Source organism: Aegilops tauschii, chromosome 4, assembly GCF_002575655.3.
Source record: "Aegilops tauschii subsp. strangulata cultivar AL8/78 chromosome 4, Aet v6.0, whole genome shotgun sequence".
NCBI classification, from domain to species: Eukaryota; Viridiplantae; Streptophyta; class Magnoliopsida; order Poales; family Poaceae; genus Aegilops; species Aegilops tauschii.
The window spans coordinates 503,792,077-503,936,255 of NC_053038.3; the positions used below are offsets into that span (position 1 = coordinate 503,792,077).

At 44.8% G+C, this 144,179-nt stretch overlaps 2 protein-coding genes and 1 pseudogene across 2 annotated transcripts; all 3 read right to left on the reverse strand.

Moving 5' to 3' along the window:
* Nucleotides 1-50,716: 50,716 nt before the first annotated feature.
* LOC109734407 (mechanosensitive ion channel protein 5-like) lies at nt 50,717-54,382 on the reverse strand. The gene is made up of 5 exons (XM_020293614.4): nt 52,510-54,382; nt 51,974-52,097; nt 51,589-51,882; nt 51,294-51,496; nt 50,717-51,149 (listed from the first exon to the last, which is right to left on the reverse strand). Exons 1-5 carry the CDS (start codon nt 54,330-54,332, stop codon nt 50,867-50,869), a joined length of 2,727 nt encoding a protein of 908 aa, XP_020149203.1. The 5' UTR covers nt 54,333-54,382; the 3' UTR covers nt 50,717-50,866.
* Nucleotides 54,383-61,514: 7,132 nt separating this feature from the next.
* LOC109734409 (mechanosensitive ion channel protein 5-like) lies at nt 61,515-83,249 on the reverse strand (annotated as a pseudogene).
* A 2,399-nt stretch (nt 83,250-85,648) lies between these two features.
* LOC109734414 (mechanosensitive ion channel protein 6) lies at nt 85,649-89,550 on the reverse strand. The gene is made up of 5 exons (XM_020293620.4): nt 87,553-89,550; nt 87,045-87,168; nt 86,661-86,954; nt 86,332-86,534; nt 85,649-86,199 (listed from the first exon to the last, which is right to left on the reverse strand). The coding sequence occupies exons 1-5, from the start codon at nt 89,523-89,525 to the stop codon at nt 85,917-85,919; spliced, it is 2,877 nt and encodes a 958-aa protein (XP_020149209.2). The 5' UTR covers nt 89,526-89,550; the 3' UTR covers nt 85,649-85,916.
* Nucleotides 89,551-144,179: the final 54,629 nt, after the last annotated feature.

Genomic DNA, 144,179 nt, shown 5'->3' on the forward strand with positions numbered 1-144,179 from the left:
AAGCACGAAGAAAGAGGGGTTCTAATGGAAGACAATGAAGAAGAAGAGGATGATGACACCTATCTCGGGTTCCCTGAATATGGTACTACAATGGGGGAAGAAGCTGAAGAAGACGCATCAGATGAGCCCGCTGATGATCTTGGTCGGGCCATTGCTGACACAAAGAGAAACTGCGCAAGTGAAAAGGAGAAGTTGAAGTTGCAGCGCATGTTAGAGGATCACAAGAAATTGTTGTACCCAAATTGCGAAGATAACAAGAAAAAGCTGGGTACCACACTGGAATTGCTGCAATGGAAGGCAAAGAATGGTGTATCTGACAACGGATTTGAAAAGTTGCTGGAAATGTTAAAGAAGATGCTTCCAAAGGACAACGAATTACCCGACAGTACGCACGAAGCAAAGAGGGCTGTTTTCCCTCTAGGATTAGAGGTGCAGAAGATACATGCATGCCCTAATGACTACATCCTCTACCGCGGTGAGGAGTATGAGAATGTGAATGCATGCCCAATATGCAGTGCATTGCGCTATAAGATCAGCCGTGATGACCCTGGTGATGTTGAGGGCGAGCGCCCCAAGAAGAGGATTCCTGCCAAGGTGATGTGGTATGCTCCTATAATACCACGGTTGAAACATTTGTTCCAAAACAAAGAGCATGCCAAGTTGATGCGATTTCACAAAGAAGACCGTAAGAAAGATGTGAAGTTGAGAGTACCCGCTGATGGGTTGCAGCGGAGAAAAATCGTGAGAAAGTGGTCGGACTTTGAAGATGACACAAGGAACTATTGGTTTGGTTTAAGTACAGATGGCATTAATCCTTTGGGGAGCAGAGCAGCATAGCACCTGGCCTATGACTCTATGTATCTATAACCTTCCTCCTTGGTTGTGCATGAAGCGGAAGTTCATTATGATGCAAGTGCTCATCCAAGGCCCCAAGCAACCCAACAACGACATTGATGCGTACCTAAGGCCATTAGTTGAAGAACTTTTACAGCCGTGGAATAAAACAGGTGTACGTGTGTGGGATGAGCACAAACAGCAGGAATTTGACCTACGAGCGTTGCTGTTTGTAACCATCAATGATTGGCCTGCTCTTAGTAACCTTTTAGGACAGACAAACAAGGGATACCATGCATGCACACACTGTTTAGATGAGACCCAAAGTATAGATAAATGTAAGAAGAATGTGTACCTGGGACATCGTCGATTTCTTTCGATCAAGCATCTCTTAAGAAAGAAATGGCAAACATTTCAAAGGTGAGGCAGATCACCGAAAGAAGCATGACCAGCGTACTGGTGATTATATACATGATATGGTCAAGGATTTAAAAGTAATCTTTGGAAAGGGTCCTGGCGGACAATCTGTTCCGAATGACGCTGACGGACACGCACCCATGTGGAAGAGAAATCTATATTTTGGGACCTACCCTATTGGAAAGTCCTAGAGGTCCGCTCTGCAATCGACGTGATGCACGTGACGAGGAATCTTTGTGTGAACCTGCTAGGCTTCTGGGCATGTATAGAAGACAAAAGATACACCAGAGGCATGGGAGGACCAACAACGTATGCACAAAAAAGACGACATGCATCCAAAGAAGTATCAAGGTCCTGCCAGCTACACTCTTACCAAAGAAGAGAAGGAAATCTTCTTTGAATGCCTGCTCAATATGAAGGTCCCGTCTGGCTACTCATCGAATATAAAGGGAATAATAAATATGGTAGAGAAAAAATTCCAGAACCTAAAGTCTCATGACTGCCACGTGATTATGACGCAATCGCTTCTAGTTGCATTGAGGGGGCTTCTACCGGAAAACGCTCAATTAGCCGTTGTGAAGCTATGTGCATTCCACAATGCAATCTCTCAGAAGGTAATCAATCCAGAAATCCTGCCAAGGTTACATAATGATTTGGTGCAATGTCTTGTCAGTTTTGAGTTGGTGTTCCCACCATCCATCTTCAATATCATGACGCACGTCCTAGTTCACCTAGTCGACGAGATTGCCATTCCGGGTCCTGTATTTCTACACAATATATTCCCCTTTGAGAGGTTCATGGGAGTCTTAAAGAAATATGTTCATAACCGTGCTCGGCCAGCAGGAAGCATCTCCAAGGGCCATGAAACAGAGGAGGTTACTGAGTTTTGTGTTGACTTTATCCCTGACCTTAAGCCGATTGGTGTTCCTGAATCACGGCATGAGGGCAGACTGGGTGGAAAAGGCACGCTAGGAAAGGATTCGGTAATTTGTATGGATGGGCATTCTTGGTCGCAAGCCCGCTACATAGTTCTACAAAATTCCACCTTGGTGGCTCCGTATATCGAGGAACACATGGATATTGTACGTTCCAAGAACCCGGAGCAGTTTGAGCCCTGTATCAAATATACACACATGGAGTCATTCGACGGTTGGTTGCAAATACGTCTCATCCATGACGACACTGTTGAGGATGAGTTGTACTTGCTAGCTAAGTCACCATCTTCGACTATATTGACTTTCAAAGGGATGAGATAAACAGGAATACATTTTACACGATCGCCCAAGATAAAAAGAGCACCAACCAAAATAGTGGTGTCCGCTTTGATGCAGCAAACACCAATAGGCCAAAGGCCACATATTATGGTTACATAGAGGTGATATGGGAACTTGACTATGGACGTGATTTGAAGGCCCCTTTGTTTTGGTGCAAATGGGTCAATCTGACAGGAGGCGAGGTAAAGGAAGACCCGCGGTACGGAATGAAAATAGTGGATCTCAACAATCTTGGGTACACAGACGAACCATTCGTCTTAGCCAATGATGTGGCGCATGTTTTCTATGTGAAGAACATGTCTACCAACCTGAGAAAAAGAAAAGATAAGGAAGTGAATACATCATACGATGAGCCAAAGCGCCACATAGTTCTTTCCAGGAAAAGAAACATCATGGGAGTGGAGGACAAGACATACAGGTCAGAAGATTATGAAAAGTTTCATGAAATTGCTCCCTTAACAGTGAAGACTGACCCAAGCATCCTGTTAAATGATGAAGATTGTCCATGGTTACGGCGCAAAGGGACACACGCGAAGAAGAAGTTTTATACCCCAAGATCCCACTCTGGGATGTGACCGGCTTCACCGTCATCACTTTCTTCTCTAGTGAGTTTCCGGACTTATCGGGAAAGTCCCACTTCGGACAAACCAGAGGGAATCTTTGTGATAGTTATATATGTGTTTTGGCATTTGAAACGTGAAGAAAAATTATGTAGGAGGTAATCAATGCAATTATGTCCAAACAAAATATTTCACTGTGTATTTTTCAAGGTTGATCATACGCGGTTAGCCACGTCATCAATTTTCAACCCTTACTGACTTCATTTGCAATTTTTTGATCTAAATGACCCTGAAGCTGTAAAGCACTACAAATGAACTCTAGAAAGGTTGAAACTTGGCATGGTATCCATCATTTCACCCACGTAGCATGTGCTAAAAAGTTGAGAAGGTTATGGCAATGGATGCACCTCGTGTACAAACTGGACAATCTCTTTCGAAGTATGAGGGTTTCGGACGAAAACTCATCTGTTACAAAGGCATTTAATTTTTTGAACTTATTTTAACTCCAGACTTTTTGCGCGTTCAATATGCACCATTCAAATCCATGTCATCAATTTTTGACCCCTTCTAATTTCATTTGCTATTTTTCATGCATTTATTGTTTTTTTGAGCTAAATGACCCTGAAATTGAAAAGAACTACAAATGAACTCTGAAAAGGTTGAACTTGGCATGGTATCATCATTTCATCCACATAGAATGTGATAAGAAGTTGAGAGGGTTACGGCAAAAACTGGATGCACTTCTTGTACAAACTGGACAATCTCTTTCGAAATATCAGGGTTTCGAACGAAAACTCATCTCTTACAAAGGCATTTCATTTTTTTAACTTATTTTAACTCCAGACTTGTTGTGCGTTCAAGATGCACCATTCAAATCCATGTCATCAATTTTTAACCCCTTCTGATTTCATTTGCTATTTTTCATGCATTTTTATTGTTTTTTTAGCTAAATGACCTTGAAATTGAAAAGCACTACAAATGAACTCTGAAAAGGTTGAAACTTGGCATGGTATCATCATTTCATCCATATAGCATGTGATAAGAAGTTGAGAGGGTTACGACAAAAACTGGATGCACTTCGTGTACAAACTGAACAATCTCTTTCGAAGTATCAGGGTTTTGGACGAAAACTCATCTGTTACAAAAGGCATTTCATTTTTTAAAATTTATTTCTCCATACTTTTTGTGCATTCAATATGCACCATTCAAAGACACGTCATCAATTTCCAACACTTTCTGACCTCATTTGCTATTTTTCATGCATTTAATGATTTTTTGAGCTAAATGAACCTGTAATTGAAAAGAACTACAAATGAACTCTGAAAAGGTTAAAACTTGGCATGGTATCATCATTTTACCCACATAGAATGTGCTAAAAAGTTGAGAGGGCTACGGCAAAAACTGGATGCACTTCGTGTACAAACTGGACAATCTCTTTTGAAGTATCAGGGTTTTGGACGAAAACTCATCTGTTACAAAGGCATTTCATTTTTTAAAGTTATTTTAACTCCAAACTTTTTGTGCGTTCAAAATGCACCATTCAAAGCCACATCATTAATTTTCAACCCTTTCTGACTTCATTCACTATTTTTTATGCATTTAATGAATTTTGAGCTATAAAACTAAAAGAGCTAAACAGAATCCGTTTTTGATTAAAACACCTATTTAAAATAACCTAAAATTTACCAAATTGAACATACAGATAAAACATGCTAATATTAAACGGCAGGAAATAGAATCACTCAAAAATCTATTTTTAAAGTAAAGTTATTCACAAACTAGTGATTCACACAAATTTCAAAGAATTCAAATTTGAAAACTACTGGCACTAAAAGGAAGTTTATAATTTTTGTGACCTAAAGCAAACAAATTCACTTCAAAACTATAAATATTTGGGTGTAAGTAGAAACAAAAGAAAAAATAAAGCAAAAAACACCACCAGGCGGGACTAAAGGTCCTCCTCCCCGCGCTTAATTTGAGCCCGAAAATAGATCTTTAATCCCGACCCATGCCTGGAACCGGGACTAAAGGCCTCGTGCTATTTAAACCGCCCTTCTCCCTCGCCCAAATCATTCCCATCCCCTCTCGACGCCGCCGCCAGGCTGCCCCCCACGTGCCCTAGACATCGACGTCCGACTGCTCTCCCTCCCAAGCGCCGCCCAAGCCCGCGCCGACGCTGCCAGGCTGCCCGCCGACGCCGCACCTTCACGCGCTCCTACCTCGATCAACGTCACGCCGCTCCGTCCTCCATGCGTCGCCGCGGCCAGAGCCTGCGCCGGCGCCACTCCTCCACGCGCCTCCCTCCGACTCTGACGTCCTCCCCGCCTCCCTCCGTCCACCGACGTCCTCCCCGCCCCAACGATCCCGCTGGTGAGCCGCCTCTCCTCCTCCTTTTGTTCATTTTTTATTTGTTCATATTTTTCAAGTCATGTTAATGTTAATTATTAATGTGAGCGGATGGTTAATTTTGATAACGACATTGTGGATGAGACATGAGATTTTGGGAGTATGTAATTTGTGTGTGTAGATGAATGTTTATCACTTAGATGGATTTATTATGTATTTTTGTGTGTAGATGAATGTTACATGGATAGATGTTATATTGATGTATGTTAGAATGATGGATGAATAGAAATGTTCAGATAGATGGATGTTAAATGGATGAATATAAATGTTGTTCAAGTGTGGGTTCTCTATAAAAAGAATGGTTGGATCAATGCTATAAAATGTTGTTCAAATTTGCCCATCTACTATAGTTGTAAAAGTTTATTAAATATGAGTAGCATAATAAATGACAATTATTACATAGGAATTTATTTTCATAAGAATTTGTTCTCGACGTCGACGATGTCCGGCCCGCATCCTTGTCGTCGACTCGGCGGCGACAACCTGCTTGAGAGGCGCCATGTCCGGGACTAGGCTCAGCCGGGCTAGCACTGGGAGGTACTACCTTCCGGGGCACACAGCTTGGTGAGGAATCAGGCTCCCATCATCGACCCGGAGCTTCTTTGGTGGCGGTCGGATGGGACACTATCGGTGCTGAGGCAGCCGGCCCCCCAGGAGGTGGTACGTCGCCGTGTCAGGGAGGAGGACGAGCACGTCCATCGCTACATGGTTGCGTTGGACGCCAGGTTCTCCAATACCTAGCTGTTTCTCCAGGGATCTCACCCGAGCTATGATCCTGTGATGGTTGCTTCTCTCTGGGTGTCCACCGCCCACGCCTCAGGAACTGCGAGTCCACTAGATTATTCGATAATATTCGAGCTGCATTAGTGATGTTATATGATAATATTCGAGATGTATTAGTGATAATATTCGAGATGTATTCAACTATATTCGATGATGCATTAACTAGATTATTTGAGATGTATTAGTGATATTATATGATGATCTTGCTAGCTAAAAAAATTAATCCTCCCCGCCATCCTTCGCCCCTCAGATCGAACCTCTTCGGCGGCTGACTACTATGATTCAGTTTTTGCTTATTGAATGCATTCTAATTTGAAGACTAAATTGTTTTATCTTTATTCTAGATTAGTTAAGTTATGGACGGTAGCTGCAGAGACGACCATGATCAAGAGAATATCATGTTTGACATGATCCGAAACCCAGAGAATGAACCTGAAGATGACGGCTCATAATATCTGAACAATTCCGGTGAGGGAATATTTGAGGAAGAACCAAGAGACGAAGGGCACACAAACAATGATGGCGAAGGAAATGTTCTTCAATTAACAAAGACCGGCGAGGTATATAAGGCCTCTAGTGATCATTACATGTATTGACTGATATATATATATATATATATATATATATTAATGAATCTTTCTTCTTTTAGCCCTCCGGATCGAGCAAATCTTCTACAAGCAGGGCAGTATGAGGCCCAGCCAAAAAGTGGCCCGATGGCACAAAGTACAACATCGATGAGATCAAACGAGATGATGAACCGATTGCTCCTAAAAAGTATGTGGACAAATTTATACGTCAATGCGGAGTTATTGTCAGGGACCAAATCCCGATCTCCATTCAAGAATGGAATAAGCCAAAGGAAGATCGAGGAGTTAGTTTTTTCGACGAAAGAGCAAAAAATCTTCTTTGGGATACGTTCATGACACATTTCACCCTACCAGAGCATTTCACAGATGCACAACAGGAGAAAGTCAAGAAGTGTGCTCTTAAGAAGATGGCCACACAATTCTGTAACTGGAAGAAAAGATTATGGGCCAACTATGTGGAAGCAAAAAAGAAGACTGCAGAATTCACTGGACCATTGGAGAAGGTAAAAGATCAATGTGACTTATTTGTGGAGTTCAAGGAATCGGAAGCAGCTAAGGAACGGTCGAGGAAAAACAAGATAAAAGCTGAGAAAAAAAAGTTTCACCATGTTCTGGGCCAGGTGACTACAAGAATGGCTGACCTAAGTGGGATGAATCTGAGGAAAAGATGATTGATGCAGGGGTCACTCCAAAAATAATGGGTTGGCCTGACAGGTGCAAGACTTGGTTTTATGCGCATGGGGGAAAGTTGGACCCAAATATAGGGGAGATTATGGAGCAGACAAGTCTTAAAGAAGCCTCAGATGCTTTACTTATTGCAATAGAAGAGGCTCGAACGGGGGTGTTCCAGCCCGAGAGAGAGAACGACGAGCTTACACGCGCCCTCAAGAATCCTGAACACCTGAGACGACATGAGGCACAGGCGTTGTTCCATGGGTTGAGGGATTTGCGGACTGGAACGACACTTACAGAAGCCGTGCGAGAAAGAAGAAGCAGGATGCAAACAAGAAGAAGCAGGATGCAGATCGGCTTGAAAAGGTAGAATCAATGAACACGGAGTTGGAACGTGATCACCCACAAGTATAGGGGATCAATCGTAGTCCTTTCGATAAGTAAGAGTGTCGAACCCACGAGGAGCAGAAGGAAATGACAAGCGGTTTTCAGCAAGGTAATGTCTGCAAGCACTGGAATTATAAGTAACGAGTAGTTTGAAAGCAAGGTAATTTGTAACGAGCAAGTAACGGTGATGGTTAGAAAATTGCAGCAAGGTAGCCCAATCGTTTTGAGGCAAAGGACAGGCCAAAACAATCTCTTATGATAAGCAAAGTGTTCTCGAGGGTACACAGAAATTTCATCCAGTCACTTTCATCATGTTGGTTTGATTTGTGTTCGCTACTTTGATAATTTGATATGTGGATGGACCGGTGCTTAGGTGTTGTTCTTACTTGAACAAACCTCCTACTTATGATTAATCCCCTCGCAAGCATCCACTACTACAAGAAAAATACTAAGATTAAATCTAACCATAGCATTAAACTTTTGGATCCAAATCAGTCCCTTACGGAATAGCGCATAAGCTAGGGTTTAAGCTTCTGTCACTCTCGCAACCCATCATCTAATAACTACTCCACAATGCATTCCCTTAGGCTCAAGTATGGTGAAGTGTCATGTAGTCGATGCTCACATGACACCACTAAGGGAATCACAACATACATACCATCAAAATATCAAACACATATCAAGTTCACATGATTACTTGCAACAAGATTTCTCCCGTGACCTCAAGAACAAAAGTAACCACTCACAAATGATAATCATGCTCAAGACCAGAGGGGTATTAAATAGCATAATGGATATGAACATATAATCTTCCACCAAATAACCATATAGTAATCAACTACAAGATGTAATCAACACTACTAGTCACCCGCAAGCACCAATCTACAGTTTTGGTACAAAGATTGAACACAAGAAATGAAATAGGATTTGAGAGGAGATGGTGCTGTTGAAGATGTTGATGGAGATTTCCCTCCCCAAGACGGGAGAGTTGTTGGTGATGACGATGACGATGATTTCACCCTCTGGGAGCGAAGTTCCCCCAGCGGAATCGCTCCACCGGAGGACAAAAGTGCTCCTGCCCAAGTTCCGCCTCGAGACGGCGGCACTTCACCGCGAAAAGTCCTCTCCTGATTTTTTTCTCGGTCAAAGTGACTTATATACCAGAGGATGGGCACCGGAGGTGGGCCAAGGAGGGCACAACCTACCAGGGCACACCGGGGCTCCCTGGCGTGCCCAGGTAGGTTGTGCCCACCTGGTGGCCCCCCTCTGGTACTTATTGGCTCCAATAATTCTTATATATTCCATAAAAATTCCCTGTGAAGTTTCAGTTCATTTGGAGATGTGCATAATAGGTGGCTTGACGTAGCTTTCCAGGTCCAGAATTCCAGCTGCCGGTATTCTCCTTCTTTGAGTGAACCTTGCATATTATGAGAGAAAAGGAATTAGAATTACTCCAAAAGGCATTATTATGTATAAAAACAACATAAATAGCAGTAGGAAAACATGATGCAAAATGAACGTATCAACTCCCCCAAGCTTAGACCTTGCTTGTTCTCAAGCGAAAACCAAAATCGAAAAACATGTGCACATGCTTAGAGAGAGAGGTGTCGATAAAAAAAAATACGGACATAGAAGCATCATGTATATTATTATAACAACAACAAACTTTAACATAGAAATATTATCATATAACTTCTCATGAATAAGTAACAATTCATCACAAGATCGAAGTATAAAGCATAAAGTCTATTGGAAACTAACAAACTATGTTCTCAGTCAACTTTGCAACTACAATGCATCATCTTTTCAGAAAGGGTCACGTATCGGAGCCTTTTATGCAAGTCCACATACTCAACCATCATATAGTCTTCTATGATTGCTAACACTCACCGCATACACATGAGCAAAATGTTTCAACCGGACACATAGGAAGATAGGGGCTTATAGTTTCGCCTCCCAACGCATTCACCTCAAGGGTGATGTCAACAATAATAACTCATGCTACCCATATCCAACTGGATATATGTGCCTAGATCTTTCCTCACCACATGATGCTTGCCAAAAGAGAAAATAAAAAGGAATAGAGAGAAATACTTTGACCCTTGCATAAAAGTAAATACATAAAAGTAAAAAAGATAGGCCCTTCGTAGAGGGAAGCAGAGGTTGACATGCACTTTTTGTTTGTATGCTCAATATCTTAGTGCAAAAGAACGTCACGTTATATTGCCCCTTATGATAGCAACCTTTATTATGCAGTCTGTCGCTTTTATTCTTTGCCATCACAAGTTCGTACAACGCTTAATTTTCTCTTACACTAAATGATCCAACACTTTTAGAAGCATCTTTTATTGCCTTATTGCACCGATGACAACTTACTTGAAGGATCTTACTCAATCCATAGGTAGGTATGGTGGACTCTCGAAATAAGATTTGGTTTAAGGGTTTTTGGATGCACAAGTAGTATCTCTACTTAGTGCGGAGTTTTTGGCTAGCAAAGATGGGGAGCAAGCACCACATGTTAAAGGATCTATGACAATATGACTTCTATGTGAATATGAACAAACATAAATCATTACGTTGTCTTCCTTGTCCAACGTCAACAATTTTGGCATATATATTTTGATGGGGGCTCACAATCACAAAAGATGTCCAAGATAGTATATTTGCATGTGAATCTTCTCTTCCCTTATTAATTCTTTGATGAACTGCATCATTGACCAATGCTATGTTTGTAAATCTCCAATAAAATTTTCTACTTATACTCTTCCTTATGTGATGTCACTACTTACCATAAGATTAGCATATGATCGTTTTCATTTATTTCCTTTATTTTTTTAGCAGGGAAGGAAGGAAAACAAAACTCAAACTAAACTTTATTATATATCTCGCACACGATTACAAGGATGGAACACTAAGAAAACACTCAGAAAGAAAGGATAGAACTAAACTTTTATTCACCTAAAGCAAAAGATAACTATGGATCAAACTAAGATAAGTAAAGGCAAAAGATAATGGGGGTGATACGATACCGGGGCACCTCCCCCAAGCTTGGCACAAGCCAAGGGGAGTGCCCATACCCGATACTCAAGTCTCCTTTGGTGATGAAGAAGGAGGTGGTGGCGATGAGGTAGTAGCGATCTTATCCTCAGGTTTCCATGGCAGGGGCTCACCATCATAAGAGGAGGAGTGAGTCTCGCGGGTCCTACAACTGGCAGCCAAACTCATACCTTTAAACCTTGACTCATATTCTAAGACTTGGTTTTGGAGATCATAGATCTGGCTTTGGAGAAAGTTGATTTGCTCGTTGAAGGTGAAGACGATGTCCTTCATGGACTTGCCATCCACTTGAGGTCACGGGTGTAATCCGCGATCATGAGGTGATTCGTATTGAGTCCATGTTACACCATCCCCTTGCACCAAAAGACTTCCTGCTCCATAGCTTCAAGCCGAGCCTCCACGGGTCCCGTACCCTTGGGGCCTTGCACATCATGGATGTGGAGCACCCCCTCGCGCATCTCGATAGCTTGAGGGTGCTTCATCACCTCCCGCAGAAATGGGTTGATGATGTTTTCGAAGAACTTGTCCTCGAAGGAGCTCGAAGCGGCCATGGTGAATTAGATCTGTCAGAAAACACCAAGGAAAAGAAATCAGAAGATTTCTCCGTGATACGGTGGTCAATGGGTTCGGGGGGTATATGAAGATTTTTTATCTTGGGAAACAAGCAAACGGAAGAAAAATGGAGTCCGGAAGGTACCCGAGGTGGGCACAACCCACCTGGGTGCGCATGGCTTGCCAGGCGCGCCCTGGTATCTTGTGCCCACCAGGGTTACCTTCCTGGCTGTTTCTTATTTTCCTAATTTTTTATATATTCTAAAGATAACAAAAAATATTTTTGCGGATTTTTCGGAGTCCCTTTACTTACCGTATCACGTACCTCCTCTTTTTCAGTTATTGTGGAGTGTTCCGGAAGGTTTCATTTATGTGTTCTTCCGGTGTCAAAGTTTGGATAATATTGCTTTCAACATTAATGGGCGTACCTGAGATATAATGTTTTATTCTTTGACCATTAACAACCTTCGGGTTAGTACTTCGGTATTATTTATTTTGATGGCTCTAGATCGATAAACCTCTTCGATGACATATGGTCCTTCCCATTTGGAGAGAAGTTTGCCTGCAAAGAATATGAAACGAGACTTGTACAAAAGAACATATTCTGCAACTTTAAACTCACGCTTTTGGATTCTCTTATCATGCTATCTTTTAACTTTTTATTTAAATATTTTGGCATTTTCATAAGCTTGGGTTCTCCATTCATCTAGTGAGCTAATATCAAATAACCTCTTTTCACCGGAAAGTTTGAAATCATAGTTGAGTTCTTCAATTGCCCAATATTCTTTATGTTCTAACTCAAGAGGCAAATGACAAGCTTTTCCATACACCATTTTATAAGGAGACATACCCATAGGATTTTTATATGGTGTTCTATAAGCCCAAAGTGCATCATCTAATTTCTTAGGCCAATTCTTTCGAGACCTATTGATAGTTTTTTAATATTAACTTTATTTATCTATTGCTAAGTTCAACTTGAGCACTAGACTGAGGATGATAGGGTGATGCAATTCTATGGTTGACATCATATTTAGCAAGCATTTTACGGAAAGCACCATGAATAAAATGTGAACCACCATCAGTCATTAAATATCTAGGGACTCCAAACCTTGGGAAAATGACTTCCTTAAGCATTTTAATAGAGGTGTTGTGATCAACACTACTGGTTGGAATAGCTTCTACCCACTTAGTAACATAATCAACAGCAACCAAAATATGTGTATACCCATTAGAGGAAGGAAAAGGTCCCATGTAGTCAAATCCCCAAACATCAAATGGTTCAAAACCAAGAGAATAATTCGTAGGCATTTCCTGACACTTACCAATATTTCCAATTCTTTGACATTCATCACAAGATAAAACAAACTTACGTGCATCCTTGAAGAGAGTAGGCCAATAAAAACCAGATTGCAATACCTTGTGAGCAGTTCTATCTCCCGCATGATGCCCTCCATATGCTTCAGAGTGACATTTCCGTAGGATTTGTCCCTGTTCATGCTCAGGTACACAACGTCTAATAATACCATCTACTCCTTTATAAAGATGTGGATCATCCCAAAAGTAATGTCTTAAAGAATTTTTTCTTTTGTTGGTATGTGAAGCTAGGTGGTATATATTTAGAAACAATATAATTAGCATAATCAGCATACCAAGGAGTATTATGAGAAACATTTATTGCAGCTAATAGTTCATCAGGAAAACTATCATTAATAGGTTGTGGGTCATCAAGAATATTTTCTAGCCTAGACAAGTTATCAGCTACGGGATTCTCAACTCCCTTTCTATCAGTGATGTGTAAACCAAATTCTTGTAGCAAGAGAACCCACCTAATGAGTCTAGGTTTAGCATCTTTATTTTCCATAAGATATTTTATAGCAGCATGATCGATGTGAACAGTAACTTTAGAATCAACAATGTAAGATCTAAATTTATCACAAGCAAACACCACTGCTAAGAATTCTTTTTCAGTAGTAGCATAATTGCGTTGGGCACTGTCTAGAGTTTACTAGCATTCAATTTCTTATCAACTCTTTGTCATAGAACAACACCAACAGTATAATCACTAGCATCACACATAATTTCAAAAGGCAAGTTCCAATCAGTTGGTTGAACAACACGTGCAGAAATTAAGGCTTTCTTAACTGTTTCAAAGGCTTCTACAGAATCATCATCAAAAACAAATGGAACATCCTTTTGTAAAAGATTTGTAAGAGGCCTAGAAATTTTAGAGAAGTCTTTAATAAACCTCCTATAGAAACCAGCATGACCGAGGAAACTACGAATACCTTTGATATCTTTACGACATGGCATTTTCTCAATTGCATCAACTTTAGCTTTTTCCACCTCAATACCCCATTCAAAAATTTTATGCCCTAAGACAATACCTTCATTAACCATAAAGTGGCACTTCTCCCAATTCAAGACAAGATTAGTTTGCTCACATCTCTGCAAAACTTGATCAAGCTTGCTCAAGCAATCATCAAAAGAAGTTCCATAGACGGAAAAGTCATCCATGAAAACCTCAACAATCTTTTCACAAAAATCAGAGAACATAGCAGCCATACATCTTTGAAAAGTAGCAGGTGCATTGCATAAACCAAAAGGCATACGTCTATAAGCATAAGTTCCAAAAGGACAAGTAAAGGTGGTTTTCTCTTAATCAGGTTGTGAGACAGGTATTTGAGAAAAACCAGAATATCCATCAAGGAAACAAAAATGTGTGTGATTTGATAATCTTTCTAGCACTTGATTGATAGAAGGCACAGGGTAATGATCTTTTCTAGTAGCTTTATTTAATTTTCTAAAATCGATTACCATTCTATAACTAGTGAAAATTCTTTGTGGAATAAGTTCATTCTTATCATTAGGAACAACGGTAATACCTCCTTTTCTAGGGACACAATGAATGGGACTTACCCATCTACTATCAGCTATGGGATAGATTATGCCTGCTCCCAAAAGCTTCAGTATTTCTGTCCTTACCACTTCTTTCATTTTGGGATTTAAACGTCGTTGGTGATCAACAACAGGTTTAGCATCAGGTTCCATATTAATTTTGTGCTGACAAAGAGTGGGACTAATGCCCTTTAAATCATCAAGAGTATATCCAATGGCAGCTCGGTGCTTCTTCAGAACCTTCAATAATCTTTCTTCTTCATGTTCTGAAAGGTTAGCACTAATAATAACAGGATATATCTTTTTCTCATCAAGATAAGCATATTTCAAAGTGTCTGACAATTGTTTTAATTCAAACACAGGATCACCTTTAGGTGGAGGAGGACCTCCTAGAGTTTCAATAGGCAAATTGTATTTAAGCAGAGGTCGTTGTTCGAAGAAAATTTTATCTATTTCATTTCTTTCATGCATATGCATATTATTTTCATGGTCTAGAAAAATTGTTCTAGTGGATCAGTTGGAGGCACGACAATAGAAGCCAGACCGATTATTTCATCCTTACTAGGCAACTCTTTCTTATGATGCTTCCTACTAAACTTGGAAAAATTAAACTCATGAGACTCATCACCAAAACTTACACCGAACGTTTGTTTCTCGCAATCTATTTTAGCATTAACGGTGTTCAAGAAAGGTCTACCGAAGATAATTGGACAAAAGTCATCTTGTGGGGAACCAAGAACAAGAAAATCAGTAGGATACTTTATTTTCCCACACAAGACTTCAACATCTCTAACAATCCCAAGTGGTGTGATGGTGTCTCTATCGGCAAGTCTAATAGTAACATCTACCACTACTAGGAAAAGGCCTACTAATGGCGCACTACTGGTGCGCCACTAGTACCACGCCACTAGTATTAAATACTAATGGCGCACCAACATGCGCCATTAGTGTGCCTCCCAGGGGGCGATATTTACACATGTGCTTTGCCATACTAATGGCGCACTGTGGGGTGATGCGCCATTAGTATCCTTTGGCATACTAATGGCACACGTTGGGGTGATGCGCCATTAGTATGAATATTAGGGATTATTTTTTCTTTTCTTTTCTGATATTTGCACAGGTTACAAAATATATTATTGGACAGAATATAGACAGCACCACACAGCAACAGCAGATTCATCGAATACAATAGAAGATTAGTCTCCGAATACAATTCATCATATCAGTCTCCGAATTCAAAAGACCGAACAAAGATAGAACATTACAAGTCTCGAGACCGCGAGTAGCGAGTTTGTCTTCACATTACAAGTCGATATTGATCATCTAAACTACCATCACATAGAAGAGAGCTGCGGTCATCACGATGAGCATCATCGCGATGAAACTGGTCTTCATCCGGTTCCTCCAACGCTCCCTCCTCTCTCCCGCTATAAGGAATATCAAGTAGCACCGTCATGTTCGATTTCAATATAAGGAATATTACAAACTTAACAGTTAAGATCCCAGGTGAGTAACACACTTTGGTCTTCTAGTTACAAAACAAAACTGACATAATTCTAGATGCCATAATCAGATCAAAATTTCAAACCACACACTTACTTTCAAATATCAAATTAGGAACATTTTGAGACATAGGAAAACAGTGTACATCTGAAAATGCTGCAAACTATGAAGAAAAACAAGAACACTATGTAATACATGATTATTCAGTTAAGACAAGAGAAACCATCTGCAACTACTACTGTAAATAATACACCTATTAACACGTTTCTGAACATACATCCAGCAAGTTTCAGTAGACCAGAGAATATCCCTACAGTAGTGCCCTCCAACAGTAGTTCTTGCTTGCAGTAGTTTTAGGGAGTACTGTAATTTTGCAAGTTTAAAGTAAAACGTTTCAGTTAATGCAAGTACTCCTCTTGCTCTCTACTTTCTCTCTTCTCTTCTTCAGTTAATTAACTGAATTTTACTGATGTTGTTGTTAACTAAATTTTACTGATGTTGTTGTTGACTTGCTGTTAATGAACAGTGGCTAAGTATGGCTGTGCTGTCAGGTTACTACTAGCAGCAACATGGGAGTAGACTTGATGACCGCGTTCGTCAGGCACAAATATGTAAGAAAGGAGCAAGTGCATCTACTTATTGAAACAAGCCTGACAGTGGCAAAGCTATAAACTTATAATGACCGCGTTCAGATAAAAGATTGCAACCAAGCAGATCTGGAAAATGTATTATCAACTATAAAATATGGGTTGCAAACCAAACAACTAAGCATACTTTGTCAGATGATAACTATTGCAAACCAAACAAGTAAGCAGAGCACATGTATATACCTGTAACACACTGTCTTGGAGCCAACAAACGCCTCAATTTTTCTCCAACCGCGATCGAACCTGTTACGCAGAAACACAAACAGAGAGATACATGTAACTAACGAGGACAGACAGACAAGGTAACAAGAACTCCACAGCTCAATTAAGCCTATGCTTCTTCTTTCACTCTAGTGTACCATTGTGGCAAAGCCATATATGTATGTACAGAGGAACTTTGTTTTGTTTCATTCTGAAAATATGCTGCCATTCTGGAAACTTGGATGAGTGTTTTTCCATGGTTTTTGAATGAAAACATTATGACAGCTTGCAAACACAGGACCATGTCATTATCATGGCAATCCACTATATATTTTTATGACAAATACATCATTATCAGGGCACATTATGGCCATTTTCTTACATGATGCTAACTGTACCTAACTGAATTTTTTGACAGTAGCTAACTGTATTTTTGGACAGTTAGTAATTTGTTAAGGCAGTGTTAAAAATTCAAAAAATTTGACAATAGCTAACTATATTTGACAAACAAGTAAGGCAGTGTTAAAAATTTTGACAGTACCTATCTCCCCCCTTGGTCCTCATGCCTTAGTTGAATTCAGAGAAGAGAGAGCTCAGATCCTAGAACAGGGATATCTCTGGAAGACATGTGAGCTAAGTTGTACTATTAACAAACACGACCAATCTTGGCACCAGACCAATAACCCTAGAACTTATCCAGAGAACCAGACCAAGAACAGTACTACAAATTAATGAACCAAAGAGAATAGAAATTAAGAGGACAAGCGGGGGGGTGAAGAAGAGGGGGAGGAGCGGGGCCTGACCAGTCCAGCGTCGGGGGAGAATCACGCCGGCGACGGGGTCGTTGCGGTCGCCACTCCTTGTCGCCGCCGAGCTCACGCCGGGGGGGGGGTGAAGAAGAGGAAGACGGCGGCGGTCCTCCTGGGCAGGCCGCGCGGTGTTGGACGGCGAGCACGAGGTTGACGCAGGCGGGGCCGCGGGGGGAGGGGGACGGCGAGGGCGCGGGCGCGGGCGGAGGGGGTGCTTGGGCGGGAGGACGTCGAGGGCGCGGGCGCGGGCGGAGGGGGGACGGCGAGGGAGGCGGCGCTCGGCTCGGGGAGGGGGCGTTGGGGGCGGTGGTGGTCGGGTGCGGCGGGGGCAGCGAGCACGGCCGGGGACGGCGAGCACGGGGGCGGTGGTGGTCGGTGGTGGTCGGGCACGGGTGAGATGAGGCAGGGGAGGGATTAGAGAGAAATGTGAGAGATTGGGGATTTTAGTGTGGGGGGGAAGCTTACTAATGGCGCACCCCGCAGCGGTGCGCCATTAGTATTTTTTTTAGATAGCAATGGCGCACCCACGATCGGTGCGCCATTAGTAATCTTTTTTTTATATAGCAATGGCGCACCAGCCAGAGGTGCGCCATTAGTAATCTTTTTTTTATATAGCAATGGCGCACCAGCCAGAGGTGCGCCATAAGTAATTTTATTATTATTATTTTTTGTTACATCTAATAATTTTTTAGAAAATGAATATGAATATGAAACCATAATAATTTTTTTATAAAAACAGTAATAATATTTTTTTAAATATCATCAAATTTGTTATTTGAAAATATTTATGAATATGAAAAAATATCATCAAATTTATCATTTGAAAAATATCATGAAATTTGTTATTTGAAAATATAATCAAATTTGTTTTTTTTGCAATTTTAGTTGCATTCATTTGTGACGGTGGAGCGCGCCGGGGAGGGTGCGGGGGAGGGGTGCGGTGGGTCGTCGGCGGCGGTGGAGCGGGGGAGGGTGCGGTGGGTCGGCGGCGGCGGTGGAGCGGGGGAGGGTGCGGGGGGTCGGCGGCGGCGACCGGTGCAGCGGGGGAGAAGGTGCGGGGGGTGCTCGGCGGCGAGGGGGACCGGATCTGGCGAGGTGGGATAGCGATCGATATGGAGGGGGATCGAGATCGAGTGCCCATGAAATTTAAAAATATTCATGACTTCAAAAAGTGCCCACGAAATACAATCGAGAAATGAAGGCTACAATTTAAATACAATCGATCTTAGCTAGCTATCTGTTCACAATCTTCTTGCCTTTATTTTTCGTAAATGGAGTTCTTCTCTTGAACGGACGTCCTTTAGGTAGGGTGGTCGTGCTTCTTCTTGTGGTGTATGCTGATACTTCATCGTCGTCGTCATGTTCCATCTTCGGGTCGCCGTACTTGTCGAAGTCTTGCTCATTGGCGACTCCAGCCATTCCGATGATCTTCCTTTTGCCTCTCCTCACGACAATACGACTGGGCTTTGATGGGTCGGTAATGAAGAAGCATTGGTCCACTTGGGAAGCCAGTACCCATGGCTCATTTTTCGCGGTGACGTTCGCGCCTGCGGTCTTGGATTTGGCTTCGGGTATAACCATGGTGGTGAAATACCGGTCTTCTTTTATGACGCTCTTGGCCCATCTGACACGGAACATCGGGACCTTCTCTCCAGTGTAGCTCAGCTCCCAGATCTCCTCGATCCTTCCGTAGTATCTGTCCTTGTCGTTACCGGTGTAGGATTCCATCGTTACCCCGGAGTTCTGATAACCATCGCTCTTCATGTCCTTGTCCTCGGTGTAGAATGTGTAGCCATTGATATCGTACGCCTCATACCTCATCAGGTTGTGCTTGGCGCCCTGTGACAAGGCGAATATGAGTTGTTCTTCCGCGGAAGAATCCTCATGTAAAGGGTACGACAGAAGCTTCTGCTTGAACCAACGCGTGAAACATGAGTTGTGCTCTTTGATTATATCTCCGTCCGTCCTCTGTTGGCCTCGGTCATTGTACGTCTTCTCAATAAAGGTTTTGTGCTCTACCACCCAATGATCGACCATGTCTATGTGTTGTAGCGCGACTAGGTTTGCTTTTTCAAAGTCGGCGAGTCGACCCTCGAAGTCGACATGCATTTCGCGGCGACCCTCACGGTGACCCCATCCAGCGAGCCTGCCGAGGTGCCTGTTGACGGGCAGACCAACGGGGTTCTCGATGCCTAGATAATTCATACAGTAGGAGATACACTCTTCGGTCAGAAAGCCCCTGGCTATGCTTCCCTCTGGACGTGCCATGTTGCGAACGTATCCTTTGATGACACCATTCATCCTTTCGAACGGCATCATGCTGTGCAGGAACGTCGGCCCGAGTTGGATGATATCCTCCACGATATGGAACAGCAGATGCACCATAACGTCAAAGAATGCGGGCGGGAAGTACATCTCAAGCTCGCATAGTATCACCACGATCTCTTCCTGTAGCCTTCTGAGTTGCCTCATGCCAACCGACTTCCGAGAGATGACGTCGAAAAAGTTGCATAGGCCAAATAGCGTTTCACGGACGTGCGCGTCCATGATCCCACGGATTGCAACTGGAAGTATCTTCGTCATCAGCACGTGACAGTCGTGAGACTTCATCCCGCTGAACTTCTGCTTCGCTGGGTCTAGGTATCTGCTTATCTTCCCCGCGTAACCGTAAGGAAGTTTTACTCCTACGAGGCAGGTGAAAAACTGATCGATCTCCTCCTGAGTTAGAGTGAAGCACGCGGGAGGGTAGTCATTTCCGGTCTTCTTGGCCTTTTTGCCTTTGCGACGACTTTCCGTGTCCTGCTTCGCCTCATCATCATCATCATTAGCATGAAGCTCCTCCCTGATGCCCATTGATTTCAAGTTTGCCCTTGCTTTCGGCCCATCTTTGGTTCTCTCTGGGATGTTGAGCAGGGTACCAAGCAGACTCTCACACACGTTCTTCGTGATATGCATGACATCAAGGCTGTGAGGCACACGGTGGATCTTCCAGTACGGCAAGTCCCAGAAAACAGACCCCGTTTTCCATACCTTCAGCAGCGGCTCTGGCGCCTTTCGCTTCTTACCTGGCTCTGGCGCCTTTTGCTTCTTTCCCGGCAGTGGGCAATCTTTCCAATTTTTCAACAGCTCGTCTATTTCCTCGCCGCTCCTCGTACGCGGGCGTCTTCGGGGTTCGGTTTCACCATCGAACAGATCCTTGCGTTTCCTCCACGGGTCATCGTCGCGAAGCCACCTTCGATGTCCCATGAACACGGTTTTCGAAGACCTGGGATCTCTATCTAGCTGGCGATACGTTGTGTCATCCTTGCACCTGACGCATCCAGAAAATCCGTGGACCACCTGCCCCGCGAGATATCCGTAACCGAGATAGTCGTGCACCGTCGTGAGCAGTGCGGCTCTCATAGGGAAATATTCTTTCTCTGCAGCGTCCCACGTATTGGCTGGCGTTTTCCACAGCGTGTCTAGCTCCTCTTTCAGCAGCCCCAGATACAGATTGATGTCGTTCCCTGGTTGTTTCGGCCCTTCAATTAGCATATTCATGTGAATGTACTTCCTCTTCATGCACAACCAGGGGGGAAGGTTGTACATCCACATAAACATAGGCCAGGTGCTAAGTGTGCTTCTCTGGCTGCCAAACGGATTGACTCCATCGGTGCTCGCGCCCAGCACGATGTTCCTTGGATCCTTCCCAAATTCTGGGTGTTCGAAGTTCAACGCTTGCCACTGGCTCCCATCCTTAGGGTGACTCAGCATCTTGTCTTTTTTATTTATCTCCGGATCATTTGCATCATCTTCTCGCTTCTTCTCCTCCCTATCCGCGTGCCAACGCAGGAGCTTTGCTACCTTAGGGTCCGCGAAATACCGCTGCAGACGAGGAGTGATCGGAAAGTACCACACCACTTTTCGAGGAGCTTTCTTCCTCTTCTTGTATCGAGTGACGCCGCACACTGGACACATGGTAGACTCCGCGTGCTCGTCCCGATAAATGATGCAATTGTTCATGCACACATGGTATTTCATGCGCGGTAAATCCAGAGGACACACGATTTTCTTCGCCTCCTCGAAACTGGTCGGGCACTTGTTCCCCTTGGGAAGACGTTCGTGCCAGAATGACATGTTCTCGTCGAAGCATGCGCCGGTCATTTTGTGTTTTACCTTCATCTCCAGAGCCATGAGCGTTACTTTCAGGTGGGTATCCTCGGGCCTGCATCCTTCATACAATGGAGTAACCGCGTCTATCTCCAGTTGATCCAGCTTGGCTTTCTCTCGGGCGGCAGCTCTTGCGTTATCCGTCTGCTTGAGAAGCAGCTCTTGAATATGTGGGTCCTGCACCCAGCCCATCGATGGTCCATCGTCGTCTACTCCGCCGGCATCTTCATCTTCATGATCATGCCCTTCGTCTGCTCCGGCATCTTCCTCATCATCATGTCCGGCATCTTCTACATGACGACTGTGTACAGCATCACCGTCGTGATCATGTCCTGGAGATTCTTCGTCTTCTCGCCCGCCCGAGCCGCGGTGGTTGTCTTGCTGCCCTTCCTCATTTCTTGCCCGACCCCCATGGACGACTTCATAGTCATCTTCATCACCTTGCCACCGATAGCCATCCATGAAACCACGCAAGAGCAGGTGGTCCCGCACCTGCCCGGAATCCGGGTCCGCAATAAGGCTCTTCAGCTTGCATCTTCGACACAGACATCTTATCTCCGCCTCGTTCTTTTGAAGCATCTCGGCCTTCGCAGAGCTCAAAAACCTATTCACGATGCCTTTGGTCATCGTGCGGACCATGGTCGCCTGCGGGGTAGAGCAAAATGATATTTTAGAACCAAGAAAAAATTTGGCATGACTTTCCCTAAAAATAGGACCAAAAAGAATGCATAGTGCCAAAATTCTCGCCGAAACGGAAATGAATCAACATTCCGGCAAAATATTGGCAACTATCGCATTTCATATACCGGTACCTGCAAACACAAACATATATGCAACACCACAAACATACATAGATCTAGCTAGGCCATAAAAAGTGCATGTGCACGTTGTTGGAGGGAGAACAACATAAAGATAGCTTCCCCCTTACTTACCTATAAAAAAAGGTAATTTAACCACTTAATTTGGATGAATCTATGGTGCAAATGAGGTGAGGAGGAGGAGGAGGCAGCCGAGACAAGCTTGGAGGAGGAGGTGGAGAGAATGAAGTGGGGAAAGTGAGTGGGTAGGTGTGGCTGTCCAAAATATCTAGTTGGTCCCAGGTTACTAATGGCGCACCACCTACAAATGCGCCATTAGTAACCCTGGTTACTAATGACGCACCTGCTGGTGGTGCGCCATTAGTAGTTTTGCAAAAAAAAATTATATACACTAATGGCGCACCAGGGCACAGTGCGCCATTACTAGTTTAAACTAGTAATGGCGCACTATACCCTGGTGCGCCATTAGTAGTTTTGCAAAAAAATATAGTAGTGGTGCACTATGTGGCTGGTGCGCCATTAGTATGTTTGGAAAAATAAAAATAAAAATTGTTACTAGTGGCGCACCGTGTGTCTGGTGCGCCATTAGTGTCTTTCACACTAATGGCGCACCACACTAATGGCGCACCAGCACATGGTGCGCCACTGCTATATAGTAGTGGCGCACCACATGTCTGGTGCGCCATTAGTGGCCATTTCATCTATAGCCCTTTTCCTAGTAGTGTATGTCTTCCATTTCAGCGGGTGCTATATCATTCAAAATTTCTTGATATAAGGTAAAAGGAATAGCACTCACGCTAGCACCTAAGTCACATAAACCATCATAACAGTGATCTCCTAGTTTGACCAAGACAACAGGCATGCCAACAACGGGTCTATGTTTATCTTTTTCATCGGGTTTGGAAATTCTAGCAGCTTTATCACAGAGGTAAATAACATGCCCATCTATATTTTCTACCAGGAGATCTTTAACCATAGCAACACTGGGTTCTATCTTGATTTGTTCAGCAGGCTTGGGTGTTTTAATATAGCTTTTATTGACCATAGTTGAAACTCTAGTATGTTCCTTAATCTTAACAGGGAATGGTGGGTTTTCAATGTAAGCAGTAGGAACAACTGGATCAACATTATAGATAATAGTTTCATCTTTAGCTATGACTGGTTCTTTAATTTCTTCTTTAATAGGTGGGTGATATTTAAACCACTTCTCCTCAGGGAGATCAACATGAGTGGCAAATGATTCACAAAAGGAGGCTACTATCTCAGAGTCAAGTCCATATTTAGTGCTAAACTTTTGAAAAGCATCGGTATTGATAAAAGATTTAACACAACCATACTTAAGCTTAACACCCGACTCCTTACCTTCGTCGAGTTCCCAATCTTCAGAGTTGTGTTTAATTCTTTCTAAACGATCCCACCTGAATTCAATAGTCTTCTTCATAAAGGAACCAGTGCAAGAAGTATCAAGCATGGATTGATCATCACGAGAAAGCCGAGCATAAAAATTCTGAATAATAATTTATCTTGAGAGCTCATGATTAGGACATGAATATAACATTGACTTAAGCCTCCCCCAAGCTAGAGCGATACTTTCTCCTTGACGACGCCAAAATATATATATATAATTCCCATCACGATGAACTAGGTGCATAGGATAATTTTTCTGGGTGAAATTCCAATTTTAATCGATTCCAATTCCAGGATCCAATATCATCGCATAGCCTATACCATAACAATGATTTTACCTTCAAAGATAAAGGGAAAACCTTCTTCTTAGCTTCATCTCCGGATAAACCTGCAAGCTTAAATAATCCACAAATTTCATCCATATATATTAAGTGCATATCAGGATGTCCGGTTCCATCTCCTGCATAAGGATTAGCTAGTAGTTGTTGTATCATACCCGAAGGAATTTCATAACCAATATTTTCAGTAAGTGCAGTAGGTTGAGGGGTAACTAATTGTGGCTCCGGTTGAGGTGAAGATACCCTGAACAAACCCCTCAAAGTATTGTTCTCCATAGTAACAAGTGACAATAAATTTCAGCACATAGTAATAATTTTTCCTTACCGATTTCCACTTACCAAGAGCGCTTCACTCCCCGGCAATGGCACCAGAAAAGAGCCTTGATGACCCACAAGTATAAGGGATCAATCGTAGTCCTTTCGATAAGTTAGAATGTCGAACCCAACGAGGAGCAGAAGGAAATGACAAGCAGTTTTCAGCAAGGTAATGTCTGCAAGCACTGAAATTAGAAGTAACGAGTAGTTTGATAGCAAGGTAATTTGTAATGAGAAAGTAACGGTGATGGTAATAAAAGTGCAGCAAGGTAGCCCAATCCTTTTGAGGCAAAGGACAGGCCAAAACAATTTCTTATGATAACAAAAGTGTTCTTGAGGGTACACCAGAATTTCATCCAGTCACTTTCATCATGTTGGTTTGGTTTGTGTTCGCTACTTTGATAATTCGATATGTGGGTGCACCGGTGCTTAGGTGCTGTTCTTACTTGAACAAAACTCCTACTTATGATTAACCCCCTCGCAAGCATCCGCAACTACGAGAAAAGTATTAAGAATAAATCTAACCATAGCATTAAACTTTTGGATCCAAATCAGCCCCTTACGGAATAACGCATAAACTAGGGTTTAAGCTTCTGTCACTCTCGCAACCCATCATCTAATAACTAATCCACAATGCATTCCCTTAGGCCCAAGTATGGTGAAGTGTAATGTAGTCGGCGTTCACATGACACCACTAAGGGAATCACAACATACATACCATCAAAATATCGAACACATATCAAGTTCACATGATTAATTGCAACAAGATTTCTCCCATGATCTCATGAACAAAGTAACAACTCACAAATGATAATCATGCTCAACATCAGAGGGGTATTAAATATCATAATGGATCTGAACATATAATCTTCCACCAAATAAACCATATAGTAATCAACTACAAGATGTAATCAACACTACTAGTCACCTGCAAGTACCAATCTATAGTTTTGGTACAAAGATTGAACACAAGAAATGAACTAGGGTTTGAGAGGACATGGTGTTGTTGAAGATGTTGATGGAGATTGCCCTCCCCAAGACGGGAGAGTTGTTGGTGATGATGATGACGCTGATTTCCCCCTCCGGGAGGGAAGTTCCCTCGGCGGAATCGCTCCACCGGAGGGCAAAAGTGCTCCTGCCCAAGTTCCGCCTCGAGACGGCGACGCTTCATCCGAAAAGTCCTCTCCTGATTATTTATAGGTAAAAATGACCTATATACCAGAAGATCGGCCCCGGAGGTGGCCAAGGAGGGCACAACCCACCAGGGCGCACCCGGGCTCCCTAGCGCGCCTAGGTGGGTTGTGCCCACCTGGTGGGCCCCCATTAGTACTTATTGGCTCCAATAATTCTTATATATTCCATAAAAATTCCCCGTGAAGTTTCAGCTCATTTGGAGATGTGCAGAATAGGTGGCCTGACGTAGCTTTTCCAGGTCCAGAATTCCAGCTGCCGGTATTCTCCCTCTTTGAGTGAACCTTGCATATTATGAGAGAAAAGGCATTAGAATTGAAGGAAATATACTCTAGAGGCAATAATAAAGTTGTTATTTATATTTCCTTATATCATGATAAATGTTTATTATTCATGCTAGAATTGTATTAACTGGAAACTTGATACATGTGTGGATACATAGACAAAACACAGTGTCCCTAGTAAGCCTCTACTAGACTAGCTCGTTAATCAAAGATGGTTAAGTTTCCTAACCATAGACATGTGTTGTCATTTAATGAATGGGATCACATCATTAGGAGAATGATGTGATGGACAAGACCCATCCGTTAGATTAGCATAATGATCATTAAGTTTTATTGCTATTGCTTTCTTCATGACGTATACATATTCGTTTGACTATGAGATTATGCAACTCCCGAATACCGGAGGAATAACTTGTGTGCTATCCAACGTCACAACGTACCTGGGTGATTATAAATCGAGATTAGGATTTCCGAAGGTGTGTCCGAAGGTGTTTGTTGGGTTGGCATAGATCGAGCTTAGGATTTATCACTCCGAGTATCGGAGAGGTATCTTTGGGCCCTCTCGGTAATGCACATCATAATAAGCCTTGAAAGCAATGTGACTAATGAGTTACCTGCGGGATGATGCATTACGGAACGAGTAAAGAGACTTTCCGGTAACGAGATTGAACTAGGTATGGAGATACCGACGATCGAATCTCGGGCAAGTAACATACCGATGACAAAGGGAATAACGTATGTTGTCATTGCGGTTCGACCGATAAAGATCTTCGTAGAATATGTGGGAGCCAATATGAGCATCTAGGTTCCACTATTGGTTATTGACCGGAGAGGTGTCTCGGTGATGTCTACATAGTTCTCGAACCCGTAGGGTCCGCACGCTTAACGTTCGATGACGATTTGTATTATATGAGTTATGTGATTTGGTGACCGAATGTTGTTCGGAGTCCCGGATGATATCACGTACATGACGAGGAGTCTCGAAATGGTCAAGAGGTAAAGATTGATATATTGGATGTTAGTATTCGGACACCGGAAGTGTTCCGGAGTGTATCAGGTACATGTCGGAGTACCGCCGGCGGGGGGGGGGGGGGGGGGGGGGGGGTTACCGGAAACCCCCGGGGGAAGATATGGGCCATAGGAGGGAGGCAAACCAGCCCACAAAGGGGTGGCGCACCCCCCACAGAGAAGGAGGCGAATTGGACTAGGGGAGGGGGCGGCGCCCCCCTTTCCTTCTCTCCCTCTCTTTCTTTCCCCCTTTCCCCCTCCGGTAAAAGGAAAGGGGGGGGGGCGAATCCAACTAGGAGCCCAAGTAGGATTCCTCCTACTTGGGCGCGCCTAGGGCTGGCCTCCTCCCCTCCCTTCTTTATATACGTGGGGAGGGGGCACCTAGAACACACAACAAACATTGTTAGCCGTGTGCGGTGCCGCCTCCATAGTTTACGCCTCCGGTCATAGTCACGTAGTGCTTAGGCGAAGCCCGACATGGATCACTTCACCATCACCGTCACCATGCCATCGTGCTGACGGAACTCTCCCTCGACACTTTGCTGGATCAATAGTTCGTGGGATGTCATCGAGCTAAACGTGTGCAGAACTCGGATGTACCGTACGTTCGGTGCTTGATCGGTCGAAACAAGAAGAAGTTCGACTACATCAACCGCGTTGTTAAATGCTTCCGCTTTCGGTCTACGAGGGTACGTGGACACACTCTTCCCCTCTCATTGCTATGCATCTCCTAGATAGATCTTGCGTGAGCGTAGGAATTTTTTTGAAATTGCATGCTACGTTTCTCAACAGTGGCATCCGAGCCAGGTCTATGCGTAGATGATATGCACGAGTAGAACACAAAGAGTTGTGGGCGGTGATAGTCATACTGCTTACCTCCAACGTCTTATTTTGATTCGACGGTGTTGTTGGATGAAGCAGCCCGGACCAACCTTACATGACCACGTTCATGAGACCTGTTCCACCGACAGACATGCAACTAGTTTTGCATAAAGGTGGCTGGCGGGTGTCTGTTTCTCCAACTTTAGTTGAATCGAATTTGACTACGGCCGGTCCTTGTTGAAGGTTAAAACGGCAAACTTGACAAAATGTCGTTGTGGTTTTGATGCGTAGGTAAGAACGGTTCTTACTAGAAGCCCGTAGCAGCCACGTAAAACTTGCAACAACAAAGTACAGGACGTCTAACTTGTTTTTGCAGGGCATGTTGTGATATGATATGGTCAAGACATGATGTGATATACGTTGTCGTATGAGATGATCATGTTTTGTAAAAGTTATCGGCAACTGGCAGGACCCTTATGGTTGTCACTTTATTGTATGAAATGCAATCGCCTTCCTATAACTTTCTGACCTGGATCCAACCAAAGAAGGAAGATGTATGGCCTCCCTCGAACAAAAGAAGGAAGTATGGGAGTTTACCGGTAGGCAATGACCACAGCCGAAGTAAAGTGCTCAGCTCAAAGAAAGAAGGTGGTGGGGGCTTCGAAGAGTGAATAAGTTCGTTCGCAGTGATGTGTAATCTCTTCAAATCGAGAGAAGAGGTGTCAAAAAGAAATGCTTTTAGGCAGGCTTACTTGCTTAGTATGTATTTTTTATACAATCAATCGCCATGTAATTGCTTTACTTTATCACTATGCATAGCGATAGTTGTAGAAGCAATAGTTGACGAGACGACAACGACGCTACGATGGAGATCAAGGTGTCAAGCCGGTGATGATGGAAATCATGACGATGCTTTGGATATGGAGATCAAAGGCACAAGATGATGATGGCCATATCATGTCACATATTTTGATTGCATGTGATGTTTATCTTTTATGCATCTTATTTTGCTTAGTACGATGGTAGCATTATAAGATGATCCCTCACTAAAAATTTCAAGGTATAAGTGTTCTCCTTGAGTATGCACCGTTGCGACAGTTCGTCGTGCCGAGACACCATGTGATGATCGGGTGTGATAAGCTCTACGTTCACATACAACGGGTGCAAGACAGTTTTGCACATGGGGAATACTCGAGTTAAAATTGACGAGCCTAGCATGTACGGACATGGCCTCGGAATACTGGAGACCGAAAGGTCGAGCGTGAATCATATAGTAGATATGATCAACATAGAGATGTTCACCATTGAAAACTACTCCATCTCACATGATGATCGGACATGGTTTAGTTGATTTGGATCACGTGATCATTTAGATGACTCGAGGGATGTCTATCTACGTGGGAGTTCTTAAGTAATATGATTAATTGAACTAAATTTATCATGAACTTAGTCCTGATAGTTTTTGCATATCTATGTTGTAGATCAATGGCCCGTGCTACCGTTCCATTGAATTTTAATGCGTTCCTACAGAAAGCTAAGTTGAAACATGATGGTAGCAACTACACGGACTGGGTCCGTAACTTGAGGATTATCCTCATTGCTGCACAGAAGAATTATGTCCTTGATGCACCACTAGGGGACAAGCCACCTCCCGCTAATGTAGACGCTTTGAACGTCTGGCAGACGTGGTCTGATGACTACTCTATAGTTCAGTGTGCCATGCTCTACAGCTTAGAATCGGGACTTCAAAGATGGTTTGAACGTCATGGACCATATGAGATGTTCCAAGAGTTGAAGTTAATATTTCATGCAAATGCCCAAGTTGAGAGATATGAAGTCTCCAACAAGTTCTATAGCTGCAAAATGGAGGAGAACAGTTCTGTCAGTGAACACATACTCAGAATGTCTGGGTATCATAACCACTTGACTCAGCTGGGAGTCAATCTTCCGGACGATAGTGTTATTGACAGAATTCTTCAATCACTGCCACCAAGCTACAAAGGCTTCGTGATGAACTATAACATGAAAGGGATGGATAAGACAATTCCCGAGCTCTTCGCTATGCTCAAAGCTGCGGAGGTAGAAATCAAGAAAGAGTATCAAGTGTTGATGGTTAACAAGACCACTAGTTTCAAGAAAAAGGGCAATGGAAAGAAGGGGAACTTCAAGAAGAATGGCAAGCAAGTTGTCACTCCCGGGAAGAAGCACAAGTCTGCATCCAAGCCTGAAACTGTGTGCTTCTACTACAAAGGGACTGGTCACGGGAAGCGGCACTGCCCCATGTATTTGGCAGATAAGAAGGATGGCAAAGTGAACAAAGGTATATTTGATATACATGTTATTGATGTGTACCTTGCTAATGCTCGTAGTAGCGCCTGGGTATTTGATACTGGTTCCGTTGCTCATATTTGCAACTCGAAACAGGGGCCACAGATTAAACAAAGATTGGCTAAGGACGAGGTGACGATGCTCGTCGGGAATGGTTCCAAGGTCGGTGTGATCTCCGTCGGCACGCTACCTCTACATATACCTTCGGGATTAGTTTTAGACCTGAATAATTGATATTTGGTGCCAGCGTTGAGCATGAACATTATATCTGCATCTTGTTTGATGCGAGACGGTTATTCATTTAAATCAGAGAATGATGGTTGTTCTATTTATATGAGTAATATATTTTATGGTCATGCAACCTTGAAGAGTGGTCTATTTTTGTTGAATCTCGATCGTGGTGATACACATATTCATAATATTGATGCCAAAAGATGCAAAGTTGATAATGATAGTGCAACATATTTGTGGCACTGCCGTTTAGGTCATATTGGTGTAAAGTGCATGAAGAAACTCCATGTTTATGGACTTTTGGAATCACTTGATTAAGAATCATTTGATGCTTGCGAACCATGCCTCATGGGCAAGATGACTAAGACTCCGTTATTCGGAACAATGGAACGAGCCATAGACTTATTGGAAATAATACATACCAATGTATGTGGTTCAATGACTGTTGAGGCTCGCGGCGGGTATCGTTATTTTCTAACCTTCACAAATGATTTGAGCAGATATGGGTATATCTACTTAATGAAACACAAGTCTGAAACATTTGAAAAGTTCAAAGAATTTTAGAGTGAAGTGGAGAATCATCCTAACAAGAAAATAAAGTTTCTACAATCTGATCACGGAGTTTGGCCTTCATTTAAAGCAATGTGGAATAGTTTCACAACTCACGCCACCTGGAACACCATAGCATAATGGTGTGTCCGAACGTCGTAACCGTACTTTATTAGATATGGTGCGATCTATGATGTCTCTTACCGATTTACCATTATCATTTTGCGGTTATGCATTAGAGACAGCTCCATTCATGTTAAATAGGGCACCATCTAAATCCGTTGAGATGACACCGTATGAACTGTGGTTTGGCAAGAAATCTAAACTGTCGTTTCTTAAAGTTTGGGGTTGCGATGCTTATGTGAAAAAGCTTCAACCTAATAAGCTCGAACCCAAATCAGAGAAGTGCGTCTTCATAGGATACCCAAAAGAAACTATTGGGTACACCTTGTATCACAGATCCGAAGGCAAGATCTTTGTTGCTAAGAATGGATCCTTTCTAGAGAAGGACTTTCTCTCGAAAAGAGTGAGTGGGAGGAAAGTAGAACTTGATGAGGCAGTTGTACCTTCTCTCGAATTGGAAAGTAGCTCATCACAGAAAACTGTTCCCGTGATGCCTACACCAACTAGTGAGGAAGCTAATGATCTACGCTCCAGACACAAGTCCATTCCCTAATAGAGACCCTTTGTAAAACAAGGATAGCCATTGTTCGATGTTGTCAAGATATGCATGGTTTTGAAACTAGACTATCAGACATTTACTATGTTGTTCAGGAGCCTAGGAGAAATGAAGGCGAAGGTTATGGTGCTCCATCGGAGAGTACATCATGAAGACGTAACAGTCAGGTCAAATGAACTGAGCTTCTGAACTTCTGGTGGTGCATTTATCTGCCAAACAGCTAACTTTTATGCCAACCTTCCTTTTGTTTTATGGTTGTAATTTGTTTTGTTGCGATACAAAATTTGTTCTTAATGTGCAGCCACCGGCTGAAGAAAATAGCAAGCCATTTTTGTATAGTGTAGGGTGTTCCCTATATTTGCACTGGTGGCAAACTTTGATGCCTAGTGGATGTAATCTGTGCAATCGCCTTAATAGCCTAGCGTTAGTTTCGGGCTTATTTATTTCCTAGTCTTCTTTTTCCCTGGTTTGCTAGTGGCCGCAACAACCATGGGCCATATACGGACCGTGGTAACCTTGAGCCTGCAACAGGCCATTGGATCCATGGGCCTCCTACGGGCCGTCGGATAAATGGGCCTCCAACGGGCCATAGAATCGGTGGGCCTCGGGCCGTCGGATAAATGGGTCCACATGGGTCGTAAATGGGCATAACTGGTATCGGCCCAGCACGGTAATGGGCCGTTAATAGGCCGGAAGACAGCAAAGTCTTAATTCTGTCACAGGCATAACGGGTCGTTAATGGGCCAGAATATAGGACGGGCTGGAAATGGCGCAATGGGTTAACAGGCCACAAACGGGCCGATTCTAACCACAGGCTGAATTTGGCCCATTAGGGGAACAGGCCAGTAACGGGCCGGAAGTAATCGAGATCCGGAAAGGAGCCCAAGAACGTATGGGCCGTCAGCAGGCCGAAAGCTAACACGGGCTGAAAACGGCCCATGTGAATCATGGGCCATTAATGGGTACAATGAAATTTACTGTTCATTATGGGCTAGGGTCACCGTGGGCCACTAAAGGGCCTAAAGATACGAAAGGCCTCATATGGGCCGAAAGACGTCATGGGCCATACATGGGCCGAAAGTGAAATGGGCTGGTGTAATATTCGATGGCCCACATGACGCTGTTGGGCCGATTTCAGGAAGGCCCTAACGGGCCGTGAGTTACCGGGTCGTAAAATGGGCTATATGCGAATAGACTGTTAATAGGCTTTTCATGGGCCGGCCTGCTAACTTTGACCAAGTCAAACGGGCCAGCCTTTGTAAGCTAAATGGGCCAGTGTTGGGCTGTCGCACGTGTGGACATATCATAGGCGCCTATCTGACCCAATGACGAGCTGACACGTGTTTCCTTCGGCCACTGAGAATTTTACACATGCAAAATCCCCATTGGTCCGGGTTGTTAACGGGTTATCGGATCAAAAACCGGACCCAATAGCTTAACGGCGACCCGTTACGGTGGATGCCACGTGTCAGTTACCCTTGACGAAAGTACTTCCATGACGCGTCATTTATCATCATGGAAGTGAACACTTCCATGATGATAATTTTGGTATTGTCATGGAACACTTCTATGATAGCACAGGTATGACTATCTTGATTCTGTCATAAAATCGTCATGGATGTACATACATGACAGAAAACATGACCTACTATGACAAACACGTATCATCACGGAAGTGTTTTTTTTGTAGTGTAGAAAATCACAATGTTATGACGATATCTAAGGCAATGATTATGAATATAGGCATCACGTCCGTGTCAAGTAGACTGACTCCTGCCTGCATCTACTACTATTACTCCACACATCGACTACTATCTAGCATGCATCTAGAGTATTAAGTTCATAAAGAACGGAGTAACGCCTTAAGTAAGATGACATGATGTAGAGGGATAAACTCAAATTATGATGAAAACCCCACCTTTTTATCCTCGATGGCAACAAAGCAATACGTGTCTCGCTACCCCTACATTGTCACTGGGTGAAATCATGCAAGATTGAACCCAAAAGCTAAGCACCTCTCCCATTGCAAGAAAAACCAATCTAGCTGGCCAAACCAAACCGATAATTCGAAGAGAGATACAAAGATATTAAATCATGCATATAAGATTTCAGAGAAGATTCAAATAATATTCATAGATAAGCTGATCATAAATCCACAATTCATCAGATCTCAACAAACACACCGCAAAAGAAGATTACATCAGATAGATCTCCAAGAACATCGAGGTGAACATGGTATTGAGAATCAAAGAGAGAGAAGAAGCCATCTAGCTACTAGCTATGGACCCATAGGTCTGTGGTAAACTACCCACGCTTCATTGGAAGGGCAATAGGGTTGATGTAGATGCCCTCCGTGATCGTCCCCCTCCGGCAGGATGCCAGAAAAGGCCCCAAGATGGGATCTCATGAGAACAGAAGGTTGTGGCGGCGGAAAAGTATTTTTGTGGACGCTTCTGGAGGTTCTGGAATATATGTGGATTTATAGGATGAAGAAGTAGGTCAGGAGATCCCCGAGGGGGCCTCAAGGTAGGGGGCCCCCCTAGGGCGCGCCCTCCACCCTTGCCGCCGCCTCGTGGCTATTCTGGCTTGGAATCCAAGTCCTCTGGGTGTCTTCGGGTCCAAGAAAAATCATCGTGAAGTTTCATTCCGTTTGGACTCCGTTTGATATTCCTTTTCGGCGAAACTCAAAAACATGGAAAAAACAGAAACTGGCACTAGGCTCTAGGTTAATAAGTTAGTCCCAAAAATAATATAAAATAGCATATTAATGCATATAAAACATCCAAAACAGATAATATAATAGCATGGAACAATCAAAATTATAGATACGTTGGAGACGTTGTGACGCCCGGATAATTATGCTACAGTAAACCTACGCTAATGATGCCACGTCACCTCTGTTAGTGTTGATAATCTCGCGTTAGTTCAAAACCGGATCAAAATTCAAATTCAAAATATGGCAAACAACAAAAGTTTTCAAAAATTAAAACTAAAATGTTCGGGTTGTTTCAAATAAATCGTAAGCAATTATGGTGGAGAGACCAAGCTTTGATAAAATGTTTAAAGGCTCTAAAGTAATTAAAACAGCAGCTATGACAATTAATTAAATGCCTTTTAAAAATAATAATAATGCAAACTATTTTAATCAGGTGTCAAACTTTTTGGGGCAGTAGAATAAATTATAACATTAATTTAGGAGTTCTATTTATATTTTATAAAACAGGAATTAAAAGAATAAATTAGAAAAGAAAATGTATAAAGAAAAGAAAAGAGGAAACAAACAAAAAAAGAAGAGAAAACCCTCCCCCCACTGGGCCGACTGGCCCAGCTGGCCACCAGGCCGCCCGACCGGCCCACCCCTGCCTCAACCCTCGGGCCGGCCCACCCCGCGCCCCCACTCCCTTATCCCCCCACTCCCCAGGGTCCCGAAACCCTAACCCACCACTCTTCCCCCCACGTCGTTCCCCTCCTCCCCCCGATCCAGATCGGATCGGGGCTCGCTCGCACGCGCGCGCCTCGGGCCCGACGACCCCGCCGCCTGGACCTCGCCGGCGCCTCTTCCCCACTGGCCTGCTTCCTCCCCCGCCGGCCTGCTTTCCCCACCTCAACGGCCTGCCTCCTCGTCGCCCGGTCGTGGCCATCAACCACCTCGCGCCCCGCTGCCAATCCCCCTACGGCCCCAGTGAGCCCCGCCTCGCTCCCTCCCTCTCCCTCGTGCGCTCGCGCTCGTCGCCGCAGTCCCCGCCGATCTCGCCCGCGGTTGACGCGCTCCGGCCGCGTCCGATGCGCGCTCACCGCGCCGTGCCCGCGCCCGCACCATGCCCGCGCGCACACCTGCCCCCGCCGTAGTGCTCCGTTGCCAGGCCCCGCCAGCCGCGACCCCTGCCTTGGTCGGCGACCTCCTCCGTCCCGGCCGGCGTCCAGGGCCAGCCGGGCTGTGCCCACCCCTGGCTGGCGCCGTGCCCCGCCGTGGCCGCCAGCGCCCACGCCCGCGTGCCCCTGAGCGTGCGCCCGAACGGGGCGCGCCCGTAACCCGTCGCCCGCACCCTGTATGGCCTCTGTGCCACTGAACAGAGGGGCCCAGCCCCAGAACGAATAAAAATAATAATAATAATAAATTAATTAATAAAAAAATAAAGAAAATAAAAAATAAATTTAATTAATTAATTAACTAAATTAATTAAGTTAATTAATCCTGTTTAAATTAATCTAATTAGTTAGTTAATTTAATTAAACAGTAGTTAATTAGCTAACAGCCCTGACAGGTGGGACCCACCTGTCAGGTTGACCAGGTCAACGGTCAACGTTGACTGCTGACGTTAGCATGACATCATGCTGATGTCATAAATCCAAATTTCGAATTAAATTAAATAATTAATTAAATTCCAGAAATTATTACAATATTTAGAAAATCATATCTTTTAATCTGTAACTCGGATGGAAATACTTTGTACATGAAAGTTGCTCAGAACGACGAGACGAATCCGGATACGCAGCCCGTTCGTCCACCACACATCCCTAACCTATCGAACTCGCAACTTTCCCCCTCCGGTCCGTCTGTCCGAAAACGCGAAACATCGGGAATACTTCCCGGATGTTCCCCCCCTTCGTCGGTACCACCTACTGTCGCGTTAGGACACACCTAGCACCGCGTATTGTCATGTTACGCTTTGTGTTGTGTGGTGCACCCCTGCAGGGAAGTTTATCTATTCGAATAGCCGTGTCCCTCGGTAAAAGGACGACCCGGAGTTGTACCTTGACCTTATGACAACAAGAACCGGATACTGAATAAAATACACCCTTCCAAGTGCCAGATACAACCCGGTGATCGCTCTCTAACAGGGCGACGAGGAGGGGATCGCCGGGTAGGATTATGCTACGCGATGCTACTTGTAGGTCTTCAGTCTACTCTCTTCTACATGCTGCAAGATGGAGATGGCCAGAAGCGTAGTCTTCGACAGGACTAGCTATCCCCCTCTTATTCTGGCATTCTGCAGTTCAGTCCACTGATATGCCCCTTTACACATATACCCATGCATATGTCGTGTAGCTCCTTGCTTGCGAGTACTTTGGATGAGTACTCACGGTTGCCTTTCTCCCTCTTTTCCCCTTTCCTTTCTACCTGGTTGTCGCAACCAGATGCTGGAGTCCAGGAGCTAGACGCCACCGTCGACGACGACACCTACGACACTGGAGGTGCCTACTACTACGTGCAGCCCGCTGACGACGACCAGGAGTAGTTAGGAGGATCCCAGGCAGGAGGCCTGCGCCTTGTTCGATCTGTATCCCAGTTTGTGCTAGCCTTCTTAAGGCAAACTTGTTTAACTTATGTCTGTACTCAGATATTGTTGCTTCCGCTGACTCGTCTATGATCGAGCACGTGTATTCGAGCCCTCGAGGCCCCTGGCTTGTATTATGATGCTTGTATGACTTATTTATGTTTTAGAGTTGTGTTGTGATATCTTCCCGTGAGTCCCTGATCTTGATCGTACACATTTGCGTGCATGATTAGTGTACGGACAAATCTGGGGCGTCACAAGTTGGTATCAGAGCCGACTGCCTGTAGGAATCCCCCTTTCCAACTCCTTGGCCGAAGTCGAGTCTAGACATTGCAAAAACTTTTACTAACATGGCTGTGTGTCTTACGGGCCCACGTCGCCATTGGGTGGTATTAGGATCTTTTACTCCTTGTCTATACTCTGGGACTCTGATCTCTCTTCTATTCGGGTTAAGTGAATTTTGCTAAATCTAACATTAGGATCTTGTTATCACTTTCACCCGGAGAGCCCCTTATTACTGATGATCATCTGCTGCACGTGAAGACCCTGAAGACACTCTCCGCTGTTAACCCGAGAACTTGTGTTCATCGCTTTTGCAATTCCCTTCCATCGATAAACTCCTATGGATAACCACGTATACTCGCCATTCATACAATGTTTCCCAGTTGATCTTGTTACTACAAGATACCCCATAATGCTCTCTGTTGTTCCAAGAATCCTTTGAGCTTACTGCTATACAGTTCTTTGTCACCTGAATACCCCTACGGATAATTCTCGCACTTACCGAGTATCCGCTCATCCCCAGTTGATTCAAGTATTCCACAATAGTCTTCAAAATACTATTCGATCTTCCGAAAATCCTCAGGAGCCTATTGCTCTTGAAATTCTTGTTTGCTTGCATTATGGTTAATCCCATAAGTCTCATAATCTTATTGGCATCTCTTGCCGTTATCATTTTGAGTCCGTTGATTCAATTTGTTGCGAATGCTCGCAATCCTCAATCATATCCTAGAATTCATTCTTCTGGCTCAGACGTCATTTTAAACGTGAGCTGGATCTCGACCTATCAAATTGCCATCGATTGTACCCCTAAGCCTACTCAACTTATCCATCCTTGATCAGAGCGTTGCTTCTGACCCCCTGATTTGGAAATCATGATTCTTTTGCATTTGAACTTTGAGTTAGTCAGTTGCTTCTATAATCAGATCTCCTTGCATTCTTCTTCCTCTGGTTGAGTTCCGATGCTCACATCAGATCCCTTGTGGACCATCGGTTCCTTTGTTGGCTTTTATCCGACAGTGTCCTTCATATTGAATAATCTTGTGAGCCTTTCCATGGGTATATAATGCCTTTGGTAAATCGTATCATCTGATTTTGAACAATGCTCTTCTTTCGAGCTTGTAATATTTACTCCGAAGTTTGTGGTATATGTTCCTAAGATGCCTTGATGGGTTGAACCTATGCCTTTCCTAATACGTGTGAACTCGAAAGTTTTCATGAGTCATACTCTTCTGGTATTTTGCCAGATAAAAATTTTCCACACTGCAACTTCATCAAACGCGAGAAGTGAATGAAAGGTTATGCATTGAAGAAGTGGGAGTCGACCTTGAACTTTGTGTTCATGCCCATGGACACGATGTATACCTTATCATGGAAGCTTCTCTTAAAATAATTGTCCCCTTGTAATAAGTTCATCTGGTATCCGTGGACGTGGTTCCGACCATGTTCTCCTTTAAATACCATTTCTCGTACAAGTTTAAGCACTTGTCTTCTGTAAGAGCAATACCCCAGTCCAACCTCTACTTTGGTTTGTCGTCGAGTATTACCCCCTGGTATCTCGAGATTATCACGGAACTGCATAACTTCTTATGAGTTCTCCATCAAGTATTACATTCTCATGGATTCCAATTTTTCACGGGCTCCGAGTTATTAAACACTCAAGGACATCGATAACTGAATCGAGTCCGCATCACGATTAAACAACTCTTAATAATCTCCTTTGTTTACGAGTTCGTACTCGATCACGTCATCCCTAGCCTGCTCGGCTATGTTATTATCGTGCTGATTTTAACTGTGCTACCTGGTCTTTATTCCCGGAGCACCACTTTCGACGCTGAGCTAAGCTTACGTCGATTTTCCTCGTCATATCATTTCGCCTTGAACAGCAAGCTTGATTTCGAGTTTGTGTCGTACCCCTGGTTCCAATAACTTTTCGCTTCATCATTCCTTTGACTTGATGTCATCGCCGATCGATTACCTCTTCATAAATTCTCGCTACAAATGTGTCGTGAACATCATCAACATTCTGAGCTCTTCCAAGATATCTATCGAATTCTGGATGAGAAATACCATCCTTGCCCTCGATGATTTGTTTTATCATCGACCATTTTATTGCCTTCCATTCAACACAAACTTGTTCATGTTTTGTGTTGTACCTTGATTTCCTTGCTATCTAGCTTATGATATGTTCTACCTTGGAGTATTACCATCTTTTATGTCAAGTATGTCGTAAGAATTTCACCACCTCGTATGACATCTTGGTACAGTGATACTTCTCCCCATCACCATTCTTTCTTGGTCCCCGTGTTGTTTCTAAAAGGAATACCGACCAATGGTCTGTGATGTGTAAATTCTAAAACTTCTAGCAACCCTATTGCTTTGAAGTTATTGGTCTATAGTTTCATTTTACGTCTATGGCTTAATGAATCATCATTCGGACATTGATTGTGCTACCTAGCCCATATTTCGGGTGCACATTTCAACCAATGTTTAACTGTGTATGTTTTCCTCGAGCATACATCATTAAGTCATTCGATCTAGCTAATGTTATCACCTTATTCACATAGTGGTGGAAATCCATCTTTTGGAAATCTCAATGGATTGTCGCTGAGTCAATCAGTCACCTCCTCACCTCTCCTTGATGTAATGATGAACCCTTGTCCGGAACTCGCTTCCATAGTTCATCTCCCGAGAATCTCCGATGTCGTTTCGACAATTTGTGTTGCACCTTTCTTCTCAGGCGTCCTGAGTCTGAGTTATCCTGACACCAATCAGATCTGAATCTCGGTCAGATATGATGGTTGGAACATATTTCCAAGAGTTATAACATTGGCCTATTTATGACCCGGTAAGGTGATGATACCCAGCACACCTGGCGGGAGGACCTGTTTTCCCTTTTAGCAAGGTTAGCTATTCTTCCATGAGGAAATTGTAAGACTTATTCTATAAGTTGTTCCTGATGGATCCTTTTTGTTTCCAAAGTCTGATCTTCACCTGTTGACCATGTCAATGCTATCTCGAAGCATGTCTATGGTACCCCGATTTTCAACAGGAACATTTGAAGCCCAATGCTAAATGTTTCCTGCTCAATTATCCTAACACTGTTGTATGGGTAATGTCATGAAATTTCTCTCCCCTACCTAAAGAGTTTTCTACATTATATCATGTCATGAATATCATGCTCAGCTTGTCCTTGGGAAGGATATACCCTTGAAATATGTGTTTAAACACATTTTCCTTTCCATTCTTCTGTTTAATCTGATAATCATATTTTCCTTTCCATTGTTTGGTTTAACCTTTCTGGTGATCTATATGATCTAAGCAGTAATATTCTCCTGCTTATGTAAACACCTCGGTGTACAACTCTGTCAGCAAGACCCTATTATTATTGTTGGTGACATTTCGGTAACCACCGATGGACGAGAACTTTGCCTAATGGTCCGCCTCGTTTCAACGAGCAGGAAAATGGTTCTCTTCGTCCCTCGCCCTTGGTACCGACGATGTTGCTGACATATAACTGACAGGCTACCCTCTGACATGCCTTGCTATCATGATCGTGCAAGATGTCACCGCCCTTCCTACTTTTAACCCACATGGTGGGCCCATAACCCACAGTTCCACAGGATCGAAACCTGACTCTCCTGTGCACCCCCTGTTCCCAAATTTATTCATCGCGCGTGGCCTCGTATGTAATTCACGGACCACCGTCCTACTGATCTATACTGGCATCAGACATAATACTTATTCCGATTGCGTTGAATCCCTTTCACACTTTGTTTCAGGCTTCGAACGATTGCCTACCCGTTTGAAACTTCTCATGGTACTTTCTTACTTGCTCTCGGCTTTTCTTAAGGTTTAGTTCGAGAGATACTTTTCGCCACCTTCCCCGATGATATTGACCAGATAGTAAACCCTGCAGAAGTCCGTTCTTCTAGAATACCCCCTTACTCTATCGTAAGTACGATGGAGTTCCCGAAGAAAGGACGACAACTTTATCATGATGACCTGAAACAGCAGAATGAAGACATCAATGTAATGGATCAACCTCTTCGAGAAGAACAACCAAGACCAAGAACGCTCCCTAGAATTTCGTAACCCGAACCTTCCCCCTTTACTTCCCTCTTAAATCTCGGGACGAGATTTCTTGTAGTGGAGGAGAATTGTGACGACCGGATAATTATGCTACAGTAAACCTACGCTAATGATGCCACGTCACCTCTGTTAGTGTTGATAATCTCGCGTTAGTTCAAAACCGGATCAAAATTCAAATTCAAAATATGGCAAACAACAAAAGTTTTCAAAAATTAAAACTAAAATGTTCGGGTTGTTTCAAATAAATCGTAAGCAATTATGGTGGAGAGACCAAGCTTTGATAAAATGTTTAAAGGCTCTAAAGTAATTAAAACAGCAGCTATGACAATTAATTAAATGCCTTTTAAAAATAATAATAATGCAAACTATTTTAATCAGGTGTCAAACTTTTTGGGGCAGTAGAATAAATTATAACATTAATTTAGGAGTTCTATTTATATTTTATAAAACAGGAATTAAAAGAATAAATTAGAAAAGAAAATGTATAAAGAAAAGAAAAGAGGAAACAAACAAAAAAAGAAGAAGAGAAAACCCTCCCCCCACTGGGCCGACTGGCCCAGCTGGCCACCAGACCGCCCGACCGGCCCACCCCTGCCTCAACCCTCGGGCCGGCCCACCCCGCGCCCCCACTCCCTTATCCCCCCCACTCCCCAGGGTCCCGAAACCCTAACCCACCACTCTTCCCCCCACGTCGTTCCCCTCCTCCCCCCGATCCAGATCGGATCGCGGCTCGCTCGCACGCGCGCGCCTCGGGCCCGACGACCCCGCCGCCTGGACCTCGCCGGCGCCTCTTCCCCACCGGCATGCTTCCTCCCCCGCCGGCCTGCTTTCCCCACCTCAACGGCCTGCCTCCTCGTCGCCCGGTCGTCGCCGTCAACCGCCTCGCGCCCCGCTACCAATCCCCCTACGGCCCCAGTGAGCCCCGCCTCGCTCCCTCCCTCTCCCTCGTGCGCTCGCGCTCGTCGCCGCGGTCCCCGCCGATCTCGCCCGCGGTTGACGCGCTCCGGCCGCGTCCGATGCGCGCTACCGCGCCGTGCCCGCGCCCGCACCATGCCCCCGCGCACACCTGCCGCCGTCGTAGTGCTCCGTTGCCAGGCCCCGCCAGCCGCGACCCCTGCCTTGGTCGGCGACCTCCTCCGTCCCGGCCGGCGTCCAGGGCCAGCCGGGCTGCGCCCACCCCTGGCCGGCGCCGTGCCCCGCTGTGGCCGCCAACGCCCACGCCCGCGTGCCCCTGGGCGTGCGCCCGAACGGGGCGCGCCCGTAACCCGTCGCCCGCACCCTGTATAGCCTTTGTGCCACTGAACAGAGGGGCCCAGCCCCAGAACGAATAAAAAAAAATAATAATAATAATAAATAAATTAATAAAAATTAATAAATAAATAAAGAAAATAAAAATAAAAAAATAAATTTAATTAATTAATTAACTAAATTAATTAAGTTAATTAATCCTGTTTAAATTAATCTAATTAGTTAGTTAATTTAATTAAACAGTAGTTAATTAGCTAACAGCCCTGACAGGTGGGACCCACCTGTCAGGTTGACCAGGTCAACGGTCAACGTTGACTGCTGACGTTAGCATGACATCATGCTGATGTCATAAATCCAAATTTCGAATTAAATTAAATAATTAATTAAATTCCAGAAATTATTAAAATATTTAGAAAATCATATCTTTTAATCTGTAACTCGGATGGAAATACTTTGTACATGAAAGTTGCTCAGAACGACGAGACGAATCCGGATACGCAGCCCGTTCGTCCACCACACATCCCTAACCTATCGAACTCGCAACTTTCCCCCTCCGGTCCGTCTGTCCGAAAACGCGAAACATCGGGAATACTTCCCGGATGTTCCCCCCCCTTCGTCGGTACCACCTACTGTCGCGTTAGGACACACCTAGCACCGCATATTGTCATGTTACGCTTTGTGTTGTTTTGATTGCTCTGTTATTTATTGTGTTCCCCCTCCGTTACTTCTTTCCGGTAGACCCCGAGACTACCGGCGACCCCAGTTCGACTACGGATTTGACGACCCCTACTTGCCAGAGCAACCAGGCAAGCCCCCCCCCCCTTGATCACCAGATATCGCCTATTCCTTCTCTATACTGCTTGCATTAGAGTAGTGTAGCATGTTACTGTTTTCGGTTAATCCTATACTGATGCATAGCCTGTCATTGTTGCTACAGTTGTTACCCTTACCTGCTATCCTACTGCTTCGTATAGGATGCTAGTGTTCCATCAGTGGCCCTACACTCTTGTCCGTCTTCCATGCTATACTACTGGGCCGTGATCACTTTGGGAGGTGATCACGGGTATATACTATATACATTATATACATGACACATGTGGTAACTAAAGTCGGGTCGGCTCGAGGAGTACCCGCAAGTGATTCTGATGAGGGGGCTGAAAGGACAGGTGGCTCCACCCCGGTAGAGGTGGGCCTGGGTTCCTGACGGCCCCCGACTGTTACTTTGTGGCGGAGCGACAGGGCAGGTTGAGACCACCTAGGAGAAAGGTGGGCCTGGCCCTGGTCGGCGTTCGCGGATACTTAACACGCTTAACGAGATCTTGGTATTTGATCTGAGTCTGGCCATTTGGTCTATACGCACTAACCATCTACGCGGGAGTAGTTATGGGTATCTCGGCGTCGTGGTATCAGCCGTAGCCTTCGTGACGTCAGCGACTGAGTGGCGCGCCCCGGATTGGACTGGAACGCCACTAGGCTAGGTCTGCTTCCGGCCGCGTTCGCAACGTGCAGGTGTGCATAGGGCGATGGGCCCAGACCCCTGCGCGCATAGGGTTAGACCGGCATGCTGACCTCTCTGTTGTGCTTAGGTAGGGCTGCGACGTGTTGATCTTCCGAGGCCGGGCATGACCCAGAAAAGTGTGTCCGGCCAAATGGGATCGAGCGTGTTGGGTTATGTGGTGCACCCCTGCAGGGAAGTTTATCTATTCGAATAGCCGTGTCCCTCGGTAAAAGGACGACCCGGAGTTGTACCTTGACCTTATGACAACAAGAACCGGATACTGAATAAAATACACCCTTCCAAGTGCCAGATACAACCCGGTGATCGCTCTCTAACAGGGCGATGAGGAGGGGATAGCCGGGTAGGATTATGCTACGCGATGCTACTTGTAGGTCTTCAGTCTACTCTCTTCTACATGCTGCAAGATGGAGATGGCCAGAAGCGTAGTCTTCGACAGGACTAGCTATCCCCCTCTTATTCTGGCATTCTGCAGTTCAGTCCACTGATATGCCCCTTTACACATATACCCATGCATATGTAGTGTAGCTCCTTGCTTGCGAGTACTTTGGATGAGTACTCACGGTTGCCTTTCTCCCTCTTTTCCCCTTTCCTTTCTACCTGGTTGTCGCAACTAGATGCTGGAGTCCAGGAGCCAGACGCCACCGTCGACGACGACACCTACGACACTGGAGGTGCGTACTACTACGTGCAGCCCGCTGACGACGACCAGGAGTAGTTAGGAGGATCCCAGGCAGGAGGCCTGCGCCTCGTTCGATCTGTATCCCAGTTTGTGCTAGCCTTCTTAAGGCAAACTTGTTTAACTTATGTCTGTACTCAGATATTGTTGCTTCCGCTGACTCGTCTATGATCGAGCACGTGTATTCGAGCCCTCGAGGCCCCTGGCTTGTATTATGATGCTTGTATGACTTATTTATGTTTTAGAGTTGTGTTGTGATATCTTCCCGTGAGTCCCTGATCTTGATCGTACACATTTGCGTGCATGATTAGTGTACGGACAAATCGGGGGCGTCACAGATGTATGAAGCATCCCCAAGCTTAATTCCTGCTCCTCCTCGAGTAGGTAAATGATAAAAATGTAAATTTTGATGTGGAATCCTACCTAACATATTTATCCATGTAATTTTCTTCATTGTGGCATGAATGTTCAGATCCATAAGATTCGAAACAAAAGTTTAATATTGACATAAAATCTATAATACTTCAAGCATACTAATAAAGCAATCATGTCTTCTCAAAATAACATAGCCAAATAAAGCTATCCCTACAAAATCATGTAGTCTGGCTATGCTCCATCTTCGTCACACAAAATATCTCAATCAAGCACAACCCCGGTATCGGCAAAGCAATTGTTTCACACTTCAGTATTCTCAAACTTTTTCAACTTTCATGCAATACATGAGCGTGAGCCATGGATATAGCACTATAGGTGGAATAGAATATGATGCTTGTGGAGAAGACAAAAACAAGGAGATAGTCTCACATCAACTAGGTGTATCAACGGGCTATGGAGATGCCCATCAATAGATATCAATGTGATTGAGTAGGGATTGCCATGCAACAGATGCACTAGAGCTATAAGTTTATGAAAGCTCAAAGGAAACTAAGTGGGTGTGCATCCAACTTGCTTGCTCACGAAGACCTAGGCAAATTTCAGGAAGCCCGTCATTGGAATATACAAGCCAAGTTATATAACGAAAAATTCCCACTAGTATATGAAAGTGACAACATAGGAGACTCTCTATAATGAAGATCATGGTGCTACTTTGAAGCGCAAGTGTCAGAAAAGGATAGTAACATTGTCCCTTCTCTCTTTTCTCTCATTTTTTTCTTTTCTCCTTTTTTTTCTTTTTTATGTGGGCTTCTTTGGCCTCTTTTATTATGCAAAGTCCGGAGACTTATCCCAACTTGTGAGGGAATCATAGCTTCCAACATCCTTTCCTCACATGGGACAATGCTCTAATATGATGATCATCACACTTCTATTCACTTACAACTCAAGAATTACAACTCGAATCTTTTTAGAACAAAGATATGATGATCATCTGGAGGTTCTGGAATATATGTGGATTTATAGGACGAAGGAGTAGGCCAGGAGATCCCCGAGGGGGCCACAAGGCAAGGGGGCACCCCCCCTCTAGGGCGCGCCCTCTACCCTTGACACCGCCTCGTGGCTCTTCTGGCTTGGACTCCAAGTCCTCTGGGTGTCTTCGGGTCCAAGAAAAATCATCGTGAAGTTTCGTTCTGTTTGGACCCCGTTTGATATTCCTTTTCTGCGAAACTCAAAAAACAGGGAAAAACAGAAACTGGCGCTGAGTTCTAGGTTAATAAGTTAGTCCCAAAAATAATATAAAATAGCATATTATGCATATTAAACATCCAAAACAGATAATATAATAGCATGAAACAATAAAAATTTATAGATATGTTGGAGATGTATCATGCATGCCCGCTTATACAAACGTGTGCGTAGTTTCCACTCGATCCTGCTAATCATTAGAGTTGACGCGGGAAAAGTTGAAATACTGGACTCACTAGGTAAAGACCCTAAAGAATACTACAGCCAATATTTGATGCTCGATAGATAATTTCAATCATTATCACACTATGTCGGCCTTTTTAGTTCATTTCATCATATCAAGTAATTAATTAATAACTCCTTTATTTAATATTTTCTTTGCCGGGCAGCGTTTGAAAAAAGTTCACCGAAGAGATGGTCGGTGCATGGGCACCAAACCTGAAATGGGTGCGACTAAAGGTAATTAAGTATAGTACTAGCTACGTATGCGCATCTCTTTAATTCTAGTTTGAATATCATCATGTATCTGATTGAATTCTATTCTCGTAAAGTGCATGAGGCAGGAAAAGGGAAATAATTTATGTGCATACTACGTTTACGAGAACATTCGCATTATGTCGTCCGAAAGGAGCACATATGCAAGACAACTTTGGATAAGTTTGCCAGAATACTATTCACAATTTTTATATCATGATCTAATATATATACGCACAACTAATATATTCATATTGATCTCCTTCTTTAAATATTATGGAGATGCAGGGTAAGCTCCTACCAAAGGACCGCATATGAGCTATTCAAGAGGAAATGGCAAGATTTTTGCTTGACCAGGTCATAGCTCCCAACGAAGAATGCCACACAAAATGAAAAAAAAAAGAATAAATCATAAACCTAAACCCCTAAACCTTTAGTCCTGGTTGGTGTTTGTTACCAACCGGGACTAAAGGTCCCCAGCCCCCGGCGCGCGCTGCCGGCCACGTGGAAGGGATTTAGTCCCGAGTCGTGGCCAACCGGGACCAAAGGGTGGGGGCCTTTAGTCCCGATTTATTAGTCCCGGTTGGTGACCCGGGACTAAAGGCATTTCCCAACCGGGACTAATGCCCATCCTCTACTAGAGCAAAAAACTTGATTTAATTTAGATGTAAAGTTTTATTGTGAGTTTTTTTGATTTTCTGAGCTTATGAGACTTTTAACCTATTTGTGTGTCTCTAGCATAACTCTCGCAGTACAATGCCGAACGCATTTAAAGCATCTGCAATATCAACGGGGGGCTGCGACTAGAGCCGACCCCACCAAAAGCTAAGGTACTCCATGGACTTCTCGGTAATATGTTCTCGAATATTGCTTTATATGCATCGGGTTCGAATTGTGCCTTTGGTCAATAGTTGGGTTGCCCGGCTCCTGTGCTTACTCCTTAGGTTCCCGATTGTTCGGCTAAGGGTAAGGGGAGAACCACTGCGATTGTACTTCCGATTCAACTGGTCAAATACCTCAGTAGAGAAAGCCAAAAACTGACTGTCACAATGAGCGTAAACAGGTCAGCAATCCGATGATTGTATCAAACTATAGATCGATAGAGGTTACCTAGTATTAAACGATGGGTCTTTCATAAAATTGGCTGAAGTGTTAATGGCTTGACCTCGGCTGACGCCGAACACTAACCGGGGGCTAGTAACTGACCTACCAACTTTAAGCTCCTATGACTAAGTGAAAGTTATAAAGCCTGCATATCTGATTGTCTCGTTTCTGCTAACACAACCACCTCCGGGAACCGAGACGTCGGCTAAGGGTTTTCTTGTTAGTACGAAAACACCCTACAAAGCATCTACAATGGGGTGGAAGCCGACGATGGGCCACTTTCATATTATAAACAGTCGCAGCGGGGTGAAAATAACATATATCATAGAGTTGCAAATACAGCTTAAAAGCTGACTATCGCAACATGTGCAGAGGGCTCCTTGAGGCACCTCGGCATAGTGACATCGGGACTCCTAGAGAGCCCAACATATCATGAGCGTTTGTATTCAATATATGAGCGCTGCCTTCCGTAATCATCGTTATAAAGCCATAAATATGCATCAATTTGACTTAAGATTTTGGCCAAGCTGGGTTGCCTGGCTCCTGTGCTTACCCCTACGTTCCCAATTGTTCAGCTAGGGGGTAAAGGGAGCATACCGGGTCATCCGGGTTCGTACCTTAGACGGGTGAAGTCGAAAGCTAACTGTCTTAAGAATATAATTAGTCGACAACGACGAAAGTGAAAATTTTGGTTCATTAAAGACCGCAGAGTTTGGGAACTTTCCCCACACTAAATCCTCAATATTTTCCTCGCACATTGATCGGAGGCGAGGTTTCACGATCACGGTCAACATGACAGCCTGGGAAAAGGAACTTATAAAGGAACTATTTTTCCAGAAGATGTTTCTTACACTAAATAGTAATATAACATATCTCTCAATGTACCTTTGTTTACGAAACCATATGGCCGGATTGCCTTGTTTGTTGTAAATCTTTGCCTTCATAAAGGTTTTATAAAGTAGGACAAACACTCCTCGGCTACTAGCCGAGGAGGTTGAAGCCGATGGTCGGTTAACAAAGTTTGTACAATGTTGATCCGAGCGCTAATGACGTAAAGTACTTGGATACATAGAATCATTACACATAAATTGTGATTAAATTCAATTTACTCCAGTCGATCTATTAAAGAGTCAAGGGGCACATCGATCCCTGATCTAGTGTTGCCACCCGACCAATGACTCGAGGGCTACTGCATTGATGATTCAATACAGAAATTTAAAGTGCAGAACAGTTCCAAGGAAAATACGATCCTCAGGTTGGTCGGTTGCACCCAACCTGAGTCCCTAGGGGATGTTTCCGGCATTAAGCTCGGCTGAACTCCTTCAAGTATTTCAAGAATGACATAATTTATGACACCTCGGATGCAGATTGGCGCTGGAGCCCGGCTGCAAAAAGAAACCTTACATGCACTCCGGCATTGGAGCTCGGACGCAGGAGGACACCGTCGCACGGTAAAAACCTCGAACTCGAGGTGCGGCATAAAAAATAACAAGGCATTGATAAGGCCAGGAACTTAAAGGGGCTCCTCGGATGCCCGACGTGTGAACTCTTCCGATTCACCTAAGCAATCCTCAAGATCGAAGATGGAAATATTTGTTGAACCATCTTTCAAGCCGATGGCCGAAGATGAAGAGCAGTTTTGAAGAACCGAGGAGCATCCCCAATTTGAAGACCAGTTCAGGGGGCTACTGACGGTGTCCTGGACAAGGGGGTACTCATCACGTCATCTCCCGACCAAGTGGATCGGGCCAAGGACCCCCATGACGGTTCACTAACGGGCCACTTCGGGCAGCCCATGACATATACAAGGAAGATTCCACAAGACTTGGTGATCAAGACAAGGACTCCTCTCCACTGACGTAGTCAACTAGTAATCCTGTTATCCTAGGCCTCCGATGGATTATATAAGCCGAGCCTAGGCTAGTTGATATATAGAGCGTCAAATCTCATATTCACAAAATACGATCTCGAGGTAGATCAACTATGTACTTGATACTCCATCAATATAATCAAAGCAGGACGTAGGGTTTTACCTCTTCGAGAGGGCCCAAACCTGGGTAAAACACCGTGTTTCTTGTCTCCTGTTACCCATCGATCCAAGACCCACAGCTCGGGACCCCCCTACCCGAGATCCGTCGGTTTTGACACCAACACTAGGATAAGTGTTAACAGGCAGGCTTGGCTATGGTAGAAAATGCTAGACCTAAGGGCATAATCATAAGGAATCTAACTTATGAATGAGACCCTCAACTAACTGCCCACTAATCCCCTCTGAATTTCTCAATGGGCCTCGGTGATAACCACATCATTCTGTAATCATCAATTTATGAGTGTAGCATTGCTCTGTCTATACTATAGAATTGACTGCTTTCAACATTTTGAATGGTCATTATCTGTTTGCCTATCTTTGAGGGTATTAAAGCTTTTGATACTACATAACATGCTCTTGCAATGATCATAGCAGCTACAGGCACACTAACAGCTCTACTCCCTCTGTCCTCAAATAAGTGGACGTTTAGCATTCAAAATGTGTCCACAAAAGAGTGTAGTTCTATATTCCCAATGCACTTTAAAGTAGAAAAATTTCTTCTCTCTCGTCACACATGAGTCGAGACCAATAATATTCAACACATGGTCTCCTCACTTTCTACACGCACTTAGCTTATTGGAGGTGGGTAATTAAAGACGAGATGGACGGTGGCTTGCACCTTCCCAATGCATATTCTACTACACTTCATTATTTGTCTTAAAATTCTATATGTCCACTTATTTGAGAATGGAGGTAGTAGTTGGCTATAGTTGCTACCAGTTGTCACCACTGGACATGGACAGTAAGTGTTATAGTAATCTCATAACGGGATGTCCCGCCCCTTCATGAATAATTCCACGTCGTCGGCATCCTTGTGGATTGCACAAGGGTCGCGTTTCGCACGTTCACATCAAGCGGCAACATCCGGTACTCGATGTCGAGGTCCCTCAAGACTCTGATCATCTCTTGGAGCACGAGTTCCCTCCTCACAAACCTCATACCCATGTCCTGGAAGTTGAGTGTGTGTCGCAGCCATATGGATACTTTCAGCTTGTTGGTGTCATCTACATCTCGAAGGACAACCATCGCACCAGGGTACCAATGATCCTTCTTACTGTTAATGTAACTGGATCATCATAAGAACATAAAACTAATATTAGTTCGATGTGGTAAGATCAGCAGCAAATGGCACTACAAACTACTAATGTGTTATGTTTACGCTAATTTGTGAACATATATGAACTGGGATGACATAAGCACTGGTACGCACCGTAGTATTCTTTCCTTCATGAGAGTTAGTTTTTCCATCGGCGTGGCGACATGAATAGAGAAGTCAACCCCTTCTCCCATATCAGGACTTCTATAGAAGTTAAAAATCGGTTTGGTGGCCAGTTCACTGTTTGGATAATAGATCTTCAGGTTATCATAACGAAGAAAGACTGTTGTCATGATATTCATTTCTTCTACAACAACCTAAAATTCAAGTGCTTAAACGTTAGTCGACGAATGCAAGGTAGTTTCCAATTAAATAAATAAGTAGTGCCGATCGAGAATATATTCATTACCTGAACCTCTTCAATTTCACAGCGGTCACCGACATCGAAAGGATGCATAACGAATAAGAAGATAATTGCCTCAAAAATCGTCTTCAAGGTATTCCCGAATACAAATACTGCCACAAGAAGCTGTGAGCTAAGGAAGACAAAGAATTGTGTCGTCGCTACGCCGAGAATAAGAAGCCAGAGAGCGGACACTATGAGTCCAACAACAACATTGGCCATCTGGTTGAGCTTGTTAACCGCTGTTTTTGTATCATTAAGTGTTAGGGCAAGAGCTTTGCGCTCTCTAAATGCATTGACCTACAGAACGAAGTTCCATGTGATAATGTTAGAGAAGGCATCTTGAAGGTCGATGCAACTTAGATAGTAGGGTATATAATAAGATCATCACCACCCAGTTCTTGAGAGACTTCTTGCCGACCCTACAGTGCTCCTGTGCTCCTTCGAAAAGATGCATAGCCTTGATGGCTTCCTCCTGCTTCATGAAGCGCATCAAGTCTGCCAAGTATATGTGCCTGCATTATTTTTTATACATTCAAGATCAAGAGCTAGAATCAGTAAGCTTTCACTATTCTTAGAACTACAACATTTGAAAATACAAGGGCTGAGGGCATTTTGGTTAAGTATTCCTATAAAGTCCACTTTTGTAATTGATGGAGAACACCGCAGTGCGCTATAAGTCTAACAATTAGCATGCTACTTGTGAAATTAAAGAAGAAATAATTATACTACTTCCTCCTATCCATATTAATTATCGCCCATTTAGTTTAGTACAACTATAGGTGTACCTCTTGACCACAAAAATCACTACGCTACAGGCAACAGATCATCTGATCTAGAGTCTAGACAATAGGAATGAATATAAAATGATGTAACTTGCACAGAGCTTGTAAAAGACACGGATGCCAACAAAGTAGAAATGCTTACTTGGATCCCGGCTTGGCTACGTTATGAAAGATCTTCTTTGCGGCCAGCTGCGCTTCATATTCACTGCGAATCTGTGTCCCTGACTCAGCCCCTTCCCCTGCCGTTGCCTGCTGGATCTGCTCGTCCATTGTGGCGAGCGTCTTGAAACGAACAATCTTCACCAGCCTCTTCATGTTCCACGCCGAGACGTTTCTCTGGTTGAGCCTATGGAGCTTGTCAATGGTGATCCCTTCATCAGCCTCACGCCGCTTCTTCTCGTTCGATAGCGGATTGATTCCAGCTTCCCTGGAAATCAAACCCGAGACCCGGGTGCCCCTTTGCTCTGCTAGGTTCTCGGTTGGCAAGGCGGGATGGAGCTCTTTCGGGATGTCTGCGCCGGCACGCTGGAGCTCACGCACCTCGGCGATCACGTAGTCTTCGTCGACCAGCTGCGGCCCGGAGAGCGTGTCGATGACGTACTGGTTGAAGAGCGCCTCCTGGATCCGGTCAAAGTATGTGGAGACATGGAAGGACGAGGCGAGCACCTTGAGGAGAAGCGTCTTGACGAGGCGGACGAGCGTGGCGACGAGGAGGCAGAGCAGCACCTTGGTCACGTAGGGCAGCACCGCCGTGTTGGTGCCTTCGTCTAATATGAAGTGCCAGGAGGCGAGCACCATGCCGAGCCAGAGCGCGTTCTGCGTGGCGCCGCGCACGCCGTACACGAAGTAGAGCACGCGCTTCCGCAGCACGAAGTTGCGCTCCACGCACAGCACCGCGATCCGGATGGCCCAGCCGGAGACGAGGCGGCCGCAGATGAGCACCAACACGAGGAGCTCCCACTTCCAGAGGTGCAGCTCCCAGAGCCGCTTCCGTGACAGCGGCCTTATCGCCAGGCTGCACGCCAGTGCCCCGATGATGATCACCAGGCTCACCCACTGCAGTATGGTGAGAGCGTCCAGCTTCCCGCGGTTGAAGTCGTCGGGGATGTCGTCGTCGATGAACGGGTCCTCCTCCTCCTCCTCCTCGATGGGACCCGACTTGCGCCGCTGGCCCGATTTGCCAGTCCGCCCAGAAAACTGGCCGGACTTAGGAGGACGCAAGGCGGCCGACTTCTTGCGCTCCTCGTCTGCGGCCGCGGGTGACTGCGGCGGCGGGTCCATGAGCCGGGAGCGCGTCTTGGCTCGCAGTAATGGTCTCGGTCCTGCTGGAGTGGAAGTGGAGGTGTTGCGTATTCCGTCATCGCCGGCGGGGCTACGGACGCGGCCGGTATCGGAATCGGAGCCGGATGAAGAGGACGAGGACCTCTGGCGGTCCTTGAAGGAGACACGCGGCGCCTCCCGTTCTCGGGAGTTGGATGAGAACGGGTGTGAGCGTGACGACGTCCCGATGTCGTCCATCTCCATGTCGAGGTCGAGCAACAGCCCGGCCCCGGCCGCCTTCTGCTTCCCGATGAGGCACGTGGGCGGGTCCTCGCCGACCTCGACCGCCTTCTTCTTCGGCGCGAGCGAAGGGGACGATGCCTGCGGCTGCGGTGATGCCGGCCGATTCTTGAAGCTGAAGTCGTCGACGCGGCGCGCGGGGCCGCCCTCGTTCTTCCTGGAGTCGAAGCTCGCGTCGGCCCACCCCTGGGCCGGCGAGCTGGCGGCGGTCGACAACGTCCTGCCGGCCGTCGGCTTCCCCGCCGCTCCGACGACGTCCGCGCCGGGATCGTTGCCGTCCCCATCGATGTTCAGAACCACCTCCGGCCGCTCACCGAGGTCGGACAACATGAGCTGCTCTTCTGACCGCGTCCGCGACAGCGGCTTGGCTGGCCCCAGAATGCTCTTCCGTTGCACCTGGTCCATCGCCGCCGACCAACGGAAGCACGCACACGCGCGAGTTTTCGCGCCAAATTTCTGGGGTGATTCAAGTGTGGAGGAGTTGCGTTGCAAGGTCTAGGGCCCCGGTGGTGTGGTTTTAACGAGGCGATGGAGAACGACGTGGAGCAGCACAAAGCTGACAGCACCGCACGCATGCTGAACACCTGTACGTGGCATTCTGTGGTTGGGATATGGACACGATCGCAGGGCAAAGCTAAGATTCGGTTTTGCTATTTGGCAATTGCATTTAGACTAAACTTAGGCTTTATGCAATTTGTGTGCAAATCGTACCTACCATATGCTTGTTTGTGTATTGTATGTACAGTTTTTGCTAAGTTTCAGTCGACTAAGACTTGTTTATGTCTCAGTCGATACTATATTCATTTGATCTTGCATGGAGATCTATGCAAGAAAATATTTTTAGTGTTCTTCTTTTTCTTCTTATATACAATATCACTTGATTGAGACTTCATTCAATCTCAGTCAACTGAGACCTAGCCACACCCTTGTACGTAAAACAATGTAATTTATGTGCAAGTTGTGTGCCTTGTTTTTCGTCATCCGTTTTAGTTTTTTTTCCTTCCATTTTTCGTCTTCATTTAGGTAATACGAATGTCCTTAATTCATTCTTTTTTAAAACATTACAGATGCAGACGCTCATACATACGCATATATACTCATCTTTATGAACGCACGCACGCATGCCCTACCCTCATGCATGAGCATCTTTCATAGACTGAGCTGACACATCATCTTAGAATTGACAAAGTCACCACACGCGCCTCCGTAGTCGACGATAACATCTCCTCTCCCTGAATGAACATCCTGAAAAGGCTGAAATAAATACCTGAAAAATATGAGCATCAGTGTCAAGTTTAGCATGGATTTGTTTATTAGTTTTTTTCGTCAAATAGACTTTATTTCTCATATGATGGTCATGTCGTTTACAAGTAAATGAGATACAAAGTCAGGAATTACATCATCTCAAGAACCTGAAGATCTAGCACTAAAAGAATGCTTCACTAGCTCATCTGCTGCCTGATTAGCTTCCCAGAAATAGTGTTTCAATGATATTTTGGCAAAGTCCATTGCCAACTCCTTGCATTCAGAGACCAACGCAACATCGGGTCCTAGATAAGAGTCCATTTATTGAATTTCCTCCACCGCAAAGGAGCAATCAGATTTAATCACCACATTGTTGCACCCCAAATTTGCCAACAAGTATATTCCATTTCAAATTGCCATGAGCTCCGTTGAATTAACATCTCGGATATGCGGAAGAAACAAAGTCGCTACTGCTAAAAAATCACCTCGTTCATCACGCACCACAACACTACAAGCTCCAGATAATGTATACATTAACCTTGACCAGTCCATGAGACGTTTTTGCCACATGAAATGATATTGATCTGTTTATTAGTTAGTATTGTATTTGTTCTTGTTTCCCGATCATGGATCTGTTTTTTTTTTCTATGTTGGTAACGTTATTACACGAATTCTACCTATTATAGCACACCATTTTTTATTTGATTTATCTTTTCACTCTTGTCTTTCACTACCATATTGTACCTACAATAGTGATTAAGTAGAAAATGCTAGCCACAGTGGTCTCATCGGTTGGAGCGTGCCATTAGAGCATCTCCAACAGCAGACCATATCGGCAACTGGCGAACTATAACAATGATCATATCCGCATCAATCATTTCATGGCACCACATGGACGATGAGGTTTTTCAACAACAACGCTTTCAAGAAGGGAGTGGCACTCAAGCGCCGTCGTCCCTGGATCCAGTGCCGGCGCTAGCCTCAAGAATCTGTGGGGTCAATGGATTTCTTTTTTATTTTTCTTCATGATGAACAGTACTTCTAGGCTGTTTTCCAAAAAGTTGTGGGGCCGGCTGACCCCACAGCTTACACATAGATTCGCCTATGCCTGGATCCAACCACAAGGCCATAATCTAGGTTTTCATCCTGAAGAATCAGTCCGAACATATTCGGACAATGCCTTCAACAAGGTAACGACATATGACAAATATCGTCATTGCTAGGTATAACCACTCAGGTATGACATAGGCTTTTGCCCTAGACCTTGAGACTGTGTGCTCGAGTAGCACCATCATCGAAGTCACTCATGTGTTGTCACCACCACTTTCATTCCAGCAGGTACATACGATGTGACCGTCACCATCGCACAATCATCCCTCTGTGTCAACTCGTCGTCTATAATTAGTATCTCACGCCAAACTCAATCACCGGATCAGGAGAGATGACCCTCCCAAAGACCTATCAATGACCACCGTTGTCGTAGTGTCGTAGAAAGTCGATACAGTACAGTTTACAATCACCACGATCCGGCCTATCAAATCTGAATCACCGCCACCAAGCGGTGGACAATAGCGCCGTCGGCCGCCACCACTTGTGCGGAAGGCCATCACCTCGTCGTCGTGGCCCACATCCAACAGAGAGCGTGATGCACATTGGGCCCCTGACACCACATCCAATCGGATCTGACCGGAGAATGGCCCGCACACGGAGTCGTTGCTACCACAATCAGGGACGCGCCCCTAGACATGGTGACGATTGCCCCACATAGTCAGTCTCACTCCGACGTGAAGAACTGGGTGCGCTCCCAGTGGTCGTAGATCGGGATGTAAAGGTCCCATGGCGAGGGTGTGGCAGAGGGACAAGAGGATGGGGGTGTGAGCCATAATCTTGCTTGGATAAGTCTACTAGTTAGATTAGCGTGTGTGTGCGTCATGCACGTAGTTTGGTCAGTTGTAGCGCTGCATGCATCGAGCTGGATGGCCTGGTAGTGAGTTAGTCCGTATGGCCAGGTCGTGTTGCCGTTGAGGATAAGCTGCATGCGTGGTGTACGTAGGGCATCATGCATGAAGTTAGTTGGGTTAGAGCATCTCCAACCGTGCCCCCAACAGGTCCTCTCAAGGGTTATTTTTTGACGCCAGCGCCTAAAAACCGGCTTAGTCGCGTTCCAGGAGCCCATTTTTCACCGGTTAGGTCCGAAACTGGCGGCGGCGGACCCAGGCCGAACCCGGCGCGCTGGGGGGCGCCCTGGGGCGCCGGGTCAATCGTTTTTGGCGTGAACGAACAGCGGGCCCGCCGAGTCAGCGACCCCCGCCTCGTCGTCCTCACAGCGCCCCGGTTTCCCGCGGGGAATCAATGGAAGGCTGACGCCGGTCAGCCTTCCATTGATTCCTCACGGGCGACGCGCCCCCTCCCGCCACGCGTACACACGACGCTGCCCCCCGACCGCTATATAAAGCAGCACCTCCCTCGCCGGTGGACGCACCCGCCTGTAGCCCCCCTCTCTCCTCGTGCACAACCGCCGCCGCCGAACTCTTTTCTCTCTCTCCTCTTCCCAATCACAGCCGCCGCAGACGATGGTCGAGAGGTTCCCCGGCGATGAGGTGGCGGCCAATGGCTTCGGCCGCCGCTCGCTGCACGAGTGGGAAGCCTACCTCCTGCATGAAGCCAACATCCCGGCGCCTCTCGACATGCGCGCGCCGGGGCTGTGGAGGCTCAGCGTCGGGGGCGTCCCCGTCCCCCCGTTGCCCGACGTCACGCGCCCCGACTACTTCAACAGCGAGGTCGAGCGCGTGCGGGCATCACTGACGGAGGAGCAGCGGGCCCTCCCGGAGTACGCCGCCGGCAACCACGAGGCGTTGGTGGCATACTTCGAACGCCGGCAGGCGGAGTAGCTGGCCTCCACCAATAACGCGCCGGTGGTGCGGGGGACAAAGAACAGTGACGGCCGTCGCCTGTGGTGAGGCGCCCCCGGCCGCACGCTCCACGCCATCCTCGAGCACCTCGAGGGCGGCAACGAGCCCCGTTGACGTACCCTGCCGCCCCGGTCCCCCGCCGGAGCAGCAGCCAATGGATGCCGAGGAGGACCGGCTCCTCTTCCTCCTCCTCCCACTCCTCCGGGTCGCCGGCGCTCTTCAGCGTCAAGGCCGAGCCCGCGGAGACGCCGCTCGGCCGGCGCACCAGCAGTGCCGGCATCGTCATCAACGAGGGCGGGCGCGCCTCCTCCTCGGCTCCTCCCCGCCTCGTCAAGCCGAAGATGGAGTTAGGGCTCGCCGGCGTGAAGACGGAGCCGGGGCTCGACGATGCGGCGGGCATGAAGTGGGCGCAGGAGGATTGGGCGTGGCTGGAGTTGGAGCGCCAGCGCTGCGCCCTAGAGGAGATCGCCGCTCGGCATCGTGGCTGCGACGAGGGAGGAGCTGTCGTTCTCGACGACAGCGACGACGACGCGCCGCCATCGGTCCGCCAGGACGACCCCGGGCAGGGGTCCAGCAGGGACGGCCGCGTGAAGGAGGAGAAGGACGACGACGCCGGCGGCGACTTCGCTGCGTTCAATGCGTTCTTCGACATGTAGTCGCGGCCTTTATTTTTAATTAAATTTTAAGTTTGCTATGTAAAAAACTGTTTAAGTTGCCGAAGTTTATGTCCTGTTTTACCGAATCTTTGTCCCGTTTGCCGAATTTTAGCCGATTTTCTTTTCAATTTTTTTTAAAAAAGGCGTCTGTGGGCGACCCTGGGGCGGCGGCTGGGGACTGATCGCCCCCAAGCCGATTTTAGCGTCGGTTCGCCCCCAGGCGGTGATTTTTCGAGCCCCTGAGGGGCCAACAGCTGGAGATGCTCTTAGTGATTAGAGTGCGTCGTGTGTGCAGCCGGGGAAAGTGGATTGCGCGCCAAGCGGGGCGCAGCTTCGTGCGTGTGTGCGCCCATGTATAAACTCCCCCGTGTGCTGCTGGTTGTATTACAGTGTGTGTTGTCGGACAGTTAGAGCTGAAGAAGAAAAAGAATAGGCCGGACGTGTGACCAAGGCGCCGTTCGTGCGGCCTATGGTGTTCGTCGCCTGAAAAATCCAGTGTGTTGTGATCCTTCTTTCATCTCCGTTCGAGCGAGTGTAAGAGAGAGAAGTTCGTCCGATGTTCGTGTCGCTGGAGGGTACGTGGTGTTCGTCGCCGGACCGGGTTTGTCCCAACAAGGGGATGCAAAATGAAAAAAAAAATGATGGGATGAGGGAGAGCCCCGCCAACACCGTCCGCCAATGCAGGGCTGGTCTTGGTAGGGCAGGGGCCTTAGTGCGAAATAACAAAGAGGGCCCTCTGCGTATCCGACACAATTATATGACCACTTTATTTTTTTGCGAGAAAAATTCCGATCTATTCATCTTCAAACATGCCACTACAACGAATACCAGCACCGAAGCGAGCCGAAGGCGTGCCGCCGTCATCGCCCCTCCATCGTCGGAGTCGGGCACAACTTGTTGTAGTAGACAGTCGGGAAGTCGTCGTACTAAGGCCCCGTAGGACCAGCACACCAGAACAGCAACCGCCGCAGATGAAGAATAACGTAGATCGGAAGGATCCAATCCGAAGACACACGAACGTAGACGAAGAACGACGAGATCCGAGCAAATCCACCAAATATAGATCTGCCGGAGACACACCTCCACACGCCCACCAACGGTGCTAGACGCACCGCCGGAACGGGGGCTAGGCGGGGAGACCTTTATTCCATCTTCAGGGAGCCGCCGCCGTCTCGTCTTCCTGAGTAGGACACAAACCCTAGCAAAACTGAAAGAAACGACTAAAAACGGAACCCTCCCGCCAGCCCTTGCCGAGATCCACCGCGCCCTCATGGCCCTAGGGCCACCGGAGAGGAGGGACCTGCGGCTGCGCCGGCGGGAGGCAGAAACCCTAGCTTTTTTTCTTAGATTTATTTATAAGTACTCAAAATCAAATGCATCGCAAAAGTAAGTGCTCAACTTCTTAGATTTCAATTTCTAATCTGTCCGTACGTGTCATTGTTTCTTACTAGTAAATGTTTAGAAGTACATCACAAAACAAAGGCTAATCTTTTCTTCTTCTTTTTTGCTGGGAAAAGAAAAAAAGCACAAATTAATTTTAGACGATGCTCATTTCAAGAAACAATATGGCATGCCTCATTGGTCGCTACCTCACTGGATAGTGCAACACAACGGCATGTCCCCTCGCGGTCGAGTCAAGGGCCTCGTTTGACGGTTTCTAGCACTTCGTGGCTGTTGTTTACTTGCATTCTGGGCTCGATCGATCCCATTGCTAGGTTGGGCCTCTTATCGTAGGCTTGCAGGGTTGCTCTCCCCGGTGGCAATGAAGGTTTAGGAGTTAGAAATCTGTTCGCTCATAATCAGGCCATGTTTTGCAAGTTTGTGGCTAAAGTTCTTTAGACCTTTGGTATTCCTTGTTTTCAGTGGTTTGCCTCGCAGTACTGCAAGGATTTTCTGCCCCACGGTGCTAGCAGGAGAGACACGGTCTTGTGAAAGGGTTTCAAAGACTGCACCCCCTGGTTATTCTTTTTTCTCGTTGCTCGATTGGTGCTGGTGCTCTCGTCTCTTTTTGGCATGATCAGTGGCTGAATGTTGGAAGGCTAATGCATGTGTTCCCAGTTTTATACTTATTCCCTAAAAATCAGTACTTCTCCGTTCAATCTCAGTTCTCCCAAGGCCTTTGGGATGTGCAGCTGCACCCAAACCTCTCCCAGACGGCAGTTCATGAGCTTCTGGTCCTGAATCAGCTCATTGTAGACGTGGCATCCGTCAGTTCACATAAGTATGCGCGCACTCCCTCTGTTTACAACAATAAGGTCAGCACAAGCTATTTCTACCAACTGCTCACTTTCCTTGGTGTGAAGTGTGCTTTTGACCTTTGGATATGGGATGCTTTAATACCACAGAAGCGCAGGGTTTTCCTTTGGTTGGTCTTCTGGGGGCATCTCAATACAAAAGATAATATGGCCAGCAAAAACTGGCAGTGGTTGCCCCAAATGCTGATCTATTGATCATTTGGTACTCCGTTGCCGTCCATCCAATGCTCTTTGGAACAAGCTGCTTCTAACTCCTTTGGCATGCATATCTACTGACATCATGTATTTCGTGGAGCATGATGTTCATCAGCTTGTTTTCAAGCGCAGATGGAATGTTGCTTTTGCTGCTTGTGCTATCACGCTTTGGTATGCACGAAACGATAGAGTTTTCAATTCTAAATGTTGGATGGAGTCTTACATCAGGTTTTATGCCGCGGATATGATCCATCTATGGAGCAACAAGGTTAGAAAGCAGCAGGATAAGGATGACCTGCAGACTTGGATTCACCTGATTGATGGCTAATTTTGATGTTTTGTAAGGGTCTGCTGCCCGTTCTCCCTTTCTTCTATTCCTGTAATTTCCTCCTTAGGCTGCTTGTGGCCTTGCACCTGGGTGCATCTTGCAAGTTTCATGTAATTGGCCTATGGTCTCCGGTCTTTCGCCTGTTTTGAAATATATAAGGTAGATTACTACCTTCTTATTTTTTAAAAATAAAAAAATTATATCTATCTATATCTATATCTATCTATACTACTTAAAAAGAACGTAAGGTTCACATTTCATCTTTCTTTCCACTACCCCTTCGTCCAACCTCCCATGTATATGATAATCAATGAGCTTAATTTACTTACCTTCTGAACCAGTTCCACTTTAATTTACTTACCAAACTTCTAATCAAAATATAAGGTAATTCACGATCAGAATTTGATGAACATTTATTTACACAATCGCATTATTATTGACAGGTAAATCACAAGCTAACGTACTAGAATATTTATACCCCGTTGCAACACACGTACATTGTTCTAGTAAAAATAAAAATTGCCAATCTATACGTACTTACTACCTGGTGTGGGGCCCCTCGCCCTTGGGGGCCCTGTGCGGCTTCACTGGCTGCACATGCAGCAACGAGGGATTTGATGACTGGTGGGGGAGGTTTGGGTGTGGCGGCATGGACGCCTCGGGGCATAGTTTAAAAAACCAAACCGGAAATCGAACCGGAAAGGTTGTCGGTTCAGGATTTTACCGGTCGGACCGCCGGTTCACCGGTTCGATTGTTGGTTTTTTAAGAAATAAAATAATATATGTTGAAGTAATATATGTGCTAATATAGTGTGAAACAATGGTCAAATAAAATTATTTATATGTAGCGGACCATAGAGTAGCACAGCCGAGTTGGTTATTGGGCCGTGGGCAGGCCCCGCGTACTGCTCAAACATCCTGGGATCGAATTCCACTTCTCCCAATTTCTATTAAAAAATTCTTGGTTTTATCCGGTTCAATGGCTTGGTTTTTTCACCGGTTTTCCAAAAAACCGGCCGGTTCGATCGGTTTTCTCCGGTCTGATTGCAGAACGGTCTTATTAGCTTAAAAAACCGCTGAGGTCGCCGGTTCCGGTTTTTCCCGGTTCGACCGCCGGTCTGGTCCGGTTTTTTAAACTATGCTCCGGGGTCGCTCGCTGCCACCCGGGATGCGTTTAGGTCGTGCTGCGTGTGGCCAGTTTTGTCAATGAAAGGAATTTGTAATTTTCCAAAAGTAAATTGGAAGACCGATTAAAAAGTGACGCATACCTCCCGAAAATTCCAGACAACTCTGCGTAGATAGTTCCGTTAAGATTTGGGTGCGCGGCGTCACGTCGTAGATTAGCGGCGCGAAAGCGAGGGCATCTTGGTTGCCGACCAAATAGAAGAGAAGATCGTCCGCTATACGATATCCTGTTCAAATATATTCCTACGGTGGTACGTAAGGCGTGACGCGTCACCGTATGGTACCACACCGTACACGCCTAGTGAGATTATGAGTGGCTGCCTCGCTGCAATCGGTCTCCATCACGGCGGTGCTAATCGCGGGCCCATGTGGTCTTAAGGAAAAAAGATCGGCGCCATCGTCGATCGGTAGAAAGCATTGGGTGGGGTGCATGCATGCACATTGCACACGCTGGCTTTAGCATCTGATCTGTGCTTTCGGCTCCGTCACTGGCCGGCCGTCGTATTTCCCCGACCCCGACCCCAAGCGCATACAGAATAAGAAAAAAGGACTACATTACGCACGTTTCTCGGTTACAGTCATAATCTCGACGGTGATTCGGATGGATGATCGTGGAGATGGAATATAACAACAGTTAATGGACACTACGTACAGAAGCAGGAGGTCGGCTTAGCGTCGCCCATCGGTCTCACAGGTCGATCGGAGAGAACCAAAACGTGGATTCTTCACATATGTGGGTGCCGTTGCACAACGACGTGCCATGGGTCACCAATAATCGGAAGCGCCCTCTTCCACTTATGTAAAAGATCCGGAAATTCGCAGAGGCACGCAGATGCGGGGGCACGCACCTGCGCAAACTCCTGCCGTCGTTGATCTGCGTCGTGATCCATGCACTTGGTTGGACACAAAATGCGTGGAAAACCGATGGAAGTTCTTTAACTGTCTGAATACGAGACAATACATACATATACGTTTGCGGACCCTGTTACACGTCTGTCTACCTGTTACATGTCGTACATCCCCCGTTATGTTACATACTCTGTTCCACGTCTTCCTTCCACTGTTCATCTTCTTCTCCCTTCGTCTTCGTCATGTTCTTGTGTTATGTTCGACTTCTCTTTCCACCTTTTTTTTCTTTCTTATGTCATCTCAGCTCATGCGTTACTGCGGTCATGTCCGCTCGGTGATTCATGCATTGTTCTTCGCGTAAAAAAAATGTCGTTAATCAAATGCATCATATTCAGTGATCTACAAGAAAGTTCTCGGATTGAGCTGAAAGTTTACTGAGAATATTTTCAGAATATAAAAAAAATATCAGGGAAGAGAACTACTGGAGAGAGCCACCCAGGAGCCACGAGCTCAGGGGCGTGCCCAACCCCACAGGACGTGCCCTGTGAGCTCATGGGTCCCACAGGCCTCCGTTAGCCCTAATTCCAACTCCATAAGTATCATCTCGGGGAGAAAAAATTAAAGAGAAAGAATCATCATGTTTTATGATAAGGAAGCCTTAATATCCCTTAGTTTACTTCTCGGGGAGGGTAGGACAAAAGATGTCATGCAAGTTTTTATTATAAGCACGTATGATTTATATACAGAATACATGACTACATTACATTGGTTAATTGTACCTATTGTGTATCGCTCTAGGTTGTGACTGTTACATGATGAATATCATCTAACACAAATATCCATCGCCGATCCAATGCCTACGTTTTTCTCATATTGGTCTTTGCTAAGTTATTTTCATTGCTGTTGATGTTACAATCATCACAAACTGCTACTGTTGTTGTTCATGTTACTACTGCTACTCTTACTGTTACTATCAAAACTATCAAACTACTATGCTACTAAACACTTTGTTGTAGAAATATTATTTCTCAGTTATGGTTAAATTGACAACTCAAGTGCTAAGGCTCATAAATATTCTTTGACTCCTGTTGTGTCGAATCGATAAATTTGGGAGAAATACTACCCTTAAAAATTGTTGCGATCCCCTATACTTGTGGATTATCACACTGTTTGGGTAATAGATCTTTAGGTTATCATAACGAAGAAAGATTGTTGTCATGATATTCATTTCTTCTACAACAAAAAAAAATTCAAGTGCTTACAATGGCAATTAATGAACGCAAGGTGATATCCGATGAAATAAATAAGGACCACCAAAAATTACACGAACTTCTTCAATTTCACAACAACGGTCACCTACATCGAAAGGATGCATCACGAATAAGAAAATAATTGCCTCCAAAATTGTCTTCATGGTGTTCCCGAGCACAAAGACTGCCACAGGAAGTTGTGAATGAAGGGAATATGCCCTAGAGGCAATAATAAAGTTGTTCTTTATATTTCCTTATATCATGATAAATGTTTATTATTCATGCTAGAATTGTATTAACCGGAAACTTAATACATGTGTGAATACATAGACAAACAGAGTGTCACTAGTATGCCTCTACTTGACTAGCTTGTTGAATCAAAGATGGTTAAGTTTCCTAGCCATGGACATGAGTTGTCATTTGATTAACGGGATCACATCATTAGAGAATGATGCAATTGACTTGACCCATTCCGTTAGCCTAGCACTTGATCATTTAGTTTATTTGCTATTGCTTTCTTCATGACTTATACATGTTCCTATGACTATGAGATTATGTAACTCCCGACTACCGGAGGAACACTTAGTGTGCTACCAAACGTCACAACATAACTAGATGATTATAAAGGTGCTCTACAGGTGTCCCCAATGGTGTTTGTTGAGTTGGCATAGATCGATATTAGGATTTGTCACTCCGATTGTCGGAGAGGTATCTCTGGGCCCTCTCGGTAATGCACATCACTATAAGCCTTGCAAGCAACCTGACTAATGAGTTAGTTGCGGGATGATGCATTACGGAACGAGTAAAGAGACTTGCCGGTAACGAGATTGAACTAGGTATGATGATACAGACGATCAAATCTCGGGCAAGTAACATACCGATGACAAAGGGAACAACGTATGTTGTTATGCGGTTTGACCGATAAAGATCTTCGTAGAATATGTAGGAGCCAATATGAGCATCCAGGTTCCGCTATTGGTTATTGACCGGTGATGTGTCTCGGTCGTGTCTACATAGTTCTCGAACCCGTAGGGTCCGCACGCTTAACGTTCGATGACGATTTGTATTATGAGTTATGTGATTTGATGTACCGAAGGTTGTTCGGAGTCCCGGATGAGATCACGGACATGACGAGGAGTCTCGAAATGGTCGATATGTAAAGATCGATATATTGGAAGGCTATATTCGGACATCGGAAAGGTTCCGAGTGATTCGGATATTTTTCGGAGTACCGGAGAGTTACGGGAATTCGCCGGGGAAGTAATGGGCCTTAATGGGCTTTAGTGGAAAGGAGAGGAGGGCCTCAAGGGGTGGCTGCGTGCCCTCCATGGGCTGGTCCGAATTGGACTAGGAGGGGGCGGCGCCCCCCTCTTTCCTTCTCCCCCTTTCTCCCTTCCCTTCCTTCTACTAGGAATAGGAAAGAGGAGGGGAATCCTACTTGGACTGGGGAGTCCTAGTAGGATTCCGCACACCTGGCGCCTCCCCTAGGGCCGGCCACCTCTTCCCCCCCCCTCCTTTCTGAAAGAATAAATAAAAAGAATAAGAAAAAATACTGAAATTCTTAATTTTTCCAAAATTTATCTCATTGAAATAATTAAAAATTAAGTCAGTATCGGCAGGCCCAGTTACTCTCTTGCCCGAACTTATGCGAAGTAAAATTTATCGAAATCGATCAACACTATAAAAAAAACCTAAGTATTTTATTGATCAGGCGGCACCCAGATTTGAACTGGGGATAAAGGATTTGCAGTCCTTTATATACGTGGCCAGGGGGCACCCCATAGACACACAAGTTGATCTTCTAGCCGTGTGCGGTGCCCCCCTCCACAGTTTCACACCTCGGTCATATCGTCGTAGTGCTTAGGCGAAGCCCTGCGCCGGTAACTTCATCATCGTCGTCACCACGCCGTCGTGCTGACGAAACTCTCCCTCGGCCTCAACTGGATCAAGAGTTCGAGGGACGTCACCGAGCTGAACGTGTGCAGATCGCGGAGGTGCTGTGCGTTCGGTACTTGGATCGGTTGGATCGCGAAGACGTTCGACTACATCAACCGCGTTACTAAACGCTTCCGCTTTTGGTCTACGAGGGTACATGGACAACACTCTCCCCACTCGTTGCTATGCTTCTCCTACATGGATCTAGCGTGATCGTAGGCAATTTTTTTGAAATACTACGTTCCACAACAGTGGCATCAGAGCCAGAGATGTTATATGCACGAGTAGAACACAAAGAGTTGTGGGCGATAATAGTCATACTGCTTACCAGCATGTCATATTTTGATTCGGCGGTATTGTTGGATGAAGCGGCTCAGACCGACATTACGCGTACGCTTACGCGAGACTGGTTCTACCGATGTGCTTCGCACACAGGTGGCTAGTGGGTGTCAGTTTCTCCAACTTTAGTTGAATCAAGTGTGACAATGCCTGGTCCTTGTTGAAGGTTAAAACAGCACACTTGACGAAAAATCGTTGTGGTTTTGATGCGTAGGTAAGAACGGTTCTTTCTAAGCCCGTAGGAGCCACGTAAAACTTGCAACAACAAAGTAGAGAACGTCTAACTTGTTTTTGCAGGGCATGTTGTGATGTGATATGGTCAAGACGTGATGAGATATGAATTGTTGTATGAGATGATCATGTTTTGTTGAAGTTATCGTCAGCTGGCAGGAGCCTTATAGTTGTCTCTTTATTTCATAAGATGCAAGCGCCATATAATTGCTTTACTTTATCGCTATGCGATAGCAATAGTTGCAAAAGCAATAGTTGGCGAGACGACCATGTGATGACACGTTGATAAAGATCAAGAAGATGGAGATCATGGTGTCATGCCGGTAACGATGGAGATCATGACGGTACTTTGGAGTTGGAGATCAAAGGCGCAAGATGATGATGGCCATATCATGCCACAAATTTTGATTGCATGTGATGTTTATCTTTTATGCATCTTATTTTGCTCAGTACGACGGTAGCTTTATAAGATGATCCCTCACTAAAATTTCAAGGTATAAGTGTTCTCCCTGAGTATGCACCGTTGCGACAGTTCTTCGTCATGAGACACCACATGATGATCGGGTGTGATAAGCTCTACGTTCACATACAACGGGTGCAAGCCAGTTTTGCACACGCAGAATACTCGGGTTAAACTTGACGAGCCTAGCATATGCAGATATGGCCTCAGAACACTGAGATCGAAAGATCGAACGTGAATCATATAGTAGATATGATCAACATAGTGATGTTCACCATTGAAAACTACTCCATCTCACGTGATGATCGGACATGGTTTAGTTGATTTGGATCACGTGATCATTTAGATGACTAGAGGGATGTCTATCTAAGTGGGAGTTCTTAAGTAATATGATTAACTGAACTTTTATTTATCATGAACTTAATCCTGATAGTATTTGCATATCTATGTTGTAGATCAATAGCTTGCGATGTAGCTCCCCGTTTATTTTTTATATGATCCTAGAGAAAAATAAGTTGAAAGATGATAGTAGCAATGATGCGGACTTGGTCCGTGATCTGAGGATTATACTCATTGCTGCATAGAAGAATTATGTCCTTGATGCACCGCTAGGTGACAGATCTATTGCAGGAGCAGATGCAGACGTTATGAATGTTTGACAAAGCTCGGTATGATGACTACTTGATAGTTTAGTGCACCATGCTTTACGGCTTAGAACCGGGACTTCAAAAACGTTTTGAACTCCACGGAGCATATGAGATGTTCCAAGAGTTGAAATTGGTATTTCAGACTCATGCCTGTGTTAAGAGGTATGAGACCTCTGACAAAGTACTTTGCCTACAAGATGGAGGAGAATAGCTCAGCTAGTGAGCATGTGCTCAGAATGTCCGAGTACTACAATCACTTGAATCAAGTGGGAGTTAATCTTCCAGATAAGATAGTGATTGACAGAGTTCTCTAGTCACTATCACCAAGTTACTAGAACTTCGTGATGAACTCTAATATGCAAGGGATAACGGAAACGATTCCCAAGCTCTTCGTGATGCTGAAATCGGCGAAGGTAGAAATCAAGAAAAGCATCAAGTGTTGAGGGTTGACAAGACCACTAGTTTCAAGTAAAAGGGCAAGGGATAGAAAGGTAACTTCAAGAAGAATGACAAGCACGTTGTCACTCCCGTGAAGAAACCCAAAGCTAGACTTATGCCTGAAACTAAGTGCTTCTACTGCAAGGGATTAATCACTGGAAGCGGAACTACCCCAAATAATTGGCGGATAAGAAGGATGGCAAAGTGAACAAAAGTATATTTGATATACATGTTATTGATGTGTACTTTACTTGTGTTTATAGCAACCCCTCAGTATTTGATACGGGTTTTGTTGCTAAGAGTAGTAACTTGAAACAGGAGTTGCAAAATGAACAGAGACTAGTTAAGGGCGAGGTGACGATGTGTGTTGGAAGTAATTCCAAGGTTGAGAAGATCACCACCGCACACTCCCTTTACCTTCGGGATTAGTGTTGAACCTGAAATAAATGTAATTTTGTGTTTGCGTTGAGCATAAATATGATTGGATCATGTTTATTGCAATACGGTTATTCATTTAAGTCAAAGAATAATCGTTGTTCTATTTACATGAATAAAACCTTCTATGGTCATACACTCAATATAAATGGTTTATTGAATCTCGATCGTAGTGATACACATATTCATAATATTGAAGCCAAAAGATGCAAAGTTAATAATGATAGTGCAACTTATTTGTGGCACTGCATTTAGGTCATATTGGTGTAAAGCGCAAGAAGAAACTCCATGCTGATGGGCTTTTGGAATCACTTGATTATGAATCACTTGATGCTTGCGAACCATGCCTCATGGGCAAGATGACTAAGACTCCGTTCTCTGGAATAATGGAGCGAACAACTCACTTATTGGAAATAATACATACTGATGTATGATGTCCGATGAGTGTTGAGGCTCGTGGCGGGTATCGTTATTTTCTGACCTTCACAGATGATTTGAGCAGATATGGGTATATCTACTTGATGAAACATAAGTCTGAAACATTTGAAAAGTTCAAAGAATTTCAGAGTGAAGTGGAAAATCATCGTAACAAGAAAATAAAGTTTCTACGATCAGATCGCAGAGACGAATATTTGAGTTACGAGTTTGGTCTTCATTTGAAAAAATGTGAAATAGTTTCGCAACTCATGCCACCTGGAACACCACAGCGTAATGGTGTGTCCGAACGTCATAACCGTACTTTATTAGATATGGTGCGATTTATGATGTCTCTTACCGATTTACCACTATCGTTTTGGGGTTATGCATTAGAGACAGCTGCATTCACGTTAAATAGGGCACCATCTAAATCCGTTGAGACGAAACCATATAAACTTTGGTTTGGCAAGAAACCTAAGCTGTCGTTTCTTAAAGTTTGGGGCGGCGATGCTTATGTGAAAAAGTTTCAACCTGATAAGCTCGAACCCAAATCGGAGAAGTGCATCTTCATAGGATACCCAAACGAAATGGTTGGGTACACCTTCCATCACAGATCCGAAGGCAAAATATTCGTTGCTAAGAATGGATCCTTTCTGGAGAAGGAGTTTCTCTCGAAAGAAGTGAGTGGAAGGAAAGTAGAACTTGATGAGGTAATTGTACCTGCTCCCGAATTGGACAGTTGTTCATCACAGAAATCAGCTCCAGTGATTCCTACACCAATTAGTGAGGAAGCTAATGATGATGATCATGAAACTTCAGATCAAGTTACTGTTGAACCTTGTAGGTCAATCGGAGCACGTTCCGCACCAGAGTGGTACGGTAATCCTGTTCTGGAAGTCATGTTACTAGACCATGACGAACCTACGAACTATGAGGAAGCGATGATGAGCCCAGATTCTGCAAAATGGCTTGAGGCCATGAAATCTGAGATGGGATCCATGTATGAGAACAAGGTGTGGACTTTGATTGACTTGCCCGATGATCGGCGAGCCATTGAGATTAAATGGATCTTCAAGAGGAAGACGGACACTGATAGTAGTGTTACTATCTACAAAGCTAGAATTTTCGCAAAAAGGTTTTCGACAAGTTCAAGGTGTTGACTACGATGAGAGTTTCTCACTCGTATCTATGCTTAAAGTCTGTCCGAATCATGTTAGCAATTGCCGCATTTTATGAAATTTGGCAAATGGATGTCAAAACTGCATTCCTTAATGGATTTCTTAAAGAAGAGTTGTATATGATGCAACCAGAAGGTTTTGTCAATCCGAAAGATGCTAACAAAGTGTGTAAGCACCAGTGATCCATTTATGATCAAGTTTATCTATGAACAATATTTGAATCTTCTGAATTCTTTTATGTATGATTGGTTATCTTTGCAAGTCTCTTCGAATTATCAGTTTGGTTTGGCCTACTAGATTGATCTTTCTTGCAATGGGAGAAGTGCTTAGCTTTGGGTTCAATCTTGCGGTGTCCTTTCCCAGTGACAGTAGGGGCAGCAAGGCACGTATTGTATTGTTGCCATCGAGGATAACAAGATGGGGTTTATATCATATTGCATGAGTTTATCCCTCTACATCATGTCATCTTGCTTAAAGCGTTACTCTGTTCTTATGAACTTAATACTCTAGATGCATGCTGGATAGTGGTCGATGTGTGGAGTAATAGTAGTAGATGCAGGCAGGAGTCGGTCTACTTGTCTCGGACGTGATGCCTATATACATGATCATACCTAGATATTCTCATAACTATGCTCAATTCTGTCAATTGCTCAACAGTAATTTGTTCACCCACCGTAAATACTTATGCTCTCGAGAGAAGCCACTAGTGAAACCTATGGCCCCCGGGTCTATTTTCCATCATATTAATCTTCCAACACTTAGCTATTTTTGTTGCCTTTTATTTTTGCTTTTATTTTACTTTGCATCTTTATCATAAAAACACCAAAAATATTATCCTATCATATCTATCAGATCTCACTATCGTAAGTGACGGTGTAGGGATTGACAACCCCTTATCACGTTGGTTGCGAGGATTTATTTGTTTGTGTAGGTGCAAGGGACTCGTGCGTGGCCTCCTACTGGATTGACACCTTGGTTCTCAAAAACTGAGGGAAATACTTACGCTACTTTGCTGCATCACCCTTTCCTCTTCAAGGGAAAACCAACGCAGTGCTCAAGAGGTAGCAGTTGCAGATACAAGAATCCAACCACGGCAGACCAAGGCTGCCGGGGGCTGCAGATTCAGATAATTCTTTTATCCTCTATTGTGCATTTCCGTATGAAGGTGGGACATATGAAACCTCGTTTTGCTCCTAGACCACCGTGCTCCCCCTTTTTTCCTGTACCCAAGTCCCTGGGTCGGATCTGGGTCGTAGTCGCGGTGGCAAGGAAATAAACAAAGGGCCTAACTCTACTTCGCCCTGCCTCCGCCAAGAGCGTGAAAATGGTCGACTGAAGTAAGGGGACGGCAAGGCCTATTGCCGAGCAACAATGTTTATCTTAAAAATAACAAGGATTCATTCCTTGGCATGGGCCTCGCTCACGCACAAAGAACCCGTCAAGCATCCTTTTTCATTAAAAACATCCCATACAGGTACAGTTCATACGGAATAAAAAACATGAGCAAGGGGATTACAAGTCTTAAAATTAACAAGTGCCCGCGGGCTTACAAACTAAAAAGAGATAAGGTGCCCGTAATCCTTTTCTTGTCCCTCTCCTCAGAAGGTGGAACAAGATAGCAGGAGGGCAAAAAGAGCGCCTAGGCAAGGTACGAGGAGTAGAAGGCACCAAGAGAACATCCCGGTGTCGGGAGGGGAGCTGGGAGATGAGGCAGCAGGCCGAGAATACGCGATGAAGGCGTCGGTGCCCGCGTACTCCGACTTGATGGCCGCCACCCGCTTTCTTCACCTTCTCCAACCCTCCTACGCCAGCCACCCAAGGAGGCGACGGGGAACGCGATGATGGAGAGCTTGACGAGGAAGGCCCTCGGCAGGGCGCGTGGCCGAGGGAGGGGCGACGCGGTCAGTCGGAGTCGAGGTTGGCGTCCCGCCGCTCGACGCCCTTGTCATCGCTGTCCTCCTCGTCTCTCCCGCTTGAGGAGGAATCTTCATCGTCGGAGGAGCTCTCCACGCAGCACTTTAGGTGACTTCCAAGATCTCCAAAGACCTTGACGGAGAGCAGGCCGTTCTCCATTAACTTGAAATAGAGAACGAGCCCCGCCGTCAGGCTGTGGACACGAGCGGACGTCTTCCATCCGCGACAGAGGTACATGACGTGAGGAGCGGGGAAGTCAACGTCGACCCGCGTGCCGCCGTTCCCGCATCCCCTCATGTGCAACCTGAGGGTCTGGGGTGGATTGAGCTCCATCTCCCGAGCAAATGGGGTAGGGAGACGAAGACGACGACGCGGTGGCCGGCGCAGCCTGATGAAGAACTCACGAGGCTGGTCCCCAACGTGACCCTCCATTGGGAGAGGCATCGCCGGCGAAGGCAAGGCCGGTGCGCCACCTCGTCCCCCTCTCCCTCGAGCGCCACGACGGCCTCGGCCTCGCCCCCTCCCCCTTTGTCTCGTGGTCGGCTCCGCCGCTGTGAGCTCTTGGGGAGGAGGGACGCGTTGTCGAGCAGCGACCCTCGCCGCCACCGTTGAAGGGCCTGCGTACCCTCTCGTCATGGCAGATGGAAGAAAGGAGCAGAAGTGGAAGGAGATGGATGCTGGAAGAACGTGGGATGAAATCCCCCTCTCCCTTCTTATAAAGGGGCGGGGTCAGGGCTCGGCCGCCCCACTCAACCAATCCGACCATCGGGCGCGCAGGGAATCGGGACCGACCCGCTGCTCCAATCAGCGACGGCCTGGTTTCCCGCCTCCATCGCCTGCCAGCTGCATGGGGGACACATGGCGAGCAAGAAAAATTGAGGGGACGGGTGAGGCAACCGTTCCCTACCCCGTGATCATGGGCCGCGGACGCCTTGAGGACCACGACCCGAGTCCACTCAGTAAATGAGCTGCGCCTCTGCGCCTCCCTCTTTTTATGGGGAAGGCGTGAGCCGCCTCTTTACCATGATGTGATGCATGCATGCAGGAACCGCCCCACGCATGACCCCCACGTCACGCACGACCCTCCACTTCGCGCGTTCAACGCAGGTCGCGGGGAAGCGCAGCAGACGAAAAAGTTACTACGGTAAAAATCCGCCCCACCTGCCCGCGCACCGTTCTGGGCCTAGCCCAACAACGCGTCACGCTTATGTGTGGCCCAGGCCCGGGGGCTCCTGTCGGTGTACAAAAGTAGGGGCTCTCCTTTTGACCCCTTTACTTGTGCGCGGGCAGTCAGAGCCGCACCCGCGGCCACACTTAGCAGGGCAGAGGAGGGGAGCCGGAGGGAAGCCGGAGTACAAGACAACCAAGGTAACGCCAAGACCAGAGACACAAAGAGCAAGAGGGCGAGGTGGACTCCCCCGGCAAGACACTTTCCGGGACGGCCTCCGCAGCCCCGGCGAGAGCATTGCCGGGGCAGCTTGCCTGACGCCAACGGAGCGCGCCTCCCTTGAGCCCAAGGGTACCAACGCCATCAACCACATTGGGGCCAAGGCTCGGGAGGCACCTCCGTGGTGGCATGCAGATCTTTGTCAAGATCATAAACACACGAGATCAAATGAGGACCAGAAGACAACGACCCCCGGCGGGATCCTAGCCAAGGAAATCCGATCTTGCCGGGGACGACCACGACGCCACGGCAAGACCCTTGCCGGGGCCCCGACAAGACCCTTGCCGAGGGCATCAGTGGGGCAACAGCCAGGCCCGCGCCTGCCAAGATTCCACCGCCGTCCCCGTGCAGCTGCTAGCTCAACCAGCTGGGTAGGCACCTGCGTGGCGACAAGCGGCCTCTACACCGACCCAGCAGGCACCTGCGTGGTGGCATGCAGGCCTTCGTGAAGGCTCCACAACCGCGCCATCCCAGCAGCCAGCCAACATTGCGCCGCGACGCCTCGTCAGTTCGGACGCGTGTCGAAGCCAGGCGAGGCGGCAACAGCTGAGACGTGCTTCCTTACCGTCCCTGATAAAGCGAGAGGGGCACGTCGGCAGCGCATTAAATGCGTTTGTCCGATGGTGCCAGAGGATAGACTCATCCACTGTAGACCTTTCCACCTCCTGTGTGCCACTGTGGCAACCCCTTTTCCCTATAAAAGGAGGCTCGAGGCATCCATGAGAGGGATTCGGATCTTTTGGGCAAGTTGCACCCCGTAGCTAGCTCAAGAACACAAGAACACTCGAATACATCCACCAAAGCAGGACTAGGGTATTACGCATCTCCGCGGCTCGAACCTGGGTAAACGATCCGTGTGCTTCCTGTCAGACCCGCTCTTTGCACAACCTCGCGCCCGCCAACCGTAGAAGGGATCCCAGTGGTTCCATAGGTGTCGATTTCCCCCGACACCTTGATCGAGTTTTGCAGAGATGTGAAGAAACTAATCTTGTCTTGAATTGGGATAAGTGCCACTTTATGGTTAATGAAGGTATTGTCGTGGGGCATAAAATTTCTGAAAAAGGTATTGAAGTTGATAAAGCTAAAGTTGATGCTATTGAGAAGATGCCGTATCCTAAGGACATTAAAGATATAAGAAGTTTCCTTGGTCATGCTGGTTTTTATAGGAGGTTCATTAAAGACTTCTCAAAATTTTCTAGGCCTCTGACTAATCTCTTACAAAAAGATGTTCCTTTTGTCTTTGATGATGATTGTGTGGAAGCATTTCAAATACTTAAGAAAGCCTTGATTTCTGCACCTATTGTTCAGCCACCTGATTGGAATTTACCCTTTGAAATTATGTGTGATGCTAGTGATTATGCTGTAGGTGCTGTTCTAGGACAAATAGTTGATAAGAAATGAAATGTTATCCAATATGCTAGTAAAAATCTAGACAGTGCCCAGAGAAATTACGCTACTACTGAAAAAGAATTTTTAGCAGTTGTATTTGCTTGTGATAAGTTCAGACCTTATATTGTTGATTCTAAAGTTACTGTTCACACTGATCATGCTGCTATTAAATATCTTATGGAAAAGAAAGATGCTAAACCTAGACTTATTAGATGGGTTCTCTCGCTACAAGAATTTGATTTGCATATTATTGATAGAAAGGGAGCTGAGAACCCCATTGCAGACAACATGTCTAGGTTAGAAAATGTTCTTGATGACCCACTCCCTATTGATGATAGCTTTCCCGATGAACAATTAGCTGTCATAAATTCTTCTCGTACTGCTCCATGGTATGCTGATTATGCCAATTACATTGTTGCTAAATTTATACCACCTAGTTTCACATACCAGCAAAAGAAAGCATTTTTCTATGATTTAAGACATTACTTCTGGGATGACCCACATCTTTATAAAGAAGGAGTAGATGGTGTTATTAGACGTTGTGTACCTGAGCATGAACAGGAACAGATCCTGCGCAAGTGTCACTCCGAGGCTTATGGAGGACACCACGCTGGAGATAGAACTACACAAAAGGTATTGCAATCCGGTTTTTATTGGCCCACTCTCTTCAAAGATGCCCGTAAGTTTGTCTTGTCTTGTGATGAATGTCAAAGAATTGGTAATATTAGTAGACGTCAAGAAATGCCTATGAATTATTCACTTGTTATTGAACCATTTGATGTTTGGGGCTTTGATTATATGGGACCGTTTCCTTCCTCTAATGGGTATACGCATATTTTAGTTGCTATTGATTACGTTACTAAGTGGGTAGAAGCTATTCCAACTAGTAGTGCTGATCATAACACCTCTATTAAGATGCTTAAAGAAGTTATTTTTCCGAGGTTTGGAGTCCCTAGATACTTAATGACTGATGGTGGTTCACATTTTATTCATGGTGCTTTTCGTAAAATGCTTGCTAAGTATGATGTTAGTCATAGAATTGCATCTCCATACCACCCACAATCTAGTGGCCAAGTAGAGCTGAGTAATAGAGAGATCAAATTAATTTTGCAAAAGACTGTTAATAGATCTAGAAAGAATTGGTCCAAGAAACATGATGATGCATTATGGGCCTATAGAACTGCATATAAAAACCCTATGGGTATGTCTCCGTATAAAATGGTTTATGGAAAAGCATGTCATTTACCCCTCGAACTAGAACATAAGGCATATTGGGCCATTAAAGAGCTCAATTATGATTTCAAACTTGCCGGTGAGAAGAGACTATTTGACATTAGCTCACTTGATGAATGGAGAATTCAGGCCTATGAGAATGCCAAACTGTTTAAAGAAAAAGTTAAAAGATGGCATGACAAAAGGATACAAAATCGTGAGTTTAATGTAGGTGTGTTGCTATTCAACTCTCGTTTAAGATTTTTTGTAGGAAAACTTCGCTCTAAATGGGAAGGTCCTTACGTTATCGAGGAGGTCTATCGTTCCGGTGCCATAAAATCAACAACTTCGAAGGCACAAATCCGAAGGTGGTGAACGGTCAAAGAATCAAACATTATATCTCAGGTAATCCCATAAATGTTGAAACTAATGTTATTGATACCTTAACCCCGGAGGAATACATAAGGGACACTTTCCAGAACGTTTCAGACTCCAAAAAGGAATAGGTATGTGGTACGTAAGTAAACCGACTCCAAAACAGTTCTAATAGCATTTTTTGTCCGTTTTGGAATATTTAAGAAAATTGGAAAATAAGAAGTAGTCCGAAAGGGACACGAGGCATCCACGAGGGTGGAGGGCGCGCCCCCTGCCTTCTGGGCAGCTCGTGTGCTCTCCGGACTCCGTTTTCTTGCACGATACTTCTTTTGGTCGGTAAAAATTCATTATATAATCTCCCGAAGGTTTTGACCCTCGTATCATGCAAATATCCTCTGTTTTTGTTTCGAGCTATTTTTCTGACAGATCTAGATCACCATGACGTCTCCAAGTGCCCCCAAGGACAAGTTCTTCGAGAAGGTCATCAACCCCTACCTCGCGGAGGTGCTGCAACACCCTCAAACCATTGAGATGCGTGAGGGGTTGCTGCACATCCGCGATGTTGAGGGACCAAGGAGGACCGGGAGCATGGAGACAAGACTCGAAGCAATGGAGCAGCAAGTTTTCAAGTGACAGGAGATGGTGGAACGTGGACTCGACGCCAACCACATAATGATTACGGAGTTCACCAACGACCACAAGCTAGATGCCAAGAACATTGGCGAGACCATCTTCAAGCTTCACGATAAAATCAAGCGCCACCAAGCCCAGACCTGCAAAACCAAAACTATGAGTATGAATATAGATTCAAGAGGATGAGTTTGGCTGTAGATTTTAGGATCCCGGAGACTCGATCATCCCTCTATGATGGTGAGCCTATGCCTTGGAAGATGGACGACAAGCCTACATCATCAACAACTCCATCATCACCACCTCCGAGGAAAGAGACATAATCACATGGGTATGGGCACTCCCCTTGGAAACTGCCAAGCTTGGGGGAGGTGCCCTGGTATTGTATCACCATCACACTCCTATCTTTACCCTTTTTCTTAGTTCGATCCTTTTGGTAATATCTTGATCTAGTAGAATAAAGTTTTAGTATGATCTAGTTTTGAGTTTTGCTTTATGATCCTTCTACGTAATTGAGTCTGTGAGCTATATATATAATAAAGATTAGTTTTGAGTCAAGGGGTTGATTATCTTGCCATGATCTTAAGGGAATAATAGAAAAGGAAAGAATAAATAAATTAAAGAGTACATATTGATCTTATGAAGAGTAATGACTTCACATACAAAGAGTATGATGAATAAAAGTTGTTGAGAGTTGAGAAACATAGTTTTGGTCATCGTTGCAATTAAGAGGAAGTAATAAATAAAGAGAGGTTTTCACATATAAATATACTATCTTGGACATCTTTTATGATTGTGAGCACTCATTAAAATATGACATGCTAAAAAGTTGATGTTGGACAAGGAAGACAACGTAATGGGTTATGTTTTCTTATATCCAAAATAAAGTATATTGTCATGGATCATCCAACATGTTGAGCTTGCCTTTCCCTTTCATGCTAGCCAAATTCCTTGCACCAAGTAGAGATACTACTTGTGCTTCCGAATACCCTTAAACCCAGTTTTGCCATGAGAGTCCACCATATCTACCTATGGATTGAGTAAGATCCTTCAAGTAAGTTGTCATTGTTGCATGCAATAAAAATTGCTCTCTAAATATGTATAATTTATTAGTGTGGAGAAAATAAGATTTATACGATCTTGTGATGTGGAAGAAATAAAAGCGTCGGACTGCATAATAAAGGTCCATATCACAAGTGGCAATATAAAGTGACGTTCTTTCGCATTAAGAATTTGTGCATCCAACCATAAAAGCACATGACAACCTCTGCTTCCCTTTGCGAAGGCCTATCTTTTATTCTTGTCTTATACCTTATATAAGAGTCATGGTGATCTTCACCTTTCCTTTTTACATTTTATCCTTTGGCAAGCACATTGTGTTGGAAAGATCCTGATATATATATATATATATATATATATATATATATATATATATATATATATATATATATATATATATATATATATATATATATCCAATTGGATGTAAGTTATCATGAACTATTATTGTTGACATTACCCTTGAGGTAAAAGGTTGGGAGGCAACACTATAAGCCCCTATCTTTCTCTATGTCCGATTAAAACTCCATATCCATAAGTATTGCGTGAGTGTTAGCAATTGTGAAAGACTAAATGATAGTTGAGTATGTGGACTTGCTGAAAAGCTCTTATATTGACTCTTTCCTATGTTATGATAAATTGCAATTGCTTCAATGACTGAGATTATAGTTTGTTAGCTTTCAATGAAGTTTCTGATTCATACTTGACATTGTGAATAGATTGTTACTTTAGCATAAGAAATCATATGACAATATTTATATATGTAGCTGTTATAAGAATGATCATGATGCCCTCATGTCCATATTTTATTTTATCGACACCTCTATCTCTAAACATGTGGACATATTTTTTGTTATCGGCTTCCGCTTGAGGACAAGCGAGGTCTAAGCTTGGGGGAGTTGATACGTCCATTTTGCATCATGCTTTTATATCGATATTTATCGCACTATGGGCTGTTATTACACATTATGTCACAATACATATGCCTATTCTCTCTTATTTTACAAGGTTTACACGAAGAAGGAGAATGCCGACAGCTAGAATTCTGGGCTGGAAAAGGAGCAAATATTAGAGCCCTATTCTGCACAACTTCAAAAGTGTTGAAACTTTACGGAGGCACTTTTTGGAATTAAGAAAAAATACTGGCGAAAGAATCAACCGAAGGGGGTCCACACCCTGGCCACGAGGGTGGAGGGCGCGCCCCCCTGCCTCGTGGGCCACCTGGCAGGCCTCCGATGCCCATCTTTTGCTATATGAAGTCTTTTGCCCTGAAAAAATCAGAGAGAAGCTTTCGGGACGAAGCGCCGCCGTCTCGAGGCGGAACCTGGCGAAACCAATCTAGGGCTCCGACGGAGCTGTTCTGCCGGGGAAACATCCCTCTGGGAGGGGGAAATCATCACCATCGATCCTCTCAGCGGGAGGGGGTCAATCTCCATCAACATCTTCACCAGCACCATCTCATCTCAAACCCTAGTTCATCTCTTGTATCCAATCTTTGTCTCAAAACCTCAGATTGGTACCTGTGGGTTGCTAGTAGTGTTGATTACTCCTTGTAGTTGATGCTAGTTGGTTTATTTGGTGGAAGATCATATGTTCAGATCCTTTATGCATATTAATACCCCTCTGATTATGAACATGAATATGATTTGTGAGTAGTTACGTTTGTTCCTTGGGACATGGGAGAAGTCTTGCTATAAGTAGTCATGTGAATTTGGTATCTGTTCGATATTTTGATGAGATGTATGTTGTCTTTCCTCTAGTGGTGTTATGTGAACGTCGAGTACATGACACTTCACCATTATTTGGGCCTAGGGGAAGGCATTGGGAAGTAATAAGTAGATGATGGGTTGCTAGAGTGACAGAAGCTTAAACCCTAGTTTATGCGTTGCTTCATAAGGGGCTGATTTGGATCCATATGTTTCATGCTATGGTTAGGTTTACCTTAATACTTCTTTTGTAGTTGCGGATGTTTGCAATAGGGGTTAATCATAAGTGGGATGCTTGTCCAAGGAAGGGCAGTACCCAAGCACCGGTCCACCCACATATCAAATTATCAAAGTAACGAACGCGAATCATATGAGTGTGATGAAAACTAGCTTGACGATAATTCCCATGTGTCATTGGGAGCGTTTTCCTTTATATAAGAGTTTGTCCAGGCTTGTCCTTTGCTACAAAAAGGATTGGGCCACCTTGCTGCACCTTGTTTACTTTCGTTACTTCTTACCCGTTACAAATTACCTTATCACAAAACTATCTGTTACCGATAATTTCAGTGCTTGCAGAGAATACCTTACTGAAAACCGCTTGTCATTTCCTTTTGCTCCTCGTTGGGTTCGACACTCTTACTTATTGAAAGGACTACGATAGATCCCCTATACTTGTGGTTCATCAAAGATCTTCATAGAATATGTAGGAGCCAATATGGGCATCCAGGTTCCGCTATTGGTTATTGACCGGAGATGTGTCTCGGTCATGTCTACATAGTTCTCGAACCCGTAGGGTCCGCACGCTTAACGTTCGATGCCGATTTGTATTATGAGTTATGTGATTTAATGTACCGAAGGTTGTTCGGAGTCCCGGATGAGATCACGGACATGACGAGGAGTCTCGAAATATTCGAGACATAAAGATCGATATATTGGAAGGCTATATTCGGACATCGGAAAGGTTCCGAGTGATTCAGGTATTTTTTGGAGTACCGGAGAGTTACAGGAATTCGCCGGGGAAGTAATGGGCCTTAATGGGCTTTAGTGGAAAGGAGAGGAGGGCCTCAAGGGGTGGCTACGCGCCCTCCATGGGCTGGTCCGAATTTGGACTAGGAGGGGGCGGCGCCCCCCTCTTTCCTTCTCCCCCTTTCTCCCTTCCCTTCCTTCTCCTACTAGGAATAGGAAAGAGGAGGGGAATCCTACTTGGACTGGGGAGTCCTAGTAGGATTCCGCACACCTGGCGCGTCCCTAGGGCCGGCCACCTCTTCCCTCCCCTCCTTTATATACGTGGCCAGGGGGCACCCCATAGACACACAAGTTGATCTTTTGCCGTGTGCGGTGCCCTCCTCCACAGTTTCACACCTCGGTCATATCGTCATAGTGCTTAGGCGAAGCCCTGCGCCGGTAACTTCATCATCACCGTCACCACGCCGTCGTGCTGACGAAACTCTCCCTCGGCCTCAACTGGATCAAGAGTTCGAGGGACGTCACCGAGCTGAACGTGTGCAGATCGCGGAGGTGCCGTGCGTTCGGTACTTGGATCGGTTGGATTGCGAAGACGTTCGACTACATCAACCGCGTTACTAAACGCTTCCGCTTTCGGTCTACGAGGGTACGTGGACAACACTCTTCCGGCTCGTTGCTATGCTTCTCCTAGATGGATCTTGCGTGATTGTAGGCAAATTTTTTGAAATACTACGTTCCCCAACAGTGAACTGAGGAAGACGAAGAAATGTGACGTCGCTACACTGAGAGTTAGAAGCCAGAGAGCAGAAACTATGAGGCCAACAACAACATTGGCCATCTGGTTGAGCTTCTTAACTGCTGATTTTGTATCGTTTAGTGTTAGGGCTAGAGCTTTTGCGCTCTCTAAATGCATTCACTTACAGAACGAACCATATATGCTATAACGTTAGAAATGACATCTTGATGGTGGATGCAACTTAGATAGCAGGGTCAATAATAAGATAATTACCACCTAGTTCTTCATAGACTTCTTGCCGACCCTACAGTGCTCTTGTGCTCCTTCAAAAAGATGCATAGCTTTGATTGCTTCCTCCTGCTTCATGAAGCGCATCAAGTTTGCCAAGTATATGGGCCTGCATAAAAATTGATGCATTTACGATCAAGATTCGGAATCATGAATTGCCACTATTCGAGAACTACAACATTTGAAATATTGAAGCGAGTGCTGAGGGTTGAGGGCCTTTTCTGGTTAAGTATTATTGTAAATTTTTGTGATATGGCCTTCCACTTTTGTAGTTGACAGTTTGACATTGAACACGATAGTGCACTATAAGTTGTCTAACAATTAAAATAAAATATTCCTAGAGGCTTGACAATTGGAATACAAAATGATATAACCAGGCTTGGCCAAAAGATAAAGATGCCCAAGAAATACTTACTTTGAACTAGGCTTGGCTACGTTGTGAATGATCTTCTTGGCGACCAACTGCGCCTTATATTCACTGCGAATCTGTGTCCCTGGCTCAGCTGCTTCCCCTGTCATTGCCTGTTGGATCTGCTCGTCCATTGTGGCGAGCGTCTCAAAATGAACAATCTTCACCAGCCTCTTCATGTTCCATGCCGAGACGTTTCTCTGGTTGAGCCTATGGAGCTCAACATTTTGGACCATGAACTTTTATCCACATTTGCCATGATCCACATAGGTAGTTTTGCCTTAATTTTAATTGTTTGCAATGCAGACAACATTTGCTATATGGGCACTAAAATGTTGTCATGGTATAATATCTTTGATGCAAGCATTTTATTATACACATTTGCCATGACCTACATAACTTTTTGGCCATGGAAAATTTATTGTTTGGACCGTGACAAATATATATTTTTTCACCATGGCAAATTTACATTTTTGGACAATGGCAGATTTATTGTTTCCAGCATGGCAAAATTATTTTGTTCAAGCATGGCAAAATTATTGTTTGGACCATGGCAAATTTATTATTTTAACCATGGTGAACTTATTGTTCGGACCACGGCACATTAGTTTTGTACACACCAAGGAAACTTTTATCGCACACACCATAATAAATTATGTTTTGTAATTAATTTTTGAAACATGGCAAATTTTGTTGAAAATATCATTGCAAATTGCTTTTATACAATGGCAAATTACGTGAACATGTCATGCCAAATTTCTTTCATTTGACATTTTATAAATTTATTTTTAATATTTTTTGCCATCTTTTTTTATGCAACAATGGCAATTATGTTCAAACATAATTTGTTAAGCTTTCTTCTATGTGTTTTGAAGTTTTGGTATTTTTTTTAGCTTCATAACGGCGTGGTCTGCTCATACCGACCTAGCTTAAAACAGAATTCTAAAGTTTTAAGTTCTGATCCATTTGAACATGATGGCAGCTTATTAGACACATTATAGAAAAAATACATTTCATTTTGCTATTCAAAATCAGGTCCAAATTTCAGGTTTAAGGCTTGGTAGTAGTGAGCAGGAAACTTGGGCCTTTTATGTCTTTTTTGTTTTTGGCATAACGGTGACGTTGCGTTAAGGGGAGGCCCATTAAAAGTCCTAGGGTTGCACTGGTGGTGTGGGGTTCTCCTAGCGAACAAAATCGCTCGAAGGAGCCGACAAATCTAATGTTTCGCTCATATTGGCATCCTTTTTTTACCCCAAAATAAGGATGGAAAATCAGCTCTGGAGAAACGAGCGAACATTTCATTCCCCTTGAGATGGATCGAACAAGTGAACGTGCAACGTTCCCACGAACGTTTTTTTCCGCGTGACCCCCAAACTAGCCCAATTAGCTTTTTTTTTCATTTTTTGCCATAAACAAAAATATAATAATTTTTGATAGAGAAAAATGCAAATAAGGATAAATTTACAATTGTCATGATATACTTTATAAAATTGTCATGTTATACTTTACAAAATTGGCATCATCTAATTTATAATTTTACCATGATATATTCAAGAAATGTGTCATGGTTTCTACATTTTTTTGCCATGCACTAATTTTTATAAACAATCAGAGAATGGTCAGATTCAAATGTAACAGAAAACAATCTAGATCATGGCAAAAATTAAAAAAGTAGGGGGTTTCACAACGAAAGTACTCTTCTACTTCTAGTTCCGAGCTCAAATGAGCTCGGGTGAACAGTAAAATCAAAAAATATTGAACACAAATTCAAAAAATTCTGAATATTTTTAGTGACAAACATTGACAAAAGTTTTCAACGCTTGCAAAATTTCATTGCGTAATAACATTTGTAGAAGCCGTGGCAAAAAAGAAAATCATCACTCCAAAATGTTGTTCGTAATGACATTTTTGGAGCATCGATTTTGTTTTATTAGCCACGACTTCTACAAATGTCATTTCACGATGAAAATTTGCAAGCATTGAAAACTTTGTCAATGCTTGTCACTTAAAAATTTCAGAATTTTTTGAATTGTTTATAATCTTTTTCTTCTGATTGTACTGTTCACCCGACCTCATATGGGCTCAGGCTAAGAAACTACATGTCTGTTTCACAATGCATACTAAGAAAAAAATGATTCCTTTATTAATCATGGCAAATGTATAAAAAATGTAGTGTTTACATGGAAAGTTCTATGTTGCAAAAGATATCATATGCCAAAAATTTGCCATGGAAATAAAGCTGGTATTTTACAAAAAAATAATTTACCATGATGTGATCAATAAATTTGTCATGGTCTCTATGATAATTTTCTCACCATAGTTTCACGTTTCAGCTCTGCCAACTGCGTTGTATCATGACCATCTTCGTCTGCAACCCCAGTCGTAACAAGGCTCCTAACACGTAGAACTCCGCGACAAGCTAACTGGTCACCTAAAATACATGTGAAACTCAAACAAAACTTGCAGAAACGAAATGCCAGGATAAGTGCTAACACGGCAGGCTTGTGTATACTAAAAAATTGCTAGACCTAAGAGCATAATCATAAGGGGTCTAACTACGGATGAGATCCTCAACTAACCACCCACTAATCCCCTCTGAATTTCTCGGTGGGCCTCGGTGATAACCACATTAATCTGTAATCGTCAAACCGTAAGTGTAGCATTGCTTTGTCTATACTATACAGTTGACTGCTTTCAATATTTTGACGGCCACTATCTGTATGCCAATCTTCGAGTGTATTAAAGCTTTTGATACCACACAACACACTCTTACAATGGTCGCCGCAGCTGCATGCACACTGACAGCTCAATTAGCTACTGACTGTAGTTGCTACCAGTTCTCACCACAGCATAGAGACGGTAATTGTTGTATATGTGGTATCATAACGGGATTCCCCGCCACTTCATGAATAATTCCATGTCGTCGGCATCCTTGTGGATTGCAGAGGGGGCGCGTTTCGCACGTTCACGTCAAGGGGCAACATCCGGTACTCAATATTGAGGTCCTTCAAGACTCTGATCATCTCTTGGAGCACGAGCTCCCTCCTCACGAACCTCATCCCCATGTCCTGAAAGTTGAGTGTGTGTCGGAGCCATATGGACACTTTTAGCTTGTTGGTGTCATCTACATCCCGGAGGACAACCATCGCACCGGGGTACCAATGTTCCTTCTTACTGTCAATGTAACTGGATCATAGGAAGAAAAGAAAACTACTATTAGTCCAATCTGATGTGGCAAAAGATCAGTAGCAAATGGCACTATGTTTCCCAATTTGTGAACATATCTGAAACTGAGATGACAGAAGAACTGGTACGCACCGTAGTATTCTTTCCTTCATGAGCGCAAGTTTTTCCAGCGGGGTGGCAACATGGACAGAGAAGTCAACTCCTTCTCCCATATCAGGACTCCTATAGAAATTAAAAATTGGTTTGGTGGCCAACACACTGTTTGGATAATAGATCTTCAAGTTATCATAACGAAGAAAGATTGTTGTCATGATATTCATTTCCTCCACAACGACCTGAAATTCAAATGCTTACAACGTCAATCGACAAATGCAAGGTAATATGCATTTACATAAATAAGTAGCGCCGATTTCACAGCGGTCACCGACATTGAAAGGATGCATCGTGAATATATTCATTACCTGAACCTCTTCAATTTCACAGCGGTCACCGACGTCGAAAGGATGCATCACGAATAAGAAGATAATTGCCTCAAAAATCGTCTTCAAGGTATTTCCGAATACAAACACTGCCACAAGAAGCTGTGAACTGAGGAACACAAAGAAATGTGTCGTCGCTACGCCGAGAATTAGAAGCCAAAGAGCAAACACTATGAGGCCAACAACAACATTAGCCATCTGGTTGAGCTTGTTAACTGCTGTTTTTGTATCGTTAAGTGTTAGGGCAAGAGCTTTGCGCTCTCTAAATGCATTGACCTACAGAACGAACCATATGATATAATGTTAGAAATGACATCTTGATGGTCGATGCAACTAAGATAGCAGGGTCAATAATAAGATCAGTACCACCCAGTTCTTCATAGACTTCTTGCCGACCCTACAGTGCTCTTGTGCTCCTTCAAAAAGATGCATAGCTTTGATGGCTTCCTCCTGCTTCATGAAGCGCATCATGTCTGCCAAGTATATGTGCCTGCATTATTATTTATACATTTACGATTAAGAATCAGAATTAATAAATTATTTGTCATAATCCTGAGAACTAAGTAGTGATCTAAACGATATTATATTACTTTACAAAGGGAGTATTATTGTAAAGTTTTATAATTTTTCATTCCACTTTTGTAGTTGACGGTTTGCCACTGGACACGGAAGTTCACTATAAAGTTGTCTAACAATTATGTAGCATGCTTTTTATGAAATTAAAATAAAAAATTATTCTGTACAGTCTGTACTATATAGGTCTACTTCTTGAGCTCAAAATTCCTAGAGCCTAGACAATAGGAATATAAAATGATGTAATAACTTGTAAATTACTACTATAAGATACAGTATAATTTAAAACAGAAATCCTTACTTGGAACCAGGTTTGGCTACGTTATGAAAGATCTTCTTGGCGGCGAGCTGCGCCTCATATTCAGTGTGAATCTGTGTCCCTGACTCGGCCCCATCCCCTGTAGTTGCCTGCTGGATCTGCTCGTCCATTGTGGCGAGCGTCTCAAAACGAACAATCTTCACCAGCCTCTTCATGTTCCACGCCGAGACGTTTCTCTGGTTGAGCCTATGGAGCTTGTCAATGGTGATCCCTTCATCGGCCTCACGCCGCTTCTTCTCCTTGGACAGCGGATTGATTCCCCTGGAGATCAAACCCGAGACCCGGGTGCCCCTTTGCCCCGACAGGTTCTTGGTTGGCAAGGTGGGATGCAGCTCTTTGGGGATGTCTGCGCCGGCGCGCTGGAGCTCGCGCACCTCGGCGATCACGTAGTCCTCGTCCACCAGCTGTGGCCCGGAGAGCGTGTCGATGACGTACTGGTTGAAGAGCGCCTCCTGGATCCGATCAAAGTAGGTGGAAACATGGAAGGACGAGGCGAGCACCTTGAGGAGAAGCGTCTTGACGAGGCGGACGAGCGTGGCGACGAGGAGGCAGAGCAGCACCTTGGTCACGTAGGGCAGCACCACCGTGTTGATGCCCTCGTCGAACAGGAAGTGCCAGGAGGCGAGCACCATGCCGAGCCAGAGCGCGTTCTGCACGGCGCCGCGCACGCCGTACACGAAGTAGAGCACGCGCTTGCGCAGCACGAAGTTGCGCTCCACGCAGAAGACCGCGATCCGGATAGCCCAGCCGGAGACGAGGCGGCCGCAGATGAGCACCAACACGAGGAGCTCCCACTTCCAGAGGTGCAGCTCCCAGAGCCGCTTCCGTGACAGCGGCCTTATCGCGAGGCTGCACGCCAGTGCCCCGATGATGATCACCAGGCTCACCCACTGCAGTATGGTGAGAGCGTCCAGCTTCCCGCGGTTGAAGTCGTCGGGGATGTCGTCGTCGATGAACGGGTCCTCCTCCTCCTCCTCGATGGGACCCGACTTGCGCCACTGGCCGGATTTGCCGGTCATACGCCCAGAAAACTGGCCGGACTTGGGAGGGCGCATGGCAGACGACTTCTTGCGCTCCTCGTCGACGGCCGCGGGTGACTGCGGCGGCGGGTCTGTGAGCCGGGAGCACGTCTTGGCTCGCAGTAATGGTCTCGGTCCCGCTGGAGTGGAAGCAGAGGTGTTGCGTATTCCGTCATCGCCGGCGGGCCTACGGCGGCCGCTGGTATCGGAATCGGAGCCGGATGAAGAGGACGAGGACCTCTGCCGGTCCTTGAAGGAGACACGCGGTGCCTCCTGCTCTCGGGAGTTGGGTGAGAACGGGTGTGAGTGTGACGACCTCCCGATGTCGTCCATCTCCATGTCGAGGTCGAGCAACAGCTCGGCCCCGGCCGCCTTCTGCTTCCGGAGGAAGTTCCCGATGAGGCGCGTGGGCGGGTCCACGCCGACCTCCTCCGCCTTCTTCTTCGGCGAGATCGAAGGGGACGATGCCTGCGGCTGCGGTGACGCCGGCCGATTCTTGAAGCTGAAGTCGTCGACGCTGCGCGCGGGGCCGCCCTCGTTCCTCCAGAAGTCGAAGCTCGCGTCGGCCCACCCCTGGGCCGGCGAGCTGGCGGCGGTCGACAACGTCCTGCTGGCCGTCGGCTTCCCCGCCGCTCCGACGACTTCCGCGCCGGGACCGTCGCCGTTCCCATCGATGTTCAGAACCACCTCCCGCCGCTGACCGAGGTCCGACAGCATGGGCTGCTGCTCTTCCGACCGCGTCCGCGACAGAGTCTTGGCTGACCTCAGGATGCTCTTCCGTTGCACCTGGTCCATCGCCGCCGGCCAGCACACACACGAATTTTCGCGGCAAAATTGCTTGGGTTGTGTTGCAAGGTTAAGGCCCCGGGGTGTGGTATTAACGAGGCGATGGAGAACAACGTGGAGCAGCACAAAAGCTGACAACACCGCACGCATGCTGCGCACCGGTGCGTGGCAGGCTGTGGTTGGGATTTGGACACGATCGAAGGGTAAGCTAATAAGAAGATTCGGTTTTGCTATTTGTCAATCAATCATGTTAAATCTCGATTGATTTAGGTTTGGTTATGTCTTAGTCGATGTTATTTGTGAGATCTTGCATTGAGATATGTGCATTTTTTTTTCTTTTTCTTTCTTATTACATGTCGTTTCACTTAACTAAGACTTGGTTAAGTCTAAGTCCACACATCCTTTGGCGATTGCTTTTCTTTTTCATTTCAGTCACTTTCTTCTTCCCAAATGCTAATGAACGTTAGGAATTAAACATTTCCGCACGAACCCGTTCGTTGTCGTTGGATGAGACACATATAATGAAGCCGGGGAGGGAGATAAGTCAACAGCGGAGAATCGTTCGCTGGAACTACACATCGACGCGAACAGAATCCTTTCTTTTTGGGCGCCGATAAGTGTCTGGCGTTCGGTTTGGGAGCTCCCTAGACCGAACGAAAGGTTCGGTGTGCAACTTCCCACAAACAAATGATGTCGCCGGTAGGAACACCCTGCAGCCCGAATACCTACGCCAGCCAGGACCTTTCTGGGCCTCTTGGCCCGAAACAATTCCCTTTTTCCAAAAAAATAAAAAGAATGAGAAAATGGCCAAAACCTACTATGTGTACAAAAACAGAAAATTAACAAAAATGACCATATGCAGTAAGTATTTTGCCATTTAGTGTATAAAAGATTGCCCTTCTTATACCGAAAACAATTTGTGAACGCCTAATACAATACCAAAAAATCATACAGGAATTTTTTTACAATAACTAAAGAATTTTTTCATGGAATAGCAATTACCATGGTCTATGAAAAATTATAGCAAATTCATATCAAGAAATTGCCATGGCAACTATTTACTTAAATGAAAGAATGGTAGCTAAGAAAGATTGTAAATTTGTCATGTCAATTGATAGTAATTTGCCATGGCCAAACGATGTCTAGCCAGAGTGATTTGCCATGGAATATGAAATTAAACAATGTCTAAATTAATGAGAAATGTAGAAAAAAAATGGGTATGAATTATAGATGATTTGTCATGGCAATTTTTTGAGATCTCTAATTAAAAAGATCTCTACTATATGGCAAAATTATACAACATAGTGGATTGACATGGCAAAAATGATATGTAAAGAATGAAAAGCAAATTTTCCATGGCAACTATTTACTAAATAAGGTTGTAAATTTTCCATGGCAACTGTTTACTAAACAAGGTAAATTTGCCAGGGCTATAAAAAAGATTTGCCATGACTATAAAACTAAAATTACCATGCTACAAAGTAAAATTTCCATGTTCTCAAAATTGTAAAAATGCTAGCAACATTCAAATTTTTGAGAATAACAAAAAAATGCCATGGTATCGGCAAAATAGCTATTTTTCTATGATTGTTGCCATGTTCTCATAAATGTTGCCATGGCAAAAACAAGGATACAAGAAAAAAGCCATGTTCTCAAATAAATATGCAATTGCCATGACAACATTTTCGGTTAGATAGGGCAGAAGTCATAATGAAATGGTACCATCAAGGCAACATAAGCTTCCAGTTGCCATGGCAAACACCTCTACAAAACTAACGAATTTACATGGCAACATAATCTTCTAGTTGCCATGGCTATGATTTAATTTTGCCATAGGTTGTATAGTTAATTTGTCATTGCTATATAGTAAAATTTTCAATGTACTTGAAAGTAAATTTGGGGTATGTAGTTAAAATGACATGGGTGTAACAATATAGGAATTTGTCATGCCCCATATATAAACTACATTTGCCAATCTCCATGAACTAAAGTTGCCATGTTCCATTAGAATGTAATTTTTTTGTTGTTGTTGCAAAAGGGAGATAACTTTCCATGATGCATAAACTACAAATGCCATGCACCATGAACTTAAAATGCCATGGTCTCATACAAAGTAATTTTTTGCTATGTTGCAAGAGAAAATAATTTTTATGGTTTATGAATAGCAACTACCATGGTCTATGAAAAATTGTAGCAAATTCATATAAAAACATGGCAACTATTTACTGAAACAAACGAATGGTAGCTAAGACACATTGTAAATTTGCCATGTCAATTGATGGTGATTTTCCATGGCAAGACGATGTCCAGCCACAGTGATTTGCCATGGAATATGAAATTGAACGGTGTATAAATTCATGAGAAATGTAGGGAAAATGGGTATGAATTATGGATCCTTCGTCATGGTATTTGTTTAGAGATCTCTAATATATGTCAAAATTACACAACATAGTGGATTGACATGGCAAGAGTGATATGTAAAGAATGCAAAGCAATTTGCCATGGCAACTTTTTACTAAACAAGGCTGTAAATTTTCCATGCTACATAAAAAGATAAATTTACCATGGCAAAATAAAAAAGGTAAATTTTCTAGGGCTATAAAAGATTTGCCATGGCTATAAAACTAAATTTACAATGCTACAAAGTAAATTTGCCATGTTCTCAAAATTGTAAAAGAGTTAGCAACATTCAGATTTTTGAGAATAAAAAATGCCATTGTATTGGCAAAATAGCAAATTTGCCATGATTGTTGCCATGTTCTCATAAATGTTGCCATGGCGAAAATAAAGCTACAAGATAAAAAAGGGCATCTTCTCAAATAAATATGTAGTTGTCATGGCAACATTTTCGGTTAGATAGGGCAGAAGCCATAATGAAATGTTACTGTCAAGGCAACATAAAGCTTCTAGTTGCCATGGCAAACACCTCTAAAAAACTAACAAAATTACATGGCAACATAATCTTCTGGTTGCCATGGCAAAAACATATATAAAATTTCCGAATTACATGGCAACGCATCATAAAATTACATGGCAACACAAACAATCTTTTAGTTCCACGGCAACACATCTATAAGAAAATTGTTGTGCCATGACACCTGTGCATACATCATGTGAACTTGATGTTGGGGAACGTAGCGTGCAATTTCAAAAAAAATTCTACGATCACGCAAGATCTATCTAGGAGATGCATAGCAACGAGAGGGGGAGAGTGTGTCCACATACCCTCGTAGACCGAAAGCGGAAGCGTTAGATTAACGCGGTTGATGTAGTCGAACGTCTTCACGATCCAACCGATCCAAGTACCGAACGTACGGCACCTCCGTGTTTAGCACACGTTCAGCTCGATGACGTCCCTCGAACTCTTGATCCAGTAGAGGGTCAAGGGAGAGTTCCGTTAGGACGACGGCGTGGTGACGGTGTTGGTGATGTGATCCGCGGAGGGCTTCGCCCAAGCACTACGACGCTATGGCCGGAGGAGTAAACTATGTAGGGGGGCACCGCACACGGCTAAGAGAACTCTTGGTGTGCCTTTGGGGTGCCCCCTGCCCACGTATATAAAGGAGGGGGAGAGAGGCCGGCGGCCAGGAGGGGCGCGCCATGGGGGGAGTCCTACTTGGACTCCTAGTCCAAGTAGGATTCGCCCCCCCTTTCCTTTCTCCACCGGAGGGAATAGGAAGGAGAGGCAGAGGGAAAGGGAAGGGGCGCCGCCCCCTCCTCCTTGTCCTATTCGGATTCCCTAGGAGGGGGTGCGCGGCCACCCCCCGCGGGCTTCCCTCTCTCTCCCTTAGGCCCATGTTTGCCCAACACTTCCCCGGGGTGGTTTTGGTAACCCCTCGGTGCTCTGGAAAAATACCCGAATCACTAGGAACCATTCCGATGTCCAAATATAACCTTCCAATATATGAATCTTTACCTCTCGACCATTTCGAGACTCCTTGTCATATCCGTGATCTCATCCGGAACTTCGAACAAACTTCGGTCACCAAAACACATAACTCATAATACAAATCGTCATCGAACGTTAAGCGTGCGGACCCTACGGGTTCGAGAACTATGTAGACATGACCGAGACACATCTCAGGTCAATAACCAATAGCGGAACCTGGATGCTCATAGTGGTTCCTACATATTCTACGAAGATCTTTATTGGTCAAACCGCATAACAACATATGTCATTCCCTTTGTCGTCGGTATGTTACTTGCCCGAGCAGTCGTCGGTATCATCATACCTAGTTCAATCTCGTTACCGGTAAGTCTCTTTACTTGTTCTGTAATGCATCATCCCGTAACTAACTCATTAGTCACATTGCTTGCAAGGCTTATAGTGATGTGCATTACCGAGAGGGCCCAGAGATACCTCTCCGATATATGGAGTGACAAATCCTCATCTTGATCTATGCCAACCCAACAAACACCTTTGGAGACACCTGTAGAGCATCTTTATAATCACCCAGTTACGTTGTGACCTTTGATAGCACACAAGGTGTATTCGGGAGTTGCATAATCTCATAGTCAGAGGACCATGTATAAGTTATGAAGAAAGCAATAGCAATAAAGCTAAATGATCATAATGCTAAGCTAACGGATGAGTCTTATCCATCACATCATTCTCTAATGATGTGACCCCGTTCATCAAATGACAACACCTGTCTATGGTAAGGAAACTTAACCATCTTTGATTAACGAGCTAGTCAAGTAGAGGCATACTAGGGACACTCTGTTTTGTCTATGTATTTACACATGTACTAAGTTTCCGGTTAATACAATTCTAGCATGAATAATAAATATTTATCAGGATATAAGGAAATATAAATAACAACTTTATTATTGCCTCTAGGGCATATTTCCTTCAGTCTCCCACTTGCACTAGAGTCAATAATCCATATTACATAGTAATGATTCTAACACCCATGGAGTCTTGGTGCCGATCATGTTTTGCTCGTGGAAGAGGCTTAGTCAACAGGTTTGCAACATTCAGATCCGTATGTATTTTGCAAATCTCTATGTCTCCCTCCTTGACTTGATCACGGATGGAATTGAAGCGTCTCTTGATGTGTTTAGTTCTCTTGTGAAATCTGGATTCCTTCGCCAAGGCAATTGCTCCAGTATTGTCACAAAAGATTTTCATTGGACCCGATGCACTAGGTATTACACCTAGATCGGATATGAACTCCTTCATCCAGACTCCTTCATTTGCTGCTTCCAAAGCAGCTATGTACTCCGCTTCACACGTAGATCCCGCCACGACGCTCTGCTTGGAACTGCACCAACTGACAGCTCCACCATTCATATAAATACGTATCCGGCTTGTGACTTAGAGTCATCTGGATCAGTGTCAAAGCTTGCATCGATGTAACCATTTACGACAAGCTCTTTGTCACCTCCATAAACGAGAAACATATCCTTAGTCCTTTTCAACTATTTCAGGATGTTGTTGACCGATGTCCAGTGATCCACTCCTGGATTACTTTGGTACACTATAAAAAATACACTTCCGTGATGATACGTGTTTGTCACAGTAGGTCGCGTTTTTTGTCATGCATGTACATCCATGACAAATTTATGACAGAATCAAGATAGTCATACCTGTGCTGTCGTAGAAGTGTTCCATGACATTACCAAAATTATCATCACGGAAGTGTCCACTTCCATGACGATAAATCGCGCGTCACAGAAGTGCTTTCGTCAAGGGTGATCGACACGTGGCATCCACCGTAATGGAACACTGTTAAGCTATCGGGTCGGGTTTTGGATCCGATAACCCGTTAACAGCCCCGACCAATGGGGATTTTCCACGTGTAAAATCATCATTGGCTGGAGGAAACACGTGTCGGCTCATCGCTGGGACAGATGTCATCCACTCATTGGACAGAAGGCGCCTATGATACGTCGACACGTGGCATGGCCCAACAGTGGCCCATTCCTGTGAAAAGGCCGGCCCGTTTGTCTTGGTCAAAAGCTGGCGGGCCGGCCCATGGAAAGCCTGTTAACGGCCTGTTCACATATAGCCCATTTCAGCCCGCTAACCCAAGACCCGTTACGCCCTACTCGAATTAGGCCCAGTAGCGTCATCTGGGCCATCCAATATGATTCCAGCCCGTTTTCACTTCTGGCCCATGTATGGCCCATGACGTCTTTCGGCCCATATGAGGCCCTATGTAACTCTTCGCCTATTAAAGGCCCGTGCTGAAACTGGCCCGTAATGAACAGTGTATCACTTTATACCCATTAACGGCCCGTGGTGAAACTGGCCCGTAATGAACAGTGTATCACTTTATACCCATTAACGGCCCGTTATTCCGTTGGGCCGTTTCCAGCCCATGTCATCTTTCGGCCTTTTAAGAGCCCATTTATTATTGGGCTATTTTCCAGCATTCGTTTACTTACGGCCCGTTACTGTCATTTTCTGCTTGTGGGCCAAATTCAGCCCGTCGTTACAGTCGGCCCGTTTGTGGTCCGTTAATACGTTGGGCCGTTTTCATAGCGTCATCAAATACGGCCTATTAACGATGGCCCGTTATGGTCGGCCCATGAACGGACGATTCCAACTCTAGCCCGTTTACGGCCAGAATGCGGTCTGTTTGGCCCATGTTTGGCCAATCGATCATACGGCCCGTATAAGGCCCATTGATGATACGGCCCGTAGAAGGCCCATTGTTTCTACGGCCCATAGAAGGCCCATTGTTTCTACGGCCCGTAGAAGGCCCACTGTTTCTACGGCCCGTAGAAGGCCCACTGTTTATACGGCCCGTAGAAGGCCCACTGTTTCTACGGCCCGTAGGAGGCCCAGTGTCACTACAGTAAATATTAGCCCATGGTTATTGTGGCCTAGTTTTAAAAAATAGGTTATTGCAGCCACTAGCAAACCGCAGAAAAAGAACTGCACTGACTACAAGCAAACAAATAAACAAGACAACAAGGAAATAAATAAGCAAGCAACTTACACTAGGCTATCACGGCTATTACACATATTACATCCACTGGGCATCAAAGTTCGCCACCAGTGCAAATATAGGGAACACATCAGCATATAAACGTCGCAGCAAAACAAGTCCAGAACTGAAACCACTTCAGAAGAGCTCAAGAAACAATATCCTGGGTACCCATAATGCTGGCAAGATGCTTAGCAAGCTTATTAACTTTCTCTTGTTTGGCGCTTAAGTCCTCCAGCGCTTGCTGTTGCACCAGAAAGTATGCATCTGAATTCTGCAGGGACTTCCTCAGTCCTTCGGCTTCCTGTCGCATAACATCTGATCGATGTCTTTCAACTTGAAGTTGAGACTCAAGAAGCCGAACTGATTCAGGCAACGAGTTCGAAGAGCTGGTGCCAGCAGTGGTAGCCAGTAACTCGAACACTACATCAAGACAGGACTTTGGGGTTGTCTCAGTGTCTTCAATATAGTTTTTATCAGCTTTCTTGGAGACCAACAGGGATGTCTCACTATCTTGAACCTTATCTGCATTACTTCCTTTACCATTTCATAACAGGGTACTCTTCTCCAATATTTTATCCGCGTTCTAAAAGAGAAACAAACAAACACATCTCAGGTTTACAATGTAGTATATGAAACTCATTTTGGTAAACCAGTTCAGTAGTAAGGTGGACAGGATAACAACATGAAACAAACATATATCTATGTAGTATGGTCACTGTATGGTCTATATCATTCTAGTTTATGTTGCCAAATCAAGATAGATACAGTTCGAATCATATCTATTTAAGACAAAGCAGCATAGACAGAATATAAGTGTGGGAAACTACACAGCAATAACAACACTTGTAATGTGCATGGCATGAGAACATAACTGTTTATTCAATTGAAACTGAAATCAACATAGAGCAAGTTACAACAGCAAACAGCCAAACACGTTGAAGAAACAGGTTTAAAACATACCTGTTGCGCCATTGGAGTTTCAATTGCATCCTTCAAATTTGAAATTAGTTGGTATCAGTAAATACAGTGATGCAAGAGCAAAGTAGTATGAACCATAGCTATGAAACCTGACCTGAGAACAATTCTTCTTCTGCTTTAAGCGTTGACTTCGGGTTCGGAGTGGTGGTCCTCGTGATTTGGGCACTGCAGTTGCCTTACTAACTGCTGGTGTTTGGGTGCTCTGTGGTGGAGACGGTGCTGTGTCAACGGGAACTGGGTGTCTATCTGCTGGGCTTGGGGTTAGAAGGGGTGTAGCTGGTTCTCTGTCCAACTGGGTAGGGGTACAATCTGCATGAGTGTGGGTTATGTGTGGTGGGGCTGGTTCTTGGTCAAGTACAACCGTGGTTCTATCTGCATCGACAGGTAGCACGATCTTTTCTGAAGACCGTGTTTTTACTCCCACAGATACTGCCATCACTCCCTCCAATTGAAATGGCCGATAAACAAGAAAAGTAATTGAATGTACAGACATTGTAAGATAGACAGGTGCAATGGGTAGTAGGGAAGAAAACAGGGCATGAAATAATTCACATTTATGTTGTCTAAGCAAACAGAATAGCAGGACATAATTTCACATATATGATGGCTAATTAAACAGGATAGAATGACATACTTCAAAATAGGATGACTATGTAAACAGGATGACATGATATAACTATACGATGTGTCTATTAAAGTGGTTGGCATGCCATAAATCACAAACATGCCGTCGATGGAAAGATGATGGCATGATATAATTCACGGATAGAATGACATAATTTAAAATATGATGACTACGTAAACAGGATGAGATGATATAACAATATTATGTCTTTAGAAAATGGGTTGGCATGCCATAATTCAGATACATGCTGTCTATGTAAACATCATGGCATGACATAATTCAAATATATGATTTATATACTAAGGAAGTGAGCAAAGGGCAATCGCATATATGATGTGTCAACTAAGGAGATGGCATTCAATATTGTGTATATGATGTAAAAACTAAGCATTGCAATACAACATATGCATTATATGAGTAATATAACCCTGCCAAGTTTGAGCATACACCTCAGGGGGATAATAGGACTGGTCATCTGCCTCTGAATCCTCCTCTGAAGAGCTATCTGTAACCAGCAAGATATCTCCTTCAGCAGGTAGCATTGTCTGCTCTGAAGACCTTGTTTTCACTCCAGATTTCTCCATCACCAATTCAAATGGCTGATGCACAGGAAGAGCAGTTGAATATACAAACATTGTCGACAAAAGCAATGAGAAATACAAAAAAAGGACGGCATGATATAATTCACATATATGATGCTTGCCTAAACAGCATGGCATTGCATAATTCAAATACATAATGCCTTGCAACAAGATAACATTGCATAATTCACATATATAATGTCTTGCAACAAGATGGCATTGCATAATTCACATATATGGTAATTAGACACTAAACAGGTGGCATTCACACAAAGCATGTCTAAACTAAGCAAATGACATAGCAATGCAAGATACCATACACACGATATGAGCAACATAACCCTGCCAAGTTAGGGCATGCACCTCGGGGGCGGGGGGGGGGGAATATGACTGGTCATCTGTCTCTGAATCCTCCTCTGAGGAGCTATCGGTAACCAGCAAGACATGCGCTTCGTCAGATAGCATTGTCTGCTCTGAAGACCTTGTTTCCACTCCAGATTTTTCCATGACCGTGCCGAATGGCTGATGCACAAGAAGAGTAATTGAATGTACTAAAATAGTTGACAAATTTAACACGTAATAAAAAAATGATGGCATGATATAATTCACATATAAGATGACTGGCTAACCAGGGTGGCATTGCAAAATTCACATATATGATGGCTGGCTAGACAAGATGGCATTGCATGATTCACATATACGATAAAGAAACTAAACAGATGGCATTGACACAAAGCATGTCTAAACTAAGCAGATGACATCTTTAATGTATACAGTAAGCAATGCAAGGCACCATATGCATGATATTACCAACATCAGCATGCCAAGTTAGAGCGAAGACCTCATGGGGTAAATAGGAGTGGTCTTCTCCTCCCGAATCCCCCTCATAACAGTTATCTTCCTCTTGATTACGATCCGAAATGGGTGGAGGGGGGCTGCCTTTGCGCCCACCATGGAACGACGTCTGCATGAAATTTTATTGCCACGCAAGGCTCGTCTCTTTTGCTCTACATGATCAGTTCCATTGTGTACAATAACTGGCATGCATAGGAATAAAACATAGTGAGATTATGTAAGGAGTGCATGCACAAATCCAGAGTGATGGTAGCAAACTGTGGATAGACCCAAAACAAATGATAGCAGGCAGATAATAGCTTTAGTTAAAAAATACAGATAATGGCTCCTTTAATGTTTGTTTGCACCCAACATGAAACTCATAGTAGACACCGGAGATTAACCAGATAGTAGACAGATAGTACTGATTGCTGCCCCAATATGTACCCCACAACCATTTAAAAAATCAAGTTTCAGCATTAGTTTGGACCTGACTCGGAGTCTAATAGGTGAACACGACGATAATGTAGCATGTCATCATATTAAGCAATGCATACCGTAAGCAGACACGGAAGAGTGCGACCTCTCTTGCGGACCCGTGTAGTCCTCAAGGTCATCTGCTCAGTTGATGATGGTAATGCAGTTGCCGTGGCTGCCGGCGGCGGGGAAGAAGATCCGAGGCGGCGAAAGACAGTCTGGAGAGCGGATCCCTGCTGTGGTGAACCCTTCCGTCGTTGGAGCAACTGAGCTGGGGTGGAACACAGCGCCGTAGGAGCAGGACAAACCCCACAAGGTTTTCTTTGACACATATCTGTAACAGAAGTAATTGAGTAAGGGCTTGTTTGAATTTGAAGATTCTAACAATGCAGGGATAGGAAATAGACAGGAATAGGATAGGAATGCACGTGCAAAACAGAGAATTTAAAAACATAGGATTTCTACCAATCTGGGTGTTTGATTCACAACAATTGGAAGATCACAGGATGCAGAAAAGCATGGTGAGATTAAGTCAAATCACAAGAAAATGTACGGTTATAATTCTATTATGCTACTATCTCTTAGTCTTGTGCTTGATGAATAGGAATATGAAAAGGAGGAGAAGTGGAAATTAGAATTCCTACGGTTTTTCTTTCAAGGAGACACTAAAGGAACAAATCCTACAGTTTTCCTTTGCTCCATTCCTTTGCACCAAATTCATGAAAAGTAGTACCATAGGAAACTTTCCAATTCCAATGTTTTTCATTCACTTTTCCTTTCAAGCACTGGCGATTCTAGTAGGCAGGCTTGAGGAAGAAAAATCCTACACTAAAAAATGTTTTTGTGCTACTTCTATTACTTTGGACCCAGGCCACTGCCGTACTAGCTCAACTCCCAGGCCCATCGACAAATGCACAGCTCAAACGCGCAGAGATAAATAATGATGGCGTTCAAGTGAGTCCATCACGGATAGCTAAGTTGCCTGGTACCTCACTGCTTGTCATATAGTAGGATAAAATAATCGTATTTCCCGTTACTACGAGTGCTCAGTGGACAATATATATAACATGTAGAGTAAAAAAGAGATGCAACAAGTGTACAACCTCTTTGGCGAAGCCATGTCGATCTCAGCATGATTGGGTTGGCCGGTGAGGATGCTCCGGCTGACTTGGCTGTCGGAGGAGGGGAAGAAGATCTTAGGCGTCTGGAGATGGAGCCCGAGCTACTGCTCTGCTGTGATGGAGGGTTTCTGTGACGCCCGGATAATCAAGCTACAGTAACCTCTGCTAATGACACCACGTCACCACGGTTACTGTTGTTAATCTCGCGGTAAACCAAGTCCCGTTGGAATTCAAATTTAAAATAAAGTTAAACAATAAATTTTTCAAACATAAAAACTAAAATGTGCTAAATGTGACAAATAAATCCTAAGTAATAATGGTGGAGAACCCACAGTTTTTATAAATAATTAAGGGCACTAAAATAAATAAAATAGTGGCTTAATCAATTAAATAATGCCTTTTATAATTAATAAAATGTTGAACTAGTTTACTTGGGTGCCATAATTAAATGGGGAAGTGGTATATTTAGCTATACTGATTTAGGAGCTGTTTTGTATTTTTGAAACTAAAATAAATTGAAAACTATAGGGAAAGTAAATGAATAGAAAAGAAAGTTTTAAAAGAAATTAAACAATAAAATAGAAGAAGAAAACCCCCCGGCCAACTAGGCCGCGGCCCAGCTGGCTGGCCCCCCGGCCCACCCGCGCCCCTGGCCTATATGGCCTGCCGTGCCCGAACCCTAGCCACGACCCCCACGATCCCCACCCCAGTCTCTCCACTCGTTCCTCCCCTCCCCCTCTCCCCGATCTGGGCTCCCCTTGCCCCGAGCACCATCGCCGGTCGCTGCCCGGTGGCTTCACCGGCATCGCCGGCCGAGGCCACCTCACCGCCGCCCGTCATCATCCCCCTCCCCACCGTCGCTGCCTCGCCTCCTTGTCCACTCCCCGAGCGCCGTCATCGGGCGCCGCCCCGACGTCGAGCTCCTCCGTCCTCGACCTCCTCCTCGCCGGATCTGCGACGCCGACCCGTCGCCCGACCCCGACTCCTCCCCGCGCCCGCCTCGCTCAACTACAGGGCTTTCTGAGCCCCCTCCCCTTCTCCTCTCTGCCTCCCTCACCCGCCTGCTAGTTCGCCGTGGCCGCGCCGTGCTCGCGGACACTGCCGCCCCGCTCGTGCCCCGCCACGTCCGTCGCCGTCCGGGCGTGTGCCAAGCCCCGCCCGGCTCGCCCCGCTCATCTGCCGCGCTGCTGGCTCGCGCCCAGCGCCGCTGCCGGCCGCGCCTCCGCCCCGCACGCGCCGGCTGCCCCTGCCACTGCGCCCGCCTCCGCCCGCAACTCCCACCGCCTCCGCCGCGACCCCTTGCTGGTCGTCGCCCGGGCTCGGCCTCCGCTCGGGAGCCAGCACACCCCGGCGCCCCGCAGCGCCCAAATCGGGTGCGCCCCGCGGGCCAGTGCCCGTTCGGGCTGTGGCCGATGGCCCACGCCCCAGAACGTCAATAAAAAAAAGAATAAAAAAATTTAATAAATAAAAATAAAAATGAATTAATAAAATTAATTATTAATTAAGTTAATTAAGTTAATTAATCCTGTTTAATTAATCTAATTAACTAGTTAGTTTAATTAAACAATAATTAGTTTAGCTAATTCCCAATTAATCTAAACAGAGAATGACAGGTGGGTCCCACTGGACCCACATGTCAGTTTGACCAGTCAACACCTCTGTTGACTGCTGACATCATGCTGACGTCATGATGACGTCAGCGTGCACTATTATGGATAATGTTGAATTAAATTAATTAATTAAATTCTAAAATGATTTAAAACTTTAGAAAATCATATAAAATAAACCGTAGCTCAAATGAAAATACTTTCTACATGAAAGTTGCTCAGAACGATGAGACGAATCCAAATACGCAGTCCGTTCGTCTGCCACACATTCCTAGCATAGCAAACACGCAACTTTCCCCCTCTAGTTCATTTGTCCGAAAATGTGAAACACCGGGAATACTTTCCCGGATGTTTCCCCACTTCGCGGGTATCACCTACTACTGCGTTAGGTCACCTCTTGCACCGCGTATTGCCATGCTACGCTTTGTGATGCTTTGATTGCTCTGTTATTTATTGTGTTCCCCCTCCGTTACTTCTTTCCGGTAGACCCCGAGACTGCCGGTGACCCCAGTTCGACTACGGAGTTGACGACCCTTCCTTGCCAAAGCAACCAGGCAAGCCCCCCCTTGATCACCAGATATCGCCTATTCTTCTCTATACTGCTTGCATTAGAGTAGTGTAGCATGTTACTGATTTCGGTTAATCCTATTCTGTTGCATAGCCTGTCATTGTTGCTACAGTTGTTACCCTTACCTGCTATCCTACTGCTTAGTATAGGATGCTAGTGTTCCATCAGTGGCCCTACACTCTTGTCCGTCTGCCATGCTATACTACTGGGCCGTGATCACTTCGGGAGGTGATCACGGGTATGTACTATATACTTTATATACATGACACATGTGGTGACTAAAGTCGGGTCGGCTCGTTGAGTACCCACAAGTGATTCTGATGAGGGGGCTGAAAGGACAGGTGGATCCATCTCGGTAGAGGTGGGCCTGGGTTCTTGACGGCCCCCGACTGTTACTTTATGGCGGAGCGACAGGGCAGGTTGAGACCACCTAGGAGAGAGGTGGGCCTGGCCCTGGTCGGCGTTCGCGGATACTTAACACGCTTAACGAGATCTTGGTATTTGATCTGAGTCTGGCCATTTGGTCTATACGCACTAACCAGCTACGCGGGAACAGTTATGGGCACTCGACGTCGTGGTATCAGCCGAAGCTCTTCCTGACGTCAGCGACGGAGCGGCGCGCGCCGGATTGGATTGGAACGCCTGCTAGGCTAGGTCTGCTTCCGGCCGCCCTCGCAACGTGCAGGTGTGCAATGGGCGATGGGCCTAGACCCCTGCGCGCATAGGATTTAGACCGGCGTGCTGACCTCTCTGTTGAGCCTAGGTGGGGCTGCGACGTGTTGATCTTCCGCGGCTGGGCATGACCCAGAAAAGTGTGTCCGGCCAAATGGGATCGAGCGTGGTGGGTTATGTGGTGCACCCCTGCAGGGAAGTTTATCTATTCGAATAGCCGTGTCCCTCGGTAAAAGGACGACCCGGAGTTGTACCTTGACCTTATGACAACTAGAACCGGATACTTAATAAAATACACCCTTCCAAGTGCCAGATACAACCCGGTGATCGCTCTCTAACAGGGCGACGAGGAGGGGATCGCCGGGTAGGATTATGCTACGCGATGCTACTTGGAGGACTTCAATCTACTCTCTTCTACATGCTGCAAGATGGAGGTGGCCAGAAGCGTAGTCTTCGACAGGATTAGCTATCCCCCTCTTATTCTGGCATTCTGCAGTTCAGTCCACTGATATGGCCCTTTGCACATATACCCATGCATATGTAGTGTAGCTCCTTGCTTGCGAGTACTTTGGATGAGTACTCACGATTGCTTTTCTCCCTCTTTTCCCCTTTCTATACCTGGTTGTCGCAACCAGATGCTGGAGCCCAGGAGCCAGACGCCACCGTCGACGACGACTCCTACTACACTGGAGGTGCCTGCTACTACGTGCAGCCCGCTGACGACGACCAGGAGTAGTTAGGAGGATCTCAGGCAGGAGGCCTGCGCCTCGTTCGATCTGTATCCCAGTTTGTGCTAGCCTTCTTAAGGCAAACTTGTTTAACTTATGTCTGTACTCAGATATTGTTGCTTCCGCTGACTCGTCTATGATCGAGCACTTGTATTCGAGCCCTCGAGGCCCCTGGCTTGTATTATGATGCTTGTATGACTTTTTATGTTGTAGAGTTGTGTTGTGATATCTTCCCGTGAGTCCTTGATCTTGATCGTACACATTTGCGTGCATGATTAGTGTACGGTCAAAACGGGGGCGTCACAGTTTCGTCATTGGAGCAGCTCCGGTGAGTTGTACGACGCCGAGGCTGAAGCAGGACAAGAGAGACAACGAACAACGTTAACCTGAGTGGAATTCTAATAGCATATCCAATACATGACGTAAAATACATAACCACAAAGTGCTAGATGTAAAATACATCAGCCGCTCATCTCTGAACTTAACTGTCGAAACTGAATTTAATTGTCGAAACTGAACTTAACTATCGAAACTGAACTTAACTGTAGAAACTGAATTTTGCTCTCGAAACTGAATTTTGCTATCGAAACTGAACGCACTAGCAAGGTGAGGCTACACGTCGGTTGACTGACTTTTTCATCTCTGGTCAGTCGATTTTGCAGCCGTTGGATACGAAATCAAGGGCCTGCGGTTCATCTTCAACCTCCACCCCATGAGCCGCCAGCCACCACCGGCCAAACAGCAGCCCCCCGCCACCCGCGGCCGGTGGTGCGCCGCCCCGCCCGCCCCGAAAACACTCCCCACCGCCGGTCCGCCGCTGCCCCGGCCATCCCTCTAGGCCCCCCCGTGCCGAGCTTTTTCTCCGGCGATCCTCATGCCACCGCCCCGCCAACGCCCCGCCATCGCCGGCGACCACCGCCCCCATCCTGAACCCTAAGATAGATAGTGGGGTACCTCTCCGGCGAGCCCCCCTCCCCGCTGCGGCTGGTTCTTCCTTCACCCCGGCGAGCCCCCCCCCCCCTTGAAAATCGACTGACCGAAAAGTCGATTCAGTCGACTGAAGTGTAGCTAAATCGGAGCAGCATCGCAAGCAAGAGCAAGAGCGAGAGCAGCAGCGCGAGCAAGAGCAATAGCAAGAGCAGACCAGGAAGGGGACCGAGAGCAAGAGCAGAGCAGCAACGCGAGCGAGAGCTAAAGCAGCAGCAGCTCCTACTGATGTGGACGTCGCCGCCGAGGGAGTGACGCTGTGGAGGAAGTGGCCGGTGACGCCGCCGTGGATGGAGCCGCGCCGTGTCGGCTCGGGACCGAGCGCCGGCAGCACCGTGAGATCGAATCAAGAAGAAAATGCGGCAATTAGTGTACAACCTCTTTGGTGGCGCCGATTAGGCCGCAGCTTCATCCGAGGAAATGGTGATGATGATGCTCTTCCGGTGGTGCAGGTGAAGACGGCGGTGTGGGAATGGAGGTGGTGCGAAAGACGAGGGGAACGTTGGGGCAGCTCCTTGGAGGTGGAGGACGGGGTGGCTGAACCGGCGGGACGATGAGATCGACGACGGATCCTCATCCGGTACGGTGGATGAGGGACGTCGAGGTGTTGCTGTGGACGACGTCGTCGGGGAAGAGGCTCTGGCTGGGTAGCGGACGGAGCAGGGAGTGGGGTTTCGTTGCGGGTTTTCGCGGCTCGGTGTACGAATGGGTGGGCGGATGGGATGGCAGTGGGGAACCATGGCTTAGAGACGCGCTTGTCCGAAATGTGGGGTAAGTTACGAAAGTACCCCCACCGATTGGAGGCGGTTCTTTTGGTTCAGGGGTACCACGGGCATTTCGCGTGTCGGGATTTCACAGGAGGTGGGAGTTTTCGCGCGTGTTGTAATTTCGGAATAGCAAGGTGCGGGTTGAGATGGAGGGAGTTGTCGGAGCACAACGAGACAAAGATATATCTTAAATATTTCGAGCTAACAAGGCGCGGGTTGAAGAGGCGGGAGTTTCGCAGCACGATAGACAGAGACGCTAGCTTGAATTTTCGGCATAACAAGGCGCGGCTTTAAATTTCGGAAGAACAAGCTTAATGTGTACCCAAAAAAAGACAATTTGCACCTCAACATGCACAACACACACACAAACACCATTTAGACTAGAGTAAGGTACACGTGCATTGCACGCATGAGATTTGGCAACCAAATTATGAATAAATACCACATTATAGCATGCAAGCTTTGAGTCATATATGCATGATGTAGATGTTCATTTAATTCTTATAGTTCATTTCATTCAAAATCATCTAGTTTTTATAAGAAAGCTAATCTATTTTAAGATTCATGGAATTGTGCGTCGTAAGACATAAAGTAAAAACAAATAATGGCAAATCATGTAGAAAAACATTTGGGCAATTCTGATACGGAAGAATCTAGAACAAATAAGAAGTGCTTGTGTTTTGATGTTTGTGCATTATGCTTAAGTTCAACCATGGAGTCCTCTAGATTATACATGTGGCGAAATCTGGTGGAATCTAGATGATATCCAACGGCCAGTAGTGCTCAAATTTGCCATCTTTGGACCATCGGATTCGCCTCATCCAACGACCATCTTTCAAAGTTAAAGTTACCCGCACACAATATAAAAATATAAAATATAATATATATAGGGGTATAGATATAGATATGTGATGCGAAAGCCGCCCATCATCTCCAATTAGAATAGTGTGTCCATGCATGGATGCAACGTGGCCAAATGATGTCTGCCATCGGTATGTCAAATTCAAATCAGTCTGACCTTGTTCAATGTGTATACATTACAACATGCTCGTTTCCAAACCACACCGCGCAGATCTCCGTTATATTCATGCATGCATGGGTTTCAAACACCAGGATCTCTTATTCAAATATTTGAATTCAACTTTACATTGATTATGACCTCACCTATTCTTTTACACCCACACAGTAGTCTTCTCTTTATAATTGTACAACTAACTTTCTCTCGTGCATGCATGCACACACACTACCAGTCGGCATTATCCATCGCACGCATGCAATCTTTTTCTTCAGGTCGGTCTCCCATGAAGGCACACACCCACACACATCCCCCTGTCCATCATATCGGGCATTCTTTATCTCTCACGCGTGCATGCGAAACGACCGATGTTCCTCTATGTATGTGTGTATATAGCTAGGTCTTTCATAGTTTTCCACACAAACCGATCAATCGATATATCCAGTGAGGTCTCACCCTCTTTCCCACGTCCACATCGATCAATCTATACCTCTCTATATAGGATTAACATATATAGCTAATACACCCACATTAATTATATATCCAACGTCCCCCTCTCATCATCCATGCCTTCCGCTTCATCTCTCAGACGCGTGCACAATGGCGAAGACAGGGGGCAGTAAGGGCCCTCCCCCCTCCCCCCCTAACATCACTATATATCGAGGCTAATATGAATGTGATCATTAGACAATTGCTGCTAAAAATGGTTTAAGTTCATGAATTGACCCTCCTCGTAAAGGATTAGCAATGCTTGGCCCCCTAGCTCATTAATTTTTCATGGCTCCGCCACTGCGCGCAACAGCGCACGTGTTCGCCCCCTCTCTCTAAATATCGATCTCGCACTTGTGCATTCCTTCATAGTCTCCCTCCACTCGGCCCCTCGCACCATCTTCTAGCCCCCACCGGATTTTGCCACATGTACAATCTAGCAGACTCCATGGTTGAACTTAAGCATAATGCACAAACCTCAAAACAACAGTGGTTCTGTTTTGTTCTAGAATCTTCCGTATCATAACTGCCCAAACTTTTTTTCTAGTTGAATTGCCATTATTTATTTTTACTTTATGCTTTACAACGCACAATTCCATGAATCATAAAATAGATTAAGGGCTTCTTTGATTCAAAGGATTCTCAAAGGAATTTTGGAGAATTCTAATCATTAGGAATTTTTTCCTATCTTGGTTGTTTGATTCGTCGGATTGTAAACCATAGGAATTTTCCCATATTATTCATATGCACTAGATTTCATAGGAAACATCCCATCCACTCAAACCTCTTTGAAAGAATTTTGCATTTTTTGTATGCACAATCAAACACTCGTACAATCCTGTAGGATTCAAGACGACATTCCACTATAATCCCATGTTTTTCCTATTCCCGCGTTCTTAGCTTTTCTATAAAAACTAATTGATTTTGAATGAGATGAACTATAAGAATTAAACGAAGGGCTACATCAGGCATATATGACTCAGAGCTTACATGCTATAGTGTGGTATTTATTCATAATTTGGTTGCAAAATCTGATGCGTGCAATGCACGTGTACCTTACTAGTACTTCGAGTATGTGCAAAACACGTAAATTAGAATACCAGTGGCACGCTACACAGTGTCTCTCTTACAGTTCATGAAGCCATGTGGCACATGTGGAGGCGTTGTCGCGACCTCCTTGCGTGGATTGATCACAGTGACGTGCTGCTGGTTCCAGAAGAATGTACTCGTCCTCCCTGAGCCATACTGGTGGTACATGCACGGAGCGAAGATGTGCACGCACGCCACGCATGCACTCATTCCCTCGCACGCACACGCGGGTACACGGGCGGACGCAATTTTGTACCAAGATCCACCCCATGTGATAATTTAACGCGTGTAAAGTCGTGCACTTCATTGATGGTCAATTAATACAGCGCATGCAAATTGAGTGGACGTGAGGGCGGAAGAAAGACATTATTACTCCACTGCGCGCATGCGAGTAGTTAAATCGTGGGTTGCTAGTAGTACTTCCATTGGTCTCCCTCGTATTTTGTGCCAATTTTTGACAGTAACATAATATTTACGCATTTGAGCAGTGTAGTACTTGAAATTTATGTTCCGCTAAACTCATCGGGAGTCGTTCCGGGCCTCGAAACTAAAACCATCAATTAATCTTTACCTTGTTCCCATCGCATTCGAAAGCCTGCTCACACCTACTAGTACGTACCAAACCTGAACGTGTTCCCACTATGTAGGTATTAGTACTAGTGCTAGTACTTAGGTTATAAAAAGGGGAACTACCTAACCAAAAATTACTCTACCTTTCCTCCTCATAAGTGCTTCTTCTTCGTCCGTCGTTGCCATGGCCGGTGAGCAGAGCTCTAGGTCGAGAACTACTCGTAACAAGGGAGCGGCAACCAAGGCTGCGGAAAAAAAGAGGGCTCGCCGCCACGCAGAGACCTCGAAAGATCTCTCACAGGCAGGCGATGGCTCCCAGGAGCGCCCTAGCCGCGGAGGCGAACATGCCGAGCCGGCGGAGCTGGAGTCGTTATCCCTCGACAGCATGCCCGATCAGCTCAATAAGCAGAAGGAGTTCATCCAAGGCTTGATGGAGTTGCTGAAGGAGAGCCTCGACGACATGCCCGCTGAGCTCAATCAGCAGGGGGAGTTGACCGCCGGCTTGGTGATGGTGCTGAAGAAGAGCATTACCTCGGAGAAGAAGGCGACCGGCGAAATCCTGCGACTTCAGGAGGACAAGGCGAAGCTCTGCCACGAGATCGACCTGTTGAAGGAGAAGAACGCCGGCTGGAAGAAGCTGCATGAAAATAGTAGTTCCTCGATGAAGATGCTACAGGCCCTCGTCATGGAACAGATGGAGGAGTTGGCAAAGCTCCGCATCGAGAACCCGGCTGCTGTCAAGGTACGTAATGCGGCCGTGGAACAGATGATGAAGGCTCGCGTCGAGAAATCTCGCGTCATGGACAGAATGAAGAAGATGGCGGAGGAGACGTGCAAGGAGATGGAGGTCGTGGAGGCGATGAAGAAGCAGTGACGACTCCGCGGCGAATTAGATCATTTGGGGTGATAATCTTCCTTCTTCTTTTGCTCCTGTGTTTCATCTTTTGCTTCGGGTGTTTCGCCGCACGTGTCACGTTCTCTGCGAGGCATGAATAGAACAATGTTTTTTTTGAGGGAATGAATAGAACAATGCTAACAATGAGATGACTAGCAAATTAGATCATTTTTTATCGCCATATGGCACTGGGCTGCCGTGTTTCATGCTCCTCCATCGCAGTACTACTCCAATGGAAAACTTGAGTATACCGCATGGTTCTTTGCTCCTCCTCGATCAGGTCGTCGGCGCACTTATACGAGCAGTCAAATCACAAGGCCCCGCCTTCCAGCAGTAATGAGCAGTCAAATCACAAAGGCCCTCGCCTCTCGTGAAACCGACCAAGCTAGACTGCCCCGCCCTCCAGCCTTTTAAAAAATGTATACTTTTGTACATCAGTAGTATCGATGGATTGCGCCATGGAGCAAAACTTGAAATTAAAAAAAGGTGGTACATATAGAGAGCGCTCGTCGCCAAATTATGCATATAGTACTATTAAAAAGGCTAGTCACAATAATGCTGTCCAGCACAACCCACCCCTCAAATAAAACTAAGAGGGTGCTTGGATACGTTTTAGTCCCATGACTAAAAGTAGTGGGACTAAAACATGCTAGCCTCACCCATGCTTGGATCCAAATACTAAAAAGGCTAAAATCAAGTTAATGAGCATTTATTATCCTCCAAACCCTCCAATCCAGAACTCGCCTGTGTTAAAGGAGAGGAGTTAAATGCGTAGAGAGAGGACTAATCCACATTTTAGTAGGGGTACCCCTGACTAAATTTTATTAGTCTCAAGACTAGTTTTAGCCCCTCTTTAGTCAGGGGTGCTTGGAACTTTAGCCTCTTAAAGAGATTATTTTTAGTCAGACTAAAATAAGTCCCTTGGATCCAAGCACCCTCTAAGCATCCTGGAATTCTTTGACAAAACTAAGCACCCTGAAATTCTTTGACAACTAAACTGCTGGCTATATGATGTTGGCCACATATATTGTACGTATATAATGTGAAGAAACAAGTGGTAGTACTATACCAACTAAAAGATGAAATGTAAGAAATACTAGTATGTACGTACTGAAGAGTTAAAGTAACGAGAAGAAACATAACATAGTTCTGCTGGGGGCTCAGCACAACACACCCCTCAAATTAAATTAAGCACACCTGAAATTAAACTTTGCAACTATTCTGGTAGACACTGCATTAGAACCACCATGAGCAACGACACTGCCCCCTTACTCGGAGTCCTCGTCCACGTCCTCGACTTCGTCCTTGTCCCTCTTCCTCTTGGCCGATACTTCTTTGCTTGAACCGCACACTTGGCTGTTGCTCTTCATCCAACCCTTGTAGATATTGAAGCAAAGGTAGCCATCCATTGCAGCGTAGTGGATGTGGTATATATCTAGTACATTCCGCTGCCATGCATGACGATGAAACGTGTATGGATGTTTCTCCAGTTTACCGTACAAAGGATGAACCATGGCTCTTGCCAGGGTCAGCATTGAAGGCTGACGAGAGGACACCAGCCGATTCTTCTGGAGGTCGAAGGTGTTGCCTACAACGAGGCCTATACGACGCAGGACTTCTTTGTCGTTACCAAAGTCTACAGTAACGAATTTGACTAGGTTGCTCTCGAGGAAGTCCTTAAAATCCTGGCACTCAACGTCGGCATGGCATATGTGGTAGACCAAGCATAAGTCATGCACGCAAACCTGGATCACGGCGGGCTTCCTCCTCTCTTCGTCCTTTAGATCCTTCTCTCGTCCCAGGACTGTGGTGTACTCAACATCTAGCCCAGCGACCCACTCATCATCTGAGTCTTCGAACATGCGTCTGAAGCGAGAAAGGCATGCTTTCACCGTCACGGAAGAACGGGTGTAGATGACGTCGAACTCATCGCCGGTGATGGTTCTAACCTTGTACTCACCGCCGATCGTGGAGATTTGGGACGCCAAGGATTTGGGAGGAGGGTTAGGATTAGTGGAACTGCCGTAATGTGAATGGACGGGACGACTAGGAGCGAACCGCCATAGTATTGAAGGACGTGCGGGGACGAGTAGGAGCGAACTGCCAGCGTGCGAACGGCAGGGTAGTGGCTTTCCATTCTCCCATGATACGGGCTTCCGAGAGCCCTTGGATCTGAGATTGAACGGCTGCATGGCATGATTCTAGACCTATGGGTGAATATCCTATCCTGGAGGGTTATTCTGCAAATTTCAGAAACTTAGCATGCGACCGTTTGATCTCAGATCCAAGGGCTGCCAGCAGCCTGTATCATGGTCGCGCCTACCACGACCGTCGCGTCGCTCGCGCGGTCGCGCCCTTGGAGATTTAACACGGTGTGTTAGGCTATCTGATGTTGGCATGTCATACATAGTCATCACTTAGTCACTCATACTACAACAAGGTTGGCTATAAGTGTATTTTTTTACTCCTCTCTATCTCTTTCTTTGTACTCCCTCCGTCCCATAATATAAGAACGTTTTTGACACTAGTGTAGTGCCAAAAACGTTCTTATATTATGGGACACGGGGAGTACTAGTATTTATTGCATTTGCCAAGGAGTGACCTCTTCCAATGAAATGGTGTTGCTAAGTTTGCTTCATTTAATTAGCTATAGACTCAAAATTTTCTTTTCACCTAGGTACACGCGCTTAGCACCGTTTCTTCCTTGGGTCACCAAACTAGTCTCTCTCTTCTTGATTAACTTGCCGCATCAGACTTTATGCCTATGTGGAAAGCTTAAGCACCTGTAGGAGCAAGTAAAAGTAAGTACAATAGTGCGCTTTACATGGCATTTTTGCATATGTGGAGGAAAGAGAGGCAAGGAAAAAGTGGAGAAGTGGGCTCTCATGCAAGAGCCAGCCTCTACTACATGGTGGAGCATTGGGAGAGGCACCTGTAAGGAGGTGGTCAGGAATCGGGAGTCTCACACTGGTCGTAGCGCCGCAGTTAAAATGATAATGGCAAGTCAAATCACGGGGCCCCACCTATCCAGCAGTAACTCGCTGTCAAATCACACAGCCCTACGTTTGCAGCAGCCTACTCCCTCGTCTTCTCGCGTCTCTGTCGAACCGACTAGGCGGAACTGCCCCGCCGCCTACCGCGCAGGAAAAGCCCTGCCCTCGACTTTTAAATAGTATACAGTATACTAATTTTGTATCCATGGATTGCGCCCGCGCCATGGAGCAAAGCGTCTAGAAAACAGCGGTACACATGTACGAAGTATACAGCACGCCCGTCGCGTTCGCGTCGCACCCCAGACGGTCGGTCGGTTTGGCATGCTGCTCTACGAATGGAACACGCGTCATATTGCGTTTGCACACACATGTGGGACGGCAATTGAGAACCGACCACAGGCACACTCCCCGGCCCCGCAAGTCAGGTGACTTAATAGAAGAGGGAGACGAGCGATAGTACTAGAGAAGTGTTGTACTACGTTGGTGCCTGGACGATCCCTGCAAGACACGGAAGATCAGTTCGTCCATGCATGTGACCAAACTTCAGCAGACATGCATGGATTGGCTATCGTGTACATATCGTGCAGGCTGTGTTGTACATGGCTATAGTTGTGGTGAGAAATCTAAAAAAAAGGTTTCTTGTCATCTCGCAAAATTAGGTGTCATGTGCTTCGGATCACTGCGAGGGTTAAACAGCGACAACTGAGTTGGGCTAGTCATTGGGGGCACATGCACGAACAGTGACTACTCGGCTGCCATCTAGGTCAAGCCGGCTATGTTAATTAGGACATCTATCGATGGACCCCTTTTCTACGAGTTTATCTTTAATTTGAGCTTTGTTCCTCGTCTAGTTTGTCCGTCGGGATTCATGTTGTCTCCTTTAGGCAGTGAGGTTATGATTTCTTGTCATGTGGCATTTTTTCGTGTTATATGTTATAATCCGGCGCTTCAGATCAAAATGACGACAACTGCGCCTCCGGGCCACGTGCATGAAGACTTCTCGACAGTCATTGACGAGGTCAAGCCGGCTCCAGTAGACAAAAGAAAACTAGTACTACTCCACTATATAGGCAGGAGCCTCCGCGCTTGCTTGCTAGTGTTGCTCTCTTCACACTGTCTCGGCCTCTCCAGATCTAAACACGACAGCGGTGGCCACACACTCTCTCTCTGCTCACCGCTGGTCACAGATCCAGCCGGATCCTCTCCGCCGGGGAAGGTGAGAAGGTGCAACATTCACGCGGTCGTCCTTCGCGACGGCTCTTACCCACTGCTGGGCGCGTCTCGAAAAGCCTGCCTTGCCGTTCTCTCCCAAGCACCGCTGGCGAGGGAGGGCCTCCGACCCCTTCTTCCTCGCTGCCGTAGTGTGGGCAGATCCGGCCTCCCGCCGCCCACCTAGCGACATCCCGGCGACCATCACGTATAACTTCCTTCGAAACCGGCCTTGCTCTACTTCCCGAGCTCCTGACGTTGCTGCATTTGTATCTTTTACTATTTCTCAGGCCCCTCGTTGATAGGATCGATCGCCTGTTCGAAAACCACCTAATTTTTTTACGTTTAAGAGGTAAAACTAGTTCATGCACTCGAATCTTGTACTACTTGGTTCAAACAAGGAAGAAAGGGGGTGGGGGTGGGGGAGGATTTGTTACCTGAATCTAGGACTTGGTCGAAAGAGGAAATAATGGGGGCGAAAAGTAGCAGAGGCTGGCTATCCAACTGGTCTCTAGGTCTAATAGGGAAATAAAGGGAAACACAGTACAAACTCAATATAAACCCGATCTATTGGTTGAAAAAGGAAAGAAAGTGGGGACTGGGGGACAAGTCAACAGAGTAAGTCCAGCACTAGATTTGATAGCCTCACACAGTATAAGGTGGCTATACCGAACAAAAATGGAACCAACCCAGATATCCTGTTCTGATGTTTGTTGCCCCGAGCCACTCTTATGTAATGCCACTGGTAAAATGTCGCAGTCACACTGTTAAAAGTAAGGACACGTTAAACCAATGTTGTTTTCAATGTAATGCCTCCAGTAATATGAATCAATGGCACTTCTTTACATGTCCTGCTAAAATTTCCCATTAAGATAAGTTGGTTCTTTTCGTTAGAAATGCAACTGTCCTGGTCCGTCTACTCTCCCGTGCCCAAAGTAATGTCGTATTTAACGGTTGTCATAGTTAATCCTAATGCCCACACTAATATCTAGCAATGCCAGTGCTTTAGAAATTGCTACTGTCCTTGTAGGATTGCCATTCAGATAAGGAACATGCTTCTTTTCATTTGATGCATGTTTCATCACTTGTTAGTCACCCTCCTTTCCACCTTTTTTTGTGCAAACAGAGATATACATTTCACGCTCGATCTTAGTTGAACTGCACAAATGATATCCAAATTATAGTTGAGCATTCCAGGAGCTTCACAACCAACCTTGATGTTGCTCAATTTTATTGCAACTAATGAAGAAGAAGCTCTGTGGGTTTCATTTTCTGATGGAAATGGAACCGGGGCTGAAGCCCTTTTCTTAAAAAAATTGAAGAAGAAGCTGCTAGCTCATGGGACTTTGATTCATTTTAGGTGAACTGCACCAAAAGGTCCCATGAATTGAATCATCCATGTTGGTGACTGAAAGAGCTAGCTTCAGCATCCCAGTCTAAGCACCCCTGGCCTCCATCCTTGCGACACACGGTACACCTCGTTTGCCACCTTCTCGACCCTAGTGTCATTGATAAAATGAAGTAATAATACAGTTAAAATAGAGTGAGTGTCATCTCTATCATTTCATTTCCAATGTAGATAAAGAAAGTGCTTCTCTTTGTTAATGTATGTTTCATCAACTAGTCCCATTGTTAATGTTTAAGCGTTTATGCATACTGGGGTGCTTAATTTTAGTTGATATGTACAAAAATAGAGATTTGAATGTCTCAAGGCGCCTCCTTGTACTAGCGCTGTACACTGATGTTCATCACTGGCAGAAGGTGTATCTGGGAGACTTGGGACGATGTCCAGTATGAGGCGTACCGTATGAGGCGTCGCAGGGCCCATCTCGCCCTCGCAGCATGGCATACTATGATACTATCGCAATATTTTCTTCTATTTATTTTGTGTGTTTCATCAACTAGTGCCACTATAATGTAATCATGCTTTTTCATTATCTATGCAAACAGGGTTATTCAGCTGCATTTTGGTGGAACTGCACAAATGTACGTATGGAACCGGCATATATGCAGAGTGCGAGGTGTGCCAAGTAAAAATTACCGACACCAACCATGCTGCATGCACGCATTGGCATCCACCACCACTAGTGGGATGTGTGGCGCTCTCTATGGACGGATCTTTCTCGGCAACAAATCATCTAACCAAATACTAGTAGCTTATATTGGCAGTTTTCTAGGGAGTACTCTTTTCTGAAAGAAGCACCAATCTATTTTTCTTTATTTGTACACTGTGTCACAACTTTGACCCAAAGGTCCAGAGCTATTTTAGGGTGATTGGCGTAGTACTCGGAGACTGATTGTAAGCATGATTTTCATTAGCTGTCACACTGATTGTAAGCATGAGCAGGTGGAAGATTAGGTTAGTGCGAAGCTTACCTTAAACCCTACTGCCACCGTTGAAACGAGGCGAGCGTCGAGGGAACCGTGGAGAACGGCGGGGAAGCGACGTCGCGCCATCCAGCCTCCTCTTGCGGTGGGAGAACGAATACTCCTGTGGCTCCGGCTGGCTCTGCACCCTCATGAATGGCACACCATACTCGATCGATTCGTTATCCTCTGGGTGCTCGACCTTCGACCTGTACGCCCACCACCTCCGCCTGACTGTCGCCTCGGGCGAATCTGTCTGCTCCATCGCCCAGAGGAGATACTCGATGTACTCGGAGGTCTGCGGCGTGACTGCCGCCGAGGAGTACATGTACATCTCCACCCTCATCGCCGCCGTCTCGCTCTTTCGCATACATTGCCACATGGCCCGCACCGTCCTCGAAATCTCCCACTCATTGTCAAATCAACTAAGGATCTCCTTCAACCTGGCTAACTTTGCCTGGTCGCCGCCGGGGATCTGCCTGTTTCGCTGCTGCATCCTCTCCATAGATGTCCTTCTGAGTGGTCCTGTGCTAGCTTTGGAAGATGGGAGGAGAGACGGTGGTCTTGCAATAGAGAAGAGGGAGAGGCGAGACGGTGGTTTTGGAATGGAGATGATGAAGAGGAGAGGAGGTGGTTTTGCAATGGAGAAGATCAGAAGAGGGAGAGGCGAGACGGTGGTTTTGGAATGGAGATGATGGAGAGGAGAGGAGGTGGTTTTGCAGTGGAGAAGATTAGAAGAGGGAGAGGCGAGACGGTGGTTTTGGAATGGAGATGATGGAGAGGAGATGAGGTGGTTTTGCAATGGAGAAGAGGGAGAGGAGCGTGCGGCAGCGATTTAGGATTGGACGAGAGGGCCGGCGCGCTGTGACTGGATCAAAATCAAAATCAATTTACCCTTCAATTAAGAAAGCTACCCCACATTAACTAGTCTCTCTTTTATTTTGGGTCATAATTGACCATGATTTTCGCACATAAAATATATGTTATACGTTGCAAAAATAATATAATTTGAAAGTACATTCAGATACGAACCAATCGATACAATTTTTGGTGACATGCATTCACATTTTGCTTGTCAAATACAGTACATGGTCAAACTTTGACCCAAAATACGCAAAACAACAAAAAAATACTTCCAAGACCAGCGCCGCTCTTCCGCTCTTCTCCTCTTAAACCACCGCCGCTCCTCTCCTGTTCCAATCTAAATGCAGCGCCGCTCCTCTCCTCTTCCATTTCAAAACCACCGCCCGTCCTCTCCTGTTCCAGTCCAAAACCAGCGTCGCTCCTCTCCCGTTCTAATCCAAAACCAGCGCTGCTCCTCTCCTCTCCCGTACTGAATTGTCAGGAGGAGCTTAGGGTTGTCAGTATTTGCAGGTTGTGAATTGTGTTTTGTGTTGTGTATTTTGAGAGTACTTTCAGATATGAATGTCTTTTGAATTTCAGATTTGCAGTATTGAGCATATGAAGTATTTTATGAATTCTAGAGATCCATTTTTAGCACTTAAAGAAATGTAGTTTCATAGGAGTATAAAAGTGCAGACAATGTGATTCTCAGAGAAGAAACTACAAGTTTCATTTTCAGATAAGAAACTGCAAGTTCAGTTTCAGGTAAGAAACTGCAACTTTAAGAGGCAGAGCATTTATATTAACACGGCCTTTTCAAACAGGGTTAACATCATGTTGGAAGTTTTATTCATGGTCGAAAATGGAACTACCAGCCAGTTAACATCATGCTGATCAACATTCATGCATAGCACATCTTCATATGATGCACAGTCAAAATGCCCACACAATGTCGAGTGTGCGAAACACAGAGAAAACGAGGGACGAAGTTTTGGCAAGTGTTGGACGTGGTTTTGGGCTGCCCCGTCTAGGCTTTCATTTTTAACATGCGCAACCCACGACCTCGGATGGGAGGTCCATAGGCCGGTTTGTATTTTCTTATGGCCGTCATGTATCGACCGGCCTATGGACCTCCCATCCGAGGTTTTATTTTTGGCAGCCCAATTTATGTATTTTTTTGAAGAAAACGCAGAGGTCTGTTCTATTTTTCTATATAAGAATAGGAACGCCAGGTCCAACTTATGTTTCCCTTCTAACTATATTATATATATTTAAATGATTTTATATGTTATTATATATTATTTTTATTGTCATCATATATTTAACAGATACTTACATATGTAAGAAAATAATATCCCACATCTTATTAACTTATAAAAATAATTTCTTAACAAATAAAATCCTGGATCGTTTTGGCACGAAAATCCTAGTGATTGTGTACAAAATCTTGGTAAGATTTACGGACGAATGTAATAATATCACTTATTATTTAAATATATTTATAACAAAATGCTCAGCCCCTTTTTATTTTTTGATAACATTGCTGGCCCAACCCAATATTATAATTAGAATCAGCCCAGCAAAATCGTGTATTTCGAGAAAGTGCAAATGACCTGTAATTTTTTAGGAAATAAAATAAATGGGCCGCATGGACGCTACATTATTTGTTCACCCAGCCCAGCTAATGGCTGTAATTCAAAAAAGAAGATCAAATTGACTGTAAATTCTACCACGCAAAAAAAGACTGTAAATTCTGAAAAATGGGTTGAATACGTGCCACATTTTTGGAGGCTGAAATGTGGGCCAATAGGTCGAAGCCAACGCAAGTCGTTGTCAATTTAGTCAACAAATGATTCTGACATGTTAGCCGTTGGATTTACATCCAACGACCGACATCCATCTTCAATCTCTCGTCTTCTTCCTCCAGCGCCGCCGGGACCACCTCCCGCCTCCTGCTGCTAGCAGCTCTGCTTAGCACGCTTCGCTATGAAGTGCTAGTCCACCGTTGGCCAGGCCATCCCTCCACCCCTCCACACCTCCTGTTCTTCTCCACCGACTGCCGAACCACACCGCACTAGAACCAGTTAACCCTCGTACACCTCTCCGTCTGCAACTCTACTCCCGCGTCTTCCCATCTCTGGCTCGTTGCTGTCCGGGGCCTCGCCGTCGTCCACCACCTTGGATGCGCTCGGCGCGGCGTGGTCAATGTGGTCAACGAACGACACCATCGGAAGTAGACTGTGCGTGGAGAGGCTGACAGCTGGGTCCACGGCCGCACACAAGGAAATGCCTCCTTATTACGCGCAAAATAATGTTTCCTCCACCTGATATCTGGGACCCACCGGAAGGGCCTCTGTATTTCGCGAAAATAACGTGCCCCCCGCTGACATGTCGGACCCACCAGCTATCTTCGCACGCAAGGAAGTGCCTCCTTATTACGCACAAAAAAATGAATACTCCCCCTGCCAGCTGGAACCCAGCATAGTGGGAGGCTGACTTGTGGGCCTACCAAGTTGACGGGGACGGAGGGCTTTGTCAACTTAGTCAATATGAATGATTCTAGCTCCTATTACCGTACGATGTTCATCCAACGGCCGTAGTGCTTCTTCAACCTCTGGTCTTCTTGCTCCAGCCGCCCAAACCAGCGCCGGTCGTGCCGCGTGCTCCTGCCTCCCGTGGCCGGCTGTGATGCCGCGGAGGCCTCACCGCCCCCTACTACTCCCACCGCTGGCCAGGCCATCCCTCTACTCACCCACACCCTTGTTATTCTGCGGCGACAGCAGCCTCACACCGTAGCCGAACCAGTGAACCCTCGTACCCCTCTTCGCGTGGGCATCCACTGCTGCGTCTTCCCCGGCTCCGAGTCGTCCCCTTCCTAGTCCTCGCCGTCGTCCACCGCCGTGGTGCTCTCGGCGCGGCGTGGTCAACGTGGTCAAGGAACGACTTCCATCGGACGTGGACTGTACGTGGAGAGGCTGAGAGCTGGGTCCACGGCCGCAGCAAGGAAGTGCCTCCTTATTACGCGCAAAATAATGATTCCTCCACCTGACAGCGAGGACCCATCGGATGGGCCACCGTATTTCGAGAAAAAAATGTTTCCGCCTGACTGCTGGGACCCACCAGCTACATCTTCGCACGCAAGGAAGTGCGTCCGGGCAAAAAAAAAACGATTCGCCCCCCTGACTGCATGGACCCACCAGCTACATCTTCGCACGCAAGGAAGTGCGTCCGGGCAAAAAAACGAATCGCCCCCCTGACTGCTGGGACCCACCAGCTACATCTTCGCACGCAAGGAAGTGCCTGACAGTCGGGACCCACCTGGTCGAAGCGTACGTAGAGTTGTCATTCTGGTCGCGAACGTGTACGTACATATATACTGGTGGATGTAGAGGCGCGCACGTGTCGTAGTAGAGGCGCATACGTGTCGTAGGAGAGGCGCGCACGTAGCATGTAGACGTACGTACAGCGGCCAGGGTGCAAGAAAGAAAATACGGCCACGTATGTGTACATACGGGCGGGGTCTCGAACGCCTACTCACGCATACGTACGGCCAGGGCTCATGTACATGGCTAGGTCAGAACGGAGAAACAACGTCGTCGTGTTCATGGGGAGGCAACGTAATGCGTCGTGTTCATGGGGAGGCAACGGAATGCGTCGTATTCATCAGGAGGCAACGGAACACCTGGGAACCAACTGGCTGGGTCAGAACGGAATGCGTGGTCGTTTTCATCGGGAGGGCTTGGACGGAACAGGCGATGGAAACGAGGCCTGGCGTACCGCAAAACGGAGGAAACGGACCTCCTACGTTCAGATCGGGGTCCTGTTGATCGGGAGGGGTGTGGCGTACCGCAAAATGGAGGAAACGGACCTCCTACGGTCGAAACGGGGGTCCTGTTGATCGGGAGGGGTGTGGCGTACCGCAAAACGGAGGAAACGGACCTCCTACGGTCGAAACGGGGTCCTGTTGATCGGGAGTGGTGTGGCGTACCGCAAAACGGACGAAACGGACCTCCTACGATCGAAACGGGGGTCCTGTTGATCGGGAGGGGTGTGGCGTACCGCAAAACGGACGAAACGGACCTCCTACGGTCGAAACGGGGGTCCTGTTCATCGGGAGTGGTGTGGCGTACCGCAAAACGGGACTCCACGGGATACTGTTCATCTCCACCATCGACCTCCTCCAGCCTCCACGGGCTACCGTCGACCTCCTCCAGCCTCCACGGGCTCCTGTTCATCCAGCCTCCACCGCGCGCTACTCCACCGGCTACTGTTCAACCACCCCTCCATGGGCACCCCTCCACCGTCTACTGTTCATCCAGCCCTCCACACCACGGGGTCCTGTTCAACCACCCCTCCACGGGCACCCCCCGTCTACTGTTCATCCAGCCCTCCACACCACGGGGTCCTGTTCAACCACCCCTCCACCATCTACTGTTCATCCAGCCCTCCACCACCCCACGGGGTCCTGTTCATCCAGAGGCAACGCCACCGCTCACTATTCATCCAACCCCCCTGCAACGCTCGCTGTTCATCCAATCGATCGGCTTCAGTTAGCAGCAGTAGTGAAGGCATCGCTCGATCGGGTTCAGTTAACAGCCATCGATCGATCGCTCGGGTTCAGTAACGCGTAGCCTGCAGTGCAATCGCTCGGGTTCAGTTAGAGCCCAACGCCTCGCTCGGGTTCAGTAAGAGCCAACACCTCGCACACATGCGCGTACATGTATGAGAGAAACGTGCATCGCTCTGCCCCCGACCTCCCACCGTAACCGGGAACTCCCCGAAATTTTCCTCCCCCTCGCTTCTACCATGGTTTTTTCCGTCATGGACGGACCAAAGAATGTCATGCAGCTGCGTCTCCGGCCCGCCCAGGACGAAAAGCCCATTTTCTGTCATATTTTTTGTCATAGAAGTAGGAGCCCACCACATCTATGATGATACCGGGTTTTGTCACAATTATCGTCATAGAAGTGTCATATGTATGACAGAAAAAAATTCGTTCGGCCCAAAATGTCACGGATGTGTCTTTTTTTTGTAGTGGTACCTCACTACTATACTTATAGCAAGGCACACATCAGGTTTTGTACACAGCATTGCATACATGATAGAACCTATGGCCGAGGCATATGGAATGACTTTCATTTTCTCTCTATCTTTTGAAGTGGTCGGGCATTGAGTCTCACTCAACTTCACACCTTGTAACACAGGCAAGAACCCTTTCTTTGACTGATCCATTTTGAACTTCTTCAAAACTTTATCAATGTAGGTGCTTTGTGAAAGTCCAATTAAGCGTCTTGATCTATCTCTATAGATCTTGATGCCCAATATATAAGCAGCTTCACCGAGGTCTTTCATTGAAAAATTCTTATTCAAGTATCCTTTTATGCTATCCAGAAATTCTGTATCATTTCCAATCAACAATATGTCATCTACATATAATATTAGAAATGCTACAGAGCTCCCACTCACTTTCTTGGAAATACAGGCTTCTCCAAAAGTCTGTATAACACCATATGCTTTGATCACACTATCAAAGCGTATATTCCAACTCCGAGATGACACTATCAACAGGAAGATTAACTCCCAGTTGAGTCAAGTGATTGTGGTACCCAAACATTTTGAGTATACGTTCACTCACAGAACTATTCTCCTCCATTTTGCAGCTGTAGAACTTATTGGAGACTTCATATCTCTCAATCCGGGCATTTGCTTGAAATATTAACTTCAACTCCTGGAACATCTCATATGCTCCCTGGCGTTCAAAACGTCTTTGAAGTCCATATTCTAAGCCGTAAAGCATGGCACACTGAACTATCGAGTAGTCATCAGTTTTGCTTTGCCTGACGTTCATAACGTCCGTAGTTGCTCTGCAGCGGGCCTTGCACCTAGCGGTGCTTCCAGGACGTAATTCTTCTGTGCAACAATGAGGATAATCCTCAAGTTATGGACCCAGTCCTTGTAGTTGCTACCATCATCTTTCAACTTAGCTTTCTCTCGGAGCGCATTAAAATTCAAGGGAACGGTAGCACGGGCCATTGATCTACAACAACATAGATATGAAAAAACTATCAGGTACTAAGTTCATGATAAATTATAGTTCAATTAATCATATTACTTAAGAACTCCCACTTTGATAGACATCCCTCTAGTCATCTAAATGATCACGTGATCCATATCAACTGAACCATGTCCGATCATCACGTGAGATGGAGTAGTTTTCAGTGGTGAACATCACTATGTTGATCATATCTACTATGTGATTCACGTTTGACCTTTCGGTCTCAGTGTTCCGAGGCCATATATGCATATGCTAGGCTCGTCAAGTTTAACCCGAGTATTCTGCACGTGCAAAACTGGCTCGCACCCGTAGTATGTGAACGTAGAGCTTATCACACTCGATCATCACGTGGTGTCTCGGCACGACGGACTGTAGCAACGGTGCATACTCATGGAGAACACTTATACCTTGAAATTTAGTGAGGGAGGATACATCTCCATCGTATCTACTTTTCCAAACACTTTTGCCCTTGTTTTGGACTCTAACTTGCATGATTTGAATGGAACTAACCCGGACTGATGCTGTTTTCAGCAGAATTGCCATGGTGTTATTTTTGTGCAGAAATAAAAGTTCTCGGAATGACCTGAAACTTCACCGAGAATATTTTTGGAATTTATAAAAAATACTGGTGAAAGAATCAAGACCAGGGGGCCCACACCCTATCCACGAGGGTGGGGGCGCGCCTGCCCCCCCCAAGGCGCACCCCCTGCCTCGTGGGCCTCCTGGTGCTCCACCGACCTCAACTCCAACTCTATATATTCACATTCGGAGAGAAAAATCAGAGAGAAGGATTCATCCCGTTTTACGATACGGAGCCGCCGCCAAGCCCTAAACTCTCTCAGGAGGGCTGATCTGGAGTCCGTTCGGGGCTCCGGAGAGGGGAATCCGTCGCCGTCGTCATCATCAACCTTCCTCCATCACCAATTTCATGATGCTCACTGCCATGCGTGAGTAATTCCATCGTAGGCTTGCTGGACGGTGATGGGTTGGATGTGATTTATCATGTAATCGAGTTAGTTTTGTTAGGGTTTGATCCCTAGTATCCATTATGTTCTGAGATTGATGTTGCTATGACTTTGCTATGCTTAATGCTTGTCACTAGGGCCCGAGTGCCATGATTTTAGATCTGAACCTATTATGTTTTCATGAATATATGTGAGTTATTGATCCTATCTTGCAAGTCATTAGTCACCTACTATGTGTTATGATCTGGTAACCCCGAAGTGACAATAATCGGAACCACTCCCGGTGATGACCGTTGTTTGAGGAGTTCGTGTATTCACTAAGTGTTAATGCTTTGGTCCAGTACTCTATTAAAAGGAGGCCTTAATATCCCTTAGTTTCCAATAGGACCCCGCTGCCACGGGAGGGTAGGACAAAAGATGTCATGCAAGTTCTTTTCCATAAGCACGTATGACTATATTCGGAATAGATGCCTACATTACATTGATGAACTGGAGCTAGTTCTATGTCACCCTATGTTATAACTGTTGCATGAGGAATCGCATCCGACATAATTATCCATCACTGATCCAATGCCTATGAGCTTTTCACATATTGATCTTTGCTTAGTTACTTTTCCGTTGCCACTGTTACAATTACTACAAAACTGCTACTGTTACTTTTGCCACCGTTACCGTTACTTCCGTGCTACTTTGCTACTAAATACTTTGCTGCTGATATTAAGTTATCTAGGTGTGGTTGAATTGACAACTCAGCTGCTAATACTTGAGAATATTCTTTGGCTCCCCTTGTGTCGAATCAATAAATTTGGGTTGAATACTCTACCCTCAAAAATTGTTGCGATCCGCTATACTTGTGGGTTATCAAGACTATTTTCTGGCGCCGTTGCCGGGGAGCATAGATCTATTCTTTGAGTCACTTGGGATTTATATCTGCTGGTCACTATGAGGAACTTGAAAGACGAGAAAACCAAGATTTATCCCTCAACTACGAGGGGAGGTAAGGAACTGCCATCTAGCTCTTAAGAAATTATTAGCTAAGCTGAAAGAAAAATCTTTGAATGCTAGAAGGAAATATGACCCTGCTTTTGCTACTTCACCTATCTGTATTTCCGATAAGGATTATGATTTCTCTGTCGACCCTGAGATAATTACTTTGGTTGAATCTGATCCTTTTTATGGCTATGAATCTGAAACTGTTGTGGCACATCTTACTAAATTAAATGATATAGCCACCCTATTCACTAATGATGAGAAAACTCGTTACTACTATATCCTTAAATTATTTCTGTTCTCATTAAAGGGTGATGCTAAAACATGGTTAATTCTCTTGATCCTGGTTGTGTGCGTAGTCCCCAGGATATGATTTATTACTTCTCTGCTAAATATTTCCCTGCTCATAAGAAACAAGCTGCTTTAAGGGAAATATATAATTTTGTGCAAACTGAAGAAGAGAGTCTCCCACAAGATTGGGGCAGGCTTCTCCAATTACTTAATGCTTTGCCTGATCATCCTCTCAAGAAAAATGAAATACTTGATATCTTTCATAATGGACTAACCGATGCTTCCAGAGACCACCTGGATAGTTGTGTTGGTTGTGTTTTTAGGGAAAGAACAGTTGATCAAGCTGAATTGCTATTGAATAATATGTTGGCTAATGAAAATAATTGGACACTTCCTGAACCAACTCCTAAGCCAACTCCGAAGAAAAGGGGTATTCTATTTCTCAGTCCTGAAGATATGCAAGAGGCAAAGAAATCTATGAAAGAAAAGGGTATTAAAGCTGAAGATGTTAAGAATTTACTACCTACTGAAGAAATACATGGTCTTGATAACCCGACACAGGTAGTAAAGGTAAATTCTCTCTATAGATTTGATGAAGGTGATATTCCTCGTTATAAGTCTGCTAGCCAATGCTTGGATGAGTTTGATAATTTTATTGTTAAACAAGAAAACTTCAATGCTTATGTTGGTAGACAATTGAAACGTAATGCTTATATGATTGAACACTTGAGTGATTATATGTCTAGAGTTAAAGGTGAACTTAAACTCATTAGTAAACATGCTTCTATGGTTACCACTCAAGTAGAACAAGTGCTTAAAGCTCAAAATGATATGCTCAATGAATTAAATAATAAGAAAAATGATAATGTTGTTAGAGTTATGACTAGAGGGGGTAAAATGACTCAGGAACCTTTGTATCCTGAGGGCCACCCTAAGAGAATTGAGCAAGATTCTCAGAGAACTAATGTTGATGCACCTAGTCCTTCTAAAAAGAAGAAAAAGAAAAATGATAGGACTTTGCATGCTTCTAGTGAACCTAATGTTGACACACCTGAGAATCCCAATGATATTTCTATTTCTGATGCTGAAACACAATCTGGTAATGAACATGAACCTAGTGATAATATGAATGATGATGTTCATGTTGATGCTCAACCTAGCAATGAAAATGATGTAGAGATTGAACATGCTGTTGATCTTGATAACCCACAATCAAAGAATCGATGTTATGATAAGAGAGACTTTGTTGCTAGGAAGCACGGTAAAGAAAGAGAATCATGGGTTCAGAAACCCATGCCTTTTCCTCCTAAACCATCCAAGAAAAAGGATGATGAGGATTTTGAGCGATGTGCTGAAATGATTAGACCTATCTTTTTGCGTATGCGTTTGACTGATATGCTTAAAATGAATCCTTATGCGAAGTATATGAAAGATATTGTTACTAATAAGAGAATGATACCGGAAGCTGAAATTTCCACCATGCTTGCTAATTATACTTTTAAGGGTGGAATACCAAAGAAACTTGGAGACCCAGGAGTACCAACTATACCATGCTCCATTAAAAGAAACTATGTTAAAACTGCTTTATGTGATCTTGGAGCCGGTGTTAGTGTTATGCCTCTCTCTTTATATCGTAGACTTGATTTGAATAAGTTGACACCTACTGAAATATCTTTGCAAATGGCCAATAAATCAACCGCTATACATGTCGGTATTTGTGAGGATGTGCCTCTTGTGGTTGCAAACGTTACTATTCTAACGGACTTTGTTATTCTTGATATTCCCGAGGACGATAGTATGTCGATTATTCTTGGTAGACCCTTTTTGAATACTGCAGGGGCTGTATTGATTGCAACAAAGGCAATGTCCATTTTCATGTTAACGGTAATGAGCATACGGTACACTTTCTGAGGAAACAACCTCAAGTCCACTGTATCAACTCTATTGGAAAAATTCCAACTATTACTATTGGAGGTTTTGAATTTCCTCTTCCTACTGTCAAGAAGAAATATGATATTCTTATTATTGGGGACGTGCATATCCCCGTTGAGGTAACCTAGTGCTATTTGAAAATTCTCTGGTTTCATGCGATTCGGAATGAGTTTGTTAACAAGACTTGATCAACCTTGTTAGTGGATTCCTTTTGATGAACATGAGATGGAAGATGTTAGAAAGCACAACTCTCTGTACTCCCCTTTTACTTTCTGTTATTTAGATTAAATAAAGCAAAAATATTATTTTCTGTCTATTTTCTGAATTACCCTTGCAATAAAAAAATACCCCGAAAATAAAAGTTCTGCAAATGCCCTGAAATTGAAATATGATTTTTTCTAGAATATTTAAGAATATCTGGCACTCAGAACACATCAGGGGGAGCCACCACCTAGCCACGAGGGTCAAGGGCGCGCCTGCCCCCCTAGGTGCGCCCCTGCCTCCTGGGCCCCATGTGGCCCCCCTCCAGTTATTCCAGGACCCACACACTTCGTCTTCCTCCAGAAAATAATCACCACATAGCTCAAACTCGTGTTCTAGCTCGTTTTGCTGCGATTTTCGATCTCCTTGCTCAAAGCTCCATTCACAAAACTACTTTGGGGGATTGTTCTTCGGTATGTGACTCCTCCAATGGTCCAATTAGTTTTTGTTCTAGTGCTTTATTTATTGCAAATTTTTGCTGCTTAGGTGACCCTGCTCTTGAGCTTGCATGTCAAATTTATTTGGTCCCAAGTAGTTCTATTGCATGATATAATATCTAGGCACTTGTGAGAGTAGTTGCTATCAATTTTGTTGAGTTTGTTTCACTTTTATTTTGAGCTACTAAAAATTTCAGAAATTTTCAGAAAATGATGAAGAGATTATTGAGGGGCTCTTCGAGCTGAAGCTCGAAGGATAAGCAAAGTGAAGAGAATAAGAAGCCCAAATATAATCTTCCTCGCACCGCAGAGGTTCGGCCGTGTGAATGGCCTTGTAATGAGTTCTTGAGAACAGTCGGGATTCATGATGATTTTTATTATTTGGCTGAGAATGCTGGCCTCACCGACTTCCTCCACGACCAGCGCGAACAGTATCTCCTACTCACTAATATTTTCATGCAAAAATTTTACTTTCATGCTAGGAAATCACCACCTTCGATGGAGTTTCATTTATATGACGAGGTTAAGGAGATGCCACTTAGTGAATTTTGTCGGGTCTGCAAGATACCCTTTGAGGGCAGCATAGAGGAACCACACAGTAATGATGTGGAGGGATTTATTAATGAAATTGCTGTAGGGGAAACAAGGAAAGTTTCAGGTGCAAGAATTACTAGCATACATTTTCCTGTTCTACGTTACTTTGCAATATTTGCTAGTAGATGCTTGATTGGTCGCGGGAACAGTGGAAATCTTAGTGCTCCTGATATTGTTATTTTGCGCCATGCTTTGTTTCGTGATCCAACTTTCAGTCTAGGCGCTATTATTGCTAAACGATTAAGTCTGAACCGTACAAAGGGCCCCATTCTCGGTGGCATCTTTGCCTCGCGCCTTGCTGCACACTTTAATATACCTATTAGGCATTATGAGAAAGAAGAAAAGTTGCTGCCCCCTGTCTTTCTAGATTATAAGAGTACGGTAGCACATGACTTTATTGGTAAAGATAAGAAGAAGATGCTTAAGTATAAACTGATGTTTGATAAACATTATTGTGAGATTATTACCTTGCCTGCGCCCTCTTTGTTTAACATATTTTCAGGCACGTACCTCATCCTGCCGGAGGCCATTTATGCGTACTGGAGCCTGACACCCGCTCGAGAGGCTGAGCCGGAGCCACCACTTGACCCTTATCGGCAGTCTGTTTATCAGTGGGATCCGGAGGAGCTCGCTAACCAGTGGCACCCCGAGGATCCTCCTCAGTACACTGGAGAGAACCCCTTTGATCCGTGGGCATAGACCAACTTAGGCCAAAAGCCTAAGCTCGGGGGAGTACGTATTTCTCACCGACATTACATTCATGTTCACACACCCATTCTAGTTGTCGTTGCTCATACTCTTTCATTGTACTATCCATGCTAGTTTATTTTCCTTTTTCTTGCTTTCTTCTTGTGTGTTTGAAAAACCTTGAGAAAAAACAAAAAAAATTAGTTGTAGCTTTTAGTTAGTTTACTTTTCATGAATGTAGTAGTAGTAATTAAAAGAAAACCCAAAAATATTTCTCGTTCTTCTTTTGCTTGTTGGGAGCTTTCCCGTGTAAATAGTTTTATTTCTTTTCTTTTCTTTGGGGGTCAAGAGGAGAAGACCATGATGAAAATGTTGAAGTGGCTCTCATATGCATTATTGTTGATTTAACAAAGAGCCCATATTACCTTGTCTTCTCCTGTGTCTTAAATGCTTGCAGATTCCAGCTTAGTCCAATGCACGTGCACTATTATTATTATTATTATCCACACCGTTCGGTCGTGCAAGTGAAAGGCAATAATGACGATATATGATGGACTGAACTCGACCTCTCTTGTTTTTGTAAATATGATTAGTTCATCGTTCCTGATTCAGCCTATTATGAATGAAACATGTTTGCAATGACAATTAGAGATTATAGTTGCTTATGTCATGCTTAATTAGCTAGGAGTTTATAATGGTTTACCTTGCATGCCAACATGCTATTAAAATGGTTGTGATGTGGTATGATAGGGTGGTATCCTCCTTTGAATGATTCAAGTGACTTGACTTGGCACATGTTCACACATGTAGTTGAAACAAAATCAACATAGCCTCCACGATATTTATGTTCATGGTGGATTATATCCTACTCATGCTTGCACTCAATGTTTATTAATTTTAATGCATGTTCATGACTGTTGTCGCTCTCTAGTTGGTCTCTTCCCAGTCTCTTTCTAGCCTTCACTTGTACTAAGCGGGAATAATGCTTGTGCATCCATTTCCATAAACCCCAAAGTTATTCCATATGAGTCCACCATACCTTCCTATATGCGGTATCTACCTGCCGTTCCAAGTAAATTTGTATGTGCCAAACTCTAAACCTTCAAAAAAAAATCTGTTTCGTATGCTTGAAAAGCTCATGTATCAACTAGGCTATCTTTATCTTCCATGCTAGGCGGGTTATTCTCAAGAGGAGTAGACTCCGCTCCTCATTCACGAGAAAATGGCTGGTCACCAGGATGCCCAGTCCCATGCTCTAATCAAATCAAAATAATTGCAAACAAAACTCCCCCGAGATTGTTGTTAGTTGGAGGCACCCGTTGTTTCGGGCAAGCCATGGATTGATGCTTGTTGGTGGAGGGGGGTATAAACTTTACCATTCTGCTTGGGAACCGCCTATAATGTGTGTAGCATGGAAGATATCGAGATCTCTCGGTTGTTATGTTGACAATGAAAGTATGCCACTCAAACTATTATTTATCTTTATTTCAAAAACCGAGCTCCGGCACCTCCACAAATCCCTGCTTCCCTCTGCGAAGGGCCTATCTATTTACTTTTATGTTGAGTCATCATCCTCTTATTAAAAGCACTAGTTGGAGAGCACCGTTGTCATTTGCATCCATTATTATTAGTTTATATTGAGTATGACTATGACTGGATCTCTTTTATCATGAATTACAATGTTTAGTCGGCCCTTGATCTTCAGAGGTGCTCTGCATTTATATTTTGCGGTCTCAGAAAGGGCTAGCGAGATACCATCTTGTTATATCATATTATGATTGTTTTGAGAAAGTGTTGTCATCTGAGATTTATTATTATTGCTCGCTAGTTGATTATGTCATTGATATGAGTAAACATGAGACCTAAGCGTTATTGTGAAGATGGTTAGTTCATAATCTTTGCTGAAAACTTGAATGCTGGCTTTACATATTTGCAACAACAAGAGCAAACAGAGTTTGTAAAAGTTTTCCTTTATCACTTTCAGGTTGTCAAATGAATTGCTTGAGGACAAGCAAAGGTTTAAGCTTGGGGAGTTGATACGTCTCCATCGTATATACTTTTCCAAACACTTTTGCCCTTCTTTTGGACTCTAACTTGCATGATTTGAATGGAACTAACCCGGACTAACGCTGTTTTCAGCAGAATTGCCATGGTGTTATTTTTGTGAAGAAATAAAAGTTCTCAGAATGACCTGAAACTTCACGGAGAAATGTTTTGAAATTTATAAAAAATACTGGCGAAAGAATCAAGACCAGGGGGCCCACACCCTGTCCACGAGGGTGGGGGGCGCGCCTGCCCCCCCTGGGCGCTCCCCTGCCTCGTGGGAATCCGTCGCCGTCGTCGTCATCAACCTTCCTCCATCACCAATTTCATGATGCTCACCGCCATGCGTGAGTAATTCCATCGTAGGCTTGCTGGACGGTGATGGGTTGGATGTGATTTATCATGTAATCGAGTTAGTTTTGTTAGGGTTTGATCCCTAGTATCCATTATGTTCTGAGATTGATGTTGCTATGACTTTGCTATGCTTAATGCTTGTCACTAGGGCCCGAGTGCCATGATTTTAGATCTGAACCTATTATGTTTTCATGAATATATGTGAGTTATTGATCCTATCTTGCAAGTCATTAGTCACCTACTATGTGTTATGATCTGGTAACCCCGAAGTGACAATAATCGGAACCACTCCCGGTGATGACCGTTGTTTGAGGAGTTCGTGTATTCACTAAGTGTTAATGCTTTGGTCCAGTACTCTATTAAAAGGAGGCCTTAATATCCCTTAGTTTCCAATAGGACCCCGCTGCCACGGGAGGGTAGGACAAAAGATGTCATGCAAGTTCTTTTCCATAAGCACGTATGACTATATTCGGAATAGATGCCTACATTACATTGATGAACTGGAGCTAGTTCTATGTCACCCTATGTTATAACTGTTGCATGAGGAATCGCATCCGACATAATTATCCATCACTGATCCAATGCCTACGAGCTTTTCACATATTGATCTTTGCTTAGTTACTTTTCCGTTGCCACTGTTACAATTACTACAAAACTGCTACTGTTACTTTTGCCACCGTTACCGTTACTTCCGTGCTACTTTGCTACTAAATACTTTGCTGCTGATATTAAGTTATCTAGGTGTGGTTGAATTGACAACTCAGCTGCTAATACTTGAGAATATTCTTTGGCTCCCCTTGTGTCGAATCAATAAATTTGGGTTGAATACTCTACCCTCAAAAATTGTTGCGATCCGCTATACTTGTGGGTTATCAAGACTATTTTCTGGCGCCGTTGCCGGGGAGCATAGCTCTATTCTTTGAGTCACTTGGGATTTATATCTGCTGGTCACTATGAGGAACTTGAAAGACGAGAAAACCAAGATTTATCCCTCAACTACGAGGGGAGGTAAGGAACTGCCATCTAGGTCTTAAGAAATTATTAGCTAAGCTAAAAGAAAAATCTTTGAATGCTAGAAGGAAATATGACCCTGCTTTTGCTACTTCACCTATCTGTATTTCCGATAAGGATTATGATTTCTCTGTCGACCCTGAGATAATTACTTTGGTTGAATCTGATCCTTTTTATGGCTATGAATCTGAAACTGTTGTGGCACATCTTACTAAATTAAATGATATAGCCACCCTATTCACTAATGATGAGAAAACTCGTTACTACTATATCCTTAAATTATTTCTGTTCTCATTAAAGGGTGATGCTAAAACATGGTTAATTCTCTTGATCCTGGTTGTGTGCGTAGTCCCCAGGATATGATTTATTACTTCTCTGCTAAATATTTCCCTGCTCATAAGAAACAAGCTGCTTTAAGGGAAATATATAATTTTGTGCAAACTGAAGAAGAGAGTCTCCCACAAGATTGGGGCAGGCTTCTCCAATTACTTAATGCTTTGCCTGATCATCCTCTCAAGAAAAATGAAATACTTGATATCTTTCATAATGGACTAACCGATGCTTCCAGAGACCACCTGGATAGTTGTGTTGGTTGTGTTTTTAGGGAAAGAACAGTTGATCAAGCTGAATTGCTATTGAATAATATGTTGGCTAATGAAAATAATTGGACACTTCCTGAACCAACTCCTAAGCCAACTCCGAAGAAAAGGGGTATTCTATTTCTCAGTCCTGAAGATATGCAAGAGGCAAAGAAATCTATGAAAGAAAAGGGTATTAAAGCTGAAGATGTTAAGAATTTACTACCTACTGAAGAAATACATGGTCTTGATAACCCGACACAGGTAGTAAAGGTAAATTCTCTCTATAGATTTGATGAAGGTGATATTCCTCGTTATAAGTCTGCTAGCCAATGCTTGGATGAGTTTGATAATTTTATTGTTAAACAAGAAAACTTCAATGCTTATGTTGGTAGACAATTGAAACGTAATGCTTATATGATTGAACACTTGAGTGATTATATGTCTAGAGTTAAAGGTGAACTTAAACTCATTAGTAAACATGCTTCTATGGTTACCACTCAAGTAGAACAAGTGCTTAAAGCTCAAAATGATATGCTCAATGAATTAAATAATAAGAAAAATGATAATGTTGTTAGAGTTATGACTAGAGGGGGTAAAATGACTCAGGAACCTTTGTATCCTGAGGGCCACCCTAAGAGAATTGAGCAAGATTCTCAGAGAACTAATGTTGATGCACCTAGTCCTTCTAAAAAGAAGAAAAAGAAAAATGATAGGACTTTGCATGCTTCTAGTGAACCTAATGTTGACACACCTGAGAATCCCAATGATATTTCTATTTCTGATGCTGAAACACAATCTGGTAATGAACATGAACCTAGTGATAATATGAATGATGATGTTCATGTTGATGCTCAACCTAGCAATGAAAATGATGTAGAGATTGAACATGCTGTTGATCTTGATAACCCACAATCAAAGAATCGATGTTATGATAAGAGAGACTTTGTTGCTAGGAAGCACGGTAAAGAAAGAGAATCATGGGTTCAGAAACCCATGCCTTTTCCTCCTAAACCATCCAAGAAAAAGGATGATGAGGATTTTGAGCGATGTGCTGAAATGATTAGACCTATCTTTTTGCGTATGCGTTTGACTGATATGCTTAAAATGAATCCTTATGCGAAGTATATGAAAGATATTGTTACTAATAAGAGAATGATACCGGAAGCTGAAATTTCCACCATGCTTGCTAATTATACTTTTAAGGGTGGAATACCAAAGAAACTTGGAGACCCAGGAGTACCAACTATACCATGCTCCATTAAAAGAAACTATGTTAAAACTGCTTTATGTGATCTTGGAGCCGGTGTTAGTGTTATGCCTCTCTCTTTATATCGTAGACTTGATTTGAATAAGTTGACACCTACTGAAATATCTTTGCAAATGGCCAATAAATCAACCGCTATACATGTCGGTATTTGTGAGGATGTGCCTCTTGTGGTTGCAAACGTTACTATTCTAACGGACTTTGTTATTCTTGATATTCCCGAGGACGATAGTATGTCGATTATTCTTGGTAGACCCTTTTTGAATACTGCAGGGGCTGTTATTGATTGCAACAAAGGCAATGTCACTTTTCATGTTAACGGTAATGAGCATACGGTACACTTTCTGAGGAAACAACCTCAAGTCCACAGTATCAACTCTATTGGAAAAATTCCAACTATTACTATTGGAGGTTTTGAATTTCCTCTTCCTACTGTCAAGAAGAAATATGATATTCTTATTATTGGGGACGTGCATATCCCCGTTGAGGTAACCTAGTGCTATTTGAAAATTCTCCGGTTTCATGCGATTCGGAATGAGTTTGTTAACAAGACTTGATCAACCTTGTTAGTCGATTCCTGTTGATGAACATGAGATGGATGAAGTTAGAAAGCACAATTCTCTGTACTCCCCTTTTACTTTCTGTTATTTAAATTAAATAAAGCAAAAATATTATTTTCTGTCTATTTTCTGAATTACCCTTGCAATAAAAAAATACCCCGAAAATAAAAGTTCTGCAAATGCCCTGAAATTGAAATATGATTTTTTTAGAATATTTAAGAATATCTGGCACTCAGAACACATCAGGGGGAGCCACCACCTAGCCACGAGGGTCAAGGGCGTGCCTGCCCCCCTGGGCGCGCCCCCTGCCTCGTGGGCCCCATGTGCCCCCCCTCCACTTATTCCAGGACCCACAGCTCAAACTCGTGTTCTAGCTCGTTTTGCTGCGATTTTCGATCTCCTTGCTCAAAGCTCCATTCACAAAACTACTTTGGGGGATTGTTCTTCGGTATGTGACTCCTCCAATGGTCCAATTAGTTTTTGTTCTAGTGCTTTACTTATTGCAAATTTTTGCTGCTTAGGTGACCCTGTTCTTGAGCTTGCATGTCAAATTTATTTGGTCCCAAGTAGTTCTAATGCATGATATAATACCTAGGCACTTGTGAGAGTAGTTGCTACCAATTTTGTTGAGTTTGTTTCACTTTTATTTTGAGCTACTAAAAATTTCAGAAATTTTCAGAAAATGATGAAGAGATTATTGAGGGGCTCTTTGAGCCGAAGCTCGAAGGATAAGCAAAGTGAAGAGAATAAGAAGCCCAAATATAATCTGCCTCGCACCGGGAGGTTCGGCCGTGTGAATGACCTTGTGATGAGTTCTTGAGAGTAGTCGGGATTCATGATGATTTTTATTATTTGGCTGAGAATGCTGGCCTCACCGACTTCCTCCACGACCAGCGCGAACAGTATCTCCTACTCACTAATATTTTCATGCAAAAATTTTACTTTCATGCTAGGAAATCACCACCTTCGGTGGAGTTTCATTTATATGATGAGGTTAAGGAGATGCCACTTAGTGAATTTTGTCGGGTCTGCAAGATACCCTTTGAGGGCAGCATAGAGGAACCACACAGTAATGATGTGGAGGGATTTATTAATGAAATTGTTGTAGGGGAAACAAGGAAAGTTTCAGGTGCAAGAATTACTAGCATACATTTTCCTGTTCTACGTTACTTTGCAATATTTGCTAGTAGATGCTTGATTGGTCGCGGGAACAGTGGAAATTTTAGTGCTCCTGATATTGTTATTTTGCGCCATGCTTTGTTTCGTGATACAACTTTCAGTCTAGGCGCTATTATTGCTAAACGATTAAGTCTAACCGTACAAAGGGCCCCATTCTCGGTGGCATCTTCGCCTCGCGCCTTGCTGCACACTTTAATATACCTATTAGGCATTATGAGAAAGAAGAAAAGTTGCTGCCCCCTGTCTTTCTAGATTATAAGAGTATGGTAGCACATGACTTTATTGGTAAAGATAAGAAGAAGATGCTTAAGTATAAACTGATGTTTGATAAAAATTATTGTGAGATTATTACCTTGCCTGCGCCCTCTTTGTTTAACATATTTTCAGGCACGTACCTCATCCTGCCGGAGGCCATTTATGCGTACTGGAGCCTGACACCCGCTCCAGAGGCTGAGCCGGAGCCACCACTTGACCCTTATCGGCAGTCTGTTTATCAGTGTGATCCGGAGGAGCTCGCTAACCAGTGGCACCCCGAGGATCCTCCTCAGTACACTGGAGAGAACCCCTTTGATCCGTGGGCATAGACCAACTTAGGCCAAAAGCCTAAGCTTGGGGGAGTACGTATTTCTCACCGACATTACATTCATGTTCACACACCCATTCTAGTTGTCGTTGCTCATACTCTTTCGTTGTACTATCCATGCTAGTTTATTTTCCTTTTTCTTGCTTTCTTCTTGTGTGTTTGAAAAACCTTCAGAAAAAGCCAAAAAAAATTAGTTGTAGCTTTTAGTTAGTTTACTTTTCATGCCTGTAGTAGTAGTAATTAAAAGAAAACCCAAAAAGATTTCTCGTTCTTCTTTTGCTTGTTGGGAGCTTTCCCGTGTAAATAGTTTTATTTCTTTTCTTTTCTTTGGGGGTCAAGAGGAGAAGACCATGATGAAAATGTTGAAGTGGCTCTCATATGCATTATTGTTGATTTAACAAAGAGCCCATATTACCTTGTCTTCTCCTGTGTATTAAATGCTTGCAGATTCCAGCTTAGTCCAGTGCACGTGCACTATTATTATTATCCACACCGTTCGGTCGTGCAAGTGAAAGGCAATAATGACGATATATGATGGACTGATTGAGATGAGAGAAGCTGGTACGAACTCGACCTCTCTTGTTTTTGTAAATATGATTAGTTCATCGTTCCTGATTCAGCCTATTATGAATGAAACATGTTTGCAATGACAATTAGAGATTATAGTTGCTTATGCCATGCTTAATTAGCTAGGAGTTTATAATGTTTTACCTTGCGTGCCAACATGCTATTAAAATGGTTGTGATGTGGTATGATAGGGTGGTATCCTCCTTTGAATGATTCAAGTGACTTGACTTGGCACACGTTCACACATGTAGTTGAAACAAAATCAACATAGCCTCCACGATATTTATGTTCATGGTGGATTATATCTTACTCATGCTTGCACTCAATGTTTATTAATTTTAATGCATGTTCATGACTGTTGTCGCTCTCTAGTTGGTCTCTTCCCAGTATCTTTCTAGCCTTCACTTGTACTAAGCGGGAATAATGCTTGTGCATCCATTTCCATAAACCCCAAAGTTATTCCATATGAGTCCACCATACCTTCCTATATGTGGTATCTACCTGCCGTTCCAAGTAAATTTGTATGTGCCAAACTCTAAACCTTCAAAAAAAATATGTTTCGTATGCTTGAAGAGCTCATGTATCAACTAAGGCTATCTTTATGTTCCATGCTAGGCGGGTTATTCTCAAGAGGAGTAGACTCCGCTCCTCATTCACGAGAAAATGGCTGGTCACCAGGATGCCCAGTCCCATGCTCTAATCAAATCAAAATAATTGCAAACAAAACTCCCCCAAGATTGTTGTTAGTTGGAGGCACCCGTTGTTTCGGGCAAGCCATGGATTGATGCTTGTTGGTGGAGGGGGAGTATAAACTTTACCATTCTGCTTGGGAACCGCTTATAATCCGTCACCGTCGTCGTCATCAACCTTCCTCCATCACAAATTTCATGATGCTCACCGCCGTGCGTGAGTAATTCCATCGTAGGCTTGCTGGACGGTGATGGGTTGGATGTGATTTATCATGTAATCGAGTTAGTTTTGTTAGGGTTTGATCCCTAGTATCCATTATGTTCTGAGATTGATGTTGCTATGACTTTGCTATGCTTAATGCTTGTCACTAGGGCCCAAGTGCCATGATTTCAGATCTGAACCTATTAAGTTTTCATGAATATATGTGAGTTCTTGATCCTATCTTGCAAGTCATTAGTCACCTACTATGTGTTATGATCCGGTAACCCCGAAGTGACAATAATCGGAACCACTCCCGGTGATGACCGTTGTTTGAGGAGTTCGTGTATTCACTAAGTGTTAATGCTTTGGTCCAGTACTCTATTAAAAGGAGGCCTTAATATCCCTTAGTTTCCAATAGGACCCCGCTGCCACGGGAGGGTAGGACAAAAGATGTCATGCAAGTTCTTTTCCATAAGCACGTATGACTATATTCGGAATACATGCCTACATTACATTGATGAACTGGAGCTAGTTCTATGTCACCCTATGTTATAACTGTTGCATGAGGAATCACATCCGACATAATTATCCATCACTGATCCAATGCCTACGAGCTTTTCACACATTGATCTTTGCTTAGTTACTTTTCCGTTGCCACTGTTACAATTACTACAAAACTGCTACTGTTACTTTTGCCACCGTTACCGTTACTTCCGTGCTACTTTGCTACTAAATACTTTGCTGCAGATATTAAGTTATCCAGGTGTGGTTTAATTGATAACTCAGCTGCTAATACTTGAGAATATTCTTTGGCTCCCCTTGTGTCGAATCAATAAATTTGGGTTGAATAATCTACCCTCGAAAACTGTTGCGATCCCCTATACTTCTGGGTTATCAAGGGATCATCTTATAATGCTACCGCCGTACTAAGCAAAATAAGATGCATAAAAGATAAACATCACATGCAATCTAAATATGTGACATGATTTGGCCATCATCATCTTGTGCCTTTGATCACCATCTCCAAAGCACCATCATGATCTCCATCGTCATCGTCCTGACACCTTGATGTCCATCGCAGCGTCGTTGTCGTCTCGCCAACTATTGCTTCTACAACTATAGCTACCGCATAGTGATAAAGTAAAGCAATTACACGGCGATTGCATTTCATACAATAAAGCGACAACCATAAGGCTCCTGCCAGTTGCCGATAACTTTTACAAAACATGATCATCTCATACAATAACTTATATCTCATCATGTCTTGACCATATCACATCACAACATGCCCTGCAAAAACAAGTTAGACGTCCTCTACTTTCTTGTTGCCTGCTACGGGCTTCTAGCAAGAACCGTTCTTACCTACGCATCAAAACCACAACGATTTTTCGTCAAGTGTGTTGTTTTAACATTCAACAAGGACCGGCCGTAGTCAAATTCGATTCAACTAAAGTTGGAGAAACAGACACCCGCCAGCCACCTGTGTGCAAAGCACGTCGGTAGAACCGGTCTCATGAACGTGTTCATGTAATGTTGGTCCGGGCCGCTTCATCCAACAATACGGCCGAATCAAAGTAAGACGTTGGTGGTAAGCAGTATGACTATTATCGCCCACAACTCTTTGTGTTCTACTCGTGCATATCATCTACGCATAGACCTGGCTCGAATACCACTGTTGGGGAACGTAGCATGCAATTTTAAAAAAAATCCTACGATCACGCAAGATCTATCTAGGAGAAGCATAGCAACGAGAGGGGGAGACTGTGTCCACGTACCCTCGTAGACTGAAAGCGGAAGCGTTAGATTAACGCGGTTGATGTAGTCGAACGTCTTCACGATCCAACCGATCCAAGTACCGAACGTACGGCACCTCCATGTTCAGCACATGTTCAGCTCGATGATGTCCCTTGAACTCTTGATCTAGTAGAGGGTCGAGGGTGAGTTCCGTCAGCACGATGGCATGGTGACGGTGTTGGTGATGTGATCCGTGCAGGGCTTCGCCTAAGCACTACGACGCTATGACCAGAGGAGTAAATTGTGGAGGGGGCACCGCACACGGCTAAGAGAACTCTTGGTGTACCTTTGGGGTGCCCCCTGCCCACGTATATAAAGGAGGGGGGAGAGAGGCCGGCGGCCAGGAGGGGCGCGCCATGGGGGGAGTCCTACTTGGACTCCTAGTCCAAGTAGGATCCCCCCCCCCCCGTTTTCCTTTCTCTACCGGAGGGAATAGGAAGGAGAGGGAGAGGGAAATGGAAGGGGGGCGCTGCCCCCTCCTTGTCCTATTCGGACTCCCTAGGAGGGGGCGCTCGGCCACCCCCCGCAGGCTTCCCTCTCTCTCCCTTAGGCCCATGTTGGCCCAACACTTCCCCGGGGGGTTCTGGTAACCCCTCGGTACTCCGGAAAAATACCTGAATCACTCGGAACCATTCCGATGTCCGAATATAACCTTCCAATATATGAATCTTTACCTCTAGGCCATTTCGAGACTCCTCATCATGTCCGTGATGTCATCCGGGACTCTGAACAAACTTCGGTCACCAAAACACATAACCCATAATACAAATCGTCATCGAACGTTAAGCGTGCGGACCCTACGGGTTCGAGAACTATGTAGGCATGACCGAGACACATCTCAGGTCAATAACCAATAGCGGAACCTAGATGCTCATATTGGTTCCTACATATTCTACGAAGATCTTTATAGGTCAAACCGCATAACAACATACGTTATTCCCTTTGTCATCGGTATGTTACTTGCCCGAGATTCGATCGTCGGTATCATCATACCTAGTTCAATCTCATTACCGGCAAGTCTCTTTACTCATTCCGTAATGCATCATCCCATAACTAACTCATTAGTCACATTGCTTGCAAGGCTTATAGTGATGTGCATTACCGAGAGGGCCCAGAGATACCTCTCTAATACACGGAGTGACAAATCCTAATATTGATCTATGCCAACCCAACAAACACCTTTGGAGGCACCTGTAGAGCATCTTTATAATCACCCAGTTACGTTGTGACCTTTGATAGCACACAAGGTGTTCCTCCAGTATTCGGGAGTTGCATAATCCCATAGTCAGAGGAACATGTATAAGTCATGAAGAAAGCAATAGCAATAAAACTAAATGATCAAAATGCTAAGCTAACGGATGGGTCTTGTCCATCACATCATTCTCTAATGATGTGATCCCATTCATCAAATGGCAACACATGTCTATGGTCAGGAAACTTAACCATCTTTGATTAACGAGCTAGTCAAGTAGAGGCATACTAGGGACACTCTGTTTTGTCTATGTATTTACACATGTACTATGTTTCCGGTTAATACAATTCTAGCATGAATAATAAACATTTATCATGATATAAGGAAATATAAATAACAACTTTATTGTTGCCTCTAGGGCATATTTCCTTCACTTGATGGGAAAAAAGATGGTTATGTTTCTCTACCATGACAAATAAACATGGATTTTTTTTGCCATTGCAAACTTTACAAAATGGGCATATATAGTCATAGTTTCTAAACTTGCCATGTGATAAAATATAGAAATTGCTATGCTATGTACACATAGTACAAGAACTTTAAAAAATGAACATGGCAACAACATGAAAAAGAATTGCCATCAATATAATAAAAAATGATTTGCCATGTTACGAAGACACCGAATGTATAAATTATCATTATCATGAAATCATGTGCAAATCATGGCAAAAAACGCCATGGGTGAAAGAAACTAAAGTAGAGCACAAATTTGCCATGGCAAAAATATCATTGGTTTATGTTGTGTCATTAAACAATTTGCTTACTAAAATTTGTTGGGGAACGTAGTATTTCAAAAAAATTGCATACGATCACGCAAGATCTATCTAGGTGAAGAATAGCAACGAGAGGGGAGAGTGTGTCCACGTACCCTCGTAGACCGAAAGCGGAAGCGTTCAGTAACGCGGTTGATGTAGTCGAACGTCTTCGCGATCCAACCGATCAAGTACCGAACGCACGTCACCTCCGCGATCTGCACACGTTCAGCTCGGTGACGTCCCTCGAACTCTTGATCCTGCTGAGGCCGAGGGAGAGTTCAGTCAGCACGACGGCGAGGTGACGGTGATGATGAAGTTACCGGCGCAGGGCTTCGCCTAAGCACTACGACGATATGACCGAGGTGTAAAACTGTGGAGGGGAGCACCGCACACGGCTAAAGATCAACTTGTGTGTCTATGGGGTGCCCCCTCCCCCGTATATAAAGGAGGGGGGGAGGAGGCCGGCCGGCCCCTAGAGGAGCGCCCCAAGGAGAGGAATCCTACTAAGACTCCAAGTCCTAGTAGGATTCCACTTGGTGGAAAGGGGAAGAAGGAAGGAGAGGGGGATAAAGAGGGAAAGAGGGGCCGCGCCCCTTCCCCTAGTCCTATTCGGACTCCCCTTGGGGGCGGCGCGCGCCACCTCCTGGCTGCTGCCCTCTCTCTCCCCTAAGGCCCACTAAGGCCCATTACTTCCCTGGGGGGTTCCGGTAACCCCTCCGGCACTCCGGTTTTATCCGAAACTATCCGGAACACTTCCGGTGTCCGAATAACATGGTCCAATATATAAATCTTTATGTCTCAACCAATTCGAGACTCCTCGTCATGTCCGTGATCTCATCCGGGACTCCGAACAACCTTCGGTGCGTCAAATCACATAACTCATAATACAAATTGTCATCGAACGTTGAGCGTGCGGACCCTACGGGTTCGAGAACTATGTAGACATGACTGAGACACATCTCCGGTCAATAACCAATAGCGGAACCTGGATGCTCATATTGGCTCCTACATATTCTATGAAGATCTTTATCGGTCAAACCGCATAACAACATACATTGTGCCCTTTGTCATCGGTATGTTACTTGCCCGAGATTCGATCGTCGGTATCACCATACCTAGTTCAATCTTGTTACTGGCAAGTCTCTTTACTCATTCCGTAATGCATCATCCCGCAACTAACTCATTAGTCACATTGCTTGCAAGGCTTATAGTGATGTACATTACCGAGAGGGCCCAGAGATACCTCTCTGACAATTGGAGTGACAAATCCTAATCTCGATCTATGCCAACTCAACAAACACCATTGGAGACACCTGTAGAGCATCTTTATAATCACCCAGTTACGTTGTGACGTTTGATAGCACACGAACTGTTCTTTCTGTATTCGGGAGTTGCATAATCTCAT

Bases quoted from the DNA above. Each gene is read 5' to 3' on its own strand.
- LOC109734407 (XM_020293614.4), bottom strand. From the start codon at position 54,332: ATGGACCAGGTGCAACGGAAGAGCATTCTGGGGCCAGCCAAGCCGCTG. The intron at 52,098-52,509 runs GTAAGCATTTCT...AAAATAATGCAG, and splicing joins GTAGCCAAGCCGGGATCCAA to GCACATATACTTGGCAGACT. The intron at 51,883-51,973 runs GTGATGATCTTA...TTCGTTCTGTAG, and splicing joins AGTCTCTCAAGAACTGGGTG to GTCAATGCATTTAGAGAGCG.
- LOC109734414 (XM_020293620.4), bottom strand. From the start codon at position 89,525: ATGCGTGCGGTGTTGTCAGCTTTTGTGCTGCTCCACGTTGTTCTCCAT. The intron at 87,169-87,552 runs GTAAGGATTTCT...ATAATAATGCAG, and splicing joins GTAGCCAAACCTGGTTCCAA to GCACATATACTTGGCAGACA. The intron at 86,535-86,660 runs GTAATGAATATA...TTTGAATTTCAG, and splicing joins GTGAAATTGAAGAGGTTCAG to GTCGTTGTGGAGGAAATGAA.